The sequence below is a fragment of the Halictus rubicundus genome, chromosome 16 (assembly GCF_050948215.1).
Source record: "Halictus rubicundus isolate RS-2024b chromosome 16, iyHalRubi1_principal, whole genome shotgun sequence".
Classification (NCBI taxonomy): domain Eukaryota; kingdom Metazoa; phylum Arthropoda; class Insecta; order Hymenoptera; family Halictidae; genus Halictus; species Halictus rubicundus.
Window position 1 is genome coordinate 1,957,858 of NC_135164.1, and position 114,918 is coordinate 2,072,775.

At 39.7% G+C, this 114,918-nt stretch overlaps 18 protein-coding genes and 1 long non-coding RNA gene across 42 annotated transcripts; 8 read left to right on the plus strand and 11 right to left on the minus strand.

Annotated features, from left to right (window-relative positions):
* Positions 1-573: 573 nt before the first annotated feature.
* On the minus strand, positions 574-2,417 carry LOC143361976 (macro domain-containing protein PG1779). Its single transcript, XM_076801736.1, has 6 exons — positions 2,260-2,417; positions 1,671-1,797; positions 1,281-1,532; positions 1,094-1,210; positions 829-1,037; positions 574-752 (listed from the first exon to the last, which is right to left on the minus strand). Exons 1-6 carry the CDS (start codon positions 2,272-2,274, stop codon positions 666-668), a joined length of 807 nt encoding a protein of 268 aa, XP_076657851.1. The 5' UTR covers positions 2,275-2,417; the 3' UTR covers positions 574-665.
* A 3,444-nt stretch (positions 2,418-5,861) lies between these two features.
* Positions 5,862-9,818, plus strand: LOC143361996 (lysosome-associated membrane glycoprotein 5). 2 transcript variants are annotated; one of them, XM_076801766.1, is made up of 7 exons: positions 5,862-6,038; positions 6,596-6,732; positions 8,414-8,623; positions 8,698-8,814; positions 9,139-9,226; positions 9,307-9,445; positions 9,528-9,818. In XM_076801766.1, the coding sequence occupies exons 1-7, from the start codon at positions 5,996-5,998 to the stop codon at positions 9,736-9,738; spliced, it is 945 nt and encodes a 314-aa protein (XP_076657881.1). In that variant the 5' UTR covers positions 5,862-5,995; the 3' UTR covers positions 9,739-9,818. The 2 variants fall into 2 exon arrangements, with proteins under 2 accessions (XP_076657881.1, XP_076657882.1); XM_076801767.1 differs by having other exon boundaries at positions 8,453-8,623.
* A 151-nt stretch (positions 9,819-9,969) lies between these two features.
* LOC143362003 (uncharacterized) lies at positions 9,970-13,112 on the plus strand. Its single transcript, XR_013083566.1, has 2 exons — positions 9,970-12,523; positions 12,556-13,112. It is a non-coding gene; the product is annotated as an uncharacterized LOC143362003 (long non-coding RNA).
* Positions 13,113-27,849: 14,737 nt separating this feature from the next.
* On the plus strand, positions 27,850-42,510 carry Six4 (homeobox protein six4). Its single transcript, XM_076801759.1, has 4 exons — positions 27,850-28,240; positions 29,895-30,356; positions 41,096-41,421; positions 42,338-42,510. Exons 1-4 carry the CDS (start codon positions 27,903-27,905, stop codon positions 42,508-42,510), a joined length of 1,299 nt encoding a protein of 432 aa, XP_076657874.1. The 5' UTR covers positions 27,850-27,902.
* Positions 42,511-44,612: 2,102 nt separating this feature from the next.
* Positions 44,613-50,367, plus strand: Vps8 (vacuolar protein sorting 8). Its single transcript, XM_076802276.1, has 15 exons — positions 44,613-44,952; positions 45,264-45,542; positions 45,620-45,913; positions 46,002-46,220; positions 46,289-46,468; positions 46,540-46,785; positions 46,859-46,999; positions 47,117-47,572; positions 47,676-48,421; positions 48,645-49,032; positions 49,105-49,272; positions 49,344-49,491; positions 49,569-49,809; positions 49,890-50,103; positions 50,196-50,367. Exons 1-15 carry the CDS (start codon positions 44,872-44,874, stop codon positions 50,289-50,291), a joined length of 3,897 nt encoding a protein of 1,298 aa, XP_076658391.1. The 5' UTR covers positions 44,613-44,871; the 3' UTR covers positions 50,292-50,367.
* A 147-nt stretch (positions 50,368-50,514) lies between these two features.
* LOC143362272 (uncharacterized) lies at positions 50,515-52,462 on the minus strand. The gene is made up of 4 exons (XM_076802281.1): positions 52,403-52,462; positions 51,826-52,035; positions 51,395-51,613; positions 50,515-51,323 (listed from the first exon to the last, which is right to left on the minus strand). The coding sequence occupies exons 1-4, from the start codon at positions 52,439-52,441 to the stop codon at positions 51,051-51,053; spliced, it is 741 nt and encodes a 246-aa protein (XP_076658396.1). The 5' UTR covers positions 52,442-52,462; the 3' UTR covers positions 50,515-51,050.
* On the minus strand, positions 51,980-59,439 carry Scny (ubiquitin specific peptidase 36). Of its 4 annotated transcripts, XM_076802278.1 has the most exons (8): positions 59,250-59,439; positions 59,011-59,162; positions 57,770-58,311; positions 57,553-57,666; positions 57,248-57,474; positions 55,766-57,099; positions 55,480-55,613; positions 51,980-54,878 (listed from the first exon to the last, which is right to left on the minus strand). In XM_076802278.1, exons 3-8 carry the CDS (start codon positions 58,263-58,265, stop codon positions 54,538-54,540), a joined length of 2,646 nt encoding a protein of 881 aa, XP_076658393.1. In that variant the 5' UTR covers positions 58,266-58,311; positions 59,011-59,162; positions 59,250-59,439; the 3' UTR covers positions 51,980-54,537. The 4 variants fall into 4 exon arrangements, with proteins under 4 accessions (XP_076658393.1, XP_076658392.1, XP_076658395.1 ...); XM_076802277.1 differs by lacking the exon at positions 59,011-59,162; XM_076802280.1 differs by lacking the exon at positions 59,011-59,162 and having other exon boundaries at positions 57,553-57,660; positions 59,250-59,438.
* Positions 59,440-60,229: 790 nt separating this feature from the next.
* On the minus strand, positions 60,230-61,354 carry Atpsynf (ATP synthase, subunit F). The gene is made up of 4 exons (XM_076802289.1): positions 61,162-61,354; positions 60,980-61,078; positions 60,473-60,589; positions 60,230-60,390 (listed from the first exon to the last, which is right to left on the minus strand). The coding sequence occupies exons 1-4, from the start codon at positions 61,238-61,240 to the stop codon at positions 60,362-60,364; spliced, it is 324 nt and encodes a 107-aa protein (XP_076658404.1). The 5' UTR covers positions 61,241-61,354; the 3' UTR covers positions 60,230-60,361.
* Positions 61,355-62,129: 775 nt separating this feature from the next.
* Hel89b (histone acetyltransferase 1) lies at positions 62,130-70,659 on the plus strand. 2 transcript variants are annotated; one of them, XM_076801829.1, is made up of 15 exons: positions 62,130-62,325; positions 62,898-62,947; positions 63,050-63,297; positions 63,392-63,753; positions 63,897-64,254; positions 64,333-64,955; positions 65,106-65,881; positions 66,165-66,729; positions 66,919-67,213; positions 67,298-67,599; positions 67,687-68,000; positions 68,126-68,876; positions 68,969-69,247; positions 69,320-69,952; positions 70,086-70,659. In XM_076801829.1, exons 2-15 carry the CDS (start codon positions 62,937-62,939, stop codon positions 70,284-70,286), a joined length of 5,718 nt encoding a protein of 1,905 aa, XP_076657944.1. In that variant the 5' UTR covers positions 62,130-62,325; positions 62,898-62,936; the 3' UTR covers positions 70,287-70,659. The 2 variants fall into 2 exon arrangements, with proteins under 2 accessions (XP_076657944.1, XP_076657945.1); XM_076801830.1 differs by having other exon boundaries at positions 62,130-62,299.
* On the minus strand, positions 70,539-81,560 carry Agps (alkyldihydroxyacetonephosphate synthase). 2 transcript variants are annotated; one of them, XM_076801838.1, is made up of 7 exons: positions 81,422-81,560; positions 81,065-81,192; positions 80,350-80,439; positions 73,412-73,692; positions 72,128-72,416; positions 71,733-72,042; positions 70,539-71,623 (listed from the first exon to the last, which is right to left on the minus strand). In XM_076801838.1, the coding sequence occupies exons 2-7, from the start codon at positions 81,151-81,153 to the stop codon at positions 70,850-70,852; spliced, it is 1,833 nt and encodes a 610-aa protein (XP_076657953.1). In that variant the 5' UTR covers positions 81,154-81,192; positions 81,422-81,560; the 3' UTR covers positions 70,539-70,849. The 2 variants fall into 2 exon arrangements, with proteins under 2 accessions (XP_076657953.1, XP_076657952.1); XM_076801837.1 differs by lacking the exon at positions 81,422-81,560 and having other exon boundaries at positions 81,065-81,360.
* Positions 81,561-81,589: 29 nt separating this feature from the next.
* Positions 81,590-83,457, plus strand: Vito (nucleolar protein viriato). The gene is made up of 4 exons (XM_076801850.1): positions 81,590-81,723; positions 82,280-82,718; positions 82,798-82,903; positions 82,963-83,457. The coding sequence occupies exons 2-4, from the start codon at positions 82,609-82,611 to the stop codon at positions 83,455-83,457; spliced, it is 711 nt and encodes a 236-aa protein (XP_076657965.1). The 5' UTR covers positions 81,590-81,723; positions 82,280-82,608.
* A 66-nt stretch (positions 83,458-83,523) lies between these two features.
* On the minus strand, positions 83,524-85,413 carry Nthl1 (Nth-like DNA glycosylase 1). Its single transcript, XM_076801843.1, has 2 exons — positions 84,108-85,413; positions 83,524-83,931 (listed from the first exon to the last, which is right to left on the minus strand). The coding sequence occupies exons 1-2, from the start codon at positions 84,702-84,704 to the stop codon at positions 83,524-83,526; spliced, it is 1,005 nt and encodes a 334-aa protein (XP_076657958.1). The 5' UTR covers positions 84,705-85,413.
* Positions 85,414-85,545: 132 nt separating this feature from the next.
* LOC143362045 (uncharacterized) lies at positions 85,546-88,840 on the minus strand. 5 transcript variants are annotated; one of them, XM_076801845.1, is made up of 5 exons: positions 88,715-88,840; positions 88,491-88,647; positions 87,647-87,900; positions 86,872-87,063; positions 85,546-86,748 (listed from the first exon to the last, which is right to left on the minus strand). In XM_076801845.1, exons 2-5 carry the CDS (start codon positions 88,558-88,560, stop codon positions 86,515-86,517), a joined length of 750 nt encoding a protein of 249 aa, XP_076657960.1. In that variant the 5' UTR covers positions 88,561-88,647; positions 88,715-88,840; the 3' UTR covers positions 85,546-86,514. The 5 variants fall into 5 exon arrangements, with proteins under 5 accessions (XP_076657960.1, XP_076657961.1, XP_076657963.1 ...); XM_076801846.1 differs by lacking the exon at positions 88,715-88,840 and having other exon boundaries at positions 85,546-86,694; positions 88,491-88,705; XM_076801848.1 differs by lacking the exon at positions 88,715-88,840 and having other exon boundaries at positions 87,647-87,903; positions 88,491-88,623.
* A 300-nt stretch (positions 88,841-89,140) lies between these two features.
* Positions 89,141-91,957, minus strand: LOC143362040 (uncharacterized). 6 transcript variants are annotated; one of them, XM_076801832.1, is made up of 4 exons: positions 91,616-91,957; positions 91,436-91,491; positions 91,174-91,234; positions 89,141-91,010 (listed from the first exon to the last, which is right to left on the minus strand). In XM_076801832.1, exons 3-4 carry the CDS (start codon positions 91,181-91,183, stop codon positions 89,146-89,148), a joined length of 1,875 nt encoding a protein of 624 aa, XP_076657947.1. In that variant the 5' UTR covers positions 91,184-91,234; positions 91,436-91,491; positions 91,616-91,957; the 3' UTR covers positions 89,141-89,145. The 6 variants fall into 6 exon arrangements, with proteins under 6 accessions (XP_076657947.1, XP_076657946.1, XP_076657949.1 ...); XM_076801831.1 differs by lacking the exon at positions 91,436-91,491; XM_076801834.1 differs by lacking the exon at positions 91,436-91,491 and having other exon boundaries at positions 91,174-91,229; positions 91,612-91,957.
* A 134-nt stretch (positions 91,958-92,091) lies between these two features.
* LOC143362042 (lysophosphatidylserine lipase ABHD12) lies at positions 92,092-96,774 on the minus strand. 4 transcript variants are annotated; one of them, XM_076801841.1, is made up of 10 exons: positions 96,449-96,774; positions 94,745-94,968; positions 94,349-94,467; positions 94,133-94,238; positions 93,863-94,062; positions 93,500-93,635; positions 93,301-93,418; positions 93,048-93,209; positions 92,853-92,980; positions 92,092-92,769 (listed from the first exon to the last, which is right to left on the minus strand). In XM_076801841.1, the coding sequence occupies exons 2-10, from the start codon at positions 94,756-94,758 to the stop codon at positions 92,730-92,732; spliced, it is 1,023 nt and encodes a 340-aa protein (XP_076657956.1). In that variant the 5' UTR covers positions 94,759-94,968; positions 96,449-96,774; the 3' UTR covers positions 92,092-92,729. The 4 variants fall into 4 exon arrangements, with proteins under 4 accessions (XP_076657956.1, XP_076657955.1, XP_076657954.1 ...); XM_076801840.1 differs by lacking the exon at positions 94,745-94,968; XM_076801839.1 differs by lacking the exons at positions 94,745-94,968; positions 96,449-96,774 and adding an exon at positions 95,563-95,697.
* On the plus strand, positions 95,550-98,105 carry LOC143362048 (U6 snRNA-associated Sm-like protein LSm6). Of its 3 annotated transcripts, XM_076801853.1 has the most exons (4): positions 95,634-95,685; positions 95,818-95,893; positions 97,701-97,791; positions 97,849-98,105. In XM_076801853.1, exons 3-4 carry the CDS (start codon positions 97,701-97,703, stop codon positions 97,995-97,997), a joined length of 240 nt encoding a protein of 79 aa, XP_076657968.1. In that variant the 5' UTR covers positions 95,634-95,685; positions 95,818-95,893; the 3' UTR covers positions 97,998-98,105. The 3 variants fall into 3 exon arrangements, with proteins under 3 accessions (XP_076657966.1, XP_076657968.1, XP_076657967.1); XM_076801851.1 differs by lacking the exon at positions 95,818-95,893 and having other exon boundaries at positions 95,550-95,685; XM_076801852.1 differs by lacking the exons at positions 95,634-95,685; positions 95,818-95,893 and adding an exon at positions 97,414-97,593.
* On the minus strand, positions 98,013-99,130 carry LOC143362044 (TIMELESS-interacting protein). Its single transcript, XM_076801844.1, has one exon. The coding sequence runs from the start codon at positions 99,128-99,130 to the stop codon at positions 98,198-98,200; it is 933 nt and encodes a 310-aa protein (XP_076657959.1). The 3' UTR covers positions 98,013-98,197.
* A 346-nt stretch (positions 99,131-99,476) lies between these two features.
* LOC143362049 (uncharacterized) lies at positions 99,477-99,898 on the minus strand. The gene has a single exon (XM_076801855.1). It carries the CDS (start codon positions 99,718-99,720, stop codon positions 99,484-99,486), a length of 237 nt encoding a protein of 78 aa, XP_076657970.1. The 5' UTR covers positions 99,721-99,898; the 3' UTR covers positions 99,477-99,483.
* A 563-nt stretch (positions 99,899-100,461) lies between these two features.
* Bgm (acyl-CoA synthetase bubblegum family member 1) lies at positions 100,462-114,679 on the plus strand. Of its 4 annotated transcripts, XM_076801622.1 has the most exons (13): positions 105,770-105,850; positions 109,992-110,059; positions 110,149-110,203; positions 110,281-110,491; positions 110,957-111,091; positions 111,160-111,355; positions 111,425-111,526; positions 111,596-111,742; positions 112,007-112,482; positions 112,555-112,772; positions 112,977-113,128; positions 113,215-113,340; positions 113,413-114,679. In XM_076801622.1, exons 1-13 carry the CDS (start codon positions 105,829-105,831, stop codon positions 113,605-113,607), a joined length of 2,103 nt encoding a protein of 700 aa, XP_076657737.1. In that variant the 5' UTR covers positions 105,770-105,828; the 3' UTR covers positions 113,608-114,679. The 4 variants fall into 4 exon arrangements, with proteins under 4 accessions (XP_076657736.1, XP_076657737.1, XP_076657735.1 ...); XM_076801621.1 differs by lacking the exon at positions 105,770-105,850 and adding an exon at positions 100,462-100,679 and having other exon boundaries at positions 113,215-114,679; XM_076801620.1 differs by having other exon boundaries at positions 105,773-105,850; positions 113,215-114,679.
* Positions 114,680-114,918: the final 239 nt, after the last annotated feature.

Sequence of the window (114,918 nt, forward strand, 5' to 3'; positions counted from 1 at the left end):
GACAGATCGGCGAGAGTGCCAGTGGCCAGTTATGGGTGTGCTTCTTTTAACAGCGTCCAGGCTTTTCGGGATTCGCGATAACCTCGAGACCGGCCGACCCACGGAACCAACGACTTCAATGCAAAAGATATTTACCCATTTGTGACAGATTTTCCGTACGAGACGCACCACATTAACGACTGTCCCCCACCTATTACCACATACAGACATTACCACACTTCGATTTTTCAAGATGGCGACGCGCCGTCGTCGAGTCGAACCACGATGCGGATGAACCGTAAACCTCGAGCGCTCCGGTCGCCGCCAATCCGGTGACCGCTCGGCCACGGGCTACGCGTTTCGCCGCCAAATTTAAAATCCTCAATTCTCATTAGACATCGTACACTATTGCACATTGTCCATCAAACCGTTTTAACCCGTCTGGGCAATTTATAAAAAATCTAATAATGCTACGATGCAAATCGAATGATGCTATGAACTCTACTGTTATAAACAATCTAGTAGATAGAGCTTATAAAGGATTAGTTGCTCTTGTACTATTCAGGTTGCCAAGGAAAAGAACATACGCGACGATCATGTTTCAAGTATATTATTTCACGCACACTCTCATACGGTTTTACAATGGTGGCACTTTATTCGGTTTGGAAAATTAAAAATACGCGCATCTATTCGTCCGACAAATACATCGTTGCCAAGTCCTCATAAAGGTCCCCGTCGCTCTTCAAGAACACGCAGAAGATCACTCTGTCGAACTGCAAATACAATTCACACAATTTTGTACGTGAAAAATCTATATTCTAACAAGCTTTTCGTTTCTTCGAATCTTACCGCATCGCTTTCCTTTTTCAAAAACTCCTTGACAGTGGTCATAGCTATCTCCGCAGCTGGTCCTCGAGGAAACCCATATATTCCTGTCGATATGCAAGGGAAAGCTATCGAGCGCAATCCGTTCTCGTTTGCTAGGGCCAGGCTATTTTGATAACACGCGGTCAACTTGTCTTTACCGGATCCTTGTGGACCAACCGTGTGAATGACGTCTAAAAGATTACGTCTATGAAATTGCTGCTTCTTAAAAGCTGTTCCATGTACTAACATTTAGCTGGCAACATATAACCCCCGGTTATTTTAGCTTCTCCTACTTTACATCCTTTCAATGTGGCGCACTCGCGCTTCAAATTTGGTCCTGCGGCTCTGTGAATAGCTCCATCAACTGGAGAATACTGGGTATAGTAAAATTGTCTTGTTTACCCGGATATTTTATAACAAATATGTCTGCATACCCCCTTCACCGCCGAGGAGACTCGAATTCGCTGCATTCACAATGGCATCGATCTCTAAGGAAGTGATGTCACCGCTCCATATGGACACTTTTTCCGCTATTCCTTCGACCTTTCTGACCTTGTTGCCTTTGTCAATGAGCCTCTCTTTGTTTTCGTCGAAGTAGTCCTTTAACGTAGGAATCTGATTCAATGCGATGACGGTACCTTTGTAATATTTTCTTTTTTCTTGGGACGGCATCGTCAAGAATTTCTCTATTCGACAAAGAACAATAATGACAATTTGACATTTGTTTCGCTAGAGCCGGTTTCGATGTACTATGCGTTGGTACATAAAACAAAACATCGGTCGTATACATAACCACAGTATAAACAAAATAATCTGTTTCTTACGCTTTTCAGCTTCGAACGACATCTTTCCCTCGGTGCCAGAGGTTGTGGCAAGGTTTCTTCCTAGTAATGAACTTTGAACAACCAGTCCTGCTACAGTAGCAATTGAAAATCGATCGAATATTGTTGTCTAAAAATTAAAAATAATATCTGACTCGATCAAATAAAGCCGATATGATTTTAGTCATAATAAATTTCTCGAGAGGTCTCTGCAAGCAATTTCAATTCGCAGATTCTGTACCAGATGGCACATTAATTTCAACATGGCAATCTATATCCTCTCTTGTACGATCAGAGAAATTAAACACACTGTAAATATATTAATTTCGTCAGGAATATGATACATTTTAGGAAATAGAGAATTAAAAGTTATTCGATACGTTTACGAGTGTGTTTAGTGGTTCACGTGTATGACGAACATATCAGGATCGCAAATATTCGATCGTATACTGGCAATTTATAGTAGCTACTAAATAATGGTAATTTATTAGAATGTGATTATTTGTAATACATTAGTTTCGAATGCTATTGAAAACTGTCGCCACACTGCGTGTTTTATCCGGCACTATTTAGTTATCCTGTAAACCCTTACTCTAAGAGCCAACATAATCTTCCACAGGGAAAACAATCTTAGCGAATCCGTTTCGCGAATAGACAATTGAACTTGAGCAAGCTTTCTTGATTCTGCGATGGATTCGCGGGACGGGACGTAACGAAAAATGTGTTGCTTTGTTTTGCTTGTGTTACAATCTCGACAGGCCTAAACGCCCCATCTATTGGCAGCAGAGCGAAGCGTAAGAACGATGCCGATAATGTGGAGAGTAACTTTACCGACCGAATGAAGGCGCACAGATTTCGAATGCTTTAATTTGTTACGTTCACTGTATGATTTTAATTATTGATCAGAGGACCCATTGGGACCTGTGAAAGGCCCTGCCTACTTTCTCGGGACTTGGGACATGTGACATTGTTGATTCCATTATTTTGTTTACTTTGTTCCGTATTATCACACGGAACCATAAACCTACGACTGACGTTCATACCCCAAAGTGGCCCACGTGTACGCACACGAGGTCAAACAAATCAAAACGAAATTGAGCAGTATTTACCACAAATAAAACCCATAACTGCAAAGGATGACCATTCAAAACGCATAAACACACGCTCTCTCTTTCAATCGAGTCACTCATCGTTCCGTTCATGGTACACTTCGATCAAGGCATCCGTCTCGGAATATGTGCATATCTTAATTTAATTACCCAATATTATTTTTAATTCAACGTTCTCCACGTTCATCGCTATCCGCTGAAACGATTCCGCAGCACGGACACAACAAAGAAAATGAAATTTAGAAAGTGAAGTGCTTGCGCAACTGCGTGGGACGTTCATAAAGACAATGTTGCTACAATAATAAATTTTGTCAAACGCTTCATTGCGTCACGCCCTCGCTTCAACATTCACTTTCTGCAAGTTTGACGAAGCGGCTCTGTCTGGAAATGGCTGTTTGAACTTTACCCGTGTCATGAATCGCCCACGCGTCGTTACGATGCGCCAAACCTGTCCTCGGATACTATTTCCGGTGCCCTTCAAACCTTACCGGAACGACACCGCAGCATCATGCCCCCGTTACCTCAGACCGAAGGAAAAACCACAGTTATCGTGTTCCGAGAAAAACTGCTCTGTCAGCCCTACAAAGAACTATGCGATAAAAAAAGGGACAAATTGGAAAATTAATTCCTCGAACACGTCAATACCACCCATTCACTCGATGTGTCTGAATTCGAATTTGTCTGTGTCGTCGTCGGAGTTACTTGTGGCACAGAGAGCCATGCCGTGCGACATGAATGGAAAGAACAACCAACACCGACGCAACACGCCGAACCCTCTTGCGACGACGCTGATGCCGACGCCCGACGCCCGACGCCCGACGCCCGACGCCCGACGCCCGACGTCACCGACAAAGGCTATAGCCGGGTTTTGGGGGTCAAATCTGCCCTGGAAGGAATTTTATTCTAATTTGCGCTATTTGATAGCCTACCAAAAAAGATACCTTTCACCCATGTTTTAGCGCGATAGCTCATCTGTAAGGGTAGTTCTAGAGGAAAATCGAAAATCCAGTTTTTGGCTCATTTTCCCCATTTAATGACAATTTAAAATTCTGAAAAAATCTGACACATTTCGGATAGCAAACCACATACTTTGAATCGTTTTCAGATTTTTCCGTTGCAAACTCTGGTTGTAAAAATCGAAAAACATGAAAAAAATCGAAAAAATGCAGATTTCATATGGAAACCGAAGAGACACTAGAACAGAATTAATTTAGCAATGAGATATTGTCCTAAGTATTATACTGAATTTTTTTCAAATTCCTGCGTTTGGTGCGTCATAGTAGGAAAAAATAAAAACCACTTTTTTCGGCGTTTTTTCCGTGAAAAACTAAGTTATAATCATCGTAAAAATATATTATGTAATATTAAACATTCCTAAGTTCAGAGAAACATCGGCCAGACTTTAAAAATTGCGTAGTACAAAAAACGACAATTATACTATGAAGGGTATATCTGGACCAGGTTCGAATCCCGCCCCGGGCCAATTTTTTTTTTCGTTAATCAGATGTTTTTTCGATTTCTACCCGTATGATTATTGTTACGCTATTGTAAAAACACTTTTTAACTATGTTTAAACTATTTTTTAATAATTTTCCGGAAAAATATTTCTGGAGTACTTTCGGCCTTTAGTCATTTACGGGCTGTATTACTTATCTACTTAACATTTTTTTACATGGAATAAGGGATTGATTATTTTTGTGACAGAAAATATATACATGAAGTATTGTTAGGAATACTTATCTGTAATAATTGTAGGTGGACTGGTGGGCGGTGGAATCATGTATGGCGTTTTCAGTCTTCGTCGCTATCTTCGTCAATTGTCGTTGTTATTTAGTCGTTATTGAAAATTCTAGTGACCGAACTATGTCTGTGTCGTATCGAGCATAAGATAAATAATAAATGATAGCAGCTACATGTGAGCAACATCCAACAGTGCGATTACTATTGGCAGATTCACAACAATACCGTTTTATACCGGAATGACCAGTTGAGTTTGGTATATATTCTATGCAGCATTTGTACGTTTTGCGGTTGACATGTCGCGATTTTACTTCGAATTTTACAATATTATTATTTTCTATCATATTAAATAACGGACATTAATTCTATTATCGTATTCATCCATTATTTCGGCCAAATACGAAACAAAAAGTCTTCAGCGGTTCCGCAGTCGAAAACCAATATTCGGATATACCCTTCAAAGTATAATTGTCGTTTTTTGTACTACGCAATTTTTAAAGTCTGGACGATGTTTCTCTGAACTTAGGAATGTTTAATATTACATAATATAATTTTACGATAATTATAACTTAGTTTTTCACGGAAAAAACGCCGAAAAAAGTGGTTTTTATTTTTTCCTACTATGACGCACCAAACGCAGGAATTTGAAAAAAATGAAGTCTAATACTTAGGAGAATATCTCGTTGCTAAGTTAATTCAGAATTTTAAATTGTCATTAAATGGGGAAAATGGGCCAAAAACTGGATTTTCGATTTTCCTCTATAACTACCCTTACAGATGAGCTATCGGGCTAAAACTTGGCTGAAAGGTATCTTTCTTGGTAGGCTATCGAATGGCGCAAATTAGAATAAAATACTTTCCAGGGCAGATTTGACTCCCAAACCCGGCTATTGCCTTTTACATGGAAAGAGGCTACCGGATATGCTTCCCGTTGAAATTGAATAACAAGGCTAGACAAACTAAAACCGCGAATAGCAAATTTTTTGCGAGAACAATTCTCGTGACACGTGTAAATGCCACCGAGAGCAACTTATAATATTTCCAAATAATTGTACAATGCAAGGTGCTCTCAAGTCTGTTCGCACCTTGACGCAAGAAGATGACCGGAAATGCGAGTCCGATCGCTTCCTGGGTCGATTTCGATTTGTCGTCGGCCGAAGCGTTCGTGTCAGGAAGGGAGAGAATGATACCTCCCCTGCCCCTGTCCGCCCTCTGATCTCCGCACAGTATACACGTCCTACAACGTAGACATAGGAGAGCATCGGCAGCGCATGCTGAAAGCTCCCACTATCGATCCACCTGCGCCCGAGTTTCCTCGCTCGCCTCACAAGTTCCGCGGACGTTCGTCTCGACAGAACGGTGTTGCGTGCAACTGCTCGCGGCCAGACGTACCGTTTTTTAAAAAAAAAAGGAAAAAACATCCTCTCTTTGCTGTCCCGCGGTCTCCGGAATTGCGAAACCAGTCAGCGAGAGAACACGATGGCGCGTCGCGTGGATTACACCAAGGCCATCTTCGTACTATGTGAGTCCTTCGAGTTAGAGCTACGCGATTTCCCTCGGATCTGCGCGACGGAACTCCTGTGGCTTCTCGCGTACTCGCGTCGCAATCTTCCTGTGCGTTAAACCTGTCGAACGAAGCCCTTGTCAAACTACCCCCTTTCGAGAGACGTCGTTTTCGACGTTGACACATTTCCGATTGTTCTTCGTTTCCACCAAATGCGACCCCTATCGAGCAACCTTACGGGTTTCGGTTTTTCTAATCTCGAGATACGATTGCACTCGGCCGATTAGCCCCGGTAATTAGAGAAAATACAGTTGCGTGAGCGGGTTGGTCGCGTGATGCCCGCCTCTTCGCTGACGATAACGCCGTTTCTTTCGTCTGCCTTCGGCTCGGAGTCGAGACTTCAGACCCTTTTGAGAAAGAGTGAACCACCTCGCCGAACGGCTTCCGGTTCAAAGAACGGGCGTAACGAGCTCGCGAAAAACTCATTGTTAAAGAGACGGGCTTCGTGCCGGAAAAAGCGTCGCGTGCAGCGGAAACGGGCTGGCCCTATCGCCTAACGAATGACCTTTCCGCAGGGTGTGTCTCGACTTCGGCGATCAGCATACCAAGCCCATCGCCGCTGCCACAAAACTTGGACGACCAACTGTACACGACACGCAGGACACCGAAGCTGAAGATCGACCTGCCCGTCTCGAAGTCCAGGCAGGCTTCGGTAAGATTACCGTTCTCGGAACGTAAACAACACTCAGCGGCCTTTCTGCACGACCGAGCTACAGAACGCTCTGCGACCTGTCGCTCAAACATACAGGGTGTCCCAGTTTTTTCCGGCCAAACTTTGCCAGCGTGTTCTACATGCAAAAGTAAGAAATAAATGTTGTATGAACATATGCTCTTAAATGTTTTATTAAGGGGTTATAACTAATAATACAAAATGATAATGAACTGGCATTTCCTCGATACGGCGTACAAACGTATTATGAGTATCTCTATTTGTGTTTACATAAACTCTTATGTTTACATAAACTCTTATGTTTACTTGCTGAAGTAGTTGATATCGAAATTTTTTATTAACGAGTTAACATTTCAAAATGACGTCCGTCATTACGAATACAGGATTGGCATCTAACAAAAATTGACCCTATTGTATTGTAGAACAATACCGATAGTCTATCACGTGAATGTAGAACAATACCGACAGTTCTATCATATGCCGAGATGACGGAGTGCGCCACGGTCGAGGCAACGTCTCCGCGCTCGAGAACACGATTATATAATTTTCCCTTTTGTTCCTCAATAAACTCTACCGAATTACACCTCTGTTCGCTTCAACCGCCTACATATCCTTCTCGGACCTTTATCCTACAGTATTACTAATTTCTTCTCCATTTTCTCTAATCGCAGCAAATGCGTCTGAAATCCTCTGTGCTAATTGCTCACGAGTGTTAATTTGTGGTTCGTAAACTTTTGCTTTCACAACTCTCCACACGTAAAAATCCATTGACGTGAGATCTGGCGATCTTTGAGGCCATGAAGTGCATATCATAAAAATGCATATCAGCGTATTCACATTTGGAAAATTCTCGTGGCATCTCGATATCAAGTCGTATAGCGTACTAAACATTATTAGCTCAGTAGAAATCCATGTCGATATCAACTACTTCAGCAAGTAAACATAAGAGTTTGTGTAAAAACAAATGGAGATATTCATTATACGTTCGTACGCTGTGCCGACGAAATGCCAGTTAATTATCATTTTGTATTATTAGTTATAACCCCTTAATAAAACATTTAAGAGCAATGTTCATACAACATTTATTTCTTACTTTTGCATGTAGAACACGCTGGCAAAGTTTGGCCGGAAAAAAACTGTGACACCCTCTAGGAACGTTTCGGCCTAATCGGGGGAAGTCTGCGTCGAACTAGTCGGCTGCAATACTTTTTCCCCGATCGATAAACGAGTCGGAAAATGTAACAATCGCGAAATAGTTGCTGGCACTCGATTGGCAAAACCCGCGAAGAGCATGGGGGTGATTCGATGATTGCTCGCGGTACGGTTTTCCGCGGCAACGATGGAGTAATGACGATTTCATTGTTTTTATACCGGTACGAGTGCTACGATATACAGTAAATCGAAAGACCTATTTGAATTTCTCAATTCATTTCTAGTAGCTTCTTAGCTACTATGTTATTGTAATTACTCCACCGTTATTAGAACAAACTTGGTAATTGTTGAATCACCTTTGTTCAAGATCGTTGTAGAATATTTCAAAAAGGTAAAGCTTGCCTGTTGCTTCTCGTCAAGCTAGAGCACGCTGCAACGCATCGGACGCTTTCGTAGAAATCCTCTTGCGTATTCTGACGAACGAAGTAAACGGCAAGTTTCGTTTTTTAAGAGCCCAGTTTTTAACGACAGCGATATTTTGAACTTTGAGCTGAGAAGCACGACCACGATGCTTCTGGAGACGACAACCACCACGCATAAACCATTCTCGACGGAACAACCACTGTACCGTTTGGACCGTAGCAACGGTCAGGCTTGCATCCTCTTGCAGGTTGATGCTCTGATCACCGTCAAGTATCGCACGAACCTTGGGGAAGATCAGGTAAGCGTCGATCTCTCGTGAGATTCGTAGGACTGGCGACTTTGTGAGTTAACGTGATCGATATTTTTTCGCAGGAGGCGAACATTTACGTTCCGAACGATGCCACAGTGACCGGCAACTGTAACGACGAGAACACGGTCACGATGTCCTTAAAGTGGAAGGCGTTCGTTCTGTTGTGGAGCTTTGCCAAGGTAATCGATTTTAGTACGGCGGCACTCCGTTTATCCGAACTGGATCGATCGGATAATAGGAGTCTGTTTACTCTATAGTTTGGAAACCCCTTGCCCAGGCTAACCAGAGACCAGTAGAGACAATATTCTTGTATTTTCGGATTTCGCCTCCGAAGGGCTTGCGTGGAACAGAATTTGAAGGACACTGGTCCGAGTAGAGTGTAGAAGCAATTTCAAGGAAAAGAGGAAGCGTCACAAGTGATGTTCGGACTTGTTAGGGGATCTCTAGGCCAGCAGCTATCGCGTTCATCGTGTCGAATGGTACCTGAACTCTGAATATTTCAGACTCCCGGCGGAGAGCGGTGGTACGTCGAGAAGATCGAGCTGACCTACAACTCCAGCGACCGACACTTCGAGCACGTCGATCAGCCGAGTAAGTGACCGTAGCCTCTTGAAACAAAGCGTCGTTCCCATTCAACGATCGATCGACTCCAATTTTCTTTCCTCCTCTAGACAAGACGATTCGAGTGAACACCGGCCAGAAGCACAGCGCCATGTTGTTCCCGACACCGGTTGGCAAGTCGTATTCCTGCCCCGGGGAGACGACCGTTCGCCTAACCGATGGCAAGCACCACGCCAGCGTGCTTCTCAGGTGAAACTTCTCGAAATCTAGTTATGGATGTGTACCGATCGATGCGAGGAGCTGAATAACGACGGGCATTTCGAAATTCCAGAGACATGAAGCTGCAGCCGTTCAAGTTCAAGAACAACGAGTTCGCGGCCGAGTTTTCCTGCACGGCGCTGAGCGCGCGCGGAACCCGCGACGAAACCGCGCCGGTCGCTGTCGGCTCGACATTGGCGGCCGCTGTTCTACTCACTATCACCGGCTACGCGGGCTACCGCTACTTCAAGGTGAAAAAGGTCAAGTACGACACCATGGAGTAAGGGAAGAAGCATCCCAGGGAGGTCTCCGGACGCCGAGCAACGAGAAGACCCCCGACACCTCCGTCGTCCGGCTGATTGCGATCTCCGTCGATCGTTCGCATCGACTAGATCTCGTCAACGATCCACACGACGTCGCGCCGACGAGGAAGAACGCATCGATCAGCCTCGAAACGGCGTATCCTCTCGACCTCGCGAATCCACAGAGCCGGACTCCACGGATTCGCCGGTTTTAGCGATTTCGCGAACAATATGGCGTCGGTGTCGCCGCCGCGACGCCGATCCGAGAACGAAGCCCTCAGGCAGCTGAACACTTTCTCGAGGAACTAGGTCGTTCGTCGATCGATCCTTGTCACATATCCTGTTTCTCCAGTTTCAACGTATACATAATACTATATTGTTCTTGTTATTATCATTATTATTATACGGTTAGCCTGCGGATGTTCGCGCGAAAAGTGTCTTTCGTCGACCGGAAGATCCCTCGTGGTTGAAATTTCCTTCGATCTAGTTTGATAGATGTGTACCGTCAAGCATGGTTGACGTTTCCGAAAGTCCGCAGGCTACACTATTCTTGTCCGACTTGATTTACACGTAGCAATTTCTGTCGGTCTGCTTCCGTCGTTGCGAGACAAGTCTCTCCGTTTCGAAGAACCGTTTCCTCGCTGAAGGAAACGTCGCTCAGGCAACATTTCCCGTCGGCCCCTGTTGCCTTCTTCCTTCTTTACAGAATGGGAGAAGCACAAGAAGGCAACAAGGGGCGACAGAACAAGTTGCTCGATATTGCTTCAGTGTGGACGTTGCTTGACACGTTCGCCACCACTGTCGCGGATACGTGACGTCCACTATCTTTCAGTTCACTTGACCCCTTGCTCTACGATGTACTTTACGACAGCAATGATTGAAACCCTTTTCTGGTTTATAATTCGTTGGGAGAAAAAGAAAATTGATATTTATCTTGCGACTATGGTTATACATATCTATGTTTATACATAGGTAAATACATATCGACCACAATAAAATAGAATTTTACTTCTGTTTCAAGCGAATCAATAATATTTAATAGATTGCGTCAGAAGTCTTCGTCACGAGTCTAACTCGATGTTATAGTACAAGGGGTTAAAGATAGTCGAGTCAATTGTATACGGTGTACTTCTTCTTCTAAACCGTTTAAATATTTCACGAAGTTGCATGCAATAAAACATCGATGAAAGTTAGCAACGGAACGGTGGGCGAACGTGTTAATCCCTTGTACTACGATTTATTTTACGATTGCGATGATTGGAACTTCTTTGTCGTTGATGATAAGAAGAGGAAAGCAGTTTGTTGATGGTTACATATTGACATCAACGACAGAGAATTTTATTTCGATTTAAGAGAAATTAATAACACGCGTATTTAGCGGATCCTGTTCGAAAACTTCATGACGAGTCTGACTCGGTGTTATAGTACAAGCGGAAACGAGACGAAGAACGCTGTCGTCACGTTTTGCCTCCGCGCGTTTTTTCCACTTGTGTCCACACGTCTGTCCTCTTTTTCGCCTAAACGCACATCCGAATGTCCGTGATTCTCGCCCCGACCCGGTCTCAGTCGGTTTCGATCGCCTCGCTTCGTCGGGACCGAGGTACTCCCGCGAATGATTTGCTCTTCGTGATCCCACGTCGAACTGCTACGTGTATCGCGATCGCTGTAGATCATCTAATTTCGAACGTTTTCTGATCGTCGATATAATATATCGTGTAAATATGTTGCAGCGATCGGCGAAGCTCGCGATCCGGCTTCCTCGTTCGCGACGAACGCCAAGACGATCCGACTCGATCGCGCGAGATCTCGCGGTCGATCGGGCCTCCGTCTCGTCCCGACGCCGTATTTCTTCTCTCGACACCGTCGCGAACTTCGGCGACCGCGAGCGTTTTCTGTTCGGGTAGATCCTTTTGACGCGAACATATCACACGAACGTGCAATCATTGTTAGTCGATGAATAGACCATATCAACGATGCTAAAACTACACGCGTTAACGAACGAGACTCGGTTCCCGGGACGACCGTGTTGACGGGTTCCGGAAATCGTTGCTGAATAATCGATCTTTACACCCCTCGTACGTTCGAGTTCGATCATTTTTTTTTTTCTCGTAGCCCCCCGTTCCCCTTCCCCCTCGCGGGAAATAGCGAGGCAACGGAAAAATTAGAACGAATAGACGACGACAACGATGACGACGACGGTGTCAATGAAGTCGAACGATTCTCTCCGATCCCGTTGGAAGAAAATGAAAAGAAAAAGAAAAAAGAAAAAAGAAACGTAGCTATAGTTTTAACCGAGTGAATTGCATACTTAAGAGTAACCTGTATGTGTTTCGCGTGTATGCCGGCCGGCGCGCCGACCGTTCGCATACGTAACGTACGCATATCAATTTATTACAATTGTATCGATATGTACGTAAACATATGAACCTCTGTCTTCCAAGCGCATATTAAAAAAAAAAAAAAGAGTTGAAACTTCGTGTGTAAATATATAAATACATGCATAACAATACATAACGTTAAAACAGTACGTGCATACAGTACACGCATACATATACGTATTGCATGTACAATTAAACGAGCATCGCGTATCGTGTTTCTGTGTGACGAAGTCAACGTTTGTTAGGATCGTCGGTGCTGCTCGACACGTCTGCGTCGGCAGAACGGAGGAATGTCTTTTCCTTTTCGCCGCGATTCGAAGAATTTCGAGAGAGAGAGAGAGAGAGAAAGAGAGAGTGCGTGAGAGAGAGAGCGAGAGAGAGAGAGAGAGGTTGATAGATAGAGAGAGAGAAAGAGAGCTAGAACGTGCGCCACGGATTAGGGTCTCCGCGATCGGTCGCGAGACGTTTCGGACGTTTGAACTTTTTATGCTACGAGATCGTTACTCACAGGTGCTCCGATCTTACCACGGAGATGGTCTACATGTAATTACGAAGATGTATTTTTGTGCTAAAGCCAATCTTATTATACATAAATATTATCAACGGTTAGGGGATGTGAAACGAAATCGAGAAAGACGACGTTGACGATGGCCTGGTAAAGCGAGAGACGCGCACTCGGTAATTTCGGTTTTCGGAACGACCACCAATCGTGTGTCCAGTCACCAGGAAGAGAGAGAGAGAGTGTATGTGTGTATTGAGAGATAGAGAGCGAAAGAGAGAACGCGACGGATTATGAATCATATCGCTTGTCCTATTTCTGCAACGTTAAGTCTCGTAATAGTGTTATTGTAACGCGTCGCGTGGCGCGAGAAACAGCACGGAACGATCGCGTATTTAAGGGACACGGCCACGGGGTGGTGCGTAACGCGCGTCTATTAAGATTGTAGCATATCGATAAAATAAAGGCTGTTATACAAGTTTCCTCTTTGACCGCAAACGCCTATCTCCCCGAGCACTTGCACCGGGCACGAAAACCCTCGGAACCATTTCCGCGAAGACCAGATGACTCACGAGCTTTGGAAAATGATGAAACAATCGCCGGTAAGTAATCTATTAACACTAGGGGTGCGCGGGAACCCGAAAATACGGGTCGCGAATTTTTTTCGGCTCGACCTGACCCGACCCGAAGCTTTGGGTACCCTCACACCCCTAGTTTATAAATGCGCGACGATTAGGATTGTTATCAACGTGGATCCTTTCTTTCTAGGAGCCATCTCATTTCCTAAAAATCGACTCGGATGACGCGTCGTGTAGGACGCGTGTAGGAAATATTGGTGCTTCACGTTTATGCGAGCAGGGTGCGTGATCATTCGACGATTATGGACGCGGAGGCTGGCCGCGTAAGATCCGAGATTACGAGACGTAATCCTCGGTTCGAACCGATTTTCTCGACTAGTCGTGCTACCCACAGTTAGAGGGTCGAGCGTGTCTCGGGGACAATGCGATCGGCCTGTTCGAACTATTGTCGCCGAGACGTTTCAATAGGCATTGCGACAATGAACTGTTGACAACTGTGCTAGGCGTTGCGTAAAGGGCGACGGTGGTTCCCTTTTAGTTAGGTTCCCTTCGACGGGTATAAGCCTGCTTGACTGTACTTTTCACGCCCTTTTCCACCGACACTGCGCTGGGACGCCATGGAATTATTATGTCGCGTGACCACCCTTCTCCTACGTCGCGGAACAGACATCTGCCGTTGTAAATATTAACGAGCTGATTGCCGGATCCGCGACCATTAACGTTCGACCGAATCGAAAGAGTGAAATAGCGCGTTTGTATACGCTAATGATGCGAATTAATTAAATACCCCCCGAAAAACCGCGCTCATCCGCGCGTAAGCTTAAACATACCAAATGTCAATCATGCTCTCTGTTCTTTCATCGTACCACTTATGAACCAACTCGTTACGTTTTCTGCTCGGTTTAGCGTCGATCATTATACCCGAAGAATCCGCGAAAAATCGCGTACCTTCGTATCGCGTGTCGATCTCCCGCGGATTTTCTGTGGATCGCAGTCCTCGGTGCCATACGTTCGACCGGCCGTAATAACGACCACGCAAACGACGTCGAACGATGACGATCTGGAGATACGGGTCATCACCGTGGAAGGGGTGGTTAGCCGGGAGGATAATTGAGCGTAATTGGTTGCGTTTGATGACAGATGTAATCCTGGCGGAAGCTGGAGAGCCTCGAGGAAGGGACAGGGCAGAAACAGGAAGGGTGGTGCATTGGGGGGGGAGGGGGTTATAAGGGAGGAGGGTAGCCAGGGTTTGTGGATGGGGAACGAGGCCGGGGGATGGGGACGGGGTGGTCTATAATTTATAAACTAGGGGCTGTTTTCGGGTAATTGCAGATAACGATGGGGCGGTCCGGATAACAAGCCGACATGGGAGTCACTGGACACCGTGCCACTCCACCATCCACCGGTAACACCATAACCTTCGTTATATACGACTATTCTCTGTATCGCTTGCATCGTCCGCGCCGCGCCGGCCAACGATAAGTTATGGAGCGCGTGACATCGCTGCCGGGGCCGACTCACTAATAAATCGCGGCCTCTAATCTCGCGTAACGATTCCGTGGAACCCGGGACTCCTCCAAGGTACAACATCGATTTGCGGTCGTTCCGAACAAGAAGCGAGATTAATCGATCGGGCGGCTGCCGGTGAAACCGCGTCTCACCTTGGAAATACGCTTCTGATACGCTCCGTTCCTCTTCAACCCTCGCGTGCTTCGATGATCCGGGAGCCTGTGAACTTTGCGCTCATTGTTCCTACTTGCAACGCTTAAAATCGAAATTTCTTGGATGCTAGGAAGTAATGTATACTTTGTTTTAAATAACTATGCATGGTCTTCCGATCAGCAGGCTTCTCTAATCCCGCGTGTACACTAATTGCATTCTGTCGACTTTCCGGGAGATGCAACGCAGATTTGCAGGAGCAAGTTCAATCGATCGGGAAACTACCGGTGAAAAGACGTCCGTGTCTCGGCGCGAAATGCGGTTTTAATGGTCGAATAGGCTTCGTGTTTCCTCTTTAAAGCGTGCTTCGCACCTTGTAGACCGGTGAGGCGCGCACAACATGGTTCTCTCTCTCTCTCTCTCTCTCTCTCTCTCTCTCTCTCTCCGGGAATCCATTTAGTCCCGACAAAAGATAGCCCGGCGGCTACCTACCTGGATTTTGCACCTTCATCCTCCGGGCTCGTGGGTGACGAACCGCAGCTTTTATTTTGACAACCTCTTGATTCCCGGGAGCGCCTGCGGTCGAGCTGTTGCCACGGCGCGTGGGAGTTTTGCGTAAACGCGCCCCGAGAAAGAACAACAGTTCTATTTGCGGGACGGTTGTAGAACAGGTCGATGTAACGTTATTGCCGATCTCCGCCGTTTCCTTTGAAGCTTTTATGAGTTTTATTAGAGACGAAAGCGCCGGCATTTCGCCCACGCGCTCGACGGTCTTCCGACTCGAGCGAATTTGCTGGGAAAGGCCGAATGAACTTTACAGTTTCGGGTTCGTTAATTGAGTTTGTTCGATTTGTATAGTTGGACAGTTGGTGAACACGGTTTTCCATCGGGACACATAAGAGGAGGCTGGCAAGAGGTTGATCTATTGCAAACAACTTGTTCGAGCACGTCCCGCGTTCTAATCTGCCCTGCACGTGGATCCGTCGCGCAGCCGCTTCCTGGAGCCGTTATAAATACAATTCCAGGAGGTGTAACGCGATAAATGCTCGATTCCCACAGCGTAAGTAGTCTGGCTAGTTGGTCGTGATAAGCCGAGAAAGGTGCGACACGGCCTTGGGTCGTCTCTGCATGGTCAGCGAGAACGTATCCTCGCATAACAGCGTTCCGCTCGCGTCCCGGATACGTCATTCCTCCTATTCCGTCTGCCGATCGTCCAGAGCCAAAAGTCGCCGCGATCAATTTTCTCCTAGATCATAATGTCCAGAAAAGTGTCCCTTTTCATCACTTTTTCTCTCTCTCTCTCTTTCACACACTATTCGCATCCTTCAAAATTGAACAATAACCAAACGATGGAGATGCAGTTACAGTAACGAGCAAAACTGAGTCTACACTATTTGAAGCAACATAACTTTTTAAAAATTAGATCAAATGACTTGAATGTTATTGAGAAGTTAGAAGGATTGGTTTATTAGACGAGGTGTAAAAAATTTTTGAAAAAAGTTTGAATTGGTCGGAATCGCAAAAGAAATAGTAAAAGTTGGTTTTTTAGCTTTTTTATCTGAGCCTGTATTGAAAATTTAAAAAATGTGTTTGATTCGCTCGAATAAATTATATCCATGCTGAAAATTTCACCGATATTGGTTAATTCGTTTACGAGTTATAAACGCTTAAAAGTGGAAAAATTGCCATTTTTCACGATTTTCGACTTAAAATCGCACTTTTTTTTTTACACCTCGTCTAATAAACTAATCCTTCTAACTTCTCAATAACATTCAAGTCATTTGATCTAATTTTTAAAAAGTTATGTTGCTTCAAATAGTGTAGACTCAGTTTTGCTCGTTACTGTAACTGCGACGAAATTAAATATTGAGCAATATGGAAATATTTCTGTATTGCCGCTGCCAACAGTATCGTTGATCGCGCGGACTTCATTTGGGAGGACACGCGAAAGTAAGCCTGCGGCGCGACGAATGCTGGGCGCGTCTGATTAAATAAATCTCGGTTGCGGTGCGGACAAATTATATCGTTCGGAAAGTGTGATTCTACGGGGACGGACGATAGTCGCAGAGGGAGAGGTTATTTTCGAGGGTTGATTACGCGACGAGCCGGGGCGTCGCGACGCCTACTGGAAACGTTCCCGTATCCAGGCTGCTATTGGGGTGCTCCTGGCTCCGGCGGACACAATGATGTAATTCAACACCTGCGAAACTTCCCCCATCGCTTCGCATTTTTTACCCCGTGCCACCGCGTCGATACAAGAATTATCATCGAATTACTGCGGAATCCGCCACCCTCGCAGCATCCAGCGAAACTCGAGAGGATTTTTCGAGCGACACGAACGAAGATGTTCCCGTCGATTACCCGGTGAAAATTAATCGATTTTTCCGAGAGGTCTACGCTCCTTTTTAAACCGTTCGAATTACACGGGAAGACCCGTAGAGTGTGAGTTAGGTCTGCAACTTTTGTCAGTTTATGTGTTAGGTACCGGTCAAATGACCTATTCCACAATTTTTACATTGCAATTATTAAATTTGTAAAAGTGATTCCATTGGAAATAATTGTACACGTTTCTTGACTTAACCATGCATTATAGTAAAAATAGTATAGTATAGTAAAGTATAGTTTAGTAACATATAGTATAGTATAGTATATTATAGTAAGGTATAGTAAGGTATAGTATAGCAAATTATAGTTTATTAACATATACTATAATATAGTAAAGTATAGTATAGTAAGGTATAGTATAGTATAGTAAAGTATAGTTTAGTAACATATAGTATAATATAGTAAGGTATAGTATAGTATAGTAAAGTATAGTTTAGTAACATATAGTATAATATAGTAAGGTATAGTATAGTATAGTAAAGTATAGTATAGTAAGGTATAGTGTATAGTATAGTAAAGTATAGCATACTATAGTTTAGTAACATATAGTATAGTATAGTATATTATAGTAAGGTATAGTAAGGTATAGTATATTAATTATAGTTTATTAACATATAGTATAATATAGTAAAGTATAGTACAGTAAGGTATAGTATAGTAAATTATAGTTTAGTAACATATAGTATAGTACAGTATATTATAGTAAGGTATAGTAAGGTATAGTATATTAATTATAGTTTATTAACATATAGTATAATGTAGTAAAGTATAGTATAGTAAGGTATAGTATAGTAAATTATAGTTTAGTAACATATAGTATAATATAGTAAGGCATAGTATTACCTTTACTTGATCTTCATGGTGTGAGAAGATTGGATTTTCATGCATCGGTTCTTGAAGAATTAAGAAAAAAACTCGTAAAAAGGATCAATGAAATAGGAACAGAAAGGGCAGATCAGAAAGGTTCGTCGGGAGATAGAAGATTAAAAGAACTGTTATCTAAAAGTTTTGCAGCTGTAAGAGTTTCGGCACTGAGGCCTGTTGTTATGTGTATTTTAAGGAATACACCGCACATAGTAAGGCATAGTATAGTATAGTATAGTAAGGTACAGTGTATAGTATAGTAAAGTATAGCATAGTAAGGTATAGTACAGTATAGTAAAAATTGCACAAAATCCAAATAAAATAAATATGTTTAATGTGAGTTAAGCATGTGTCTCTGGCGTGGCAAATGGAGAATTTGAAGTATTTTTCTGGAAATCGCAGCCAACTCGGAGGAAAACGAAGCGGGTAGCAAAATGTGCGACAGAAAGGGAGCCGGGGCGAAGAGAGACAGGAGCGTGTCGTGAATGAATGGGGGGGGGGGGGGAGTTCATAATAACGTCGAGGGGGCAACAGGGATCTCTATGCTCAGATGCTCTTTTCAAGAGTGAGAACCCTCCTCGACACGCATTCAAGTGTCCTCGCTTTGTAATACCTCTTAATACCGTTCGCTGTCGTCGTTATTAAGGATCCGGAACATATTGTCGACATAACAGTGGCGATGCCTCTATGGCGTCAAGCCTTTATTCTTCGGGCCCGGATGCGCGGACGCGTTTCCCGCGACGGGAAACGGAAAGGGAAATTTTTGAGAATCTCACGGGCCAAACGGTAACTGTCCGACATTCGGAGACACAGAAAATATGTTTTAAAAGGTAGGTAATCGAGCAGCTAGCGGTCCTAAACGTTACCGATTGCAAGAACGTTCGGCTGGTCAAGGGTTAAGGGTGAATTTGTAATTGAAAACCTGTGAAAAAAGAGGCGTGGCGTTGTTGCGTGCCACTTGCCGCGAGATCGCGAATATATCTCGGGCAGTTCGCATTCGAGCAACGCGATTCAAACGCGAAAACGAGTGTGAGAACGGGTTTGTAGGGCCTGCGACGTTTATGCGAGCAAGCAGGAGTCGTACTTTACCTGCAGATAAATGATGCGGGGTCAGCGAAAGACGATTCTGTCCAGAGACCCGCGTCCGCCTTTTTTCCCACAAAACTCACCTGACACGGTGCCGCGCAGATAACGGGACGCCGAATGTGCCAAGTGGCACTATATTATAAACGCGAACGGATTCTCCCGGTCAGGCGACACCGGCTATCACGGAATCAATACTATTATTACTGTTATGTCGCCTTTGTTATGCAACAATTCGATGTAAACACCGCGGGTAATTAGAATATCGAGCGGGACCAGTCGCAACCCAAAACGAACGAAAAAGTTTTCGAACAGCCAAATTTTGTTTCGATTGCAAGGCAATTAATCCAGATCTTTTATTCTCGAATAGCATCGAACGAACTTTCATCGGCACAGGTTGTACTGAGCTGTCAAAGTCACCGGGTTCGGAAGAGCAAGGACCGGAAGCACCAGTTTCGATGTTTTCGCCGCGCAAACAAATAGAAAAACCGAGTCCTCTGAAAAATGCGTGTCAACTATTTCCGTCGAGCTCTCGAGGCGGTTCTCGGATTGCGTTCGATCGAGCCTACCGTTCCCGTCCGCGTCGAAACCGAAGTGGTTTCGAACATGTTCGCCGGCCGAGCACCGTTGTCTACGGTGCGCATCGGTTCGCGGATAATTAGCCGTCGCGGTAAATCACTGTCGCGGGCCTTGTTTCGTTCCGGATGTTTTACTGCGGGATTTGTCCCGGCAAACAAGAAGTCGGAGCGTGACGACCGCCGGGGAAACTTCTCGGAACCCTTCCCGATACACCTCGGAACGCTCGGGGACACTTGGGGACACTTGGGGACTGGTTGCAGCGTGATCTGCAACGTGTGCAACGCGCGTTGCACCGGGGGATGATGACAGTCCGCGTTCCGACTACCCTCAAATCACCGAGCGCGCCTAACTAACCGTGTAATCGACCATTCCAACCTATTACGAGCGTAATGTCCTACGCGCTGCACTTTCCCTCCTAAACTACAGGCGGCCCCGGCTATTGTTGTCCCGCAATAATAACAATAATTAGCGCAGCTTTTCGTCTCCCGGCGATCGCGCCCTGAAATCAGAATTTTTCTAAAACGAGCCACGCTCTGCGAGCACGATCGCGGCCCCGGGACCGATCCTCTGACAGCTAATCTTCGAGAGGACCCGTAATTGCGCAAACCTGGTAAGAATCTCATTCCACCAGCCGCCATTTCGTGTAACGAAAGGAGAACAAAAATATTGGTTGATCGATGACCTTTTCCAAGGACAGTTCCGCTCGATCGCGTCCCCGGTGTTAGGCTACGCTTGGAAGCAAAATTGTCCCGAGGCGAGCCACGACGACGGTCGAGCGACACCGAATCGTTGGCATAAAGTGGCCAGTGACACATAAAGAGCATATTTTCGAGCATTAGGAAGATCCCCCGGTGAAAGGGCGGCTACCTGTGTTCACGCCTGTTCGCGTTTTCCTCTCGAGAATCTCTCTCACCGATCTTTCCAGCGGCCCCCTTAATGGGGAAATAACCGACGGATTACGTCGCCTAATCCTCCCGCCAACGCGATCTCATTGTCGCGTTTCGGATAGAGCGAATCTTGCGTTTTGTCCTCCTGGATCCACTCTTGTGTCCACGACCTTGTTCCACTATGGCCCATTATCGAATGACGATCAGCAGTGACGCGCACCGTGTTCCAAACTTGGAAAACTATGCTGCGCCCTTGCGTCGCTTCACCTCGCGCACGTCCAAACGGAGGAAAATGGAGAAAGACCTATTGTTTTGGCGATCTATTACCGCATAAACGTCTTCTCGATGATGCGCACGGTGGCCCTGAATCGTCTAGAAGCTCAGTCGCGTCGATGTTCAATTGCAGCGCGACGAAACGGAGGGAACGGAAAAATTGCGGTAGGGATCCCGGTCACCTGCATTCGGCAAGAATGTCAGCCTTCTAAAAATAAACCGAACCGATTGTCAACGGAGTCTAGTTGTCGTTTGTATGCGTTACGCGGGCACAAAGATAGCGGCTATCTCGGCGGGCCGGTGTCCGATGACGGCCACCAACACGACCGGCAATCGTTTCGACCCCCGCGAGACGAACCCGGTCGCTTTTATTGTTCGCCGGTATGAATTTTATAGATATATGTACGTAAGCGCCGTACACACGCAGACGGACAAGCCGTATCGACACCGTTTACACCGAAATACGAGAACCACCTGCGCGCGATCGGCGACGATACCCGGTCGACGTATGTATCGGTTCCGAGCGGAACCGCCGCATCCTCCGAATCGAAAATAAAATTGTTCGCGACGAGGAGGCAGAAACGGTGGGAGGAAAAATCGCTTTATATCCGCGGTAACGCGATAGCCATCGATTTTCTGGGGCAAATCTGCCTCGAGTGCGGCTCGGTTCGCTCTTGCTCGATGCTCGACTCTGGCCAAAGAGAGAGGGAGAGAGAGAGGGAGAGAGAGAGAGAGAGAGAGAGCTGCCCTGTGAAACTGTATGCAGATGCAGGATTGTCCGGTGAAACGTGTTCTCTAGTTTATACGCAGTTCTTGTTAATCTTGTATTAACACACTATCGGCGGGAAGGGTATTAATACCTTTTCCACAGACTGGCGCCAATCGGCGGGTCGGGTATTAATACCTTTTATGCAGAACGTACGCCAAGTGTTAGTAAAGCACTTACCAATGCTTGTTTTTTTTTATTTTCATGTAATGAATATTTTGTTTTGCACAACTCTTTGTAAGCAACCTTTAGGTTGTTAAGCAACGACGTGTGAGTCAAGCTCATGGTGTTACCCGCCGATAGTGTGTTAACGGACTGCGGATTTTCGTGCAAATTTAGAATTGTCTGCGCAAGTCGACAATAATTTTGCTGTTTATCATGAAAAGTGTTAAAAAGGTCTCAAAGTAGGTGTCCCGGTACCCGGTTGTTGACGCAAGACGTATGGAGCGCTAGAGGTCAATATTCTAAGCATTTTATAAGCGCGCGAGGGTTCGCGACCCACCCGGTGACTCGTAGCATCGCGTCGCGATAATCATCGGGAAAGAGAGAACGGTATGCGAACAAAGAGGCGCGAAAACATTTTCCGCTCGGAATCGACTGGTCCGTATACCTGAGCAAAGGTGTGTTCCCGTTCGGTGACGCATTATGTGCGAGGGGCGGGGGGGGGGGATGAGGACGAGAGCGGGCAAGGGTGCGAATTCTCGCGAGGTGGGGAAACGAGGGAACGGAGCAAAGCGGAATGGAGCGTGACAGAACGGAACGGAGCGGAGCGGAGCGCAGAGCACCAGCTTCGACATCGACATCGACATCGGCACCGGCACCAGCATCGGCGTCGTATTTCGCTGTACTGCGTTTAATTGCATTCCAAAATGGCTCTGTGCAAAATCGACCCGGCGATATACTCTCCCGTTCGTCCTCGTTCAGCCTCTTGAAGTTCACCGACAAACGGTCTGGCATCTTCACCGGCGTAAATTCAGATAAATTAAACCGGACTCGGCTTCTCTCTCTCTCTCTCTCTCTCTCTCTCTCTCTCTCTCTCTCTCTCTCTCTCTCTCTCTCTCTCTTTCCCTCTCCCTCTTCCTCGAGCTCCCGTTAGATTTCAAACCCCGGCTACGTTCCCTCTCGCATTCGCTTTCGTATAGCAGTCCTGTCGTCCAACGTTTCAAGTATCTGCTCCGTGTTTCCCCTAAACCTACCAGGACAAAGAGCACAGAGACGGGAGCACACAGAGTTTATAATGGCGCGTTTGCCACACCGACAAACGCCGCGCAAAGCTTTACACACCTCACGAGGCCCGCCCGACCACCCCCTCAAACGGGGTTTAAAAACGAAAAGCCAATTGCCGGATAGGACACCGGAGACCGACTTGCCACGCAACCGTGGTCTGCGTTACTTCTCTTTGTAACGCGTCTACGTCGTACCGGCCCGGTGCTCGTTTAATTAAAATTAACACGGCATCATTCGAAACATTCCATGTCGCGGCTCTGCGCTCAACCCCCGTCGGTTCAGAAAGATAAAGTCAATCGCTGGACGGGACGCTGCTCGTTTAATTGAAATTAACATCGCATTCTTGGAAACGTTCCGCGTTCGTTCGTCGAACGTCGCGATCAACCCCTTCCCGTGGATGTTGCGGCAGTGATCTGGAATCATTATTTTTAATTATTCAACCGTCCCTGAGGGGTTAAACGATTTAAGAACATTAACGAGTGCAGAGACGTCACGCGACCTAGAAGAATTTTAAAACGAAATTTTAAGCCGAATAATTTAAACGATTCGCAAGGATTCAGAGGAAAAAAGTCGCAGCGAGCGGAGTTCGCGCGAGACGAGGGTGAGCGATTTTAACGAGCATTAATCTCGCCGGTAATCCCCTGAGGACGTGATGAGAGCGTGGGAGGACGTGGGGGTGTGGGGGAGCACAGCTCGAGAAGAAGAAGAAGAGGAAGAAGAAGAGAAAAGTGGTGGACTCGGCAGTCCGAGGATCGTTTTGATAAGAAAGCGCATTCCTGTCTTTCGCGAGGGTGGAAACGGGAAGGGGGTGCGGGGGTGTAGTAGAAAGGAGGAAGAGGAGGGGAAAGGGGTGGGAGCGCGAGGGGGAACAGGGGGAGAGACAGAGAGGAAGCGAGGAAAATGGCGGCTCGGAGGAAATCCGACACCAAATCGAAGGAGACGCCATCGCAAAGCGTGGCGCCGCCCCTCTATCATCGGCTCTTGCCTCTGCCGGCGGTGTCATAGTGCCGATGCCTAGAACCATAGGAAAGCCCCGCGAATTTCAACCGATTTCCAATTTATCTCGCGAGCCGGAGGACTCTTTTACCGGAAGTACGCCGAGCGCTTTCGATCCGGACGTCCGGCTGTCGCGATCTCTGCTCCGTCAGACAAATCGCCGAAAAGCTGTCTCTTCTACGATTTCGGTTGTCGTCGATTTTTCTTACGAATTTACCCTCTTAATTTTAGTGTGAACAGAATAGGGTGACCCGTCGAAACGATCGCAAGCTTACCTCCGTCGGATAAATGGCTGAAAAGCTAGCCAATTTGCTAGTCCAAGACTTAATTAACAATCACAGCTGCCAAACTTTACCGTCGATTTATTCGCGAATTTATTTCGCCCTCCGTAACTCAATTTTATTCGAGTCCGAACAAAACAGGGTGGCCGTGTTTCAGCGAATGAACACTCGAGCTGCGAATGTGTTGAAATTAGCATTCGAAAATTATTGTTTAATTTCCCGAGTGCTGTTTATACAAGAAGCGTCATTCTTTTTTTTTTTTGACATTTGGATAATTATTAGACCGTGGATTTTAATCGGATCTTGTTAGGAACTGATCGTCCTGGTTTTCAATGACATAATAATGTAAACGCGATTTTTTGACGAACGCTGAGCGTCACGGTTGTCCCGGCCGGAAAATTCTGATTTCCTTCGAGGCAATCCAGTTCGGTCGCATTCCTGAAGGAAATTCGTCGGTGTCGAGTATCGGGAAGACTCGTGACGTGTCTCGTCACGGTGGGACAAGCACCGAGCGACATACGCGAGGCAATTAGTCGGAAAAGGCGGAGCTGCGGTAAAGGATTGGCAAGGCGTGGCAAGCGCGAAGATTTCCGTGGCAGCCGAAAGACAACTTCGTTCGTCTGCCAGGACATCGGCTTCGATTGATCTACGCCGGGGTGGTCCGCGCTATTTTCATTCGTCGGCCAGCTTCTTCGACTTCCTGCCGACGCGACGGATTGAACCGTCCTAGCAATTCTTATAATCGTGCTGCGAATTTTCCACTTATGACAAAAACGAGTAACTGCATACTAAGGCAGTGGGCAGATTAAGAGAATTTAAAAATATCAACGCGTTAGCTTTAGCTGATCTAAATCACCGAGTCAGAGTTGCGTTCTGGGAAAACGCAAGATCTTAACACGTTCACGGACAGTAAAAATTTCGGTGAGCTGCAAACATAGACAGGCAATTTCTCTTGAAACTAGTTGTACTATCCAAAATCTGATTAGGCATAAACAATAATAATAAGTTAACTGTCATTAGTATTGACAGTTGGTCATTACATTGAAATGTATATTAATTGCAAAAACTTAAGATTGTATAAAATTAAATGAATAAAAATTGGCTTCAAAATTTGAATGCCATAGCATTCATGTAATTTTGCATCACTGTGAAAACGAATGCTATACCATTCACGTCCGCGAACGTGTTAACCCTATGGCACTCGAATGGCGACTGTAAGGCGCCACTAGAAATTGCTGTATCATTATTCAAAATATTTTTTACATTGTTGAATGTGTTTGTATTTAATAAATTACTAAACACTTCGGTATCGTGCGAGTATATTGCACCATTTTCGCATATATAACATGAAAAAAATGTATATATAAAAGGGAAATATTCTAGGTCAGAAGAAATGTTTCGTTTTGGAGCCAAAATAGCTTCGAGTGCAAAGGGTTGATAACGGTCTTCTCGCAGGAATAGCAGATTAAAGTACGTTAAAGTTTCGTGAGTTACCAAAGTTTCGATTCGAAGAACGAGTCCGAAGGGAAAGGTTTCGGTTCCTGACGAAAGGAGAAAGAACCAGCGCGAACGAGCCTCGAGATAAGGAACGCTGAACAAAGCGGGGAATTGTTGCCGGTTGTTATGAAATTAGTCGAACGCGAGGCGTGATAGCACAGCTTAGAATCACAACACGGTGTACGGTAACGTTGACGCGTTTCGTTTCCGGTGTACGTGTTCGCCGACTCCTGTATATTCTCCGGCGACGGCGACAACTAGAATCCTGAATTCGCGAGACCACACGCATCTGCACGATAATACTCAGTTAAAAAAATATATACGCCAAAGATTGATCGACGAGGAAAACCAACAGAATTCCAGATTCAGAGACTCCACACCGTAGGAAAATATCGGCCCTTCGGTAAAGAGAATTCAACTAGGTTACTGGAATACTCGTCTTCCCGAGACACAGCGAAACGACAGAATTCAGCCACAAAAGAATATCGGTTCTTCGGCAACGAGGACTACACTAGGATCGTCACGAAAAATGCAACGAATCCAAAGATTCGAGAAAACCAGAGTTTCCAGCAAAAGAGGACACAGTGAAAGAAGAGGTTCGTCGGAGTAAGCTGAAGAGAGAGAGAGAGAGAGATTCGTGTTAAAATCCTCGAAAGACCGCAGGAAAAAAAAAAGTTACGCGAGGATATCGTCGGTGATATTCCCGGATGATAATCCAGAGATAGCAGATCGCGTTATAGTAGGGGGTACGCAATCGTCTATCGAACTCGTCGAGGACGTCGCGTCGGCAGGTGAGGATCCACGGTGTTCCACTCGACGGTGGTCGCCGAATAGGGTGGCTTTTGTTGGGGATAATGGGGGTAGCAGTTTGCGCCGCCCCCGGAGCCGACCAATGGGACGTGCTGGCGCGCATCCGCTCGTCCAATGGGAGGGAGGATCGCGCCGCTCCGCTCCGCTCTCTGCTCCTCTCCTCGGCCGCGAGAGAAAAAAAAACCGGGCCGAAGGGAAGAGGAAGAGGAAGAGGAAGAGGAAGAGAGAACACACACGGCAGAACGTCACCACCATCGGCGACCTAGCCGCTACCAACGAAACGGCAGGAGCGACTCTCGCGTCTGCATCGGCATATCGGTGCTGAAGCGATCGGCAGCGGGAGAGTGACGTCCAGTGCTAACACGAGCGCGTTGCCTTCGGCATCCTCGCAGTTTCTCGGCGATCTTCGTCTCGGAAAATCTGCTTGGATCGTCGGCGATCTTCTCGAAAAATCTGTTTGACTGATCGGCGGAATAATCGGTGCACAAAGCGATCGGCAGCGACGGAGACTCGGTGCTGCGTTGCCTTCGGGATCTGCGACCTTCCTCGACGTTCTTCATTTAAAACGATCTGTGGTTCATCGGTGCGTCCGTGTGAAAAGCGGTCGGCAACGGAGACATCACAGTGCAGAGAGCGGGTTGCTCTTCGGGATCTCTGCCGTTTCTCAACGATCTTCGTCTCAATAAAATCTGCCTGGATCGTCGGTGCATTAATACGAAAAGCGATCGACAGCGACCGGGACGTCGCAGTGCTACGGACGCGTTTCCTTCGGGGTCTTTGGCGTTGCCAAAGATCTGGAAAGATCTGGATCATCGGTGGCAAGAGAGACGTCGCGTTGCCTTCGGGATCTATGGCGTTTCTCGGCGATCTTTGTTTGAAGAAATCCGCTTGAATCGTCGGTGGAACAGTCGGTGACCCTGGGACAAACCTATCGGATACATCGGATACCGTGCAGTGTACGCCGGTGTGTCGGTGTGTGTTTCTTCAGTGCGGGACTGTGTTTTCGCGGCAGGGTCCCCGAAGAGGAGGCTGAGGACACAGCTGCGGAGCTGGTGAACGGCCGGTTCTCGCGCGGCGCGATAAGGATTCATGAATGGAAAGTCATGAATGAGACGCGGCCGATCAAACAACCGTCGGGTGACGCCGATCGTTCGACCAGCGGACGCTTACTTTGGTCGCGGGCCGGTCATCCGGAGTCGTAGACGATTATACTATAGTTCGCGAGAGAACGCGTGGTACGTCGCGATCGAATCGATATCGAATCGTTTAGCCGATCGGTCGACGCAGAAGGATATCGCGGGTCGGGACTTTTCGATTGTGCTTCCGGGAGGACTCGTTATGCGTCTGGACTGAGGACCGACGGGGAATATTGAGAACATCGAGAATGTCCGACAGTTCGGATCAACTGTCACCGCCGAACAGCGACTGCAACAGCCAGATGGGCGCTGTGCACCGGAACCCGTCCGCCGGACAGTACAACAGCACCACGTCGATGCAGGGAATATCCCTGGCGCATCATTCCCATCCGCAGAATCTGACCTCCGCGTCCAACGGGAGTCCCCAGTACCCACAGGAGTTGGCCAGTTGCAACAACGGCAACGGGAACGCCGGGAACATTCCGGGACTCGCTCTGGGCACCTCGACCACCAACTTCACGCCCGATCAGATCTCCTGCATGTGCGAATCACTGTCCCAGAGACGCGACATCGAGAAGCTCACCAGGTAAGATACACGATCTTCTGCTTCCCCTAAGGGCGCTTACGCACTGCCGAATAGTCCTCGACCTATTGGCCACCGAGAGACCGAACGTTAAGCGACCAAACGCAGAAAGTCTTCGAAATGTTCTCGGTTACCTTTCCCGACGTTCTGGAACACCCTCGGGTGCAAATGTGTCAACAATTTTCCCCCGTCAGGCTTTTTGCTCCGATTTGCGAAATTATTATAGGATATATCCGAAACCTCGGGATTCAATTTCAAAGATAAACTTTTCCGGGCTCTTAGCAGCGTAGAGATTATTATTCGAATATCGTTGCTTTTCTCTCGGATCGCATTAAGGGTTCGAACAACCATTCGTTGTTCGAAAGTGTTGTTTTTCTCTCAAATGCGATGACGTGTACCAAAGTTCGAGCACGCATTCGTGTTTTGTCTATCGAAGGCGTCTAGATTGTTTTTCATCGTTCAAGTTAAACAAACATTTTCGATCTCTACCCTGTATCCAGCGTAAATAAACACTGACCGTGATACGGATTAGGAGAATACGATTTCCTTGCGCATTATTATAGCGACCTAAATGTTTTTTTTTTCTCGGAGACCTGTGCCATTCATTTTTCCAAACTACACAGCTGTTGATTTGAATTAGATGTACGAGTCTCGATCGTCGGGAAGCTTGCAATACTGTTTAGAGTTCTGCGACCGGAAGCCTCGGATATTGTAGACCAACAGAATAGCATTTCTGTCCGCAAAATGGTGGTACGCTTCTTTTTCGAGAAAATCAACTGTACAGTGAACGCTGTCGCATATTCACCAGCATGATCTCCGAATTTTCTTGATAGAATTATTATTAGAAAATGAAAATTAGGAAATTGCATACGAAGCCGCAATCACCGACTAATTGGAAAAAAATATGTTCGCATTCGATACGACACAGTGCTTGATGCAACCACCAAAACAGGTTGCATAGTGTCACGTCCCGTGGGTTGGTCATTAATTTTCATTAATAACCAACCTAGGGGACGTGACATGTTTAACCTTCTCAATATTCAATTTCAAGGCTTCTCAATGAATTACGGAAACCAAATTCTTAAATTCGACGCCATTAACGTATAATTATATTATTTCCTTGAGATAGTGGTTACATTTTCATTTATTGAAAATCCAACTCACGGGACATGACAATAGTATTCGTAAGTATTTAAGCCCTTGCCGTACTTTGACGAGTCTGGCTCGTCATGAGAATTTCGGACCAAACGTAAACATTAACATTGCGAGTCAGGTTCGTAGTCGTAATATCGCGTCAAACATAAATATCACGAGTCCGACTCGTATTGAAAAGTTCGAACCGAACATGAATTGGCGCTTGGGCCCGAATTCTTCCGAGCTAGAAGGTACGGCAAGGGGTTAACAATAAATATTGCCAATAAGCTTACGTAAAGGCTGCAGGATCTCTCCATTTAATTTGTATGCCGAGGGGTTAATGAAAAGCATTACAACTGAACAACCATTGTGCCAGCCGAAAATCTTATGCTACCTAAAACTATCAAGTTGATTTTTTTTGAAAACGAAAAGTACCACCAGTTAAGAACCACTCGGTATAAATAGCGTATCAAAACCGGAGAAGCTGCGACCGCTGTCGATTCAAGTGGATGATTTCGATTAGGTTTCTCTGGTCGCTGCCACCGGGCGAGCTGTTACGGGGTGGCGAGAGCGTGCTGGTAGCGAGGGCGGCGGTGGCCTTCCATCGGGGCGCCTGCCACGAGCTGTACTCGATTCTGGAGAGCCATCCTTTTTCTCCCCGTCGACACCAAGAGCTCCAGGAGATGTGGTTCAAGTCGCATTACCGCGAGGCCGAGAAAATCCGCGGACGTCCGCTCGGCGCCGTGGACAAGTACCGATTGCGGAAGAAGTACCCGTTGCCGAAGACGATCTGGGACGGCGAGGAGACCGTCTACTGCTTCAAGGAACGATCAAGGAACGCGCTGAAGCTGTTCTACAAGAGCAACAGGTACCCGAACAAGAACGAGAAGAAGAATCTCGCGGACAAGATCGGCCTGACGATGACGCAGGTGTCGAATTGGTTCAAGAATCGGCGACAGAGGGACCGGACCCCGCAAACGAGAACGTGAGTCGATTTTCCCGATTTTTTTCTTTCGCTCGTCGAATGCTCGGAGAGATTTCAAGAGGCTTCTCGCGCGGCCAACACGTAGAACACTTAAAAAGTTCCAGAAACCTTCAGGTTTAGGCTACAGAGCGAGAATTTTCGGAAGGTTCTCCGTGGGGCGCGGGTGGAAAGAGCGAATTTGCCATAATTTTCGGGATTTCCCAGTAGTTTATGGGGACACGGGGCGTCCTTTATGGCGGACCCGGTGCATGGAGGGTACGTGCGCCGACGGGGGGTCGTCGTCTCGACTTTTCTACCGAGCAACAAGTGTTTCGACATGTGTAGCGGACCCGTGCCTCCTTTCTCGGCGGGCACAGCGGGTACAGCGGGTGCACTTCAGGGGCAGTAAATCATTCTCGACGAGAGCGTGTAGACGATCGTCCTTGCGGGGTAGCAAACGGGCCACGAAAATCGTCGACCCTCCAGGAGACCGCCTCGAACGAATCAAATTTCGCCCGTGCAGGGCACCGAGAACGACGATCGGGTTTTCCAGCAACGATGTTTCTCTCTCTCTCTCTCTCTCTCTCTCTCTCTCTCTCTCTCTCTCTCTCTCTCTCTCTCTCTCTCTCGGACGGCTCTTTACCCGGAACGATTACCGAATCGACTCACTGAAGCAACCATCAGCTTATCGAATTCCTAACGCCCCAACCCCCACGCGATAATCGCGCAAGGTGTGCGTAAGACTAGAACTCGTCGCGCGTTCTGGCCATTAGTCCGTCGATATTTGTAAACCGTTTGACACCGTACCTGTTGTTTAATCGCTCTTTACGCGTCGCCGAAGCCGCGTTTACGTTAGGCAACTTTTGGCTCGGCGATCGAGTCGATCAAGTCCCGCAATTGAATAGTTTACGTCATCACAACATCGTCCGACATTTTGTTGCTCAATCGTGGCTAGTGCGCAAAGAGACATTCAGTATTCCTCTTCTCAGGGGCCATAAGATATCTGAAAAAGAAAATTTTTGTTTAATTCCTCTAGCTTCCTCGCAGACTTTAACACTAGAACTACCTAGCCCTAAACGTGACTTAGACTTATCGCTAGACTGCGGAAGTTTATGCACGATAAATATGCAAAATGCATATGACATTTATGCACGAAAAACATGCAAATATGCACGAAAAATATGCAAATATGCTCGAAACATATGCAAATTTTCCGATATTAATTATATATTACATTAAGTGTTAGGTACAATATTGAGTATTAACAGACATTTCACAGTTATATTGGAGTATCGTAATTCGAATTACAATAAATTACAATCATTTTTTCTAAATTTGATTCGTTTGTCGGTCAAAATTAATTTATATGCCGAAAATGACCGCTCCACATCACACGACGTTATCGGTGCATATTTAAAGTTACTTATGCTGTGTTGTGGCGCACATATTGGATCTTGTACAAATTCTCCGCATAAAATTCGTACAATACTGCCCATGTTGCTTGACCACTATTTTTTGTGTGTATGGAAGTATTAATACGTTGAATTAATTACGATTTTCTATCGCATTTTATACTTTTATTCCACATTTCACAGTAAATATTATTTTCATTATTTTCGTCAGTAATGAATTTGGGATCGCCTTCGAGATCCAGCTTTTCATCAGTAAAACCCTACTGTTCCGAACTATCAGCATTTTAATAATGATCGCACGCACTCTCACAAAATTCGCCTTACCACTTCGAGTATCAAACTGAACTGTTCGAATTCTAAATACCAACAGCTACGTGTGTTCTTAGAGCTGATTCAGTAAGCAATATAAGGTCGGAACATCATAACTTGTTGAGGCTTCTTCAGTATTATATCGGCGTATCACTATTATCGACGCTATTCGGTTATAATACGAGTACTTATTAATAGATTACATAAATTTAACAAGATAAATGATGCATGTGAGCATGAGATATGCATATACACGGAAAATAATATGTTTTCCAAGAGAAATATGCAAAACATATGCATCATGCAAAAAGTGCAAAATAAAAACATATTTTTAGAATCCTCTAATCGCAAAACATATTTCTGTTTATGTCCTATTGCTTTATCAATTTTCTATATAAATATGCATTTGCATAAACATCAGCCGTCTACTTATCACTTTATAATAACAGCAAGATTGAATTTGCTCAGTTTTCATACAATTTTTATGGTAACATGTACTCCAAAGAAGAGATATATTAAAATTTCTCGTGAAAACGTTTTTATAGTTTCACTAATCGTAAAAGAAAAAATCATCCACCAGTCATTTTTACTGGTTCGGTAGTTCTCGTGTTAACGGGGCTTCGAAAAAGTAACTTTTCCAGAATTACTCGACAGCTTACTCCGTCGCTGTTGATTTTTCTTTCAAATTGCAATTTTTGGGGCGGTTTTTTGGGACGCAGGTGCACGCGAATTCGCAAATCTTCTTCGTGTACGTGGGCGTGTAGGTGAAGCGAGTTCGTTCGGAAAGAAAGACCGGGGAAGAGAAAGAGGAAAGAACGAAGCGTTGTTATGGCTACGACGAGCCTCGGTCACGGACCACCATGGACCTCGTCCGCCGACGCTACTCGCCGAGCGTTTAACCCCTAACTGATGTACTCGAATTTTCCTGTGCCCCAATTCACTGCGTGTAATCAGATTTGGTGATGTGAAGATTCTTTCTAATTGCGGTACAGCAATTTTTAATACCGCGCTTAAGGGGGCCGGCAGGCATTTGGCCTTGACTGTCACGCTATGTTATGCTATGCCTTTTTTTCTAGACATTTTACGTCTTAAATAAGTAAGTAATCAATTAAAAATGCATACCACCGTGTTTGTAAATGTCTTTGCTATGTCTGTATAGAAGCCTTTTTTCGATACGAACACTAAATCTCGCGAAATTAAGAGAATCTCTCAGCGGCAGCCATCTTGTGACGTCATACTTGCTTCAGAATTCGAATTTTCTGCCGAATATTACAAATTACTCCACGATGAGGTAGAAATTCGCAATTTGGGCTCTATACAGACATAAATTGGACTTTTAGGAAACACAATTGACCACTTCTAAACTGCTCATTGCAATATTGAAGCGATAGTTTGAAAAGGTTTTGACCCATGCATACGTATACGGATTTCAAACCCTGCCGGCCCCCTTAAGAGTCGCCGAAAGCTTCATTTTGGAAGAGGAAGGTTGCCAACTCCGACCTGATCTTAATATTTTACTTACCGGAAGCCTATTAACCTTTGCACTCGAAGCTATTTTAACTAGAAAACGAAACATTTCTTCCGACCTAGAATACTTCCGTTCTATACATTATTTTGTCGTGTTATACATACGAAAATGGTGCAATTTACTCATAAAATACTGAAACGTTTAGTCATTTATTAAATACAAACAAATTTAATAATGTAAAAAATATTTTGAATAATGATACAGCAATTTTTAGTGGCGCCTTACGGTCGCCGTTCGAGCGCTAAGGGTTAATAATGTTTTGTACCAAAAGGGTAAGTGTCCATCTGATTTTACATTGTGTGTCCAACTTCGAGAATTTTTGAACGACACTCACGTACAGCTAAACACTCTGAAAAGTATTGTCCGTTTACAAGAAATGCTCGCGAGAGCAGCTCACGATAGTTCCACTCTCGAATGGACACGTACCATGAACCCTTCGCAGCGATCCCACAGGTAACGATCGTGAACGTTGCGGCTGTCGCAACAACTCGAAATGTACAGTAATGCTGCGTTAGCTGATTACCGGGGCGCATCGAGTGTTGAAAATGAACGAACGTAACCGATACCCGTATCTCGCGCCAAATAAAATAGAAACAACCAGCCAGGCGGCGGCGCACAGTGGGCAATTTGGTCGAAATCGGATTCAAAATCAAAGAACATTCGATAGAAATGAGGTAAAGCGATGACATTTTTTTAAATTAAAGCTGAAACTTTGTAGAATATGAGAAAATAGGGAGATTATGGTACGAACGTTTTTTAACCTTGAGAAAATTCGTTAAACTTGCACAATTTCAAGAACATTGTGGTTCTTCCAATACCACGCGCGGAAAACATTTTTTTTAACATGCTGTACATCATTTCCCATAGATTTTTTCAGGCTGATTTCAAATCTGGTATAAAAATTTGTCTACGACCTCAGGATTTTGTAAAAAATAGATTTTTGTGAGAAAAACTAATGAAACCATTTTTTCGTTGAAATGATTTGATAACACACTAGTTTGAAGGTATATCGTATTCTCATATGTAAAACACAATAAAAATAATAATAATAACGTATTTGAACGTTTTGAGTTACTTACGAAACATGAAGCACTTCGCATCTCGTCATCATTTGACGTATCGCTGTAATTGCTACTGGCACTTTCTGCAGACTGTGTGTGGCTGTAATGTAGTATAAATTAGATATCTATGGTCCACAATTATATTTTCATTTACAGAGGAAGTGAGGTAAGTATTTAACTTTTTTAACTCACGTATTTTCATCAACGAAGTTTCTAACTTTCTAACTTTGGTACAACTTTAATCGATCTTTTACTAACATGAGTGAAATTTTCGGGTCGGTTAAGTACACGGCTCGATTAAAAACGTCTAGGATTCTATTCTTTCGGCTATTTTGTCGTGAGTTTAAGTATCATATTTTTAGACTCTAACTGAGCTTCTAACTGAGAACCGCATAATGCTTCGCTCTTTTCCAATTAACTGTCTCGTATCTCAAGTACGTGTTCGACCAAGTTTCTTATTCATCAGTAATTTCCACATAGGAACAAGCATTTTAGAATATCGGATTTAAGAAAGAAGAGTATTAGTAAAATATCGATTAAAGTTGTGCCAAAGAAAGAAAGTTGGAAACTTCGTTGATGAAAATACGTGAGTTAAAAAAGTTGAATACTTACCTCACTTCCTCTGTAAATGCAAATATAATTGTGGACAATAGATATCTAATTTATACTACATTACAGCCACGCGTTCGTAAGTAACTCAAAACGTTCAAATACTTTATTATTATTATTTTTATTGTGTTTTACATATGAGAATACGATATACCTTCAAACTAGTGTGTTATTAAATAATTTCAACGAAAAAATGGTTTCATTAGTTTTTCTCACAAAAATCTATTTTTTGCAAAATCCTGAGGTTGTAGACAAATTTTGAGACCAGATTTGAAATCAGCCTGAAAAAATCTATGGGAAATGATGTATAGCATGTTAAAAAAAAATTTTTCCGCGCGTGGTATTGGAAAAACCACAATGTTCTTGAAATTGTGCAAGTTTAACGAATTTTCTCAAGGTTAAAAAGCGTTCGTACCATAATCTCCCTATTTTTCCTATATTTTACAAAGTTTCAGCTTTAATTTTAAAAAAATTTCATCGCTCTACCTCATTTCTATCGAAAGTTCTTTGATTTTGAATCCGATTTCGTCCAAATTGCCCACTGTGCGGCTGCGCACAATGCGGACAAATCGCCTGTTTTCGGCACTTCTCGTAGTTCGGTTATTAATGCATATATAGAGGAAATTTTTTACAGACAATTATATTTACCAATATAGTTTATAATTTTAACAAAAAAAAAATTTTTAGAAAAAAAAATTTATTATTAAAAATTAACAAATTTATTTTTAAAAACTAACAAGTTTAGAACAAAATTAATAATAAATGAACCATATGTAAAATTAACAATAATAAACTTAAACAAATTATAATACTAATGAATAAAATGAATAAACTGAACAAAATGCTATCCGAGCATGCTGCTGCTGCTTCGCTATCCGAGTCATTCTCAGTACTTTGATTGCGACTCAAAATCATTGACTCTCGTGATCTTGCACATTTCGATCTATCCTTACATTCTTATTACTTTTTCAATAGTTATAAAACATATATTAAAAACAAATTAAAAATACATAAAAATGATTGATATATAATTATTGCAAAATTGTATTATGCATAAAAATGGTTATTATATGGTTATTATTAACAATTTCCATCCTAATACGCATGTTTTGCAAAAGAAATGTATTTCATATCGTGATATACACGAATATTTAAATTTCCCAGTAAATTCCCCACTGTAGCTGTGGCGAACAAATGGAAAAATTTTTTACAACCAAATTTGTTTACAAATGTATACTTATTGTTAATTATTCACAGAAAATTAAATTTAACAATATAACTAATACATTTAAAAAGAAAATAACAAATTTTCCACGATAGATCCTAAAGGAAAGGTATGGACACTTCTTAAAAAGTTTATAAAATTCAGAGTCGCAGACAAAACTATGAAATTCTTAAACTATAATAAGTAATGTATCCGAATATGCATGAATCTCAGGATATATTTTGCCGTTTTTGTTTTATGTTAATTTGAAGTTTTATATGCAATTAAAAAATAAAGCCACCGTTGGAAATTTGTACAAAAAATAAATCTACTTTATTAAATGTATAAAGAATGCATATTCCTTGGTAAGAACTTTCCATTATACAGAATTATTATTGCACACTCATTTACAGTTAATATAACATTTTTCGATTTTTGGCACTTTAGAGAGTGCCTCCATGGCCAAATTTTTTTACAAAAATCTAAATTTGGTTACTAATGCATATGCAATGGTAATTAGTCATAAAAAATTAAATTTAACAATAAAATTAATAAGTTGGGAAAAAAATTATTTTTATGCATAAAAAAAATTGTCAAATGATTTTTAAATGAATAATAATATGCATTTCCTGCTGATAAAGAGTTCTGCCAAAGGAAATTTTCGTGCATCGTCAAATAAAAATGTAGTGAGATGTGCCGACGTGTCCGCACTGTGCGGCGGCGGCTATTTCGATAACTGGTCAGATACGGCGACCATAAACGGATCAACTAACGCGACGCTACCGCAGTCGTCTCGATCGGGAACGATTTGCCAGCGGAGGGTGGTTTTCCAGGAGAACCGCCGCCCCAGAAATCTCCGGCGGATATTCGCTGGTGTAAAGAATGGCTACGAGAATGTTCCTTTTCGGAGGCGAACGAACCGAACACGCTCGCACGTACCTACATCCTAACTTTCTCCCTGGCCCCTCCCGCCCGCCCTTAACGTCCACCCTCTGCAAAGGCTCTAGGAAAAGGAAACGCGACGCCCCATTACCGTTTTATGACGCAGCTTCGGTTACGTCTCCCGTTTCACCATTGAGCTGTTCGCACTACCAATAGTTTACTACATAAAGGCCACGACCGGCCCTCCGACGTACTCGCGATTTATCTCGAGGTCCTCCTCTCCTTCTCTCCGTTCCTCTCCCCGCCTTTCTCCTTTTCTTTCGCTCCCTGTCTTCGCAATTTTTCCTCCCCTCGGCGGCTGCAATTGCCCGTCGCTTTCCAATCGGTTCGCGAACCTTCGAATATTCCGAACCGATGGACGAAGACAATCTCCGAACCTCTGGACCGAAAGACTCGTGGAATTGATTGTTCCAAAGAACTGCTTCCCTCTACGAGTTCTTCCACCGTGTTCCAAAGCAGATCGAATGGAAGATCAAAAATGGACGCATGAAACCTACCATCTGAAAGCAGAAACATAATGCTAGCTTAAAGGTAATTAAGTGCGCGTTCTTGAAATGAAGCGGAACAGTTAACAGGTTAAATGGCTGACTAGCGGAGCAATTACGCCGCCTAGCAGATGAAAAACTTGTGCGCGATTTATTTCGCGACAAGAACGCGAAACCGCGTGCCACCGGGGTTCGCCGGAATCCAGACCTTGAGACGCGACCATAAAACCGAGCGTCCCGTGCTTACGAAAGAAGGTCGGAGGGAAGGTTCGGGGGAAGAAGTAGCATGAACGAGCCACGGTCATGGGCGGAGCTGATTGCACATGGACCGCGTCGTGTGTGCGTGTGTTCACGCACTCCTGGACGCGTGTAAAGATACAGTCGTAGCCGAGGGGACCGAGAGGAGAAAATAAAAAGAAAAAAGAGAAGGAAAGAGAGAAATAGGCGCGCGTGCAAACGACCGAGGCGTTTGTTTCCCTCGGGGTCGGAACAATGTGTGAATATGGTTGGCCCCTCTCTCCCTCACTCTTTCGTTGGGACATTTTTCGTTTCTCGGCGACAGAAGAAAATTCCTGGAAGAAAGACGACGGGGCGACCACGTGCCCCCGCGAACCCCTAATAGCTCGGTCGCTGTTAGGCCAAGGGTCACAGGATTTTTTTTCTCGGATACCGGTAAAACAATGGTGGACCTCTCACACATGTTTCCCGCCAGGGGCCTTTTTCCCGACTTTTCCAGGAGGGGTCAAATAGGATGGAGATTTACGAGCGGTCTTGGGTCAATTTTTCTCGTAGAGACGCGTTCGCTTCTCGGGCCTCAAGGTTACGCGCGTTTGCACCCTCGTGCGCGACACGGTCGTTCGAATTATCGTATGTCGATCCTCATGTCCCTAGCAACCGTTTTCGAGTGCCATTCGGATGCCGCTGGTTCGTACAGTTTCGACGATTGGCCTTGTGAAACACAACGCTCGGATTCCTGTTATCCATCCACCGGTGCATCTTCGTTGCACCTCTGTACAAAGGATACCTTGCCAGAGTTGATTTCATGGGACGCCGTATCGATAGGATTGCCTACGAAGAACCCTCGCTTTCGAGGCCATTCTTGCACGAGTTTTTAACCTTTCTTTTCAGGATACCTACCGAACCTTTTACAGTGGTATTTCGCACGCATGTTTATTGGCATCTGAAGTAGACGTGTGATATTTTTAACGTACAAATAGTCAGAATTACACCAGCTATATACAGGGTGGCCCACATAACTCTGAACAGCTCAATATCTCGAAAACTATGCCATCGATTTTAAAGTTCTTAGTCTTAAATTGCATGGAACTGAAGGGCCTTTCTGACTACATAAACGTGAAGTGGCCTCCCTTCCCTTTTAACGGGGGAGGGGAGGTACCTTTATAATTTTAAATGGAACCCCCCATAAAATGTTACATATTTAGATTCTACAGGAAAAAACAAGTCAATTTTGTTGGAAACATTTTTTTGTCAGATACTTCCATGATGAGATATAACAGTTTGAAGTTTCGAGTTGTAGGTACTTGAAGCGCTCGGAAATAGCGTTATGGAATTATACGCGCTTGAGTCCTTTGCTTATTCGTGAAGAAATAAAATGTACTTTAAATTAAATGTTCAAAATGTCCACCACGGGCTTGTAAACATTTATTTACTCGAAACATCAAAGTTGTTCTAACATTTTTTAACATTTCGGGAGTCACTGAAGCGCAAGCGTCACGTATTCTTTGTTTCATATCCTCTTTTGTCGTCGGTGGTTCAAACATAACTTTGTCCTTTACATATCCCCATAAGAAAAAATCTAATGGTGTTAGATCGGGGGATCGAGGAGGCCATTGACGAGGTCCCCCACGACCTATCCATTTGTTCCCAAATTTTTCGTTCAAAAATTGCCTGGTGATGATTGCAAAATGTGGAGGAGCGCCGTCTTGTTGGAACCACATTTCTCTTCTAACGTGCAGTGGCACATCTTCCAAAAGCGCAGGCAAATGATTTTTTAAAAAATCACAATAACTTGCAGATGTTACAGTTTCTTGAAAAAAATAAGGTCCAATCACAAAATCTCCTATTAGGCCACACCAAACATTTAAAGACCATCGATGTTGAAAGGGAACACATCGCATCCAATTTGGGTTTTCCACGGCCCAATAATACAGATTATGTCTATTTACATGCCCTGAATTCATAAAAGTGGCCTCATCGGAAAAAAGTATTTTGCACAAAAAGTCGTTTTCCACAACACCCTGCAGCCACTCACAAAATCTTACGCGGTGATCGTAATCTGCTATCGAAAGTTCTTGTGATAAAACCATGTGATATGGATGATACTTTTGCCGTTTCAAAATTCGTTGAATTGATGAACGACTAATATGTGATGTTTGTGCAAGTGTACGTTGACTAATATGAGGATTTAATGTAATTGCAGCAAGAATACTGGTACTATTTTTTTCATTAGTGACAGCTTTAGGTTTATTGCGAGTTTTTTTACACAATTCACCGTGCTTGCGAAGCCGCTGTTCTAAATTATGAAATGTTGCATGACATTTTTTGATCCCATAACGTTCAAAAAACACCTAACGTTAATCACATATTCACTTCTGTGTCAAAAGTAGCCATAATCACAATGTTACTGCTTGAATAACAGCTCTAAACCGAAAACGTTTTCATAGATAAGTGAGTCAAACTCAAGAATTGTAAATATTATTGTTTGTGTTTCTTCATGAATAAGCAAAGGACTCAAGCGCGCATAATTCCATAACGCTATTTCCGAGCGCTTCAAGTACCTACAACTCGAAACTTCAAACTGTTATATCTCATCATGGAAGTATCTGACAAAAAAATGTTTCAGACAAAATTGACTTGTTTTTTTCCGGTAGAATCTAAATATGTAACATTTTATAGGGGGTTCCATTTAAAATTACAAAGGTACCTCTCCTCCCCCGTTAAAGGGGAAGGGAGGCCACTTCACGTTTATGTAGTCAGAAAGGCCCTTCAGTTCCATGCAATTTAAGACTAAGAACTTTAAAATCGATGGCATAGTTTTCGAGATATTGAGCTGTTCAGAGTTATGTGGGCCACCCTGTATATTTTTGTAGAATATGTTTTGAAGAACCATCGACGATTGCCGCGAATTCGAAAGAATTTGGAATCTTCTCGAACCCCGAAATAACGATTGATCGTTAACGATCGTTGCAGGGACATGCTGCCGCTGAACTGCCAAGGCAACGGGAACAACGCGATCGGTAGCACCGCGAGCAACGGAGGAAGCATACAGTCGTTGCAAAGCATCGATCCGGGCAGTCCGAATCTGACGATGTCACCGTTGTCGACGATGGGCATGTCGCCGGTCGGCATGAATTCGTGTAGCCCGATGGGTATGAGCCCTATGGGACACCATCATCACGGATACGCGACGCCCGTCACCCCGTCCTCCGTGCACACGACGCACCCCCATAACGGCGGCCTCAGCCCCATGAATGACGTCAAGACGCTCTGCTATGGTCGAGGAGTCTACGAGACCGGTGAGTCCACACTCTTCAATTTCCGATATTTATTTTTTCTCGTTTATGTTTCAAATTTCACACGTTCCAACGATTATATATTAACGCTTTGACTGCCAAACTAGAAACCTCAAAGATTCCATCAAATCGAAGTATGTTATTTAATGAAATAAAAATTGAAAAAATTAAATGTATGATATTGAGTAGTCATCCAACCTTCTTGCATTTTGCAGATCCTAACCAAATTTGGTAGAATGAATATATTAACGTAAAAATTCATTTTAAAACCTGGACAAATCATTCCGTCACCCACATTTGGGTGACATGGCAGTCAACGTGTTAAGGGCCCGGGATAGTTATGTGACGTTTTAATTAATAATTTCCAGTCACAGACTTAAGATCCGTCTTGGTCTTGATCCGACGGGTCTTAAGTCTGTGACTAAACTAGTCGCATTTTTTGCTCTGTATTATCGATATTATGAATTCTGACGCCAGAAACGTGCTTCAAGTTTTTCGCTTCATTTCGCAGAGAATCGCGACAAAATATAGCTGAATTTGTAGCTGGAGATATTTTCTAGTGCGCGCTGTTGTCAATTTCATCCAGAAAACTCATCCAACGGCATAAAAATGCTTGGATTCCACGGCATGCACATCGTCAATTTTTGGCCTACTTCTAACGCTTATGTTACCAAATATCTGCATAATCTCGGCAGCCTCTGACCAGCGCGCACTACTAGATTGAACCTTCCTCTTTCGAATTAGCCCTTTACCAGCGACAAAATATTCTGATATAAGGACGAAAACTTGAGGCACGTAAAACCATTTTTTGACGGTAATGTAGTCTCTTTACCTTATCGCTAATCTACGAAGACCGGGTCCTTAAAATACTTCGGGTCCCTGTTACCTTTCAGATCCTTAACTAGTTACGTTGTTGCAGGCAAAGACGTCGAGCAGGGTACCGTCTACTACTCGAGTCACTCGAGCATGCACCACCAGTACTACCAGCAGTCGCATCATCAGATGATGTCCACTTCTCACCATCACCACCATCAGCAGAGCATGCCGACCGGCTACGAGCTGATGCTGTCGCCTCCCCAACACTCGATGTGACTGACGGACTATGATTCCGATCGAAACCACCATGACGACTCGTCGGTGAATCGTCAGAGCGACGATTTTGGACGCGTGCACGCGTACGCCTGACTCGACGACATCAATCATCGAAAGATAATGTTCCCCGCGGCTTAGGAAGATGCTCTCAGGCGATAGAAACAATTCCCTGGAATTCGAGTTACGTGCAAAAACAGTTCAAGTTCCCCTCCGTCAACCGTAGCGCTAGTGACAATAACGACCCCTGCATGTCTGAAATTAAAGGACGCTAACGAAGGTTCGCGGCTCGGTGACCGGTAGAGCCTTTGCCAACAAAACGTCTTGAGTAAATTCCTCGGAATCCTAACGAGCTACGTGCAAATACAAACGGTTGTTCGGATTGTTCCGTTTCGAATCCGTCGCTACCACAAGTGAAGTTAACAATGATCGGCAGAACCATTGCCAAAGAACATTTTACGTATATTCTGGCGAATTACGTGCAAATACGGACTGTTGTTCGGGTTGTTCCGTTTCGAACCCATCGCTACCACGACTGAAGTTAACGATGGTCGCCAGAACCATTGCTGGAGAACATCTTGCGTATATTCTAGCGACTTGCGAGCAAGTACAGACTGTTGTTCGGGTTTTTCCGTTTCGAACCCATCGCTACCACGACTGAAGTTAACGATGGTCGACAGAACCATTGCTGGAGAACATCTTACGTATATTCTAGCGACTTGCGAGCAAGTACAGACTGTTGTTCGGGTTTTTCTGTTTCGAACCCATCGCAACCACGACTGAAGTTAACGATGTTAGGCAGAACCATTGCTGGAGAACATCTTGCGTATATTCTAGTGACTTGCGAGCAAGTACAGACTGTTTTTCAGGTTGTTCTGTTTCGAACCCATCGCTACCACGAGTGAAGTTAATAATGGCCGGTAGCACCATTGCCAAAGGACATTTTACATATACTCTGGCGAGTTATGTACAAATACGGACTGTTCAAGTTGTCCGATTTTGTAGCAATCGGTACACTGAAGACAAAGGACGTGAATCAAGATTTGCGGTTAGATAAAGACATCGCTGTATCTAGAATGGCTCTGTTCTATTAGGTCAATGCAAAAGTTCGTGCCTGATTCCTTGTTGCGTTTAACCCTCCGTAGACACGCGGCAGATTGGATTTCTTTCATTTCGTTGCACTGACCTAATATTTCGAATCAAACTGCTGCCATGTCCAAAGTCGACGGACTCGACTAAAGGTTCACGGCTATAATGGTCGCTAGAGCCATTGCTCCGCGTTTCCGGTCGCCAATAAAGAAGCAAGCGCGTCCCTAAACGATTTGGGAGGAGCCTACCGTGGCGCAAAACTGGTTTCGATCAGGTTATGTGCGCAAACGTGCCTCGCCATTCCGAAAGAGAGGCACCAACGATGGAAATCGACGTAGCGGTACCTCTTCAAACTTCCGTTTCGACCAAAGAAAACGCGATCTCTTTCTAACAAGAACTGAAACATCGGTAGACATCATAAGACTTCGAAATGCGTTCGGCAAACGCCGCGGTTGGAACGAAACTCTCGTGCTCTCCTAAACTGTACATAGAGTAGAACAGAGAGTAGAACAGCCACGTTCGAATCCAACTGTGAAATATATTTTTGACTGTGGATTTGCGTGTGCCACTTTGAGCGACTCGATCTCGCGTTACGTATCCTAAATAAAAACAGAGGATCTCCCGTACCCACGACATTGCTTTGACGAAAATTAATTGTAAAGTTAGGACGACGAGCATTAGATATGTATAGAAATAAAACATGAATGCGTGAATTATACTCCTGCGGTCTTCATTTCCCACAAGTGGATTAAATTTCGATTTGTTTCGCAATTGAACAAAACAAAATCAGGACATGAAAATACATTAAAGATGAGATCTACTCTTATATTTGGGCGACAGAAAACAATTCAAATCTCCCGCCAAGCTAATGGGTCCGTACAACGCCATTCCATGTAGTGACAAACCACTGAAACTCTTTTTACGGCAGTGACGGGTGGCGCCATCCACCGGAGAGACTTAGAAACTAATTGGCTACAAGTTTCAGCGTTTTGCCGCTACGGGGAAATGGCGCTGTTTCGTAAAATAAAATTAAGTTTCTTTATTTTAAAAAATGAAGTTTAAGAAATAAAGTTTATTTAAAAAAATAAAGTTTCGTCTGTGGAAGAGTCACAGATCTGTAATTACATAAATACGAATTAGTTGTTAAGAGCCCTCTAGGGCGCTAATACTAAACATGGTAGAAGATCTATTGCAGAGCGTTCCTTCTATAGTTCGGTGAGAACCTGCTATACTCACGCATGAAAATCAGCTGTGGAATGACAGGTGGAATAAAAAATGGCTGAAAATGGGTTGGGATCGGATGTTGAGTCCCAAGAATATCTGGCAACAGAGGTTATTAATTTAGACATTGAAGAGGTAATTAAATATCCTTCGATATTTCTGTAATAAATATATAAATTCCTTGACACGTCTAATTTGCAGGTTATGTTCTCAGAACTATACCAATTCTATTGTTGTGTTTATTATACCATGTCTTTTTAACAGTATAATTACCATACTACATTTTATAAAGTTGCAACAATTCCATTTTTTATTCAGTTTTTAACATTCCATACTTCTTACTTTATCGAATGAATTTTTTTTCTCAAGTTTCGTTTAAATGTACATATAGACGTCGTTTCTAATTAGATTAACAAATAAAGTATAATACGATCTATTTGCTATAGTTGGACAACACTGAATATGCTATACCTGCTGTGGAGGAATTACCCTCCTTAGAAAGTATACTAACAGAGCCAGACTGCGCTTCCTTGTCCGGAACAGATGATGATTTCGGTTTAACAACAGGAGAAAAATTGGGGAGCAGTGAAACAACAAGCGTAGGAAGTCATTTGTCATTGAATTCTTTAAATAAACCAAATAAAACTTCGCAATCAACATGTTCGGGTGCTATTTTGAGGCATGTTATACTGAAAGGAATATCTGCACAAATTGTGTCAGCTAGCGTGAGTTTTCAAAAGCAATAACAAAAATGAGTATAAATTGAATTAAATCTAACAATTGTATAAATATGTTTGTTTAGGAAAAAGTGAATGCTGGTTTGGCAAGTGCAGTTGCTGCTAGAGGAAACATGCTAGTGGTTGGTACCAGTCATGGTCTGGTTCTAGGTTTTGATTCTTCCCAAACATTAAGGTGGTGTGACCAAGAAGCACGGCATCAGGGTTCGGTATCTGCTTTGTGCTTTAACTACGATGGAAGCAGAGTATTGGCAGGTTTCGCTAGGGGACATATATTAATGATAGATAGCTCCAATGGAAAAGTATTGAGGACACTCACCGATGTTCATCCTCTTGACACAGCTGTGCTACACGTTAAAGTAAGATTTACACTCACCTAATATATAATTTGTATACTTAATTTATACTTTCACTGTTTCCTGTGGTAAAACCACTGCTCTTTTACAGTTTACAGATTCACCAAAAGTTGCATTATGCAGTGACAGTGGAGGATCAGTTTTCGAATTAAATTTTACAAGAGTCATGGGAGTACGAGGTTGTGATAGTAGATGTTTATTTAGTGGGTCTAAGGGTGAAGTGTGTACATTAGAACCTTTGCTATTGAACCATCTGCCATCACACCCCCTTAAAAACTATACACTGGTCGCAATGGCAACGTTATCAACGGTTTGTATAAATATCTTTTTCTTTATTCGTTTTAAAAACGCATTAAATGTGTATATACATGTTTTCAGGTATTAGTAGTTTGCATAAGACCTCGAGTGCGTGTTGTATTGACACATGCTCTGTCCGGTGCTCCAATAGCACCGCCACAATTGTCCTGGCAACTTGTCGTTATACAAGCCGCAGATGCTTCTCGTGTAATCGACCCAGTTCTTGCACTCGCAAGAGACGACGTGGTTCATTTTTATCAAGTAGGAATTTTACGTGATTTAGTAAATAATTGCATTGCCAAGAGTTTCTATCTTTTAAATTTCTCAATCAGGTGTGCACCGAAGCTTCTTCAAGAGTGAAACTGTTTCCTCTACGGAGGATGACTCTTCCTTATACAATAAGTAACTTACGATGGTTAAATCCACGGTCTTTAGCAGTACTAGATACCCAAGAAAGATTACATCTGTTGGATGTGAGAGCACAGGATAATTTGGAAACCTTAGATATGAGTCGTGTTGGTATTTCATATGCTTCTAGCCATTTTAAAGGTCTGTCCACTGGTGGAAATGTCTCAAAGGTAGAGATTCATTAGACACTTAAATAATTTTATCCGAGGTGGGAATAATAAATGTTTTTATCCTCGATGTTAGGCAATGGCGTTAGCTGGTGAACGAGCGTGCTATAATACCGTGGTCACATTTGGTACGCAACTTCTGCTTTTGGGCACGAAAAGCTTACATGTAGTGTGCATACGAACATGGACTGAACGATTGAGACATCTAACGATGCAGGTTTGTTGCAAATTAGAAAAACCGAAAATGTTGGGTCGGGTCGAGACGAGTTTCTCGTCTCGATGATTCGAGAATTCTCGGGAATCCAAAACACAACGTTATGTTTTATCATTTCAGAAAAGATTTCCAGAAGCATTAGCTCTAGGTCTCTCCTTCTACCAAGATAAAGGGAAAGCAGTCGTCGGTCTCCGTGGTTCGAAGCAACGCCGTAAACAGATAGCACGCGACAAAGTGTGCCAGGTTTTAATTCAGTACATGGAAGAATTGAATCGTTGCAATACAGACGAAAACGCAGAGTCCGAGATAGTCACAACATGTGTAGATTATTGTATACAATTAGAGAATACAGAACTATTATTCGGGAAACTGTGGGATTTAGTTTCCGAGTCGGAGGGGCTTAAAGCATGCTATTTGCACGCTCTTGAAAATCCTCTGTTAGATGGGAGTTTGCGACCGCGACTACCGCCGTTAATTGCTCAACAATTAGTTATGGTTTACGATCAAAAGAATAAAGTAGATTCCTTGCAAGCGATTATAGTGCTACTGGACGTTGATTGTTTAGACATTCATCAAGTGAGTAAAAACAATTATTGCATAAAAATTCGCAGTCTATTACAATTACTTGTTCGTAGATTAAATCCTATACGATTCGATTTAAATTAATTCGAATTTGCAGGTGACAACGATTTGTCGACAGCGAGGAATTTGGGAAGCATTGATTCATCTTCAAACGACAGCGTTAGGTGACTTCACTGCTCCGATTCATCAACTAGTACCCATTTTACAAAGTTCGTTAACGAATTCGATAAATCCTTTAACGCGAGACGTCATACAACTTGGTAACGCGATTCTGGTTTATGCCAGTTGTTGCCTCGCTGGTCGTGGGTTCCCTAGGGACGAGCTTCCCGAGGGTAAATCTCAAAGAGCAAAAACGGATGTACTAAGGGCTTTACTTTCACAGCATTCGAGTTTGGCTAATGATTCAGAAAGGCAATATCCGTATCTGAGAACGTTGCTTCAGTTCGATGCGAAAGGATTCCTCGATGTAATAGCGATCGCATTTCAAGAACCAGAATTTACGTCTGAAATGGGTCTCAGGCAACGACAGAGGCTCATAGACGTACTGCTGAATATTGTCTTGCCTAGTACACCGCTTAGTCCAAGGAGTCCCGACTGTATCGCCGACGACCAAAGAAATCTAGTTCTTATATTCGTAGCTAACGAAGTCGCGGAGAACACAGTTAGTTTGGAACCTAGTATGTTAAATAAGATGATTGAAATATTATGTACCGATTCAAGCATGGGATCATCAAAAGAGCTTAAGACTGACAAAGAGAACGCAATATTGGGCTTGTTACGTTCGAAGAAATTGCGTAATATATCAGATAACACTTTACTTAATCTGGCTGAGCGAGCTAATTTGTAAGTATATATTGAAAGTTATGTTTCAATTTTATTAACCTTTTGCCATATAATATCGAGTCGAACTCGATATCGTAGCTTAAGAAAATTATATGGTAAAGAGTTAATGTTTACATAAATATATACAGGGTGGTCTACCTTCAGGTAGTCTGAAATTTCATAATTTTATTAATACTGGTAGCATCATACATAGTAACTTGTATCGCAGTACATAATGTTACAGTATGCAAGTTGCGGAGTTACTGTACAGCGCCAGGGAGGACTGGATTTCAGTTTGCAAGTGCATGATACTGCATCCATTCAGACACCACGATATCTGGCCCTGGTTGGAGCAACTTTCTCCGAGTTCGTTACGGGAAGTTGTAATGATCAACGTCAAAGCTCTAGTGGGTATCAATGCAAGTCAATTCGCGATGCTTCTAGCGACACATATGCAAAATGACGTTCAGGAAATCATAGAGAAGCTAGCAAACACACCAAACTTGCAGTACAGCCTACTGGAAGCTTTGTATCAAATAGTTCAATACAAAGAAGAAGACATCACGTTAGAGCTCTCGATTGAATTGTTCGAAAAGTATTTGGAATTAATGTGCGAAATGCAACCGGAATGTGTAAGTAAAATTTTGAATCGATTCATATTTGAAAATATATAATATTGGAGATTAATTATTATTTTAATGCAGGTCGTTGATCATATTCAAGGTGTTCATGGTTGTAGACTGAACGAAGCACTTAGTATAGTTCAAAAAGCAAATCATAAAGATGCAGAAGCTGTAATGCTGGAAAAACTGGGCAATTATCAGGATGCATTCGACATTCTTTTGAAAGAATTTCAGAATAATCTCGAGCTGGTAAATATATTTTATAGAAATAAACACTAGTGTAATAGATCAATAAACATTTCACGAGAATTTCTTTCTAGTATTGCCAGAGCGAGATTTCAGAAAATGAATCGATTCATACTGCTGTACAACTGGCTGGATTGTGCAGGAGGTCTGCTGGAAATTTAGACTGGATGCCGCTTGTTGAAACAATACTTAAAACGCATTCGAGTAGTAACAATGAAAGAGGTACACTTTAGCCAACAGTCCAGTGCGTACATTTTTATAAATAAATTGAAATAAATATTAACTGTATCGAATTGCAGTGGAAAAATTAAGTGGGAAACTGTTGAGGGTCGTCTTAGAATTTTTGAGCGGTACAACAGCACTGTCTATAGTCTTAGAACAAATTTTGAAACATCCACTGGCAACGAGTGGCACAATAGGCGACATAAGACAATTACTATCTGGTGTACTTACACATTCTCGATACGAGCAAACTTTAGTGGAAACTACTGCGCGTTTGGTCAGTTTAGAGCTTCACAAGGCACTGAAAAAATCGTTAAGGTATCAGACGTAACAGTATCAAATCTTAAACATTAGATCGACTTTGACAGTTGTTTAAATATTCGTATTTTTATGTTTAGCGACGCAGGAAAGGCGTGTGCGAGCATATCGCTGATTTGCCCAATATGCCGTCACTTGTTGTCGCAGTGCACGGATTATGCAGTAATTTTCAGTTGCGGTCATGGTTTTCATTCGGAATGTTTGGGTGAACCGAGGTCTTGTTACAAATGCTTAAACTCAAATGGATGGGCTCCCATTGTTACTAATATCACGCATCCTACTAGATCATTCCATGCAAGTGACATTACAATTATTCTTGTTATTGATTTTCCGACATACTTATACCGTACGTTAATAGTATGATGTTAATTGGTGTCGTTTTACAGGAACATAAGCAAATTCTACCACCGGAATTTATGCGTAACAACCTTACTCTAAGACTTGCACCCCCCACTTTACCAGATCTTGAAGGTATTTTCTAATCTAGTCTTCAAATATCAAAATTCAATATCACACTTACCAGTGAACTGTAGCATTTTAACGATAAAAAAATGACTCTGGAGTTTTATGTATGTATATTATACCAGATCTCCCATTTTCATTCCATGAACACTACACGCGGTTCTATTTCCATACTCCATATAATAAATTCAATTCTTATCAGTTTTAATAAGCTCCCTTTTTATAATAATTGCTCGAGTATACCGTGTTGTTATTATAATATTTCCCTTAACACTAGGTTTACGTCAAAATGACATGAGGAATTATTCAACAAATTTATTTCTTTGAATATATACTATAAAAAAAATGGCTAAAAATTTAGATAAACACGTTCTCGTTATTTTTATAAAGAAACGTAGAATAGTCAGTTTGAGTGCTCCGTAAACCCAGTGTTAAATGACTTAAATATTGAGATCCAGATAATTGTTTGTCTGACTAGCTTCAAATATATTGTACGTTTGTATATTGTAAAGTAATGTATTATGTATAGTATAGATAAAAAAGTTATCGCTGTAAATTCTATTCTTTAAATTTGCAGCACGTTGCCAAATATCAGTCATTAAGTGAATAAAGACATATTAATTCAAATGATAGAATCATTCTCATTTCTTGTCAGTAACTATATATTATTGTATTGCTTCCCATATGGATAGAAATTGCTTATGAAAACGTATACAATAAAGAATTTGTTGGAATTGAAATGAATAAATATACATAGAAATCGATCCTCCTCATGTTGGCTAGCAAGGACAAATAATTTTACGTTTAACATTCTTGATAATCAAAACTGGTTTCTTCGGTATATTCTCTGTAAGAATGTGATTAGGATCTAATTGCTCGTATCCTAGCAATTCGCCAGTCAGTAACTTTGCGACAATTGAAAATGTGCTCAAATCATTTAAAAATGATTTTTGCACGGGCAGTAACTCAATGTTTGAAACATACTTGTCTACCATTGACTCTAGTTTTGTAATATGCGGAATGATATTTGATATCGATAAATACTGTTGTAACTGTAATTCGAAAAGGAAAAGTAACATTGAACTATTATTTATCTCAACTCAAGATCAGTCAACTTCCTTACCTTATAATCACATTTTTCTAAGCTATTCAAAAGTCTCTCAACTTCCATGATTAACTTGCATCCCTCCAATGCATGCTCATGGTTGTAAGAAATGTCATTAGCTTGCAGACACACTTTCAGCAAAATGACTTCTTTTTTTACTTTATCCAGTAGCAATGATAATGGGACTCCTTTTAATGTTCGACTTGCCATGCGAATCTTAGAATTCTTATCACAAATCTGCGCTTATATATAATTTAATCATTTTTTACATTATTATTTGATGATGCAGAGTGTTCACACAATTACTAATGTTTTTCTCCTAAATGTTAAATATGAGAGAAAGGTGCTACTAACATTTTTGTTGGTTTTTTTTTTATTAATTAGTAATTGCCTGAACACTTTGTATATGAACAGAAATTGGTAATTAAAAAATGCCTCGGTACTATTACCTGCCGATTAATGGAAGTCCACGAATTCGAAATCTTATCTATAAACTGTTTGACTTCGTTTCCTTCTGGATAACGTGCATCAGCTAAATTCCATAAAGAGTCGAGTTTACTCTCGAGACCCCGTGAAACGTTATTGAATACCATGAGCTTAGATTCTAATTCATGATCGATTCTTAAATTGTAACGATTCTCTGTTTTCAGTATCGCTACCTAAATAAACACCAATAGTCTTATGTTTTCTTACTGGTCTTTATTTATAATATACTTTTATGTCGTTTCTTTTCAGATAGAAGTTAATGCACTTTTCCATTTTTTTTTATATCCACGAATCATAGTCGTCAAACTCTTTTTTTTTTGTACCGCTTACTTTAACTCCGTATTACGCTAAATAGCTCGAGAATACGTGTTTTTAATAGTAGTATATGCAATACAATTCCGTTTTTCGACATTCTCGTGACAAACGATAAAGCTCCGGTTGGATCACGAAATAAATTATAGGTAAATCGAAATCATAGTAATTGGTGGGTTTGACTCGTTCCGAGAGTATATGAAAGTTTTAAATCGTAGAAATACTCACATTCCTCTCGAGTGTGTTTATGAGCTCGCTTTGGGACATTTCCTCCTTTTTCAACAGAAACTCCACTTTTTCTGAATATCCAGAAACACGTGTCGGATGGTGTTACAAATAATAGAGATATATAATATCGACGAGACGCAACATTAATAAAATGCTAAAATAGATTACTACGTGTGTCTACGAACGTTTCATCCTCGCTCGAAAACACGATAGTCTTATTTTTCCTCCTACAGCGTAAATGAATGTCGGTTTCTATGGATTTTTACCGTCCTCTATTCTCGCGCGTCTCGATATATTGATATTCCAAACATCGTACAGACGACATTTCTTTTTTTTTTTAATTATTATTATTTCTTTTTTTTTTTACGATACTTGATACATAAATTAAATCTGGCATTCACCGCTGTATAGTCGGCATCACATACGCTCACAATACTAAACATAATGATCTTTACAAATTCTCGGAATCCGTTCACGCAAATGATACATGAATTTGCATGTCCCTTGCAAATGACCATTATCCTACTTCAGCGCAGATGCAGTAACATCGTGCCCTCTTACTACAAGGTTACATCATGATAATTATATTATTATGTTTATCGCGTTATCAAGCTAATATGATTATTAAATTGCGTCTAATACTTAAGATATAGGTCCGACGAGCACACGACAAATGCATGTACCATCCGAAACGAAATAATCAGTGGGAATCGACAAGATCCGTTAATAATTGCCAGATCTCAATATATGTTTATCTTCTTTTGGCTCCTATTTAGTTTTGTAGAATGATATAACGAGGTATTACAATGTAACGAGCTGACAAAATCCGCCGGCCTCTTTACACTTCGCTTAACAATTTATCTATGGCTTTTTGCAATGTTTAATGCACTATAAGAAGTCCATATTATTAAAACTCTACACTTAACTATGTAATTTACAATGTTCTCGTTTTTAAGTAGTAATTCAATAACTCGGTATCATTACTCATCTTTATAATTAAACCTTCTCCTTCCGATTATACACAATTTACTCAGTCACTCTGGAATTGTATGTATAGTACTATATAAAAAAAATTCAGAGTCCACGTATATTCACAGGTATGCACATTCATTATATTTTTAATGAGAAATATTTCGCTCAACGGTTACAATAATGAACTCAATTTTTCTTTGATACTCGATACGCTGAAGAATATCATTTCCCTTAGTGCAACGTTCGACCAAGAATTGCTGCACAATTATGCTATTTTGGCTATCGGTTGAAGAGGGAGGAGTATCTCTGTCGATCAAAAGAAAAAAAAAACAAAGGACGGATTTTTTTTTCGAAGAACACAGGATGTTCTCCGAAACGAAGTCGAATTGAGAAGCAATCTTACAAGAGACAAACAATCAGTCGAGAATGAGATGTTTACAAAGTGAAACGTAACATGTGCATACCATGCTTGTAATTTTAGTTCCGATGTTATACTCGATATTATAAATATTATAAGATTAGTATAAAATAATTCCTTCAAATTCTTGTAATTATTGTGTCACGAGAGAGTTAAAGAATTTTTATAAATAAAATTCAAATCACGTAATTCGAATGAAATAACATGAACATAATTGCACCTTCGTAACGAAATGAGAACGTTGTAAAACTCTTATCGATATAGTATTTAAAAGTCATTAATGTAATGTTTAAACATCGGCGCAATCGCCCATTCATTCCTCGGATATTACGCGTTACAAGACTAAATCAATAACGTTCAAAATTTAATTCCATTCGTTTTGAACACAAGATTGGCAGAGTTACTGATACTCATCCCCCCTTCCCCCATTTGTCCTGTGTAGTACCAATGTCCGCGGACACAGTGTGAACTACAAAAAGGACGATAGAGTACTTTTAAAAGTCTTTCTCAGGAACCTGCAAGACTGTTTATCATGCAGTTTCACGACTTTTCTTTTACAATAAATGTTGAACAGTTAATTCCAACGTTAATTGTCTAAATTAGCATTGGTCGCTATCGCGTTTCCGTGTTTCAACATGTTGAAAAAAATTACAATTTGCTTTAGCAATAGAAGAACTAACAAAGTCTTTTGATATCAGATTGCTTTTCAAGTTTCTTGTCCCACAATAATGATTCCCCGTTTATTTTATCCCCGTTGCCAGTGTGCTCGCGAATGACTATGGTATCGGTAATGTGCAGGTCTGTATGGTCTACCATGTCGTTGCCGACTGTGGTTGAAAGTGCTGTAATACTGTCTCCGATAATAACCATCGAGAGACCGGTCCCACGTTTTGCCGTTCTGATACTCTTGGAAAGGATTGTAACCTGTGTTACTTCTGTCTTCGTATGTTCGGTGATCCTTCATCTTCTTTACTCGGCCGCGGTCTATATCGTCGTCGTTTGTGTACAAATGACGCTTACGCTCTTCCCGTCTGTCATTGTCTACCTCTCGGTCTAAATGCGTTCTGTTCCCGTTCCAATTTAAAACTGTAAACATATAAGCATATATTACACTGTTAACATCCGTAAAAACACAACGCATACAGGGTGACCCATTCGAATCGATCCACTCGAATATCTTCAAAGCTGCTGACGATTTTGGCCCACCCTGTATAAAACTATTCGCAACAAACATTGACAACTAGACTGCGGATTTTATCCATTTATGGCAAAAATGAAATCTATTATTTTCAGCCAGTTACAATTATTAAAGTAAGAATAAAGTGAATTTTACATTAACATTCGATAGTGATGAAGTAATAATATTTAATATAATTTTCTGTAATATATTGGTGCTTGACAGATTGTACCTTCATTACGAATTTAAATATCATTTTGAATACAAGTTGATCGACTATGATTTGATAAATTACGCTTTCCTATAAACGTTGCTGAATCACCGTACGACGGGCTTTTGCAGCATTTGAATTGTTATAAATTTTCGAGCCTTGTACATTTATCCTATTACTTTGCGAAGGAATGTTCGATTGACGACACATGGAAGCGCAAGAAATTGATGAGGATTTCGAAGGAACGGGTGCTGGTTTCAGTGGAAGATTCGGCAATAATATTCGTTTGCTGTACTGACCCGTAGAACTGCCATAACCGCGATGGGACATCTTTAATAAACGGGAAACTGTCTCTGAATGGTTCGTTCCGTTGAAGTCCCTTAAGGCTGCTGCACTCGGTGTAGTGTTATTGTGGCTTTTATTAATATCCTCCCTGTATAAACAATAATTACATGTCACATCAACCGTTCACCATACTAAGGAATTATTAGGCTGCAGAGTTTATGCATTTCTGACAAAACTGTGAAGATATTCGAAGAATTTAATCCACAGTCTAATAATTATAATTTCACGAAAGTCCCTTACTTGTCGGTGACAGACCACCCATTAGGCGCCGCGGTCGACGCAGGAGAAAATGTGTCCTTGGAAACCTGCCACCCTTTCATACTACTAGTTGCCGCTTTTGTAACCACTTTCTCATCCTGTCCAGTCTTTATTCTAACAGATGGATGCCACTTGCTCTTGCTACTGCTGCTTTCCACTTTACCATTTGCTTCCGACTGACCGTTCAGATACTTCTTCAGACTTGTAACGGTGCTGCAGCTGGAACCGTTTTGTGTTTTTGTACACTGTACTGCATTGCTTTGGCTTTGCGAAATATTACTGCCATTCGTTTTCGATGCTGACTTCTGCACGTCTTTCGTAGCGAGAACCGTTTTAGGCGTAACAGTCTTTATCGGACACCCTTTTTGGACGCCGTTAGTACCACTAGGGGGAACGCTCGGCTTCGACGCGGTATTTGGATTCATTTTAGTCTTCACCGACCCAACGAAAATCACATCTTCTTCTTCGCTAGATCCGTCGTAAGGGACCAAACTATTTTCGTTCAAGATCTTGCCATTTTTAATGTGCATGATTAACCTCGGTTGCGTTTTGTCTTGCATCTTCTGCGGTAACTCTGGCCCAATAAAATTCGTTACTTTCTGCGTAGAGAACTGTGCATCTGGGATTTTGTTCACCGACGCTTGTGAACTCGTTTCCGAATCTTCGCTACTCTCTTTAACAGTCGTCGAGCCGTTCATCGATCCGTTCAACGTAATCAGTCCAGACGTTGACGCTTTAGGGCTTATGGTTCTATTCATAGGACTTCCAGGCGAGGACAATGTATTGTTCATGGTCAATGTGCCATTTAATTTAACAGTCTGTTGATTCTGAACCTGAGATTGCGTCGATTGCTCCATCTCGAAAATCATGATATATGCGTTTGTACTCAGTACATTACTCAAACTAATCGGACGAACACAATTATCGTCAAAGGAATAATAATTGCCTGTTGAAACCTTGGCAACTGCAGTATAATGCCCACAATTCACCGATGGACCCATATGCGTGACTATTGACGTCAGTTTGTATGTAAGCGGTTGTGCAGGCTCCCCTGGCTCCCTCCAGAGATAAGGACCCATATCAATTGTTTGTTTAAAACCTATGTGCTTGGATATCTTCCCGCCTAGAACGCTAAACCTCTTCAACTGCACGCAAAGCACTTTCGGAGGTCGTTCTAGGCTGAACTGTTTCGTGGCAGGAACTCTTCGTTTACAAGCTTCGCATTTGTAATCATTGTTATCTAGCTGTTCGCGACTAAAGTAACTACTCAACGCCTCGTCCAGAGTACTTGCTTTCCGTATATCTACCAATAAGTCCTGCGAAAAAAAAGACTCGGAAATTAATAATCAAATATTTTAATTATACCGGGTGAGTCACTTAACTGTACCACCTAGCTTTACTCTGTGTATTTAACTGTATTTGTGAATTGAATTCAATGTTGTTCAATTCTGAATTTACACGTACCTGAAAGTGCTGAAATGTAGTAGAAACATGCCGACACTGTAGGCACTTTACTTCAGTACGAATATAGCCACCAAAGATTTGATTAATAGGAGTTGTCTCTTTAGAGTAACTGTCTAATTTGCTAGCTTTGTGTCTGGCTAAATAAGCTTTCTCCATGCCTTCTAATAAATAACGTAAAAATTCGTGAGCATCTTCTTGTTGTCCTGGCACCATGGTTCGGCAAATGACTGGCAAACAAATCGAAAAAATAATTTATAAGGATAACTGAAACACTGACAAATATCCTACAATTCACATATACTCACGCTTCAATTTATTGTATATATAAAATGGCTTAATAGCACATCCAGACTTTTGATGACTAAATTGTAAAGTCTTTGCAACCGCACAGGTAAGGCACTCTCCACTTGCATCTAAAACTAACATACTATCAAGATAGAATACAAAAACATGATATTATAATTTCAGCTTTCATTTGACAAGGTCTACATTATCGAGAAGATACAATCTATTGTAACTCACCATTTTGTTCACATCTTGACGTGTGGTGTGAATCCGACAATAACCAGTTAACAAGTGCCGGTACATGGAACAATGCTTGAAGCGTGCTGTTCAAATAACAAGTATTTCCAACATTGTACATGCCAGCTCCGACAGGAAATGTGCCTTTCCATCCTAAGGTGATTTTCTTCGAAGAATAAAGTGTAACAGTTGGTTCTGGTAAACTGGGCCCCTTAGATGCTTTTTCATTTTTCTTCCCATAATTCCCACTGTCTTTCACCTTCTCCTCAGAATGCTCTGAGTTTGGTAAGCTTAGCACAATGTATTTGGCTTTGAGTTGATCCAAAATTGTTGTTTGATAATCGTCCACTTCTGTGTACTGAATTTCCGATTGTAGGATCCTGGATGCGCTACCAACTAAATTCGTTGAAAGGTCATCTGATGTTTTCGATTGACTTGTCTCCAGAGTACGGCGGAGCGTGGCCGCTACTGGGTCACAAATGCTCACGGCAGGCATTGTTGTTATGTTTCCTTTTGTATCAAATGTTTCTTATCTGTTACTCCTATAAGCAATTAAAAAAAAATCAATATTTCAGCAATATTTCATAGACAAGTGTTTTGTAAACAATACAATCGAGCAGTGATGCTTACAATACATAAAATATTTTTGGCTTTTTAGTTATTTCTATAATAACTTTCAAATCGATGTAAAAGAAATGGGAATTGAATTTTCGCGTTGATTATTAATTCCATATTTCCGTATTATCGGAGAATTTGTTCTCTATTTAAAATCGAACACGTGAGACTAAATATGGCAAGTAAATAAATGATACGATATTGGTTCAGAAAGAAATGTAGAAAACCACATAATTTTGCTTTAGCAAACGATAAAATAACCCAATTACACCGTACGTCACTTCGCCAGCCGCGTCGAGCTAAACAAAACGGTTTAATAGCACAATAATCGTACATTTTTCCTCTTCGTATTCAAGATACATGCGTGCGTGCGAGCATGTTACAGATGTAGGATGCCGCAGATGTTGAAGTAAAAGGGTTAATTCCACAACTAATTCATGTAGAAAGGCACTGTTAATAACGAATCGATATTCCACTTGTAGAAACCGTCCGATAGAAAAACGTGAAAAACGAATCGCTTTAAGCACGATCGGTAATTACACAATATTCGATCGAAAACTTGTAACGAAATGCAGGAAAAGCACGCGGCATGTAATAGATACCGCGCGAACGGATTCATTGTTTACCTTCTCCTCGTGATTATACACGTTACAGCCTGTACTCAGTAAATTTATCGACGTTACCACGGTGCATTTCACATAATAGACGAAATTCTCGGATCGCGGACACGTAGAATCACAATGCTATCGATTTATTCGAAATTCCACACGCTTACGTGCTCCAAAACGGTTACCGGATCGGTTTAACTGAGGGCGCGTGTCTCCGGCCACGAGTCATTTTTTCCCGCGTACTTTCTCACACTTACCCAACTGTCGTTTCGACGCGTGAAACGGTAACGGTAATTTCAATGAAAATCACTGTTAAAAATACCGCGGGTCGGCACTACACGACATTTTTCGAACCGTTAGTTTTGGGCATGCGAAATCAAGGCCCATCCTCTATCGTGATGTCAGCCATTTGCAATTACACGGGTGGCCATTAAACTTTTTCTGGTGGACCGTGCGACACGTTCGAGGATTCCCAAAGTGTAAAGCCCGTTTCACATGTCGTCAGCAGATGTGCGATCATAACGGTATCCAAAGTTGCTACACCGAAGACCGATTACTTATCAATTTAGTATTGCAGATAATTCCAGAAATTCTTCGTAGACAATGTGAAACCGGAATTAAAAGTGAAAAATGGAATTTCAGCTTTGTTCTCATGTTATTGATAATTTTAGTCGACCAATAGCAGCGTGTAAACGTTTTGTAGATGTGTATGGTACGTTCACATTTCTACTGTTTGCACAATAAGGAAATGTTTAATCGTTAATAACTTGAAAACGAAGCTGCAATCGCATATTTTTATTTTTTATTTTAAATTTATATTATACTGAAAAATCACCCGTTCTTTTAAAACCTCAATTTTTAGCCACAAGTTTTCGCCGCAAAATGGCGCTACAGTTCACTTTATTGCTAGATTCATAGAAGACAAATAAAAGTTTATTTATGAAAATAATTTCTATCATTATTAAATTTTCCTCCATTCAAATTTTTTTATAATAATTTAATCAAATTTCTTCTAAATTTTCATAAATTACTAAATTTCTATTGAATATTTTTTCATCGCGAGGTTATGATCCATCTTTTACATAATACAGATGCAGAAGATTCTGGTGAACATTCCTGTAGTTTCAAAACATTTTTTCTGCTCTACGTTAGAAGAAAAAATGAATTATAACACAAAAATTATGTCCTTATCACAAATCTGGTTTAGACCTTTTCATTCAAATAACGCCACAGTATATACAATTACATATTTGAGAAATATTTATTTAGTATGTTATAAGTGTTCCAAGTCGTTAACATTCATCTTATTACCTAATGTAACGTTGTATTCTATTTTGACTGAAATGATCTTCATCAATGATGTAATATTTTAGTGGTACTTGTATTTCTTGTGTGCCCCTATAAATTGAATAATGCTTTGTTATTGTAGAGCTTTTCGTAATAGTTCGATCAAGAAGTACTTTTGAAATAATACACTTACTCAAACGCTGATAATTCAGTATATAGAAAATGATTGATCCTGAGATAGCAACTTGTAAGAGTGGTGCTACACCTGTTTTCAAAGGCTGCACATACTTATGTTGCCAGCGCCAGAAAGCTACAATGTAATGATAACTTTAAAGCTAACTTATACCATATATTATACTAGATTTCTAACTCTATACAACGTCGATACAGTAATTTTTTCTTCTTCTTAACCCTTATGTACTTATCAAAAAAACTTGCACAAAAAATCGTTTTATGATATTTTTCCATTTTCATTTTACACTTGAACAAAAAATCCTACTGTGACTTTTTCTCATTTTTATTTGACACTTCGAAATATAAAATTATGAATAAAATACGATTGATCGAATCGAACAAATGGATCGAATTAAAACGAGGAGTATGATGTAAAGGAAATAGAGGAGGAGCGCGAGAGGGAGAGCGGAATCGTTACGCAATTATTAAAGTATAATATAGCCATTTTGACACAGAAAATAAGTACCTCGTGAACATAAACCCGCAAAAGGACGAATTCCTAGGTTACGTCGTGCAACCCATTTAGGTAACTCGCCAAGTTTCACTTCGCCCAACGGTGTATCGGCTGTAAACGTATATATTCACAAATAGATTCTTGTAAATTAACATTCAATCAAGAGAGTCCATTAGTGACACGATAAAACTTACGTGTTCCATAATACCGAGCAGGATCGTACGGGCCGTGTACGCTTCTATTATAGCCCTCCGGATACAATCCGAAATTCATATTTGCTACACGAGACTCGCAGTCAGAGAGAGAGAACAAGAATGTTAACAGTTAGTTGAACGTCCGTCAGAACGTATCAACGAACTGACTGCCAATCTTAGGTTATTGTGGCCTCGCGGACACTGCGGGTAACTTCTTGTAACGAAAATCCCTAGAACAGTGGAATGTACTAGGGGGATTTCGAATGTGCCTGAATAGAAGAATTGTAGGAGAACCATCGGAAAAGTGTCCTCGAAAAAGTGCAAGAAATAGAAACGGCTAATTCCCGGGGTGATTATAAACACCGTTTTCCTTTGTCAATTGTGCCGACACGTTTTGTTTTCAAGTTATTAACGAAAAACACGAACCAATTAGAACGCGTCTACAGCAGGCGGATTCCGACTCGGCCAATGGCAACGCCACTCTCAGTAGCCGCGCTTCGATTGGTCAGTGTCTTTCGTTAATAACTCGAAAATGAAGCATGTCGGCGTTAATTAACACAGAAAAAAGGTGTTTAGAATCATCTCAGGAATGACCCCTTTCTCTTTCTTACACTTTGTCAAAAACACTCTGTACAAATTCGTTCCACGCACGAACACACGCGAAGTACGGTAATTTCTTCGTAGTGTCGCATTTTCATGATCTCTATAACGTCGTGACTATATTCTACAATCAGGGTGGACGATCAATCACAAAGTTGCCGGCCAATCAGAACAAAGATAGAAGATCTTCTTCTATTCTGAAATGCTTCGTAGCGACTCCAGGACCGCGCAACGTTATGAGAAAGGGGCTGCATGAGCAATTCGAAACGATCAGTGCACGAAGAAACTGTTGATTGGTCGATCGATCGGTAAAACGCGTTTGATCGGCCAATGGGAGTAAAATTGGGGGACAAAAGTCAGGTTCCCCTGCAATATGGCTGTCAGTATAAATTTGATGCTTGTAACATGCGTTTCTCTCCGAAATATTTGACAAATAGTCCGTATATCTGTCGACTTTTTCAAAATAGACAGCGTAATGTGATTTTTGAGGAATCAATACAGTGGGAAACTGCTATGCGGGTTAGCTGAAATATAACGGGTAGACAGATTATATTTTAAAGTCAGGTATGTTTAGCCGCGCTTCTAGATCACTATTTATGTATTTATATGCATTCGTACTCCGTTTTACCGCGTCGTTTAGCCGAACGGCGCATATTGTTTATATTTTCTTCATTCACATTCTTCATATCGTATTATAAGTTCGCGACAGCCGTTCATGCGAATCCTTAGAGCGTTTGAGGAACGCGTTTTTACAGATGTCATCTATTATCTCCAGCTCAGCAACTTAACAGCAGGAGGCTTTCAGTCACGGTTTTGACAATTCAATCTTGTCGCACGAATTATCGTAAACATCCCCGAAACGAACGATAAATGATATTGCGAACGATCCAAACATTTTTTGCACTCCATTTTATTTTGCACAGCTGGAGCTTTTAATGCACTCCCTAGGAGACTTTTAGAATGGGAGGAAATATATTTCATAATGGTACACATCGCTATTTTGGGAATACAGTCATGTTAGATCGATATCATTAATTATTTATAAATACTACGACGAATTAATTATCATTATTCATAAGTTATGCATTTTATGATATTTGTAAAAAAGTACAGTGTGAAGGTTTTTTTTATTGTAGGTATTCGTGATTGTTCCTCAATTAGCACCACTTGCAAACATGACATCAAGGTACAATATTAAATAATTTATACATTTTGGTTATCTGTTTATTTGTCTGATAGACTTTGTGTAACAATAATGATAATTTCTGCACTTAACCTGTTTTTATAGGTTGGATCGATTGTTCATATTATTGGAAACAGGAACAAATGCAGTAACGAAAAAGGCTGCGGCACAACAATTAGGAGAAGCACAGAAATTGCACCCTCACGATTTACATCATTTGCTAGCGAGAGTTGCCACTCTCTTAAAATCTCCACAATGGGATACAAGAGTTTCTGCTGCACAGGCTGTACAAGCTATATTAGCTCAAGTTCCTGCTTGGGATCCAGAACCCATAAAAAAAGAAGATCAAGAAGGTAATTGTGAACACATGTATCCCACATAAAATGTGTTAATACAAGTCTCAGTATATGTACATAGCTATTGATTTACGAGTCCTGTTAATTATAGATGGGGAAACGAGAAAACATATACCAAATAATAGATTAAAATTGGAAGACTTTGATATGGAAAAGGTCTTGGCACGTAGTTCACATCTCACTGGATCAGAAGGCAGTGAATACGATTTAGTTAGTGCCGATGGAGAACAAGTGTCAACTCCTAATCAAGAGGAGAAATTGATTGCTGCTAAATTAGGTTTACATCCTCAGTTGATGGGTGTTGATACATCAGAATTGTTTACTGCTGAGGATCTTACACCAGTAGTATTGTCGCCTACTTCCAGTGCGCAAGCTAAGGTGTCTGTAGGTGAAACTCTGAAACAACCTAGTAGTGGACTCAGTAGACGAGAAATAAACAGAGCTCGGCGTAAGGTAATGATGATACATACTACTACTATTAGACTGCAGATTTTTATGCAAAATAAAAATAATATCAACTAGGTTTGCTCATAAATGAATAAAATCCGCAGTCTAATTATTATGTACCGAATATTATTAATGCTTCCCGAATTTAGGCGCGACAATCAGTTTCGAAGCAACGTTCTCGAGAACCGGACGATCATCGCAGCAATGAAGAATATCACAGCAACTCGAACGCTCAATCTCCGACCAATAGTACAGGGGAAACAATATGTAAAAAGATAAAGTTAGAAGAAGTAATCTCAACAGAAACAAACGTACCTAACAGTAATGCACAGACTGAATCAAACAACGGAGTACCAGACAGTACTGGTTGTTGGCCAGACTCTGCGATAGACTGGCCTCTGGAGCCATTCGCTGATAGTCTTCGCCAAGACTTGTTTAGTCAAAAATGGGAAGTGAGGCACGGAGCAGCAACTGCTCTACGAGAACTTGTGAAACTACATGGAAAAGGTACATGTACATTCATTTACTGGTAACTGGACTGCGGATTTTAATGCAAAATAAAAATTGTCTGTAACAACAACATAGGCGCAGGTAAATCAAGACTACAGACTGTAGAAGAAATGGAAGAATGCCATTATCAGTGGATCATCGACGCAGCCCTACGACTATTGTGTGTCTTAGGATTAGATCGCTTCGGGGACTTCGTTTCTGACCAAGTTGTCGCGCCCGTGCGCGAAACGTGTGCCCAGGCACTAGGTTCTCTTTTGTTGCTAGTGCAAAATAAAAAGGAAAATGGAAATAAGAATAAGGATATCATAGGGATCATATCAGTTATGCTAAAACTCTTGGAACATAATGAATGGGAAGCAAGGCATGGTGCACTGCTCGCATTGAAGTATTTGCTTGCCGTGCGAGATGATCTCTTGGACGATATACTGCCAAGGATCTTTCCAGCCACCATGAAAGGTCTTTCTGATCCAGTAGATGATGTAGGAGCTGCTGCAGCCAGCGCACTTATACCAGTAGCGTCTGCTCTCCCTCGATTACTAGAACCGTCGGAATTAGAAGCAATTGTAACTCGTTTATGGGAACTTCTGCGGGAGCAAGACGATTTAGCTGCGGCATGCAATAGTTTCATGGGTCTGTTGGCTGCTATACTTTCACTACCTACCGCACGCGGTTGTCTTACGCCTCAGCCATTATCACAGGTAAAACGGAAGTGGTAAAATGAAGGGAACATTTCCTATATACTCGTGCTCGGTTAAATTTGAATGAAATATACCCGGATAAATTTGGTCAAGGTAGGATAAAGAATGAATACGTACAATGTAAGAAAAAAATGCACAAAATGATTGCAGGTTCTGCCGCGACTGTGGCCATTCCTCAGTCATTCTAGTTCAAGCGTACGTAAAGCCACTTTGCAAACATTGGAGACGTTAACGGGAAACGACGGAGCTCAGACCACGGACAAAAAGGAGTTATGGGGCGAAGGTGGGGGTCTGGTGTTGCAAGACGCGCTCCGTCATGTGTTTCAACGTGTACTGATCGAACACATAACTGCCATACAAGACGTAGCCGAACGTGTTTGGGAGAATCTAGTCGTACAAAGCGATCTCGAATTGTTACTGCACGCAGCGTGTCCTCTTGTCAGCACATGGCTTTGTCTTGCTATGCAGCCGGAACATGTGCCATTCAATCCGAACTTATTGATGACGATAAGTACGCCCAGTAAAGGGCCCAAGACTAATCAACTTGTTGGCACCTGCGACGGGCAAACGACGGACTCGAACGGGGGCAACAACAATGCCGTGTCTGGAAACGCGAAGTCGACGTCCGAGTTGAAAGTTTACATCGGCGGGATCGAGACCGTAGCTCAGAGTATAAGAAAATCAAACGTAATACCGGCTCGTTGTAGAGCCGCACGTATGTTAGGATTGCTGTCACATTACGTAGTGCAACCGGCTCCCGGTGTCATATACACACCGGATATACCTAGTCCAGCACTTTGTTACGCTAAAGTATTATTGGCACACTTGAACTCGCGTTCAGCGTTGCAACGCACCATTGCTGGCCTGACAATGTCCCATTGGGCGACTGTAAATAATAAACCACCTGCGATACCAGATATACTCAGGTATAGAGATGAACCATTTGGGCCGACGTTGCACAAGAGTTGAAGCGACGGATGTTACGACAGAAGTTAATTTTGTCGCACGTTATTAACTCTAGTCACACGAGCGTTGGTTTTGTCCTGCGTCACTTTTATGTTGCTCCTGTTACCGATCCTATATAAGAGAATGTAACGTTGCGATGCACATCGTAACTTTCGTCAGTTCAACGTTCGCGTGACCTCGGCCTTAAATCTGACTTGATCAAGTATAACGTAATGTTTATGTAATGATGTATTTGCTTAAAAGGGACAAGCTCTTGGGGTGTTTAAACGAATGTGTGTACTATGATGAGATCGCCGCCTCTTTCACTCGACTATTACACGACAGCCGTGATTACATCGCGACTCTCAAACATTATAAATTACCTGTTCCTGTCGAAACAGATGCATCAGGAGTAATGACGCTCGATCAAATTGCGAACCTCGCTGCGAAACCGATTACAGATCTTTGTGCCATGAGCAATAGCGCAGGAGGGCAGGGCGGTACCATCGGCGGAAGCCCTAGCACGATTAAGTTAAAGCCAAAGGTGATAGAGAGCTTGAAAGAAAGGGGAAAAGCTTTGGAATTGGGTGCTAACGACACTGCGGCGCAACAGCTTGCATACAATGTTATGTCGATGTCAGCACTGGCTGGTGCTGCGACGATGTTGCATTGTCTGCCACCATCTCCGCAGCCTCTTAATCCATTAGTCAAACCGCTGATGGAAGCTATTAAACGCGAGGATAACGAAGAGCTGCAGAGACTGGCTGCGAAGCATTTGTCGTACCTGGTTGAACTTTGTCTAGATAGAAAACCGTCTCCTAATTCAAAGGTATCTATCGTAATTACCGGACTCGTCAAAACGACAGGTTCTAATCTTTTTAATTTACGATTTTTGAAATTGTAACGATCCATCCCAGAGGATTTTTAGTGCTGCGAAAACGTAGTGTTAAAACACGTTGGTGTCGATGGAATAAGTTCAGTACCCTTCGAATAATGTCACGAGAACTTTCTGTCACAGATATCGACCAATTTATGTACATTCCTATGCTCGGATAGTGAATTCACGCCTCGTGTAAATTGCGAAACGGATACGGATCTTTTTGATGGAATCCTTACCTTAAGCAACAGACAAAAACACGCTGAGAGAATAGCTTATAATCGAGGAGCGAACAGTGGACTCGGTGGAGGAAGGGGGCCGGGTCGGCCACCTAATACTGAAATCCCTTTGGAAGAATTGCTTGCTTGCGAAGAACCGGAAGCTAAAGCTGCTAGGACTCGACGTCGTGGAGCGACGTTAGCTCTTACAGCTATAGGTTGGATATTATATAATCACTATTTGTTATTCCCTAAAACTAATCTATTTTTTGTCCTTCCAATATACTAATTTATTTTCACAGCGACTCATTTTGGCGATCAACTGCCTACTCGACTGCCACATTTGTGGGAGCTGATTCTTCCGAACGTATTAAGAGAGGAACAAAAGGTCACTGGACATGAGGATTCTCAAGAAGAAGTGAATCAATTGATTTTTGGTTTGCAAGTACTCGAAGTTATGACGCCGAGTCTTAATAAAGCTCTACTTCCGCCAGTCCTAGAATGCCTCCCATGTTTGTGCAAATTGTTAGCTCATCCGTACAAAGCAGTTAGGCATATGGCGTCACGGTGTTTGTCTGTATTGGCTATCTTAGACACAAAAAAGGTAAAATTTTAGTGTCTCGTGCTAGCGTCCGATTTTGCTTCTGCCTATCCTGTAACAATCCATAGATAATCGTATTTCTCTGTACAGGTAATAGTACACGTCACGCAAACAGTAATACCGCTTCTAGAAGCCACCGGTGGTGAGAAATTGTATTCAACAACTGTAACAACTCCACGCGAAGTGGATTCGATAAGGCAAGGAGCAGCCGAAGCGTTGACTTGCCTTGTCGAGAGTTTAGGTGTTCATATTGTACCATACGCCGTGCTGTTTATGGTTCCCTTGCTTGGGCGTATGAGTGATCAAAATCAAGCTGTGAGGCTAGCTTGCAGCGCAACCTTTGCTACACTTGTACAGCTTCTACCTCTCGATCCTGGTGCAATAGCTGATCCACCAGATTTAGTGTAAGTTGAAAACAGTAAAGGCATGTATAGCCATGTTTGCCTAATCCGAAAAATTTGAAAAAATGTACATATTAATAATCATAATAGTATTGGGAGCCACCTTATAATGCTTAAATATATTTTAGAGAGAAAAAAACTCAAGAGCGACGGTTCTTAGAACAGCTGTTACATCCACGTAGCATTCCGGACACAGATCTACCAATTCCAGTAGCAGCGGAATTGCGGTCTTATCAGCGACAAGGCCTCAACTGGTTGAACTTCTTGAACCGTTATCGACTTCACGGTGTCCTGTGCGATGACATGGGACTTGGAAAGACATTGCAAACACTTTGCATATTGGCGGTAGATCACCATCGTAATCCCCATGCTCCGCCGAGTCTGGTAGTGTGTCCGCCTACTCTTACAGGTCACTGGGTGTACGAAGCAGAAAAATTCTTCGAAGCCAAGGACCTTTCAGTTTTACAGTTTGCTGGTACACCGCCTGATCGCGACAAACTAAGACCGATAGTCACGTACCATAGACTGGTAGTCGCGAGCTATGACATAGTACGCAAGGACATTGACTACTTCGAGAGGCGGCAATGGAATTACTGTGTGCTCGACGAAGGCCATGTTATTAAAAACGGAAAGACAAAGAGTGCAAAGGCGACGAAACGAATACACGCCAATCATAGACTTATATTGTCAGGAACTCCGATCCAGAACGACGTGCTCGAATTATGGTCCTTGTTTGATTTTCTGATGCCAGGTTTTCTGGGTACGGAGAAACAGTTTGCAGCAAAATATTCGCGTCCTATCTTGGCTTGTAGGGAACCGAAAGCTGGGCCCAAAGAACAAGAGGCGGGGGCTTTGGCCATGGAAGCACTTCATAGACAGGTCATTTTTCTGCTAGTTTTTTTCCACATTTCTGCAAATCCTTCACTTGGATATCTTCGTTCGTAGCTAATAAAGTAACTCGTTCTGAACAGGTACTGCCGTTCCTACTGCGGCGAAACAAAGAAGACGTTCTGCAAGACTTGCCGCCTAAGATTACTCAAGATTACTATTGTGATTTATCACCGCTGCAACGGACCTTGTACGAAGACTTCCGCAGCAGACACTCCTCCACTCTGTTATCTGCCACATCGGGCACTTCGTCTGCAAGTGATCCTCAAAGTGGCCACGTGTTCGAGGCGTTGAGATATCTACGCAATGTGTGCAACCATCCTAAACTAGTTCTGAACCCACGGCATCCACTGTATCAGACGGTAGGTGCTATTGTCAAGCTACAAGATAGAAAATTTACGCGACGGTCTAACTATTAAACTGTAAATTTTCAGATACTCAACACATTGAAGCTACAGAAGAGCACACTAGCCGAAATAGAGCACGGAGCTAAATTGCCAGCGCTGAAGCAGTTGCTGTTGGATTGCGGGATTGGACAGCCGCAACAAAATCGCAATTGTGCAGCCACCGGCAATCCACCGGAGAATCAGTCGCCACAGCACCAACAATTAGTCAGTCAGCACCGAGCTTTAATCTTTTGTCAGCTGAAAGCGATGCTGGATATCGTGGAGAAAGATCTCCTCCGCACGCATCTGCCAACTGTTACGTATCTACGTCTCGATGGTAGTGTACCAGCGACTCAGAGGCATTCTGTGGTGGCGCGTTTTAATGCTGATCCCTCGATCGATGTACTTTTATTGACAACTCAAGTCGGAGGGCTTGGATTGAATCTAACCGGTGCGGATACTGTTATATTCGTGGAACACGACTGGAACCCCATGAAGGATCTTCAAGCAATGGATCGAGCGCATCGAATTGGTCAAAAGAAAGTAGTCAATGTTTATAGGCTTATCACGAGGTCCACGGTGGAGGAGAAGATTATGGGACTTCAGAAGTTCAAACTTCTCACAGCAAACACTGTCATCTCGACAGAGAACGCTTCTTTGGAGACTATGGCTACCGACCAGGTAAGACTCAGTAGTACATTGCGCAGAGTTTAAGGGGCAATATCTATGTAACCGCTCAATATTGATTTTATCGAAGCAACAATATCCTTTACACGGGCCACTCTTGTAATTATTATTTACAATGTTGTTACAGTTACTGGACTTGTTTTCATTGGAAAACAACAAAGGAAAAAGGGCAGACAAGCAAGGAGAATCCGCATCAAAAATCGCTGGTATGCCAGGTGTTAATCGTTCGATTTTGGAAATCCTCCCTGAATTATGGGAACAGCAACAGTATGACGACGAATACGATTTCGATTCATTTCTCTCCACATTAAAGGCTGATGCACAGTGAGCTTTTCATTTAAGATAATCTGTATCACCGAACACATAATAATCCAGCCAAGTTGTCCGTATATCTAAGCGCAGAGTATAATAACGAGCAAGAACAATAACAAAACACACACAACTACTCCCCCTACCCCGTGACGTTCATGGACTGAAAACGGAATAAATATTCTTTTATTAGGAGTAAAAGAAAAACTACGTTCGAACGATTTGTTGAGAGAGTAGAAGAAACTCGCGAAGTAAATAAGCCGTCGATTGATTATGTACTATAAGTAAGCGAGTCTTGTTTATTTATAATAACTTATAAAAACGTCGATACAATTACAATTCCGTATTTGTACCAAATAACACCAAGGTGCATATTTATTTATATATCGTAATACTAGTCTCTTTCTTCACCACCACTTATATATACCATTGAAACGTGTGTCTGTAAACCGTGAAGTCACCGATTGTCTTTTATTAATTACCGGACTCCTCTTAGAAGAACTATGATTATCCCGAGTTAAAAATGATCCCCACAGCGTCGTAAGTGTTCCGAGCTTATCGTAAAATCGGCTCTTTACTGGCTCACAGTTTCGATATGCTATTCGGATCCAGATTTCCAGCTGCGAAAATGTTATGGGGGTCCAGATGTGCTTTCGCAGCTCTGTACAACGACACTCCCGCTTCTCCCACGGCGTCCGCATAATAACAGGCACGTAATTTACCCACGCCGTGATGATGGGACAAGGAACCACCGCTGGCGAGTATCTCCTGGCGAGCAATGTGCTCGATAGTCTCGTACGTCTCTACGGGGTCCGCGAGATTCCGGTAATTGAACGCCATGTAAAAGTATATACAACAGCCGGCGTCGTACGTCTGCGTCACGCGGCAAGAAATGAAATAATGTTCGATTTTGTTCTTGTAACACTCTCTGGCCACGCGCGACTTCACGTTCCTACAGAGTGACAACGTACGGTTCCAGGAGACCGACGTCTCGAACGACTCCGCCAGGACGTAGTAATCCAAGCCAAGGTCTCGGATGTACGCTATCACGAAGGTCAACACATAGCCACGTTCACCGTTTGTCTCACCCGCCGGCACACCGCAGTGTTCCTTCGCGATCTTGTAAATCTGTTGCTCGTTGGCCGCCACTTCTGCCGCAGTGTTACCCTCGAACAGCAGAGTGGCCACGCATATCTGGTCCCACTTGAAACCCTTTATCCTCGTGATGTAGGCCTGCTTCAACCCTTGCAAAATTAAACTACCCCAACCACTCTCCGGTCGCAACACCTGCCCGAACTGAAACTGTTCGTTGTCCATCAAGCGTATGCTGGCAGGCTGACACCGTTCTTTGGCTACCTATTCGGTAAATACAAAGATTGATCAGTGTCAGGGCTCGGATTATATGAACAGAGAGCACTGTCAAGGTATATCCGCATTGTAGCAACAGCGCGATAGATATAGTTACCTGCCGCATCGCCGCTACGCCGGCCTCAAAATTTGGGAAAACTACACTACCATATTTTACTACTTTTGGTAACGGCCTAATTTTCATTACTACTTCCGTGACGACACCCAAGGTTCCTTCACTACCAAGGATCATGTGGTCGAAGTCAGGGCCACAGGAAGCTCTGGGCACCATGATACCCCTCTCTAACGTTATCTCGGGATCCTCTGTTCTGCCAGTGACCATTCTCACTCGTATCACTAGATCCTCGATGTTCCCATATCGATTCTTTTTCATACCGCTCGCTCTTGTCGCGACCCATCCTCCTAGACTGAATAATTTCCGGTAGATGTTAAGATCGTCCAAATACGTAAGCGTACAATTTTTAGGAGCATTCAAACTTTGATTTGTCGTACCTAGAGAATTCGTAAGAATCTGGTTCGTGGCCGGAAGTTAGTCCTTGAAGACGTAGCTGTTTTTCAAGGTCCTGGCCAATGATTCCAGACTCGAAACAGGCAATTAAATTTTCCCTATCTATCCACAATATTCTATTCATCTGGGAAGTGTCTAGCAAGATGATTGTTCGGTGCTCATTCACTGGACAAGATGACGCACCACTGACGCTTGTTCCACCGCCAAATGGTATACAGGCAGCCCCATAACGAGTGCACAGTTTGATCACTCTTACGACATCGTCGTGGCACTCTGAGAATGTAATGCATGCATATTAATAGAAGATTCAGACATCTTTATTTAAGTAATTCAAATATACAGAATGAGGCACCTAACTTGATTACCTCGAATAACTTCCAAATTATGCGCCGTAGAAAAAATTTATTTCTACGGATGTTTAGGAGATTTAAAGGTCAACTTTGTTTTATAAATAGAATTTCCTATCTTTTTTTACGGCAGTTCGGAAGAGTATATAAAATTGTGAAAATTATAGAAGTAGTTACTACAACGTAGCTACTTAGTTTTTTAATGTATTCACATGCTGTTAATGTCTAGCACCTCATTATAGATGTATGGTTTCAGGAACTATACTGTGTATCTAAGTCAAGGCTTGGAAACTCTTTTGCCTCCACAGGTATACTAATCGATAAAAGTGTAGAGACAAGCAAACTCAAATGAGAAGACACCGTTGTAAAGAATCAACGAAAAGTAGGTAGTCCGTAATTAATAATCTCAGTCGGGACAGCGCGCAGTTAGCGTTCCTCGTAACTTGATTCATGCTATTGGTGGATTTTGAATTGCTAATAATTTTAAAACAAAGCCGCCCCATAGTGTCATCTCTCATGATCATCATCTTGTTTTGGCTTGTGGAATTAATCGCTCTCTAAAAGGATCACCCACCATAGTTGAACGTCCCGTAAGATCATAGTTTAATGTTAATAATAAATCCTATGAATAATTTATGGTAAAGAACTGAATAAAAGAGTATTTACTCGAACCCCCCACCACAAGGGTAGTTATGGGGTGAGCACGGTTTTAATGAATTAAGCTCTATTTCCTCCGTTCCGCTCAACAAAAGGTGACGAGATAATTCATGAACGTTCTACCTAGCAGCACATACGACTGTGAATTTTTTCGGAATTTTTCACTGGAAAACCGATTTTTAAAGAATTCCAGAAACTTCAAATCGCCGATTTTATATTGAAGTTATACCCGGATGTATCCTTTGTTATTTCTGTGATACTTACTCGGCCAGATGACAATGTCTGGTATCCGCTGGAACGATCCATACCTCAGATTAAATATTTCCCTTAGCGTATGTCCGTGTGCTCTAATAAGCCGGTCGATACCTTTCGTCGAATATTTAATGTTCGTTTCCTGAATCGCCTCTAACAGTTCCGGCGACAGAACCGCATCCGGCAGGTTCGTTGGTATCGGCTGAGGTACAGTTTTTTTCTCTATATCCACGTTTAGTACGTCTTTCACCCATTGTGTGAAGTACGGCAATTCTTTGTTGCCGATTGGATACCTGGAATCATTCGTTGATTCAGTGGAAAAGATACACACACAATTGAAAGAATTTAAGCATGTCATTAGACTATTTTCAATCCATGAAAATTATTAAAAAAAGACAGAACTCTCCATTTGGTTTCTATTTGTCGCAATTGATCAAGAACTATAGATATGTATACAGGGTGTCCCACGTAACAGTTTTCACGATTTTTTAAGTACTTGCGATAATCTGACAAAAAATATTTTCAACAAAAGTTGATCAGTTTTCGATTGGCTATATATTGCAATAAAAAAAGTTCGAAAAACATTTCTTTTTTATAGTATTGTCAAGGTCACCTTAATTTTTTTAAATGGCACTTTGTATTTTTGACTTAACAGTATTATAGCCCGTGTCAAGACGAATTCAACGACCTAGTATACCATGACCTTGGGATGACCTTGAAGGCGAAGAAATTAAAATTTCAACAAAACATGACAATCTGCTTGAACGTGCGATAATAACTTGTGTTTATTATTCAGACTCGAAATTACATTCAATTCAGAAACCTTGACTAAATGAACGCAAACGATTTCGTAAAAAAGTCACATCAAATGTTCGAATTGAAATCCGTTTTGTTGTAGGCATAATTCCGTTCTTCGTAGTAAATTTGCATTGGTTGCTCTTACGATACTGTCGTAGCGAAGTTCTTCGCATGCTGTACGGATTCGCTGCTTTAAATGTTCCTTATTTTGTATTGGAACAGCATAAACTGTTGACTGTAAATGACCCCATAAAAAAATCAAGTGGCGACAAATCGGGGGATCGTGGTGGCAAAGCAATAGGGCCATAAGTGCCCAACCAATGTTCGCCAAACTTTAAATTTAGGTAATTACGAACGATTCGAGTATTATGAGGTGGACAACCGTCTTGCTGGAAATAAATACGTTGTTGAACATCAGTTGGAAGCCCTTGCATCAGTGTTTGAAATTGCGTGGAACGAAAATTTAAATAACTTTGCAATGTTAAGTTATGTTCATAAAAATAAGGTCCCAGTAGATGGCCGTGTACTAACACACACCAAATGTTCGCTGCAAATTTCTGTTGAAAATTATGTTCTCCGAACCAGTGAGGATTGTCTTGAGACCAGAAATGATGATTGTGACGGTTAATTACACCATTATTAGAATATTTGCATTCATCCGTCCATAGAATGTAGTTTAGTATCTCAGGATTATCTTCGTATGAAACCACTAGCCAAGAAATAAAATGAAGGCGACGTTGTGAATCAGTTTGGCGTAAATGTTGGGCTTTACTTATTTTGTATGCATGATAATTATTCTTTTTTATGATCCTATGAACTGAAGTCTTGGATAAACCGGTATCAGCACCAATTGCACGAATGGAAGTATGCGGATTTTCTTCTACATGTAGCAAAACAGTATCGACATTGCCTTCCGTTGTAATTGTAGATGGTTTGCTTCTCTTTGTCTTTTCAAATTGTCCATAAATTCGTAATTATTTTCAATTTCGTAGAATGTTTGTGCAGATGGGTGGTGCCTCTCAGGGTATTTTGCAGCATACAGATTTGCTGCTTCACGTGCATTTCTTTTACATTCACCAAATATTAGCAACATATCAATCTTTTCACTGCTCGAATACATTTTCTACAAGTTATTACTACGATTTGCTCTCGTGATAAGTCGAGAATAAACAGAAGAACTGTCTTAAGGTCTAGTCACCAACTACCTTAATAACTAAACCATCATATTCAGACAGTTCGTAGATAGCAGCGAGAACTTCGCTACGACAGTATCGTTTGCGTTCATTTAATCAAGGTTTCTGAATTGAATGTAATTTCGAGTCTTAATAATAAACACAAGTTATTATCGCCCATTCAAGCAGATTCTCATGTTTTGTTGAAATTTTAATTTCTTCGCCTTCAAGGTCATCCCAAAGTCATGGTATGCTAGGTCGTTGAATTCGTCCTGACAAGGGCTATAATACTGTTAAATCAAAAATACAAAGTGCCATTTAAAAAAATTAAGGTGACCTTGACAATACTATAAAAAAAAAAAAGGTTTTTCGAACTTTTTTTATTGCAATATATAGCCAATCGAAAACTGATCAACTTTTGTTGAAAATATTTTTTGTCACATTATCGCAAGTACTTAAAAAATCGTGAAAACTGTTACGTGGGACACTCTGTATATACATTTTTTGTTGTAACATACGCAAAAGAGCATTTATGTTCTTACGTTTGCTAACAAGTCTAAGTGATTTCCATCGCTTATACTTTATAATTAGACATATCACTAATAACACAGCACGATTAAGTTTTTTATATTACTTTCCTGTTACGCGTGTATTCTTAAGAAGTGTATCTTATCTGATAGCACACGAATGTGATCGCATTTGATTACTATGTGTCGTTACATTATATGTAGTGATCAGCATTCTTCTGTATAATATGTCCATTAAAGTCGCTTGGGCATGAACAACTCAAGTAACGTTAATTCTAATTAGTAACCTTTTAACTCTAAAAGAAACGATTCGAATTAATTTCTTATCTCAGACTAGCAACAAAATATTTGCGTTGATTCGATTCCTACATTAATGTGTTAGCGTTGGAGGATATGGTCGCATGTGACGTCAGCGTAGACATCATCTAGCAATTATGCTCAGGTAATCAGCGGGATTACGAGGAACAATCACTTTCGCGAAAACCTCGAGCCTTCCTGTCAGTATCGCGAATACGCTCTCGTCGTTGGAACACCTGTTTCTTTACCTTTTCTTAGTTTTCTGACAATCAATCTCCCGATTAAGAAATTCTCCATTAAAAGTGCTTGCAAAACAGTAATCTTCCGAACTATTTGAGTGACCGGCAAAAGCCAATCTGAATTATTCAGATAAGGAACGACAGTTCATAAATAAATTCTATTTGTCCAACGTGTACTCAGATTATTCTGAATACTCTTCTGCATAATTGATTCTCTAAATATTAAAAATAGAAAAAAATGAAAGATTGTGAAAAGCTAATACATAGAAATTATGAGAAGTTAAACGCTGAATCAAACCCACTGTTGAACATTGCACGGTTTTACATAAATAGACGCCCAATGTTTATGTATGCATAAAATATACGTCCAAAGTTTGCAGATATTGATGCAATAACCTAACGCGTCTGCAATTTATGATCACCACGATCTTCCTATTCTGTAAAATTGCTTCTCTCGAGTTAGGCTGCCTCTGCCTCCATTATTACCGCGCGTCAGGGTCCATGAACGAGCGAAATCAATGTTTTACTCTGGATTTTACCCTATGCGTTAACACGCGGAATTTAATTTCGAGTGGGAAAAGAAAAATTAATTTTTATCAAATAAAGGAAAAAAGAAAAAATTAATTTTAATAGATTATCTAGTAGACGTAAATTAGTAGTCTTCACAGACAGATGTTTCTCATAATAGAATTGCAGTCAAATTTACAACTCCGTGTTAACCGCTAAAACAATACACAGCTTCTTACGAAAGAAAAATTTGGTTTATTGAAATTTTTTTCAAAGTAGATCAAACGGTGTAATGGTTCGGTTTAGGTTCGTAACAGGTTCGTCGCGAGCGGAACTGGGTTCAATAGCACTTGTCACCCTTATATGGCTTTTCCTCGGTTCTTTATGTGCCTCTGTTGAAGGTTCCTTATTAAAAACCCATAAAAGGAACGCGTGTATCTGTCTGGCAATTAACACGTGTAGGATCGTTCGTTCGCATTCATTAGAATTCGTTTGCTGAATAGGGGACAGGCTGATTTCACTATACTCATAACTCAGATGGAAAGATATACGACGCCACTTGCTTTACGAGGTATTTATGCCAAATCGTACAAAATTTATGTGGATACCGGTTTTTTCCAAATTTACGAAATGTTTAGCCTGCAGAACTAGGAAAAATCATCATTCACACGCCATTTAAGAATGAATAACGTGTTTAGAATTCAACTGATTTGAGCTCTTTCTTAAACTGTTAGAAGGATTTTAGTTTGCTAGATAACGTGTGAACGAAATTAATAATTTAAAAATTAAATAATAGTTTTATTAATTTTAAAATTACTCATTTTTTTATTTATTGCAGTTCCAACAGAAAAATTCATGTTGCTGTTAACTTGCTAACTGCGACTGCAATGTCGGTAGACTATTATTAAGCACTAGACCTGTATATGCTAACAATACTGATATTTCTTATCGGAAATATCATTTTCTGCTTTCCAACAATTTTGCGAACAACTATGTGAAACTGTAACGTGGTAACCTTGTAACTATCTTACTATATTACTCACACGTTAACATGCTAATTGAAGCTTGTAAATTATAACTCCTGTCTGCAATAATTTTCTTTGAAATATTATTTTTATTTTGTATGTAATTGAACCAATTAATTCCATCTGGTATTCTTGATTGATCTTGTGAAAAGTTGTCCGAAATACAAATTTAGGGATGATGCGTTTTCTACGTGTGCGCGCGAATTATCGTAGATGCGTTAATATTATGTACACTCATCGATGTCCTTTGCGCTCATTAATAGATTCGAATAAATTATAATGACCGTACTAATGAGCAATTGACAATTTTTTAAACATTTCATGTTTACTCGAAGACAACTTGGCACGTCTATGTTGTCTTAAGAATCTTCGCTGTTTTCCCCTAACATTGTACACCATCTCGACATCCTCCGCTGAGGGACAACTTTTTTTTCGATCAGGATCAGTTTTCATAAGTTTAAGATGAAAAGTAAAAATGTTCTTTTTATAGATTCGCCACTCTAAACAAGCCAACAATCTCCGGGGGAAAAAAAGACTACGAAAATGTATAAACAGTTTCAAAACCCAACAGTTTTGACTTTCTAAAATTCCCGTGCAAGTATGCTCTCAGTTGCATAAATTAGCATAACATAAGAACACTAATCTCCATTCCCGACAAACCGATTGGCCAAGCAATAATTCACAAAAATTAAATCGGCCTCTGTCAAAAGTGACTCGCAGTATTTCTTAATAATTTTATTTACGCAAATTTTAATTATCTGAATGTTTTTCCATCGAATTATAAAACGAACATTGTTTATGATGTCTCGATCTGAATACAATGAAACATCAGGTTCGTCGTGTTTCTGCATATAATACGAAATTAAGGTAACAAATTGTCGTTTGACCTCGGAGGTTCGTAAAGTACTACGATCATGGCTTGCGCAACGTGGGACATTCTACTGGAAAAATAATATTTGCAGTGGCATGTATACGATATTCACCGTGGCGGACAAATAAACGATACAGGACGGTCAGAGTGAATACGAAGTGCTCAAAACAATCTAACGATAAATTTTCTGAGAAATCCCTGGTAAATATAACTGGTAAATCTAATGCATTGGCAAACGGTACGCCTACTACTGCCCACTGCCTAGAGGAAATACATTTTTAAAATATCATCAATTATTTCTGTTACAATTGACTGTACATTTCTTCGGTGGAACAAGCTTACGACCGCGTAACACTGGCGAGCCAATGATTAGGCTCACACGCCGCCCCTTGAACCTTCGGACCTCAGCGAGTTCGAGGCCCATGCCGGAGTGATTTCTGGCCCACACCGATATTTTACTAGTTTTCCTTCGATATAAGACGATGGCTCGGGATCGGCTTTCGTCGTATTTCGGATAAGGAAGAAGAAGAGGGGATAGCGATTTTCTTGTTTGGAAATAACAGGCGTCATCTTATATTGGAACAAAATTGTAATATTTACGGTCGCTTGAGCTTATCCCCACCGCTACGGGTCACGAATGACTCCGGCATAGCACACATAGGGTTAAGTATATATTACTACATTACATTATCAGGCGAATACGCCGTAGAAAATTTTTATTCTCGGAACAGCTCGAACTACTCAACATTTTTCATAGTAAAGTCAACACGCCGTTATCTCCCAGACAGTCCCACAAAGTATCAAGAAACAATTTTCACTAAAATTTGTTTCTATTCGACAATTTTACAAGAAATTCAAGTGCAGTATTGTTTTATTGTTTTCTTTATTTTGTGAGACCAACAAAAAGAAGAAAATGAACTGCATCAAACTTTGCACGGGTAAGAAAGTCAAGTAGAAAAGCAGGCTATACGTGTTATCAGAATTTACACAAGATAAGAATATAGACCTGCTTGGGAGGTGCACGAAAATTCACGAAATTTCAGTTAGCTGCTAGCTTTGCGAAAAAACGAATTAAATTTACAAGTCGCAAATAAGACATTATATAACAAATTATAGCAACAATACGCTACTTTATTATAAATGGGACTCAGTGATTTTTCAATTAATATCACAGTACTTTAAAATTACTGTTGCATTTTTGTTTTTATCTCTCGAATAAATCAGACATAATTGCATTACTAATTCTGGAACAGTCATTTTATCCAAAACATTTACCTCTTTAACTATAACACAAATATTGCAAGTCACATCAATGCATGTGATTAGTACTACTTTCAATTGTTTAATACTAGGAACACAGAAACGGCTCCACGTAATATACCAAGTCATCCATAGATTAAGACATTATAAAAAAATGCAGTCCCCTCCTTTTTTTTTTTATTGGAAACTCCTATAATTCCTCGAAAGGTATTTGAGATAAATACATAGACATGTATATGCATATAAACACTCACCTATTACCGGTAAACTCGAGGATGCTTTTGCTATTAACCCGAAATTCGGAGTCCTTATATCCCCAGCCATTCCACTTCAGTAACTCCTGCCTTGAAACATTGAGAGAAACAACCGAATTATTATACATTATATCATTCCATCATAACTGCAATGAACAACGCGAATTGCCGCCGAAAAAATAGTTTCAAAAAACCGATCCAACATCGAGAGGGAAACGAAAGTATTTAAAATTGAAATTTGCGACGTTCTCGGCGCGCATTTCATATACCACGTGACCGATCGTCTGACCAATCAGCGGAAAGAGTGTTAACTCTCTCAGATAGCAAGCAAGAATCTGATGAAACGATTCGACTTTCGTAGTTAAATAACGAACAATGCGAACGATCGTTCGGTGGAATAAGAAAATATCCGAATGACTCGACCATGTATCGTGTGAATAAACGATGTCAGAAATAATATCACGGACGTGTGCCGGCAAACGGGAAAAAACTATTATCGATCGATTTGTATCTGTCCGGTGCACGAATGGGACAAGGGGTGCTTTGAATTAGCCACATCTGTCGATGAGTCAGCTGGTGCTCGAAGGCGTGGTGACAAATAATTTAAGAAAATGTTTCGCACCGGAGATCCACGGTAATTCGCGAGGCTGAGCCCTCGCGGTGCTATTCTACTTGGGGACCGACGCAAACCAGAAATCGCCGGTACAACACTGACCTATTCTGCGGCACGACGCTCTCGAAACTGGTGGGTCCATTTAAATTCTCCACATCCTCGGCCGTTCCCGTTTTCATAATAGCCGACATATCTTATCGACTGCGCTGCGAAGGGCCTAACCTTCCGATCTGCACAACACACGAGCAAACTGTAAGCGCAGGTGCTCGAGCGCGCGCTCTTCGCGGCAGTATGTTGACTATTGACACGCGCACCGGCAAACCAAATTTAAATCAATAGAGCCCCCGCCCTACAACTCTGCCCGCCTCCCGACTCCGATGTTCCTCGTCGTGAAAAGAACCAATCACTTATACCCGATACATTCTCGTGTTGGAAATGACGGGACACGGTTTCACTCACCACGCACGACCATTCCTTACGCACATGTCCCATGGGTCGTGTGGTGGGTATATCTCTCGCCCAGTTTGAGGGATTCTTTTCATGAAACGGATTACCCACGCATGCGTCGCGGCCCACCAGACCTAGGCCGAGGGACTCGTGAAATCTCCCGCAGATATTTTCGTACCTAAAATTACGAGAACCGCGAGTTATGTCAAATCAACTATCACGATACCGCCCGAACCACAATGCTGAAAGTACAAGTGAATTCTCGTCGGTTACTGCCGTTCAGGAAGCCGAAGAATTAAACCACAATTATCCACGTAAAGAATAAACGTTTATATATCATGTGTACATCAGCATTCCGGCATTTTTCGGAGTCTGGAAGTTTTAAATATTACAGAGTGCAGCACGTGTTATTTATAGAGTATGATGATGTCTCTAATTGTGTTTTGAACAATTTTCTTATTATTATCAATTTAATGAACCAGGTGAACACTTGCGGCATAATATGTATAATATATCCTTGAAACTGCCGCTTCTTATCTGTATTATTCCTTATTCTTTATTTATATTCAATATTAGGTTGCGAAGTTTGTACGACTATTTTTATTATTACCTGATAACTTCTTTTGGTTAGCAGAATCTAAAGTATTTACAACCTACACCGTAAAATAGTTATTTTGTATGGTCTTACTTCATCGCATATATAAATAACAAATTTTACTATAAAGGAAAACTAAAGAATGCTTTTGCAAACAATGTTCACAACTAAGTAGAGACACTCGATAGATTATTTGAACTTTACACGAGCACCCTCTGCTACAATGTTTTACTACTAAATTATGGTGAGGTTTTCAAATTTCTATTTATTTTCAGAAATCGTTATTGATCGATTGCTTCTATGTAATTGTTCCGAATGAATTAAGCAAATATTTTATTATTCACATCCTTAAAAATGTATTCTCAAGATTCAAATATAAAAAAATATAATCAATGATATCGATATTATATTTTATTTCCTACCACTATTCTCAAAAATTCTCTAATGAATTTTATGGAAGCCATTTTGACTGGACCACAAAATGTTCTGTGACTAGAGGAGAGACCTTTTTAAAAAATGATATCAGTGATTTCTGGTGTCATAACTCGTGAAGCTATTTAGCGACTCCAAACTTTGTCGTGCAGACCTAACCTAAATTGCAACCATGGTGTTACACGCAAAAATGCAACCAAAATTACTCAACGTAAATAGAATTCCTAGTCAGCCAAAGAAACGTAGAAAAATTACCCTTGTATTTGACGAAAAGAAAAGACGGTAATTATACTAAGCTAAATTAATGAAATAATAAATATAGGTTACAAACACTGTGAACATTCAACACTTCCGAATACAGAGAATTTTTGACAGGATTCCATAAAAGAAAAGTGCAACGGCAGAAGAAAGCTCAAGAGGAATTGCAACAACAGTTGAAAGAGGAACGAAAAAAAATTAAACAGGAAGTAAGTATTTGTACAGCCACATCCCCTTAATATGACAATAATATACATCGTTTTTGTAGGCACGAGAACGTTATAAAAATTTAGTGTCCAGCAGAGACATTCCGGAAATTCAACAATTATTGTCTCAACAAGAATACGAAACAGAAGGACATACTGTTAGCATTCTAGAGCTAAACGTTGCGGATCTTGCAGAAAAAGATGCGTTTATCGGTGAAAATGAAGGTCCTAATGAAGAAAAAGACGAAGAAGAAGAAGAGGAGGAGAATAATCAAAATTCAGAAAACAACGAAGAAATCGTAGGAATGACATTAAACAAAAAGAAAGAAGTTAAACACTTGAAACCTAAGTCAAAAGATAAAACAATTGGTACTAGGAAAGATATCAAACGAGAGATTAAGAAAGCTGCATTGAAGCACGTACAAAAGAGTAAAGCATTTCAACAAAAACAGAAGTTAGAACGCAACAAGAATAAAAAGGAAAGTATGAGAAAATTGAAAAGAGTACAGAAAGCTCAGAAGCGTAGTGGAAAATTTAAGAAAAAGTTGAATCGCTGAAGATTTTTTATTTCAATTTCTTAATACTGTAAATAAATATACTTTGTAATAAATATTTCCAAAAAATTAAGTCTCCTTTTTCTTTTCACGTTTTGTGGAAGACGGACATATATCTTTATTAAGGCATTCAGAGCATTTCGGAAATCTGGGTAAACAAATTTCCTGTCCGAAACCAACAAGCAAATGATTTACCTCCTTCCATAGCTCTTTTGGAAGCCATTTCTCCAATGCGATCCTGGTTTCTTCTGGAGTTTTTGTTGGTTTCTCTGCCCACTTTAATCTGTTGGTAATACGATGCACGTGTGTGTCTACACCAATGCCAGATACATGTCCCCATGCAATTTGCATGCAAATATGAGCCATTTTTGGTCCTACACCAGGTAAATCGCATAATTCTTTCACTGTGCCAGGAATATCACCTCCATACTTATCTATCAAGATCTTGGATGTCTTCTTAATATATTCCACTTTTCTCTAAAACACATTGTTATATATTAAATAAGCATTTTATACAGTACTCATTCTATTAGGTCAGTGCACGATTCCTTGTCCATATTTTAATACAAAATCAGGCATAAATTTCTGCATTGACCTAATATACGTATGTATAGGAACAATTTTTAGATTTATTAAGTTGCAAGAAATTATACCTTATAAAATCCAACAGGATATATAAGTTTCCCAAGAACCTCGTCAGGAGTATTTGTTAATACTTCTGGTGAACATCCATAGGTGTTCAATCTTTGCATAGCTGCGTGAGTAACTTGATCTTTAGTCTGGCTGCTGAGCATCAGTGCGATTAATGATTGATACCTAGAGAGTTTCGCAGGAGCTTTCGGGTCTGCACATTTGTGACAACCCATTTCGTCCACTGGTGCTGTTTCGTATTTGCGCATTTCCTTAATGTTCTCTAAAATAGTTTCCCAGTTTGCTGGCATCCATTTGTTTTCATTCGCCGTGATCTCCTCTTTCACAATTTCATTTTTTAAATTTTCAGTTTTCACATCCTGATTTTTTAGTTGATCTTCACTCTCTGTTTCTTCGTATTTTATTATTACCGGTGTACGCTTTTTCTTCGCAGTTTTTCGCGACAATGTAATGTTTTCTTCATTATCAAAATACTTCGAAGTTGTATTCGATGCATCTTCGTTACCGGCTTTATTTCCGGATCGTAAAGATCTCGTTGATGCAAGCGTATTAAGTTTCAACTTTTTACTCATTTTCGAAAGAGTACAACGCAATAGCATACAAACGAAATTACTATTTAAATCAACAGATATTGATAACAATATTTATAAATTAATTATGTACAGTCATGCTTGCAAGACAACCTAACCTTCTACACTGTTTTCAAAAAACTTCAAATTTGAATCGTGAGAAACCGCACATGCGCACGGTTAATGTTAAAATTGACGAATCAACGCGCATTATTCAAATTTTGTATGATTAATGTCTAATGCCTAATTCTTACGTAAGATCTTTCTCACTAAATTAGTACAGAACTAAGATATTTACATTAAATGAATAAAAATCAATAAAAGGAATACATCGGATTGAAAATATTCTTTTCAATTATTTATTTTTCTTATATAAGGAGAATACTTACACAAATAATTGCATAAATTATATGTATAACTTCTACAGATTGGATTTTACATAAATTGTTGGAAAAGTAATAACATATACATATTCATTCTATGATAGCATTGAATCCAGATAAAGTTTTCAGAAGTTTGTTTGACCATCTCCAAAGTATACTGATTCATAAATTCTTATGAACAATTAAAACACTTCGACTTCGAGTCGCAAAAGGCTTCGGTAAACTGGTTACAGTTAAACTTATAAATTATTAAGATAAATTATATCGATACTTATGAATAATTATATTTTATACATATGAGAAAAATTGGTCTTTCGTCGTAAATGTAATTTTAATACAAAGTAAAATTATATCACATATAAATAAAAAATTTTGCACTTAGAAATACTTCGATAATCTTTCCAGATTGTGTGTAGATTATCTTATATATACACAGTATGACCCAGTCTCAATATTAATATGAAAAATCAGTAAAATTAACTCCAAAACTCCATTAAAGGATAAAATATTGTATTATAAAAAATTTACTTGTTATTATAATATACATACGTGCTAATTAAACTGTATGTAATTCGATTTGTTAATTACAAATAACACAAGTACAAAACCAGTAAAGCAATATAACAAAAATTGTGCAGTGCTTTCCCTTCACTAGCCCATATCGCACTCTTTTTTGACTTAATTTCAGAAGATAGGATTGCTTTATGCCGTAATTTATGTAAGTTACTCTTATTATATGTATACATATCCGTTTACTTTGTAAATATCGCTCATTCTTTATCATATACATACAGATGAGCAAATATTTTGTTATGTATATTGTCAGTCACACTTAATGCTGCCATTACATTCAATTTAGACAGAATAAAATATTATTTATTTATACATGCATTCTTAAATGGTCTTTCTCAAAGACTGGTACTTTACAACTATAACTTACTACCACACCAAACTGATTGGTATTGCTATTATTACTAATCATGCTATGCATTTAAACAATAACGAAAAGAACTTTCTGGAAAATACATTTGAAACCATTTCGTTTGAATGTTTATAGCATCTGGATCCAATGCTTATCTAACATATCACCAATGATAATGGACGGAGTGGAGAAATGCATAGGTAAACGGAAATAGATAAAATTTTAAGTAACAGAAGTATGGACATAGAAACCTTACATTAGTACTTGTGCTGATACTCTATAAAAACAAAACTTTTTACATTTTTTTTCATTGAACAAGCAAACGAAAAGTGTTTGTATAAGTTTAAAGAACTAATGTCAAAATAGCTACCAAAAAAAGTCGAAAAGGAGTAAATGTTTTGTTCACGAGAAAGTCAAGTAAATGGCAAACTGGTAAAGACTGCGATTCCAATTGATTCACATAAAAATTAAAGATTCGTAAACAGTGTCCACGTCATGTGTTCTTACTACACATTGATGCAGTTAACCTTTGTACTCAACCTGGAATCTGATTAGCAATAGTATTAGGGCCGATAGAAACAGTTGGAGGAATCGTAGAGTCCTGCATTAGAGTGCGTGTCTCTTCTTCCTGATCGGAAAGCGGTATTGCTGGAGTGTCGTGTGAAGACTGCTTCAGCTTTAGTTGGCTCGGCAACTCCGTAAGTACTGGCCCGTACTGCGAAGTGGAACCCACCAGCAAGTCAGTCGATGGATTCAAACCGCCCAACATCTTTCCTCATAGCAACGCGTATATAAGATAAAGAAACGAACGTTCCAACCAGAGCATGCATCGCTTCCGGTAAATAAAACAAAACTCAAAACATAAAATGTACTTGAAAAATGTTATGCCTACCTGACCACTGCTCCCGACCATTTCACTTCTTGGAGACTGCTCACGACGGAAGAAACGAAGCCAAGCCCAGGCAAGACCGAACAACACTCCTATCAGCATTATACCAGCACCTAATGCTATGGAACTTGTCGAAGCATCTTCGATGTGTTCTTCTACGTTTGTTTTAGATGTTGGATGGTCATCCACCTTCATCTACAATTGTATCTTAATTTATATCCTACATATGATTAACAAGGAATACAGAAATACAGAAACTACAGACGAAAGCAACTAATTAAAATGAAGCTGTTTCGGAGAATGTTTTAACAGGTCAAATGAACGTTGTACATAAATGATTGTTCTATACATTTAGGTTTATTATCTAAATTACTCCAACAGATCTTAACTAGAAAATAAATCAACAATCTTTATTTTCTAGTTTATTACCTTAGTTGTTCTTCGTGCTTGCTTCATTTGCAAAAGCATAAACAATGATCAGACATTTAAAAAAAATATACATGGTAATTCCCTAAAATGGTATTCATTCCCTAGGATTAAATTGCTAATAAAAAAGACCTGTTACAAAGATGTAAAGGTAAATAAATTCTATAACTCGCAAGAAGACTCCGCAAACAATTTTATTTCTCTATTGTACTAATTTGGGAACTTTTCGAACGTACTGTGTACTTAAAATATGAAATGTGAAGTTGTCAAAGAATAATAAGGATAGATGTTGACGTACACAAGAAGCAAGACGTATCTGTATTGAAAGGTTAATAAACAATGTTGAAGTTACCTCTGTCTTATTTTCCTGTGGCGTGTCATCTGATACTAAACAGATCAGCATGGTAGTCAAACCAGCAGCGGTAAATGATAAAGCAACTGAAAGCAATACCCATTCGAACCATTTTCTGGAACTGAGTTTGTGCCGGGATATGATCCTCCAGAAACTACTTCTGAACCCGCCGCCTCCTCCAGCACCGTCACCACCACTGCCATACGTGTAACCCACTGTTGTGGGTTGATAAACAGCCCCGCTGTCTGGCATGTCTTCTTGTGGAATCATAGGAAAAAACGTCATTCTTTCTTGTGCCCAACAAAGGGCACTTTACACGCTCACAGAAAGTTCTCTCGAAACTGCCGATCAAGATTCGGCAAAAATTGGTGTCGCTCAACAGAACACAAACAACGATTGATACCCCGCAAATACCGTCAAATTCAGTAAATGTTTATAATTATTGCCAGGTTACTATTGTATACACGCTGACCTTAATTTCCACGACGTTATCGTTATATATAAGTGTATATTCGCAATGCAGATTCAACCCGAATACAGTGATGAGATATGGGACGGATTTTTTTGCGCGCATGCGCAGCGAGTTTAGTATCAGTAAAGTGAATGTTTGGATAAATTTGGGTACCTTGATCACCCTGCATAGTTTTGCAAAAATTGTTACGATTTGATTGTGAAAAATGAATATTTAACATGTGTATGTGTGTATATACATATAATATACAGATATATAATAACTGTGAACATGTGATACACACTTTTCCTTTATTTTGGGGATAGCGAAGCACAGGGAGCTAAAATAACTTTCTGCAAAATATATAATAAAAAAATACAATAGTTTACCAACATTTGCTGCTGGGATAAAGGAAACTGCCTACTACTGTACACACACTATTTTGTTGATACGACTCGAGCATTCTCTAGTGAAACGTATTGTCACTATAAATACCTGTGGCGGGCATTTCAAAATTAGTACCAACGTTGTTCTCATTTTTCTCTAAATTCTATGTTAGAAACGAAGAGTTTATAATACAAAAGTAAATACAATTTATTTATAAAATAAATACATACTCATACGCATTTTTTATTTTACAAAAATTATTTGTCGTCAGTTGAATAACATATTTTATTGGAAAAGTACAAAATATTCTGTAAGCTGTCCGACACACCAACTTTTCAACTTTGCAAAGTATTGTCACTATAATTACTAGTATCGTGTTGAATGATCAACTATATCAATTTTTTCAATTTGTACTTAATGGATTGCACATTTTTTGTTATACGAAGAACTGAAAATGTTTGGAATCTCGCTCTGTGAAATAAACCTTCTCCCTCTCTCTCTAGATTTTTTAAGTATTGTACTTCATCCCCTTCTTCGTGAAACCATAGATTATACAGCCTTTCAAATGCTTTTAGAGCGTTACTTCCCGCTTTGTTTAAGATGCTGGACATACTTGGTAAATTTATTTCGTTTTCTGCCGACCACGCTTTTAGTAAATCTTTTAAGTGTCCTTATCTTCCATTTTCTGGAAACTCGATCTATTATTTCTTATGTCGTCTAAAAGCCTTTCCATGATTTCCCTTGTAATGCAGTCAAATTCATGGGACTCTATCCAACGCAACATTAGTTCACATAATTCTTCATAGTTATACGGAACATTATCATTTCTTTCGATTTCATCTCTAATAATACTATTCAAGCTTTTCTCACTAGTCTGGTCAACCGCAAATATTAACGTCTTTAAAAATTTTTTTTTCACCTCTTTTTCACTCTCATCAGAAAATCTCCCTTCGTCTTTTTCTTTTTGCAAAGAAGGAGGCAGTTGTAGAAGATCTAAAAGCTTTTCCTGTGTTTTTTCGTCTTTTGAAAATTGATAAAGCCCATTCTTATTTATACACGAACAATCTCTTAAAATTTTGTACCTTTTCTTTTGAATATCTATAGTATTGAACTTTAAAGGATAAAAGTCTTTGGATTGACCTTTTTTCAGTTCTTTGTCGTTTGTGAGATCCAAGTCTGTGTTAGTATAGATAATAAAATATCTTATATTCTTTGTCGATTCTTTGATGAAAAGAGAGAAATGTCTGTTAATAGAAAAAGCACTTTTTTTCTCCAGTCGTTTGATAGGAAATAACAGACTATAACCGATTCTACTATTTGTAGCATGAGTCTTTACATAAGTGATTCTACCTCTGTAATCCACAGTGATATCATTAGATGTATCATCGCTTTTTTCTTCAAAATTTATGGATAACATGCTTTTATGTAAATACATGGCATGTAAGAAGAACATTAATACATTGGCTTCGTATGTAATCACAGAGACAGGGAAATCAAGTTTCTTATGCATTGATGGGACCATTAAATCTTGTAATACTCTATTTTGTAAATCTGTGTAATTGTCTAGAATTTTACTGTTTTTTTCTAGCTCCCTTTTAACGATACTGTTCAGTTCTTTTCTGTCAGGCTGATTTACTGCAAATACTAATTTCTCAAAAAATGTCTTTTTTATTTCTTTTTCAAATTCCTGAGAAAGTTTCCTTTCTTGCATTGCTTTATATATAACAGGTGAAAATTCCAAACGATTCAAAAGTTCTTCCATCGATGTTTTATCTCGAGAAAACTGATAAAAGTCGCGCCCTTGTGCATTATCATTTGTAAACAGAAAATCTTTTAAAATATCACATTCTTTCATGTCTATGCTATCGAGTTTAAAATCATAAAAATTTTTAAATCGTCCTTTTTTCAATTTTTTATCTTTTGTAAGATCCAAGCCTGAATTAGTATAAATGACAAGATATTTTATATCATTCGATAAATTACATGACTTAGAAATGACATGTTTAACATAACTATCGAAATAATCATTTAAGGAAACAGATCGTTTGTCCTTACCAAATAGTCTACTATAACTAAGAGCATTATTTGTATAATATCTATCTACACTTTCTACTTGTACATAAACAGATTTATTGTTGCAGCATAGAAAAATATTATTAAATTTATCTATGTCATAGTTTCCATATGATAGTGACATTAAAGGATATTTCTCCTTATACACATACTTTCTAAGTAAGCAAAGAATCGACAAATCTAATTGATGCATGAATTTAATTAAAGTATGAGAAACATTACTCCCATATTCACTAGTAACAGAAGAATTATGTGATAAATTAGATAGAGTCATAGTCAAATCCGAATTATTGCACAATTTCTTTGATATAGAATTATCTGTCTGTGCAATGGAACATTTCCTTTTTCCAAAGATAATATTGGTTTCAAGTTTTTCTTCAGAATTCCTTGAATCATTATTCTGTTTGGTTGCCATAGTTTTAGCATCTTTGACTTGCTCCAGAGACTCTGTACCTAACATAAAAGTGATTTATTATTTTAATTAACGCTTTAGTTTAAGTGTAATTTAATAAACATTTAACAATCATTGCCCACATGTTACAGCTTTTACTATTACGTAAATATTGTCATGCACTGAGTGAGCTTGTAGAACATTGATTAATATTTTAAAACTTACTAATTGCCATCTATACGACTTCTTCTATAAAATTAAATCTCCTTTTTTAATCTCTTCTAGCCTGTAGGTTTAAATAATTTTTCTATAAATAACTTGTTGGCTTTATTTACGTAAACATGGTTATTTAATCACTTTATGTTGTAACATATACTAGAATACACTATTTTTAAAAAGGTTACATCAAAAAACATTTGTAAAATGTAGGGTTTTTTAATGAATTCCGATTATAAATAATGCCCCAATTAATCCCCATTCTATTTACATTTATTTCCCTGTGATTTCTCGGTCGAAAAACTCCCGCCAACGGCCGTAGCAAACCTGTTCCATGAAAATTAACCTATAAAGTCTAATTGAACTTCAAATGTATAGCAGAGTTAATGTATAGCAGAATTACTCAACAGCAACAATAGAAATTGGAGTCTTTTCAATGAAATATACATACATACAATATGTAGTCAGTGTGAAACCTGTTGCGTTGTTGTGAGTATGACAGTGTTAGCAGCTCTGGTGTTATATATACAGTAAGAATTCTTGTGCTCTGGTTGGCTGACAATTCACAATGTTGCAGATTGTAGGGGAAACCTTGAAACCAATCACTCTTTCTCATTTTCGAAAGCCTCCACATAGTTTAACTCGTAAACCAATTGACCAATTTCGATGTAATTTTCAACATGAATATATAATTTATATGAATCTACGAAACACATTTTTTTTTAATTTTCGTTACAAGTCCAAACAATAAAATTGTGAAAAGCAATTTTTACTATTTTTTTCGTCATTCAGATTATAATGATTTAAAGCATGCGCTATTGACTGTAAGAGTTATGATGGGATCACTTTAACGGCTAATTAAATATTCATATAATTTATGTTTCCTAATGTATAGTACATACCTATTCATGAAAACAACAAACAATATTGCACAATAGCACCACCATTCGTTGTTTTATTTGTACAAAGAACATGAAGTATACTGGTACAGAAATAATATTTTGAAATACATTATAAATAATATGCACATAATTGTGAATACTTATCCACTTTATTTTATAAAACCTAAAATTGCTGAGTATTCACGGATTTGTAAAGCTGTCACGCTCATTGACGGGTACAAAATAATAAATACTGTTGATGGCCTTAAAATAGCTATCACAGCATAGACTCCATTATCACATAATGTCCTATTCCACAAGAAACATAAAAATCGTTCGTGTTAGCGTTTTTGAACAAAGTTTCATTTGTTATCACTAAAACGAATGTAGTAAAATTTTAACATATTTTATGTGCACTTGAACTGTGATTAATACTGAACAATAGAAATTGTCCAACGAAATTTTAATTTTGTATAAATTTTACAAATTGGTGCATTTAAAGAAAAGTGCAACGTATTTAGAGTATTAAGAATATGACAATTAATGATAAAAACAGAAATATTTTAAGTGTCAAATCACTGTTTTCATTGCAACCTCAAATTATATTATTTATATGCGTCAACTGCTAACGTCTATTGTAAAAATACGTGTATTGTGATATAGTTATTCTCGTCAATACATTATTTAATCAGTCTGATTCTTATATGCCTCGGCTACAAATGATCTGAAAAAGAATTGTATTATCAATAAAATTGTGTTATCGAAACATATTATCAATATTGTAATAGAATTATAATTAGTACTTACCTAACTATATTAGGTAGTTCTTTATATCGACATATGTATTTATGTCCGAGACCGAGCGACGCTTCTATTCGTGTAAATTGAATTTGATTGGTATCGTTGCCATGATAACTTATACCTGCTTTATACAACTGAAAATGCAAATACATTTATAGCTACTTAATCATTACAAAATTTGAATATGAAATGTTTCTATACCTTTTCACCCAAGAAAAATGGTATTACATTATCATCTTCCGCATGCAGAATCATAACTGGACACTGAACATTTTTTATGTGCTTGTCCGATTCGAAACGCAGATGGTTTTCATAAAAAGGTTCCACAATGACCCAATGGAACCATGGTAAATGTTTAAAGATCTTAAAAAGGAAAATGTAATGTATACTTATTTCAATATTATATGGAGTGTCTTACACAACTGGGTCATTTTTGTATTATAGTGTATTATACCTGTGATAACGGATGTTCGCTTAATTCATCCGCAATATTATTAAATGGTGATTCTAGGAACAAACCGGCTGGTTGAATATTTTTTTGTGCTAATAATGCCAACACATGAGTAGAAACACTGTAAGAAGTAAAAAAACTTACGTTTATGTCTTCTTTTTTCTTTTGCAATATTTCTTTAAAACAAATTCAGTATATTTACCCAGTTCCTAGAGAATGGCCCCATACAAATACAGAAGACGAACCATTTACTTTCTTCAACAACCACTCTAGTACAAACTTACTATCTGCTACCACACCTACTTCAGAAAGATCAGCTGGCTCACTATCTCCATACCCTAATTTTATGAAAAAGGAAAGATAAATTTCGAAGTGTTTAAATAAATGTTTAACACTAGGTTTACAGGACGCGTTCTAATATTTTTAATTTACGATTATTCAAAGTATAAAGAGGCATCTATGAGAAATTATTTTTAGAAGGTAATGTAAAATAGTCACTTTTAGTGCTCCGTAAACCTAGTGTTAATAAATAAATGCGTTAATAATCAAAGTATCTTATACATACCTCTATAATCAAAACATATTACATGATAATCTAACAATTGAAAAAGTTTATACAATTCTAAGCGGTGACCACTTGCTCTATTGCCACTATTACCATGCATATAGAGAAAAATTGGTAGCTTGGCATGACTCAACGCATTGTCATAATCATTATCAGTTACAATAGTGGAATCGTTTAATAATGATTGAGGTAGTATTTGCCTGGAAATAATGTATAAATGGATATATAAAGTGAATGCATAAAAATATTAATTTATACATGTTTACTTACCATACTCCTATCTGTATTTCCTGATCGGTATTTAAATAAAAGTTTCTTGTACCTTTCATCCCAACTGACTCTGGCTTTGTTAAGTCTACGTTAAGTGGCCATTGTACTAACATGAATAGAACAATGTAAAAAATTAAGTTAATCATATTTGAAGCAAAACAATCTCATTAAAAAATTCCTTCATTTAACGATGTATATTTGAATCGAAATACTTACGAAAATTTAAAAAGAGTATTTTTCTCTGTATAGTGTAAGAATAATGAAATATAAGAGGCAAAAGCCCAAATATGACAAGGTATGTAATTATTGATGCTTTCATCACCCAAAATAAATATCTGTAATGTAAATTAATCTTATTGTTAATAATTTATAATGAAATTTTGTTAATACTATATAGAAGTAATTAAAAAATTTAATACGTGTAGATACAGAACAATGCTTTGTGTACGTTATAAATTTTTTATTTTAATTTTTAGAGAACAATTTAGTTGTGTTTATCATTGAAACATGCAAGAAAGTTACAAATAGACATAACAACAAAAACACCACAATTTTCGCAACAAACCATTAACTAAATAGCAACGAAGACATAATACATTTCTGAAATTATACCTTCCGAATTTCATAGCAGTTTGATGTACATAAATATTTATTATAATTAAATCAATAATCAATTCGTATACAGATTTGAAACACAGAAACGAAACTTTTGCAAATGAAACAGTTCATATGTTATATTTTGTATGCTTAATAAAATATTTCAAAAATTTGTCTTTATCCTTTTACCATATGCCACCCAAACGTGTTTCAATTCCACTACACATTATGTTTAAGTGCTACAACAGGAAAGATGTAATAAAAAGAGATATAGCCGATATTATCAAACTTGCAAAAAAGTAGAATGCACAATTAACAAAGTAATAAATACAGAAATAAAGAAGGTTTTACAATGGAATGCCTATTACTAATTTACATTTATAGAAAATAGATTTGTGAAATTGTTAGTCAATTTGCTCAATCAACTTAATTAATATACTGTTTATGGGCTACACTTACAAATATTACTTGTTGTTCGTCGAAGTTAGATAGTGCTGTGTTATGTAATGTAAAAGTGTTCGTTAGCATTAGAAAATCTTCTGCACTGGTGATGAGTCATAAAGTGTTGTAATACGTTTATTACTCATTCATTTACAAATAAGGAATACTTGTATGCTCAGTTAACTTGAAATTGCTTTGTTGGAAGTAGTATAATTATTGAATGGAGTTTCCAATTAACACAGTGTGAACTAAGAGTGATTTAAAATGGCCAAGAGTATTAATGACATATGATAAACATAAGTGTAAAGCAGAAAATGAAAAGTGAGGTCATAGATATAAATTTTAAATAAACGAACAAGTGACTGAATCATGAGTACAACAGAGCAACTTACATTCCCGTATACCCAATATCAAGAATGATGAATGGTGCCACTGCCGCTAACAATAGATCAGTAGCCTGCATTTTTGTTAGTGCTACCAAATCTATGGCACCTTTTCTAATTCCTCCTTTTAAGGTAACTTATTTACGTAAAAGTTGTTCGAAGGAACTACTATAGGATAATAATACATAGAAAATAAATATAAATAAATAAAGATTTCACATTATTTGCTACCATAAGAAAGTGTAATTATTTCTTCATATACAGATTGGACTTTGCAGCATATTTTTTCCCAATAGTGAAAAGGTTTCCTATATCATTATGAAATCATTTGGTTATATAAGTAAGTATGATAAGGATGTAAATATTTGTGTATCAAAGTGACTGTTGTTTGTGACAAAAGAAAAACGTAGTTAACGATTAAAATTGACACATATATAATGACTATGTAACATTGATAGTTACCTAAATGTGAAATTTGGCTCCATCGTTTATATTTAAAAATTCTTTAATATCTATGTATATATTTAACAACACAACCTTTTATACAAAGTTTTTAATAATTGCCCGGCAAATAAATGGGCTCACATAAATGGAAACACATACACCAAATAAATGTTTAGCCATTATTTATGTAGAACTTTCAAATTTCGAATTTACGGTAGTAATTACACAACGATTAATCTCGATAACTTTTTAGCAAATCGTTTTGTTGTAATAGCGATTTCACAATTTTAAAATTAGTGGGAATAATTACACTTGATATTTGTATTAGAGGATTAGTTTCATTATTGTAAATTGCTCGTTAAGTTAAAGAATCAAAAGATTAGTAATCGCAAGCAAATAAATGATTTCTATAATACCGAGATTAGAGTATAATTGAATAAAATGGTAGTACCTTTTTTTGAAACGCTTTTTTGGCAGCCAATATACCATAATAGCAGTAATTTAATAGTGTTTACAAGGAAAATAGTATCCCTCGAATGGAAGAATAGAGACACCAATTTATGTAATTACAATTCGACTACAAGCAAAGATCAAATATACAGAATAAAATACTATAAACCGCACAACCGACACACATTAAGTAATGACAAATTTTTGAAACATATAAAATCCCATTTAAACGAACGTTTAAAGAGATTCAAATTTCTTATCGTGTTTATATGTACACAGACTGCTGACAGGGAACGTACTCACGGCCGAAGTGCCCAGAACTATACGTCTATACCTTATATATATCGAACAATTTCACTTTGCGTTGACCTGGACTTGATGCCATCGGCAATGATAAGAAAAGATACTGAAAATTTACTAAGCAATAGACAATCCTTATTACAAGTATTTCAAAGCTATTCTCATTCTACAATGTCAAATTTTATATACAATTAAAATATAGACTGCTCGTTAATTTCTTACATAATTTATAAGTAATATAAAAATGGATAACTTGTACAAATACAAAGTAAACCCTTAATCATAATTGTGCAATTTTTAAAAATTCGATTGCGCCTTTTTTTTAACATTTCCGGTATAGGATCTGAAACTATTTATGTACAAAGTTTTTAACTTCCGTTAGACTATTGTTTATGAGCAAATTGTACGCTATTTGATTGATTCAACTATTTGAACGGTTAACGGTGTGGTTCTACGTTTATATCGTTTAATATTGAATTTTATAAATATTCTTAATTTGTTTAAAATATGGAAACATAATTATTTCTACTCAAATTTAAAAAGTTATCAAATGAAATCGCCATAAGAATGTCCTGTAGCTTTGACATAATTTCAAATTGTTAGCCAATGAAAGCGAAGAACAGAAACTCGTTAGCCAATGAGCGAAGACGAAAATGTTTCTGTACCCTAGCGTATTTCTACATAGTAAGTAGATGGTAGAGAGTGCTTACTTACTGTGTTTGTTAGTCAGCCATTGATTATTGTTTGTAAACATTAAGTAGTAGGATAGTGCTCTAAGTTTTATAAATAAAATACATAGGTTACATGCATCAACATACATGCATACATTAAGTTAATAACTACAAAGTATGACTCGAAACTCTTCAGCAATATATTCTAACCTCACCTATAGATACTTGTTTAAATATAAATATATTTGTAAATAACATTCTGTATGGAATATTAATTTACAGATGAGCCGCAAAGAAGCATTATCTCAGTTTATACAACAAATTCACGGACGCCCGGTTGTTGTAAAATTAAATAGTGGCGTGGATTACAGAGGTGAAACATTTGTTTTTAATATTTTATGCTACGTTATTAATCATTCACATTTTGCAGGTGTTTTAGCTTGTCTCGATGGCTACATGAATATCGCACTTGAGCAAACAGAAGAATATGTAAATGGTCAGTTGAAAGACAAGTATGGCGATGCTTTCATTCGTGGTAATAATGTATTATATATAAGTACACAAAAACGTAGAACCTAAGTAAAAAGAAATGTACAATTTGTATTACGTTTTTATTAATTCCACCTATACAAATTCTTAAGAGAAACTATATTATTTTTGGTAATAAAGTCTTTTTCATTTATTATACTTATTCTTATCTAAATGCTACACTCAATACTTTTATGTATAACAAAATTTCTTCACAACAGCTTCTAGTTCATAAAAGTGACTTCATTATTTTATATTTCGTGATTTTCCTCTTTTTCATTTTCTACTTTGTGCGAATCTTTGATCTTCAGACTTGGAATATCACTCAATATTTGTGCGTTGCTGCAACTGTTTTTGGATTCTGTATCATTACTTTCTCCTAATTTCTTTCTCTTAGCTTCTTCTTCCATAGCTTTCAGTCTTGCTTCCCTTCTTTTAAGAGCTTGTTGTCTGTTCCTTTCTATGCGTTCTTTCACTTCGTCACTTAATTGGGAGGGACCAGCATTTTCCTTCACAGGTTGAGACTGCTGAGAGGCTTTACTATTCGTTTCCGACATTAATTTATCAAACAAAGCATCAGCTGTGGACGTATCAGATGACTGTTGATTAACTTGTTTCTGCTTCTCTATTTGTTCAGCAATTAATAAATCAAACTCATCTATCGGCTCATCTTGTTCCTTCTCGTTATCATCATCTATTATATCCTGACACATCACATTGTCGTCTGGGCTAATCATATCTTCTCTATACTTTGTTATAAACACCTGAAGATCTCTTTTGGAAGCCAGATTCTCTACTCTCTCCAAGAAACTATCAAATTCTAATTTTGGAAACAACCTATGCGCCCAGTGCTCCATTCTTTTCAGAATTCTATCCAGATCTAATTTCTCTTGTCCTTTACCGTGAAATTTAAACCCTTCAAAATATTTTTCGATAGTTTGTATTCCCTTAGGACCTTTCAAACGTTCTGTGTCTAGTTTTGGCACTGTTCTCCACGCTGTAGTTCTTTTAGAAGTTGAAGGGTCCACTCTTCTTGCAGTGTTCTCACCCTGTTCCTCTTCTTCATTCTTGAATCCTACATCTCTGTTCTCAATGTCCTGTTCTGCCCCTGTATCGCGTCTTTCATATTCCGCTATTATATTATCCTGATCATCGTAATCAGAGGTGTTCGATAAAGCTGGCATTTTCAACAAGTGATAAGCCAGCTATTCTCAACATAAACGAGAAGTCAATTCCTTTCTTAATACGTTGATTGCTGTTTTGCGGAATGATTTTGAAATTAATTTTTACACTGATATGGTTACTATTACAATGTAGAAAGAGTAATAAAACCTCGATGTACTGTTGTCAACGTATGAACAGTAAAAAAAAAAAAAGAAATGCTTGCAAACTCTTGACTGTGAGCCTGTACAGGAGAAATTCTTAAACCACGTTTTTCCCTCGCGAACGTGCCTCGATAATTGCACATGTAACGGTAATTTCGGAGTCCAACGGTACGTTAGGTTATGTTTTACGGCAAATGGGTTTGCAATACTACTTAAAATTCGCTATCATCCTGGGAATTGCGATCGAAGCTGTCTTTTTCCATGAACTTGTCGAACTCACCGTTTGACTTGTTCATTCGTTGCAAAAGCGACACCAACAGTTTTTTGTTGAGTCGGTCGGTTTGAGTGATTTCCCGCACAACAGGCCCACTATTCGCATTCGGTGGGCGTTCCGTTGTGTCCAGCTTTTCCAAGGTGTCATTTTGTTCTTTCATCGGTGTGCCTGGCATTTTGATCAATCGATGAAAACGTTACGTCCGAAAATCCGATTAATCTCTCGAAGATTCCGGAGATTCTATGCGATCAGTAATAACAAACTTACGCGCAAGAACAAATATCGTTTCACTTGCTTGCAATGTCGACTGCGCATGCATCCCTGCCTTTCCTCGGCGCCAATTTACAGTTATTTTAAATTATATAATGCCATTTACTTAAAAATTTTAAGATACGCGCTGCTTTTTACCGATTCTACTTTCTGCATATAAACCACGCGAATCCGATGGATCTTTAACTCGATCTTCTCGATTTTGAAAAAGATGTTATTCCTTTTCTAATAATTTGATCCTCTACTGCCTACCAATAGTAGCTAATCTTAGAGGATACACCCTGTACGCATTTTTCGACATAAAATCGTTGTTGAAAAATAAATATTGATAAGAAAGAAAGTCAAGTTTGAAATTTTGCTTCGGACATAAACGACCGAGGTTGGGTGGGTTAACGAAAGATGAACTCGCGTGTACACACAGATTCCTTGATAGACTTCCGCAAATATCATTGTGCACCATTCAGTATTTTTCATTCCATTCTAGACTGAATGCCGAACGGTTTAACAACTCGATTTGCCGAATGTAGAGGCGTACTTCCTCGCCGAAAATTTTTTCAGTTGGTTGTCGGAGGAAAAAACAGTGTTGGTCGACCGGCAATCGTACAGCCAGCCGATCCCCGCTACATGCTTATGAAATAGCGGCAGTGTGCTGTGTGGATCCGTGTAGATTGCGAGTCGAGCGTGGATTATCACGGCGGGCACAGCGTGTTCCCGTCAGTATCGCAAGAACGTTCGTGTCGCGTGGAGGTTGTCGGCCGGAAGGAGCCAGAGAGGCACACGCAAGAGAGTCAACGCGAAAACCGTTTTCGCGTTCGTTTGTTCCGTGGTCACCATAAAATTGCGATTCAACGAACGTCATACCAGGTAAGCGCGTGCCACTTCTACCTGCTACTTCGCTCGAACACCTCGACCGTCCGCACCATCCAAAATTCAACTTTCTCGAAAGAAAGAAGTAGGCGAATCCTAAATCGTTCGTACACATTACAAGTCTGCTAAATCGACGTACACTTGAAGAGAAAAAAGAGGAGGACACCTGCAAACATTTATACCTCGACTAAATCGGCTCGTCGTTTTTCGACCTTTTCTGTATACTCAAGGGTACGCTATTCTTTATTGCGGTGTTTTGCCAATTCATGACAAAAGTACAAACATTTACATGTCGACTAAATCGACTCGTCAATTTTCCAGCTTTTCTGTACTCAAGTTATTCTTTATACTGTAGGCGTTTTGCCAATTAATGATAAATGACAAAAGAAGAAGACACTATCGCAAACATTTACACGTCGACTAAATCGACTCGTCATTTTTTGGACCATCTCTGTACCGGAGTGCACGATTCTGTATGCCTCACGGTGTTCCGTCGATTAATCCCAAAAGAAAAAAGTGGGGGACACTATAAGCCTGAAAACATTTACACGTCGACTAAATCGACTCGTCATTTTTCGATCTTCCATGTATGCTCAAGTATACAAAGTATACATAGCTTTACACGGTGTTCCGTCGATTGATAGTACAGCATTGTTAGATGAGGATTTGCAAACCGTGGTTACGGCACTGATTTCAAAACAGTGGATTCCGATGTGGCGTGATCGCCGGTAACGGGTTGTAAGTTCGTTCCCCACTTTGCGGAGGATTCGCAGCGATATCGCGTTATCTCAAGCGTTATAAACTATCCGGGAATGATATTACCGCGTTCATCGGACCCGTCGTCTGAGAAATTTCGCGTAGAGGCAACATTGCGGATGACCAGCTCGCTATTCTAGAAAGAAAAGCGTGTCTGGCGTGACGACTAACGTGATCGGTTGCCCGGAATCGGATGTTCGAACCGACATCGGGAACCGACCAATCGCGTCGCACAACGTCAATGGAAAACTCAATGATTCCACCTGCCAACAGATACTATTAACGTTTACTCTGGATATCGCGTATGGTCGTAGTAAAATGGGAGAAGCTCACTAACACTGCCCATGGACGGGTCGCGGAACGTGTTCACGGTCAACACGTGCTCGTTCTTTAACCTTTCTTTTTGTCGGGCGTGCTGCTTCGACGACTTTCTTCCTACACGGCGAACCAGCCAAACGAATTTTCAAAACCGATTATTTTGCTTTTTGCGGATTCTAGTCGACAACATACAGCGGAACCGAGAAGTGTTCGAACACTAAATATCCGATCGATATTAAACTGTGATAATTCCGTTAAACAAAACCCAAATTAACCCAAATTAATTCAAGTACCAAAAATTTGTGTATTGCGATTAGAATTTTTAAACCCATAGTTCGAGTTTAATTCATGTACATTTTCATTGGAATTACTGCGCGACTAATTTAAATGGCATATACAATATATAAGGAGTTGCTCGTAAAAGTATTTATACGACCAAGTCAATTTGTATGATTTATTACTAGCTAGCTTAGGTATGTAACTGATTTAATTCCACGGATTAATTCTATTTAGAATTGATCGTTGGAATTGCAGCAAATACGATAAGTGCAATCGAGTTCACTGCTTGATAATTCGATGCAATGTCGCAAAAACGATTTGTATTCTATGCGAGTCATCACAGAAATAGTATCTAAATTAGTTAGATAATCTTTTTCCTTCATAATGTTGAACGAACAATAATGAACTTTGAATTTCCGATTGCACTGCAATAACGTTAGTCATTGTTCGTAGAATAAATTGGCCGATATGAAATGCCGTGCTCACAAACTATATATTTCATTGAAAATATTTGGATATTTGAACTGTACACGTAATCTGCAAATCTTTCACCAAAGATTGATCATGTTTTCACTCACAGATCAACGTATCAATGCATACTTTGCAAGATAATGTTATTTTATCAAAATTTAAACAAAAGAATATGAAAATGAAGGCGGATATATTTGAGATAACAAGTACGGTTTAATTTTAAGAAAAGTAAAATAACAACAAATTATACTCTTATTTCTGCAATTAAAAAGACCAGAATTGCAATTAGAAAATGTCATGATTCTTCCCGCAAAAATATGATTATTCAAGAAACGAACTGTATTTTGCAAAATCCAATGTTTAAATCAAATTCGTCAAAAATCGTACCTTTTTTCAAGTAGAAGCTAGAGTAAGTTAAACAGAATAGTATAATTACTGATGTAAAAAATTGTAAAATAATGTTTAGCAGCAACGACGCATTTTTCGAAGCAAACAAACACGAATTGCCGTGCTCTTTCGATGGTTTGTGACGTAATAGCTGTACAAGCTCTAATTATACAAAGCAAAGCTTTAATGGCAACAGGTTCAGGGATGCTGGGTAATTGTAGATGTAAAATTGTTACGTCCATTCGAATGACTTGGGTTTTCGATATTTAATTTAATCCTTCAACAATAAGCGTCACAAACATTTCATTTTAAATTAATGCTTCTGTCAATTCTGTCGGAGTGGAAAAATATACTATCTATAAATAGGGTAGCAACAAGTGTTATATGCTGTATTTTGCATATAAATCCGCAGTCTAATATCAATAATACTTTCATTATTGTGCCGAGCAGATAATATTGCTCAATGGCGGTGCTTTTGCTCACAGCCAGTAATATGTAAGAGGATTGAAAAATTACACCATAAATCTTGATGTCTCAGTTTTTATTTTGCCAAACAAATTGCTTTGATTTTTCCCCTATTTTCGTGGTCGCCGAGTGGGCGATCAACGCGTTGACCCTGCAGTTTTGATTAACGATGATTAAATGACTTGATTTTGTCGGTTTTTTTCTTTGGAGATGATTGATAGGCTGTGTTAAAAATACTTTCGGCGTGTTTGTTCGATGTACGACCGGTTTATCCGTGCTTCTTTGTTTAGTATCGGTAACACGTCGATACTGGTAACTGGACTTGGTTCGGTAATTCCATAAAGCAAATTATTCGAGCGCATAGACCCACTTTCCGCGTCCAAACGAATCACCGGCGTTTAACGGTACCATCTTCAACAGAACAGAGAGGAAGAAAGTCACAATAGAAGATAAGTTTGCTGCCAACATCGTCAGCTGAAACTCGAGCTGCGGATCTCTATGCAAAATAGAAACTGCAAGATACGGGAAACAAATATAAATTCTCTTCAGTATTTTTAAAAAGTTTAGAATTACACATCGTTATCGTACGATTCCTCTAAAGTTTCTACTGTTGCCTCGTTGATCTTATAAGTGCATTTTTATTCAGTGGTCGCTCTTCTTCGAACACGAATCTCATCAACGACACGTAAATACCGTAAAATCAAGCCTATCGTTCCATTCTTTTAATTAATTAAATTAATCGCGAAGTTCTCATAACATCCCTTATTTTTTGTTTACCGCTACTCGGTGGCTCTGTTTATTTTCCAACAATTTCGAATAACCAACGAATATATTTGTACAGTGATAGCGTTATCAATTTGTTAAGTACTCACAGCTATGCTTATATCGTAATGTATGAATATTATCTTCCATATTCGATACAGAGGTTACATAAATAATTTCGAAGGAACACACGCAAGAAATGTCAATGTGCAGCGGTACCAAACTGAATGGTTAGATTACAAGCAATCGTTCGACAATAATTTTCGACAAGTGAAGCATCAAAGCAAAACAATGATTTTGCCCGGAAATCGTGTTGCGCAACACCAAAACGATGTTAATGTTTCCACATAGTCGGCCGTGAGGCCGTATTTTCGAATTGCATAATTCGCACCTGAATCTTCCGGGCGTAGGTCATTCCGAATGTCAGCATTATTGCATCTTTGCATCCAATGACGTACGTGTTCCGCCGCAGCCTTCAAAACACGCGATTGCGCGTTACTGTCACCGTTCAATGTTCATTTTTTTTTGTCCGTTGCAATGAAAAATGAATATCGGTTTTTCTTGGTCAACTAATCAGGTATTCGTAGGGAGCATACAGCTTTTCTGAATTCATTATGAAACGAGACAAAGTCACCATGCTTCCCACGTGTCATCTAATGGAGTACAGTTCGCAGGTTTTTCATGATTTGTATGATTCATTGCCTTCTTATCGTGCACAAAATGCTGTCTATATACATTTACCACCGGGGAATGGAACAGTAAGTAGTAATGGAATAGTAAATACTAGTAGAATACTACTAGTAAGTAGAGTCAAGTAAACCCTCGGTTTTCCAAACAATGGAACTTGTCTGCCAATAACGTAATTTTTGTACACTGATTTGAATTGAATTGTGGTGATAGTGTTGTACAACGATAATACTTTAGCATTCACTTACGGTAATAATGAGACGGCGAATTTTATGCGCTTATGCCAAAAATAAGTAGCTGTAATTGGAAACAAATTGAAACAAATGAAGTTCGTGAGAAAGAAATGTCTAATCCAGTTTCGCACAATTGACGCAAACAATTTTTATTATACACGAAGATCCGTAATCATTATAAATTGTTATAGGTTTCGTTTTTTTTTATTGTACTCTTTTTGCAAATATTTTGCATAGAGAATTTTTAAACTATACCATTACCATTGCCATTGCCATTACCACAGACACTATTGATTAGATAGTGCACGAGTTGTTGAACGTGAATCATTGAAGCAACGCGTCATTACGTATACGAAATGGCGGCGTTTCAATTATGCGAAGAAACGGCCAATTATTTCGATACTGTAACGTAAGTACGTCTAACGTACGTTCATCGATATTAAACAACTAATTAGCTTCCGAGTTGTTTTAGATAATTTTTCGGAGCGAGTTTAGCCCGTTGCGATCGGTCGCGCTTTGACAATTACAGAATAATTGTCGCTTCCGCACCGTCGAAGACGAAAAACTAATGTGTTCGGGAGTCTTTACGGTATACGATGGATTTTATGCGCTTGGCGAATGCGTTGCGGCAGTTTTTGTTCCAAAAAAGCAAAGTGCGAACGCGGAAAATATCCGTTTTGTGTTTGAATGTGCCGCCGAAAGGTGGTGTGATGTTCTATTATTGATTTTGGCGAGTCCGTCAGTTTCGCTCGTGGAATCTTTAACGCGTTGCCTCGAAAGCCGCCGAGATGGTTATTCTACTTTTTAAAGGTAATTCCCCTAATTAAATTACACCAAACAGTCCGACGCCCTCGAGCTAAGCGTTCCCTTCGGGAATGTCAAAAATCTTTCGAAATCACGCTGCCACCGACACGGATATTCGCTTTTAAAGGGCTGGCCCTGTCAAGAACACTATTCGATCGTATAATGCAACATTAAAAATTTAATAACTACGAGTCGGACCACGGCTCGGCTCGCGATTGTTTATCACAAACAGTCGTACATTGTTTCATTAACCGACAAATTACCGCTCTTCCCTCGACGGCGATTACTTAACGATGTTTCAGAATTTCAAGGTAAATAATCGAGGATTTTTAAACAAATTGTTCAGCAAAAATGACCAGCTTAACAACAGTCGCCTTTGGCAATGCGACTTCGTGGATTTGTTGTGCTTATCGTTCAATATGAAATTGTCAAGCTGTTTTTAGATACAGCATGATAGGCACTATTAATAGACTTCCGGGTAGCTAAAGTGTTAATTAGAATTTTTCGTAATTAATTCGTGAAGTGAAACGAGATCGTCTGCGATATACAAATTCGGAGTAACTTTTCAATCAGTCGAAGTTATTTATTTGTCCGAATGTTTATTAGACATAGAGCAAAGGACCCAATTACTGTGGGGGCACTGCAATATCTCTTTTTTAAACAGTAATTTAGTCCCTTATGTATCTGGTTTTATGCAATACTGAAAATAACAAATCGTTAGACGTTGATTTATAACATAATTTATACACCGTTTTTACCGCGTTTTTTAACATATTCGTGATCGATGAATTTATTGCTGCTACGACATTGAAACTGTTGGAATAAAATTCCTCGTTTATTCATGTCAAACGTAGGATAGCAACAAATCGAATAACTATAAAATCTAATAAACCTAATCCGATTTGATTAGTTAAGTTCTCTGTGACCTATTAACACAATAACGGCGTAACACCCACAACGAAATTATTCATCGAGTTTCATTATACAACACAGGCGCGATAGCTATTAAATAAATAAGCAGGTTGCTATAGCAAGCTATTATAGCAAGCCTGACCATGCTAGAAATGTGTATGAGTATTCGAGGGGCGGTAATTTCAAGGAGACACCCGGGACTCCGTATTCAGTATAAAAAAGATCTTCGATTATAATATCCGATTCGCGACACAGTGGTAGCACAGTGGTCTAGAAAGCGGCACATTGTTAACGAAATCCAATCTTTCAACATTAGTGTTCAACAAAAAATCCTTCTTTCGTAAAGTGACAACTTTTGAGCATTCCCATATCGAAATAAGAACATCAATTTTTAAATAGAGACTTTCAGACATCTCCATAATAAACACTACGTAAAAATGAGCACAACTAGAATATTGTAAGATTTTCTCACAAACAGTTCAAATTTTGCATATAGCCTCATTTTGCGTTACACCTCGAAAAGTGAAATATAGTTTGGAGAAAACAGTGGAAATAAACTCAATTCCATTTTAAAATGGACAAAGGTCTTTTAAGGATATCTCGAAGGTGACATTTAAACAAGTCATTCATTGAAGTTTTTTTTAGTAGTCGTATTAACGGTTTTTTTTCTTGTCATAATTAATATAGGCATAATAATTGGCACTCCCGTAGTAATTGTGTACCTTACCCTATACATTGAATTCTTTTCCTAATCGTCTTAGGAAACCAACAATAATAACTCTTGGAATATTTTCACTATTTTCAATTCGATCTGCTCAATTTTGTCATAAATTTATGTCATAAAAATGATGAAATATAGAAGCGTAAAAATAAAAATTTCAGACTATCGTTACATTATCTTGGACACGCTACAAGTAATAGAAGTAGTCCTTTTTCTAGTAAAGGACGTAGAGAATTTTTATTTTGCGTAAAGTCGATCCATAGTCTAGCAAATAGTGTACAAAAAAGACACGAGGTGGCCAATACGCAATAACAACAGACTTCTTCATTGTTCCGTGTTGGTGTCGTTATCAGCGACCTGGGAAGCTCTCGGATACCAAGCTTCGGATAGATCCGTCGAAATCGCGAATTTTCGCTATTTTTTTTTGTTTTGTTTTTTCTCGAGGTCTCTAGTCCACTGTGCCTGGATCGGTAGTCTGATCGAGATCGATCGGTTTCATTGGATCGGCAATACCACGTTGATGGTAACGCGCGTCAGCAAGTGTCAACGATGTCAACGACTCGGAACAATAAACGCTCTCGGTGTTGTTGTATCAATAGTTGGACGTGTTCGACGCAAGGCTAGCTAGCAACGGGCAGCGATCTATCCGCGCCCGATGATTTCGCGGATCGAGATCCACGATCAACGACCCTGGACCAGTCACAGTCAGGGTCAGTCCCGAACGAATAGTCCGATAATCCCTATCCCTTTCTCTCCTCTATCGAAACTTTTGACCGCGCGCGGCTCGTACGAATAATTTATCGATACTTTATGTAATAGGCTGGTGTACACCCGCAAACGGTGATATCTAGCGAGCTGCACTTTGCCCGTGCATCGCCTGACACACGGATAAGTGTTAAAAGAAAAAGGCACAGAAAAAGTGGGGAAACGATACATGAAATATACAAGAGACCGTCGATAATGAACCACACTTGTCCATTGCTATGCTCTAGAATGTTACACAACAACTCGATCACTAGAAAATTGTATAAATTATACAAAACAGAGTGGACTTGAAGATTAATGCTTCCTCTGTACAACGAATGCTCAAAACTTGATCCACGATTTTTCCCCGCTGTTTTGTGGACCAAAGAACAGGTGTAGTCGTACTGCAAGGTAACCAGTATGTACACTTTTCGTTCAAAGCTCAGTAAGTCGGCTAGAAAAGATCGAAGGTCAAGTTTTGAGGATTCGTTGTAAAGGGAAAGCTTCAATCTTTAAATCTGTGGTGGTTCCATTTACAGGCTCGTTTCATTTTAATACAGAAACGAAATTGATTGGCAAGCCACGTGTATGAGAAATGAAACATATTTCATAATTTCCATTAGCGACACGTCTAAGTAAATTGCGCCTTGCACTCTTATCCTTTGAAACAAATTACAAATATTCAAAAATAACTCCTCATTTCAAGTACGCTGTTCGTTTCGGTAATTCTTTAAATAAATGTATATATTGATAACACAGCGTCAATACTGCGCATTCTTATTCGTTTTTGCTGTTAAAGCAAAAGACGTCATCAACATTGAAGATTTGCAAGTTTCGAGGAACGATATGGAGTCAACTTGCTTCCACCTTTCCTATGCCATTTTGAATTTAATGACATAGGATTTGCTTAAATGAATATTTATTGTACTTGACGCACGGGTATGTATTTCGAAAATATAAATCAGCGTGCTGCGAAAGAAGGCTGACTCTTTCTTTTAACCGGCGATCTGTTTTGATGGAACTATCAGAATTTTTTTACAATTACCACTCGATCTTTAATCTTATCCGATTTTCGACGAAACTTCTCGTTTTATCTCTAAAAAGAATACTAGTTTCAGAAGTTGAACGTGTTGATCATGAAGAACGTTTCTGTTTTGCTTTCACACTTCGATAGAAGTTGGTCGCACAATCGGAAATTAATTATCTGCGTCGTCCAAATCGCGTTTTCTGTGTTCAGTCGAACGAAAGAATACTAGTTCCAGAAGTTGAACGTGCTGATCATGAACAGATTTTGTTTTACTTCGTTATCTTTGTACCCGAATTTGTTGTTTTCACGCTTCGGTAGAAATTCGTCGCACAATCGGAAATTAATGATCGGCATCGTCAAAAAAGTATAGTATTCGCGATAATCTTCGCGCGATAGAGTGGCATCGTCGATGACCTTTAACATTCCCCGAAGAGGAACCACAAGAATATCACGATAATCAAACTTGTGTTTCGCTCAAATATAATCGAGTCAATGAAAATGTTCGTAATTATAATTAATGAGAAATTGGCTGGAGCATTCTCTAATTAATGTTTATTTAAAAATTAATTAGTTTACTATTAATCAACTGCACGACTAGATAATCAAGATTCGTCGGGCGCAATCTTGATTGACTTTCAAGTTTATTCTTTTTCTTCTATTATTCTCTAAACGGAATTACCACCAATTTGTGAATTATTAATGACCGCTTAATTAATGAATACGGTAATTATTTGTCATTTCAGATAATATGAGCGCTGTACAGCCGATCCAATCGAATGGGGCGGTAAAAGGGTTCGCGTTGAATGAAAAGGTAAGATCAATTTAATACAACTCTGAGAAATAAATAAAACAGAAGCGAAATCGTTTCATTAACTAATCTTTCGATTAACATTCCACCAGGACAAGATGGAAAAGGGAACCTACTCTGCGAGTCACAGCATGACCGGGCTGGATGGTACGTACTCGCAAAATGTGCAAGCGAATTTCTATCCGAAGTGCATCACTAATTTTCCACTTTTGTTGTTGCTTCAGGACCGGATCAAGTCTTGATGGCAGATTCGAGAACCACAACGGAACCAAATGGACGCGTGGTAATTAAATTAAAAAAGGAGGGCGGCATTCATCCCGCACCGCCGATATCGGTTCCTGGATTGTTAAGTAAAACAGCTAATAAATATGGTGATCATACTGCATTCGTAACTAGAGCCGACGCTAATGGAAAAAGGAAAACTTACACTTACAGGTACGTGTTCCACCTGATCCATTGTGTTTTTTTTTCTGTTATATTGATTTCAACTTGTCCGGCTGGTTGTTCATTACCAAGTTATTAACATCAAAAGATTTCTAGGTAATAATGAAAAATGTTGACTCAGTTAAAGAAATAACTCTCTACCTGTGTGTGTCGCACACCTATAAGCACTAGGATATTATTCAATGCACAACACAGAATGTTACACGAAGATAAAGTAAAAAATGCTATTGCATCATACTAATCTATAATTTCAGAAGATAAGAAGAAAACATACATTAGCATGACCAATGTAGAAGGATATTCGAATTTAAATTGCAAAGCTATATTTTTGCGTAACAGAATTTAAACACTGTTTTTTATAGAAAAGTATTGTCATTGCTTTAGCCTAAGCGTGAATCAGGGTACAGGACCCAATTGACGCTTTCGTGTATTTATTTGTTGGATCTCCATTTTCAGAGAGTACGAGAAACTAGTGAGAACTGTAGCCAAGGCTTTCCTGAAACTGGGTTTAGAACGTTATCACGGTGTCTGTATCTTAGGATTTAATAGTCCAGAATGGATCATCTCGGATGTCGCTGCAATTTATGCAGGGTAAATACACAATTTTATCTCAATCTATCCGAACACTTAACCGTAAATTAATACTTTCCTCTTTTCAGAGGATTCGCTGTTGGAGTCTATACCACGAACTCTCCGGAAGCATGCCAATATTGCGCTGACAACAGTCGAGCCAATATAATAGTGGTAGAAGACATAAAGCAGTTGGAGAAAATACAGAAAATAAAGCATGACCTCCCTCATTTGAAAGCAATCATCATGTACGAGGGTGAACCTAAAGACAAGGATGTTTTGAGCGTTAGTAGCTAATTTTCTAATACACAATCTGCTGCGGAACTTGACCTCATGAAAGTTCTTCTATTGTAGTGGAACGATTTGATCAAAATAGGAGAGTCAGAGTCTGACGATAAACTGAACGGAGTTCTGAAAACTGTCGCTGTGAATGAATGTTGTACACTGGTTTACACGGTATGAAAACTGAAATTCGAATCGGGTAACATGTATAAAAAATGGTAGGTACAGATATTTTGCTTGTAGTCAGGTACAGTTGGAAATCCGAAGGCTGTGATGCTGAATCACGATAACTTAGTGTATGATGCGCAGAATTTGGTCGACGCTTGCAAATTTGAAAATACCTCGGAGGTCTTAGTCAGTTATCTACCACTATCTCACGTTGCAGCGCAGGTAAGCGTGCATTCAATCTAATATTTGAACGAATTCATTCAAATTCATAAGCCATACATATTTTGTTTCGAATTTGAATGTATTCAAAAACACTTTTCCATTGTGGAACAAAATGTTTCATCAAATACGTGACCTACTAACGTGAAATTTATATTTCTTAGTACAATTTTATGGATACCTCGTTCGAAAATGTGTCTGTTAAACATTTAGACAACTTACGTCATTTTCATAATTACCGGTGCACATAACTCTCAATGGTTTCAGGTCATTGATATATTCTGCTGCATGACAATCGCGGGCACACTGTACTTTGCTGACAAGAATGCACTGAAGGGTTCCTTAGTCGAGACCCTAGTCGTAGCAAGACCTACAGTCTTCATAGGTGTGCCCAGAGTGTGGGAAAAAATTTTTGAAAAGATGCAGTCGGTCGCGCGAAACAATGGCATGATTAAAAGTTGGATCTCTGCTTGGGCAAAGGCGCAAGGCCTCTATTATAATCTAAATAAACTGAAAGGCACCGATTTTAAGCACTGGGGCTACTTGATTGCTAAATGGTTAGTGTTTAACAAAGTAAAGGCAGCACTCGGTTTGGATAGATGTAGCGTATGCGTCACTGCGGCTGCACCTTTGAGTACAGAAATTAAACAGTACTTTCTGAGTTTGGATATTGTTATATTGGAAGCATACGGAATGTCGGAATGCGGTGGTGCGCATACTTTAAGTACAAATGATCGTTGCAGGTAAGAATACACGTGGCATAATGCTGATATCCTATAAAGTGTGATACTTAATTATACATTCTATGTACCTAGACTTGGTTCTGTTGGTACAACACTGGCTGGGTTCAGCACGAAATTGGATAACCCAGACAGTAGTACTGGCGAAGGAGAAATTTGTATGAGTGGCAGGCACGTGTTTATGGGGTACTTAAATGAACCTGAAAAAACTGCAGAAGTATTCGATGAAGATGGATGGCTGCATACTGGTGATTTGGGCACGGAGGACACAGATGGATTTTTATATGTGACTGGTAAGCGCCTTTGATGTACATTATTTTAATTATTGGGAGACGGAACAATCCACTTCCATTTCGAAATATCCTTTGAGATGCAATCATATGTCACTAAAGACTGCAACATATCCAAATTTGAACAAAATCCGAAACAGTATTCTGAAAAGTGTCAGAGCGTGGAATTAACCCAGATGCTATTCCTATTATTTTATTAATTTTTAGGAAGGATCAAAGAATTGATTATCACTGCTGGTGGCGAGAATATACCCCCGGTTCACATAGAACAATTAGTATTAGCCGAATTAGCTGCACTGAGCAACGCTGTACTAATTGGTGACAAGCGGAAATACCTTACTATGTTGGTTTCTCTGAAGGTAAGGGAAGGGTATTTACTAATTGTCAGTGATACTGTTCTCAATTACGTGAGTACTACCTGTGAAAATGTATTATGTATTTTCAGACTGAGATGAACAATGAAACAGGTGAGCCAAAAGATAATTTTACCCCAGATACCTTGAAATGGTTGCAATCTATTGGAAGCAAGGCAACAACAGTTACAGAACTCATACAAACTCGTGACCCTCTTGTAAGTGGATTGTTACTACAAATTAATTACACTGTTCAACAATTCGGTATATCAATGAAATATTTCTTTCAGGTATATAAGGAAATTGATCAGGCAATTAAAAGAGTAAACACAAAAGTTATCAGCAACGCGCAAAGAGTTCAGAAATTCCAAATCTTGCCACACGATTTCTCAGTACCAACTGGTGAATTAGGACCAACCCTTAAGCTTAAGAGGAATGTTATTCACAAAATGTACGCGGACCTGATAGAGGACATGTACAAGTAAATATGTTACATGAAAAAGCAAAGTGCTAAATGTGTCCTTCAAAAAAAGTTCCAATATTATCACAAAAACACATATTGAAGCAACTGCCAATCAGCCTATATAAAACGCTTTAATACTTAAAGTAATTGTGATATTATACAAGTAAAAAAAAAAGGGGGAAAGAAAACGTAATTTTACGGCAATTTACTTTTCACATTTTCCAATAATTAATGTTTAAAGCACAATTTGAATTACTTTTTCTTGCATCAAACAGCACTGTCCAAATTAGTCTATACATCGACGTAAAGAAACTAATCTTGAGTATAAATAGTTGTATATTTTATAAGGAATTTTATTGTTACATTAAACTGAGAAGTATGTGTAAATTATTTTTGAATAATTGGCCGTAAATACATTATGTAGCATATTTGAAAATATATTTAGGATGTATTTAAAAATGTGTCCCAAACATATATGTTATAAATGAAATTTTATATGTCTTTTAATATAATAAAAATATTGAAATTTGTTAGTACAAAGTACTTTGTTACTGAATGCATCGGATTTTATGACAATAAAATCAACTTGAATCACCTTTTGTTAAAATTTCAATAGGAAATTAAAAAAAAACGTAAGTGGGATTTAGAAAATTTTGAAACATGATAATAGATAAGTGCCTCTGTGTGTATGAGTACAAATAATAAATATATTAGTATTTAATAGAATTAATATATACTAAGTACTATTATACTATTTACACTTACACTTTTATAAAAAAAAAAAAAATGTTTAATACATCAATGGGAAATGTTACTTAAATCATACATATGTTAAAATAATTTATGTTGGGGAAAAAAATGATAGGATTGCTAATTTTTCTGTTTGACTGAATATATTCTATTGGTATGCGAGAAAACTAGTGTAAACAAACGTATAATATTGTTCACGAACTCAGACAGTGAAAAACACTGTTCCAAAACCGTACATTATAGGTAACAATTTCTCCAATTGTACACCCACTAAATTTACTCGCGACACAAACAACAACACTTGTAATTATCTTACTTCAGAATATATTTGTCTTGTTTGTTAACTCGCGTAATCTACAACCCTTAATTATTGCCTAATATCCTAATCTAATAATTGGACGTTCCCACGCGATACAATCTTACCGCTCGGATTCTATCAATTAAATTATATATAAGTTACGAGGCTTACTAATCATAAATTCAAATCAACAAAGATTTCTCCAACCTGGTGGCTCCCCGATTTCGCATTGGGTGCGTCCGCGTACCTAACTAACAAATTGAAACCATATTCCGGGGGTAGCAA

Coding starts and splice junctions, on each gene's coding strand:
- LOC143361976 (XM_076801736.1), bottom strand. Junction 1,533..1,670: donor GTCGTTCGAAGCTGAAAAGC/GTAAGAAACAGA, acceptor TTTGTCGAATAG/AGAAATTCTTGACGATGCCG. Junction 1,211..1,280: donor TCTCCTCGGCGGTGAAGGGG/GTATGCAGACAT, acceptor AGTATTCTCCAG/TTGATGGAGCTATTCACAGA.
- LOC143361996 (XM_076801766.1), top strand. CDS start 5,996: ATGGCGCGTCGCGTGGATTACACCAAGGCCATCTTCGTACTAT. Junction 6,733..8,413: donor CGAAGTCCAGGCAGGCTTCG/GTAAGATTACCG, acceptor TCGTTTTTTAAG/AGCCCAGTTTTTAACGACAG. Junction 9,227..9,306: donor CGAGCACGTCGATCAGCCGA/GTAAGTGACCGT, acceptor TTCCTCCTCTAG/ACAAGACGATTCGAGTGAAC.
- Six4 (XM_076801759.1), top strand. CDS start 27,903: ATGTCCGACAGTTCGGATCAACTGTCACCGCCGAACAGCGACTGCAAC. Junction 28,241..29,894: donor GACATCGAGAAGCTCACCAG/GTAAGATACACG, acceptor GATTTCGATTAG/GTTTCTCTGGTCGCTGCCAC. Junction 30,357..41,095: donor CGGACCCCGCAAACGAGAAC/GTGAGTCGATTT, acceptor CGATCGTTGCAG/GGACATGCTGCCGCTGAACT.
- Vps8 (XM_076802276.1), top strand. CDS start 44,872: ATGGCTGAAAATGGGTTGGGATCGGATGTTGAGTCCCAAGAATATCTG. Junction 46,786..46,858: donor CTGGTGGAAATGTCTCAAAG/GTAGAGATTCAT, acceptor CCTCGATGTTAG/GCAATGGCGTTAGCTGGTGA. Junction 49,033..49,104: donor GCGAAATGCAACCGGAATGT/GTAAGTAAAATT, acceptor ATTTTAATGCAG/GTCGTTGATCATATTCAAGG.
- LOC143362272 (XM_076802281.1), bottom strand. CDS start 52,441: ATGTCCCAAAGCGAGCTCATAAACACACTCGAGAGGAAT. Junction 51,614..51,825: donor GGACTTCCATTAATCGGCAG/GTAATAGTACCG, acceptor ATATAAGCGCAG/ATTTGTGATAAGAATTCTAA. Junction 51,324..51,394: donor TAGAAAAATGTGATTATAAG/GTAAGGAAGTTG, acceptor TTCGAATTACAG/TTACAACAGTATTTATCGAT.
- Scny (XM_076802277.1), bottom strand. CDS start 58,265: ATGCCTGCCGTGAGCATTTGTGACCCAGTAGCGGCCACGCTCCGCCGT. Junction 57,667..57,769: donor GTCAAGATGTGAACAAAATG/GTGAGTTACAAT, acceptor ATAGTATGTTAG/TTTTAGATGCAAGTGGAGAG. Junction 54,879..55,479: donor CGGTTATGGCAGTTCTACGG/GTCAGTACAGCA, acceptor ATATGTTTACAG/TTTTAAATTGGAACGGGAAC.
- Atpsynf (XM_076802289.1), bottom strand. CDS start 61,240: ATGAATTTCGGATTGTATCCGGAGGGCTATAATAGAAGCGTACACGGC. Junction 60,590..60,979: donor TGCGGGTTTATGTTCACGAG/GTACTTATTTTC, acceptor ATTACATTGTAG/CTTTCTGGCGCTGGCAACAT. Junction 60,391..60,472: donor ACTGAATTATCAGCGTTTGA/GTAAGTGTATTA, acceptor TTCAATTTATAG/GGGCACACAAGAAATACAAG.
- Hel89b (XM_076801829.1), top strand. Junction 63,754..63,896: donor TAAACAGAGCTCGGCGTAAG/GTAATGATGATA, acceptor TCCCGAATTTAG/GCGCGACAATCAGTTTCGAA. Junction 69,953..70,085: donor AGACTATGGCTACCGACCAG/GTAAGACTCAGT, acceptor ATGTTGTTACAG/TTACTGGACTTGTTTTCATT.
- Agps (XM_076801838.1), bottom strand. CDS start 81,153: ATGTCGGCTATTATGAAAACGGGAACGGCCGAGGATGTGGAGAATTTA. Junction 80,440..81,064: donor AGCGTCGTGCCGCAGAATAG/GTCAGTGTTGTA, acceptor CAATGTTTCAAG/GCAGGAGTTACTGAAGTGGA. Junction 73,693..80,349: donor CTCGAGTTTACCGGTAATAG/GTGAGTGTTTAT, acceptor GAATGATTCCAG/GTATCCAATCGGCAACAAAG.
- Vito (XM_076801850.1), top strand. CDS start 82,609: ATGGTGTTACACGCAAAAATGCAACCAAAATTACTCAACGTAAATAGA. Junction 82,719..82,797: donor TTTGACGAAAAGAAAAGACG/GTAATTATACTA, acceptor TTCCGAATACAG/AGAATTTTTGACAGGATTCC. Junction 82,904..82,962: donor GAAAAAAAATTAAACAGGAA/GTAAGTATTTGT, acceptor TCGTTTTTGTAG/GCACGAGAACGTTATAAAAA.
- Nthl1 (XM_076801843.1), bottom strand. CDS start 84,704: ATGCTATTGCGTTGTACTCTTTCGAAAATGAGTAAAAAGTTGAAACTT. Junction 83,932..84,107: donor ATCCTGTTGGATTTTATAAG/GTATAATTTCTT, acceptor AATGTGTTTTAG/AGAAAAGTGGAATATATTAA.
- LOC143362045 (XM_076801845.1), bottom strand. CDS start 88,560: ATGCTCGAGTCGTATCAACAAAATAGTGTGTGTACAGTAGTAGGCAGT. Junction 87,901..88,490: donor CCTTTATCCCAGCAGCAAAT/GTTGGTAAACTA, acceptor TTCCACAAGAAG/ACATGCCAGACAGCGGGGCT. Junction 86,749..86,871: donor TGGTCGGGAGCAGTGGTCAG/GTAGGCATAACA, acceptor CTATGAGGAAAG/ATGTTGGGCGGTTTGAATCC.
- LOC143362048 (XM_076801851.1), top strand. CDS start 95,587: ATGATGAATGGTGCCACTGCCGCTAACAATAGATCAGTAGCCTGCATT. Junction 95,686..97,700: donor TTCTAATTCCTCCTTTTAAG/GTAACTTATTTA, acceptor ATTAATTTACAG/ATGAGCCGCAAAGAAGCATT. Junction 97,792..97,848: donor TAGTGGCGTGGATTACAGAG/GTGAAACATTTG, acceptor CACATTTTGCAG/GTGTTTTAGCTTGTCTCGAT.
- LOC143362042 (XM_076801839.1), bottom strand. CDS start 95,633: ATGCAGGCTACTGATCTATTGTTAGCGGCAGTGGCACCATTCATCATT. Junction 94,063..94,132: donor GAAATACAGATAGGAGTATG/GTAAGTAAACAT, acceptor CATTATTTCCAG/GCAAATACTACCTCAATCAT. Junction 93,636..93,862: donor AATATGTTTTGATTATAGAG/GTATGTATAAGA, acceptor TCATAAAATTAG/GGTATGGAGATAGTGAGCCA.
- LOC143362044 (XM_076801844.1), bottom strand. CDS start 99,130: ATGCCAGCTTTATCGAACACCTCTGATTACGATGATCAGGATAATATA.
- LOC143362049 (XM_076801855.1), bottom strand. CDS start 99,720: ATGCCAGGCACACCGATGAAAGAACAAAATGACACCTTGGAAAAGCTG.
- Bgm (XM_076801620.1), top strand. CDS start 105,829: ATGGTTATTCTACTTTTTAAAG. Junction 110,060..110,148: donor GGTTCGCGTTGAATGAAAAG/GTAAGATCAATT, acceptor ACATTCCACCAG/GACAAGATGGAAAAGGGAAC. Junction 113,129..113,214: donor CTATGTTGGTTTCTCTGAAG/GTAAGGGAAGGG, acceptor ATGTATTTTCAG/ACTGAGATGAACAATGAAAC.